Consider the following 144,179-nt stretch of genomic DNA (forward strand, 5'->3'; position numbering starts at 1 on the left):
TGTTTGTAATTTTCAGTTACAGCAAGGTTCCATTTATACAAAAGATAAGGAGGAAGAAAGTATTACTAATCTTCAATCAAGTACCAGAAACATTAAAAATTATGCTACATGATTCCTTTTATGATTCATGGTATAAAAACACAATGATTTAAAATTCTCTGTTCTACTGATATATTATTAAAGTGCATTCTAATTTTGAATCTAGTAGAAATACTTCGAATATACTATAAAAACTTCCGAATACCTTGTTTCTTTCAGTAACTAAGCTTCTTACCTCTCACTTGAGTTTCCAGTGATTGAAAAGATATTAAGCCCTTTCCTAAACATAAGCATTTTTGTGATGTCAGTGCTGTACTGGGAAATATTATTTAATTATTTATTGTTGTTTGTTTTGGAGTCATGCTTCATAGTGTTCAGGGCTTACTACTAGCTCTGCATTTAGGGATCACTCCTGGAGAGCCCAGAGAACCATATAGTGTGTTGTGGATCAAACCCGGGTTGGTAGGGGGCTGGAGTGATAGCACAGCGGGTAGGGTGTTTGCCTTGCACGCAGCCGACCCAGGTTTGATTCCCAGTATCCTATATGGTCCCCTGAGCACTGCCAGGAGTGATTCCTGAGTGCAAAGCCAGGAGTAACCCCTGAGCATTGCCAGGTGTGACCCGAAAAGCAAAAAAAAAAAAAAAAAGAAAAAAAAAAGAAAAAAAAATCCGGGTTGTTTACTTGCAAGGCAAGCACCTTACCTGCTGTACTATCTCTCCAGCCCCATATATTTTGTTATGAGGGGCCATACCTGGCAGTGTACAAGGCTTGCTCCTGGCTCTGTGCTCAAGGATCACTCCTGGTGGTGCTCCAGGAGTATATGGTGCAGGGAATAGAACCAATTAGTGAGATAAGCACCCTAGCCACTGTACTATTTCTCCAGTCCACTACTTTCTTCTTAATACAAGGAGCATACATGAACACATACAAGCTTTAGAAACAAATTAAATCCCATTAAGTGGTTACAATGTAAGAGAATGGTATAATCCTTAATTAGTTTTACTAGACTAAAAGACATGACTTTCTGTTACTTTTCTAAATTCACTGATCTTAGAAAGGGAAATTCTGAAAATTACCAGGCATGTCCTTAAAGTCAGTAATGACTCTTAAAAGCACAGAGTGTTTTCACAATGAGCTGCAGAGAACCCCAGGAATGGGAAGAACCTTTTTTGCCATTCATAATTACATTTTTTTCTCCACCTTAAACCACAGACCTTAATCCCAGCTCTAACAGAAAGGAAGACAAAACACAAGATGTTAGAAACATCATTAAAGAAATAATCCATTTAAGTGTGACCCTTTTAAAGGAGAAAAAAAAAGTTCTGGGCCAGAGAGAAGTTCAATGGCTGGAGCACAAGCTTTGCATGCAGGAGGCCCAGCTTCAATTCCTAGCACCTCATGGCACCCCAAGCTTCACTAGGACCAACTCCTCCGAACCCCATCACGGTGAAGGGAGTAGACCATGAGTACTGCTGGAGACCCCCCAAACCAAAACATTAACAAAGACAAATACATGTCAAAGAAAACAGTTGCACGATTGAAATATCAAGATTAATTATACCTGTGTTGCCTTGATTGTTTATTTTGCGGCCACTCCTACCTGTGTTCAGGGCTTAGCCCTGGCTCTAAGCTCAGGAATCTACTCCTGGCAGTGCTCAAAAGATCCACACGTTGTGCTGGCGATTGAATCACAGGCTCAGTCATGTGCAAGGCAAGCATCCTACCCACTGTAGTTCTCTCTGGTCCCTGATTTGCTCTTTTAAAAGGGAACAAAGACATTTTGGCATTTAACCCCACCTTCATCTGAAATCCTTAGATTTTTACAACTAACTTTCTTAATACATGGAAGGAGAATCTGATCTAAATGCCACAGTAAATTTATATCCTACTGTTCTGAAAAATAAATGTATTATCTACAGATGACGATGAGACACATTTCACTCTACATTCTTAATATTGGTGGAGGTCATCTGATCTCTAGAGGACATCTTCCTAATGTGAGTCTAAGAAATTGAGTTTTGTTTGTTTTGTTGTTACTGTTGTTGTTGTTGTTGTTGTTGTTGTTGTTGTTGTTGTTTTTGGTCTGATTTTGAGCTACACTCTGCATACACTCCAGTTCATTGAGTCATCTCCCTGGCCTTAAGAAAGACACTTAAAGGAGACCAGATGATTTTCATACAGGGTATTCACAACCAGCCTAGTTATCCTGGAAAGGTCACAGAAATGTCAAGAGCTGACAGTTCTTAAGTATGGGAAAGACTCTGGAGATCATTCTCTTTATTACCCACAGTGGAGGTCAAGAGATACGAAGAGATTAGTAGAGAATACATACACATTAGTTTCTCCTTCCTTCCTTCCTTCCTTCCCTCCTTCCCTCCTTCCTTTCTTCCTTCCTTCCTTGTCTTCCTTCTGGCTCTATGCTCAGGGATCACTCCTGGCAAGGTTTAGGGAGTGGAGGGAGGCATAAGCAGTGCCAGGAACAGAATCTGTTCTGTCTGCAAGGCAAGTGCTCTATCTACTGTACTTATCTCTCCGACCCAGTTTCTTCTCTTTCACCTTAACTTCACAAGATATTAACTTGCAGCTATTTTATTTATGGTAAGACTTTACAATAATAAGATAATTTCTAGTCTTCACGGAAATAATTGTTCAGTTACTTTTTATATGTTATTCTTAGACAAACCTTTCAAAGTTAGTAGAACTTATTTGATTAATACAACCAGTAATAAATTTTGTTTAAAATATTTCACTGAGGCTAGAGAGCACAGGCCTTGTATATGTGAGGAATGTGTTTGTTTGACATTATTTTTTGTTTTTGTTTTCTGGTGCCAGGCATTGGTTACTAAGCAGATATGTCAGGATCATAGTTGGTGCATGTGATTAAACTCTTAGACTTACTCTTACAGGTCAAGTGCTTAAATCCATTGAGTTATCTTAAATTGGAAATTGTTATGATGATGTTTAAAGAGTCGTGTCATAGAAATACAGCTTTTCTTTCATCAGATGGAACATGCTCTATTCCTTTTTCATGTATCTATTATCCAGTATACTATGGATTCTAAGTAGGCACTGACTGAGTTAATATGTACTGCAATAGACTTCTTTGTTTGCAAGGGTAGATGACTGTTTAAGGATCAAGCATGTCTACTCTATTTCAAGGAAATCTAGTTTGCTGTTGTTGTTGTTGTTTTGGGGTTTTTGGGGGGGCACACTTGGCAATACTCCTGGCTCTGCCCTCAGGAATTACTCCTGGTGGTGCTCAGGAAACCATAGGCGATGCTGGGCATTGAACTATATCAGCTGTATATAAGGCAAATGCCCTGCCCCACTATACTGTCACTCCAGCCCCAGAAATCTAGTTTTTTAACCCAAAGTGCACATTACCTTCTAATTAAAAAATTCGTAAATGCATTTGCATTTTTTAGACATATGCATATTACCATTATCTTGACTTCATACTTGCCCTGATCCATTCATTTCTTTTCTCCACATCCCTGGTCTATCTCATTTCTGCTCTGGATCAGAAGTAAAGTGGGAAGATTTACAAATATAACCTTCACATCTGTCTTACCATTCTGAGGGGATTCAAAGCAACTGGATCTCACACTTTTAAAGAGTAAAAGTGAGCTTATGAGAAAGTGCATGCATACAGTCTCTTTAAGGAAGCATCTTGGGAAATTTATGTCTATATTTATGTATGTTTATTAAGGATTAACTCTTTCATGATAATTTATGTCAGACAAGAATTGGACTGTGGTTTGTAAAAAAGTGTAATGTAGAACTATAAATTCAAGTTGGGGTGTGGAGTGATAGTACATTGGGTAGGGTACTTAGCTTGCATGCAATGACCTGGGTTCAATCCCTGGCACCCCATATGATCCCTGAGCACCTCCAGGTATGGCCCAAAAAACAAAACCAAAAATCCAATCGGACAGTTTATTTTAACTGAAATGCGTGCATAATTCTTCAAAGAATTAAGTCTAATGCTCATTGTGATTTGAGTTCTACTAGTTACTTTTGGCAAAGCATTCAAAATTACTGTTATAGTATCTATTGTTTAGGTTTTGGAGGGGAGGTGGTTGGTTTTTAGGGACCCACCCTGTTGTGCACAGAGGTTATCCCTGGCTTTGTGCCCAGACATCACCATTGAAGGTGTTCAGGCTGCCACAAGCAGTGCAGGATTTCAACCAGGATCTTGGCTGTGGCAGCCCTCTGGAAAACAGCACTCTTAGCTGTAGGTGGTGGTATCTCTAGGGCCCTGTCTTCACTAAAATTTTAAGAAACACACAATGCATTTGTAATGTCTTTTTCAAGAGATTCTTTAATATGTGATACAAAATGAGAGCGATAGCACAGCGGTAGGGCGTTTGCCTTGCATGCAGCCAACATGGCTGACCCGAGTTCGATTCCTCCGCCCCTCTCGGAGAGCCGGACAAGCTACCGAGAGTATCTCGCCCGCAGGGCAGAGCCTGGCAAGCTACCCGTGATGTATTCGATATGCCAAACACAGTAACAACAAAGTCTCCAATGGAGACGTTACTGGGCCCGCTGGAGCAAATCGAGGACCAACGGGAGGGCCTTTACCTTTACCTTACAAAATCAGAGAACTTGGGAATATAATGAAAAAGGTCTAGGTTTCTACTGTCCAGGGAGTTTCAGCTATCAGTGGACTGGTCACATGGAAAACACTTGTGGCAAGTTAGTCAGTTGCAAGAGGTCAACAGCACTTGCTCCTCCTTTCACTTCCAAAATGACATTTCTACTCAGATATCCCCAAGCCATTTTATGTTGTGTTGAATCATACAATTCCAGTTAATAGGTCTGTTTTTGTTCTTGATTTAAAAGATGGGACTGGAGGGATAGTACAGAGGGTAGGGCATTGCTCTTGCTTGAGACTGATCAGGGTTGGAAGGAGGCATCCCATCAACGAGCACTGCCCGGAGTATAATCTTGAGTGTAGAGGTAAGAGTAACTCTTGGGAACCCCAGGGTGTGACTCCAAAACGAGAGGGGGGGGGGAGAGAGAGAGAGAGAGAGAGAGAGAGAGAGAGAGAGAGAGAGAGAGAATGAATTACTGAATTACTGCTGGGTCTGAAGGCTCAATGGGACTAGAAGCGCTCTAGGTCCAACTCTGGCACCACATGGTCCCCCAAACTCTGCCATGAGTGACAACCCCATCCCCACTCCCCATTCGCCGCCCCTTCTTCCCCCCCTCCCCTCCAGTACAGCAGGGTGTGCCCTAGCCCCTATCCAACCTTCAAATAAAAGGATCACTGCTTATTATTAAAGCCTAGCCAATTCTTTCGCGGACCACTGAAGTTTAGTACTAACAGTCAGCCGGGAAGAGGCTGTGCTAGCATTCTGGAAGCTTATAATTAAGTTCAGTGTTTGTGTGTGGGATGGAGTGGGGGTGGAACACGGCCGTTAATTATAGCGTTTGTGAGCGCCTGCCAGGCTTTTAAGCAGCAAAAACATGAGAAGCCAGAAGCCGATGAAACAAAAGTTGCCGGGGAGTTCCCGGCACGACAAGGGAACTTTGGGTGCCCTCAAAACTCAGGCGATGGTCAGGTTAGAATGTCCCTCCCCTCGCGCCCACCATCCCTTAGGTGCTGCGTTCGAAGGCCACTTGCGTGTGTGTTTGGGGGAGGTATACGGGGGGAGAGGCGGGGGCAGCTACGGACCAAGGCTCCGGGCCCAGGGCCTGGGAGCAGCGGACCCGCTCCCAGGTCCCGCTGAAGCCGCTCCGGATTGCACCGGGGGCAGGGGGGGGGGGGGGGGGGGGGGGGGGGGAGGACACTTCCCCTTCACTTCCGGCGACGACGCGGCTCCGCCTCCTGGGAGCGCTTCCCTGGCGGCCCCGCCTCCTCCCGCTGGGTCTCCGGGGAGAGCTCCACCCCTGGCCCCGCCTCTTTCTTCGGCCACGCCCCCTCCCGTTTACTCTCCCGGGCTCGCTCCGCCCCGACTCCGCCTCCAAGGCGCGCTCCTCCTCCTCCTCCTCCTGCTGCCGCTCCCCGCCTGGGGGTGCAACTCTCACCCCGGCTGTCCCGGCCCGAGCTGCGGAACGGGAGGGAGACTAGGGCCGCCCGCGCCGCCGTCCCCGCCCGAGCGCCCCGCGCCCAACTTCCCGGGCGGCTGCTCCCGAGAGCTCAGCCCTGTTGCAAGCTTCAGGCGCCGTCCCGGAGCGGTCTCGGAGTTAGCGGCCAGCGAGTTTCGTCGCTCGGCTTGCAGGGCCGCGGGCACCGTGCGCTCCCGCAGGGGTGGCCGGGGCTCCGGGCTCAGCGCCCCGCAACGCACTTCGGCGATGGCTCCTGCGCCGCGGCGGTGCCTGCGCCTTCGCCCTCGCGGACTCCGGCTTCTCGTCGTCGGGTCGCTGCTGCTGCTGCTGCTGTTGCTGCCCCTGTGCGGCTCCTTCAACCTCGACACCGATAGTCCCGCCGAGTACTCGGGCCCCGAAGGAAGTTACTTCGGCTTCGCGGTGGATTTCTTCGTGCCCAGCGAATCTCGGTAAGTGGCCGCGCTGGGAAGGGGAGGCGCCCCCATCTCCCCATCCCCCCACGGCGCACACCCATCCCCGAGGGCGGGGATCTTCGCGTTTCTTGGCCCGCGACCCTACGCCCAAAGTTTAGGGGATATGAGATCGGTGGGTGGCGGGGAGATGAACTGTGAAACCCACCTACTAGTTCCCTTCCTCCCTCACGTCTCGGAAGAACTCGGGTAAGGATGTGCGCTGAAAACTCTGGAAAGTGGGAGTTGCAAAGGCTGGTCGGCTTGGACCGCGTTCCGCGGCAGCCCGCGGCAGACTTGGGAGCTTTCGTGGCTCAACTTACCCCCCCCCCCCCCGCCCCCAGCTACTAGTTACTCTCCCCCATCCCCCCCTTTTCTGCTCCGCTGCCCCGAGCGCTCGTTCTCTCGCTGTCCCCAAGCAAACCCTCCCCCACCCACTCTAGCTCGCAGCCTGATCATTCCTCTTCACTGGTTTTGCGGACTTGGGATGGCTAAAATGACCACACTGTCACCTTCGGTGCACGGTATCTTATCTCCGGGACTCGTCAGGCTCCGGCGCATGTGAGGGCGGACCGGATGACGGTGTCATCTGTTCTTTTTATAGCGATTCATTATTTAGGTCATTGTTCGAAGAGAGCGAGGGTGTTCGTGCGGAGTTCTCACTCTCTTTGCAGGTCTTCTCGACACGGTAGCATTGAGGAAACCGGTTTTGTTTCTAGATCGCCTACGGATCGCGTTATACAGACGTCAGGATTTGTAAGAGTGATTGTCATTATTAGATTCAAAAGCAGGCTCCAACTTTGCCGAACACTGACATCATTACAAACACCCCGTGTTAGCATTAGGAATGCCGATTTAATAAGTGTGCCCTGGCTGACTTCTGAAGTTTAGAGCGTTGTTTTCAAGAAGGCAGGTTGGTTCTTCTTAGGGTTCTTCATAAGGGAGTGCAAATGGTAACATTTTGTTTCTAAACATACACAGAGAGAAACTTTGTTTCTAACGGTTCTATTTTATTACATTTTTATTGTTTGCTTTGGGGGGGGACACATTCCTGGCTCTACGTAGACTCAGGAATCACTCCTGATGGTGCTCAGGGAACCATATGGGATACTGAGTATCGAACTTGGTCAGCTGCAAGGCAAGTGCCCTACTCGCTGTACTGTGGCTTCAGCCCCCCACCCCACCCCTGTTTTAAAGTATTTGAGGAGGAGCATAATTTTCACGGTCAGTGCTAGGATAGAAATATTTTACAATTCATACATGTGATCTGAATATTTTTCTACTCTGGGTAAGACATTCAGGATTTATTCTTTTGGTCCCTTTATAAATGCTGCCAAAAATCATTCATTTCGGTGATAACTTTTGCAGCAGTCCATAGATTGAAAGCAGTTAGTGGAACCCAGACATTGTTTCCGGGACCGAACTCAATTTTATTTCCAGATTCAGTGCACAGGTTTTCTTTTCCAAGATGATTGTAATTAAATAACCATTGACTTTGGGAAGCACTAGTTTGACTTAATCAACCTTATTTTAAAGAAGTTTTTATTTACAGATACAAGAAGTATATTCCTGTCTTTAAGTTCCAAAACTTTAGATGCTTCCAAAAGTGCTTTTCCAGGTTTGAATTGTACAGAAATTTTAATAATTTTGAAAATATGTATGTGTCTTGTCAAGAGTTAGTACTTAAGATTACATGTAAGTACTTCAAAGTGGATGGAGTGTTTTGCAACTGTTGCTGTTAATTCCACAGCAACCCTCTGAGATCAGTAGGGTAAAGATTCATAATAGGATGATGCGCTCTAATTGTTGTTACCATGGAAAAGTACAGTCCATATCGAACTGTTGACGTGAGGTAATTTCTATTTAGGGTTACAAGGTTGAATGGCTAATCTTTGAGGAGTCATTATGATCATTGACTTTAAAGTGGGCCTTGGGTTAGGTAAGGTGAAATCAAACTTGGGTTTTGGTTCATGTAGTATTTTAAAATCTTAAGTGACTTCGCTGGTGATAGACAAGCTAACAGTAAGTGCAGCCTAACTTAAAAAATGGACATCGAATTTGAATTTTTTATTTTTGAAAGTGAGTGATCCTCTTCTCACTAGGCATTGTAGCCCTGAGGGTTCATTTCTGGGTGGTGGCTGTACTGGGGCAGTGTGTGGCTTCATGGCCACATTGATCAGTGCTCAGATGGGTGAGCCCCTCTAGTACTTTGCTCAGACTCAGGGTCTCCTGTGTGTTAGGCATGTAGAGCATACTGTCACTTTCTCCTCTACCATCCAATTAAGAGATTTTATTTTTTTAGTTTTTTGTTTTGGGCCACACCTGGTGGTGCTCAAGGGACCATTCATGACACCAGGGATTTGAACCAGATTCAAGGGTGCATGCAAGATAAGTACTTTAACTTCTGTGTTCTCTTTTTTTGGCCCTCATGTAGAAATTTTTAAAACATCATTAATAATAGTAACAACATCAAAAATATGTGTAAACAAAGATTTCCACTTACTGAGCTATTGAGGTTCAGGAAAGATTAATGCAAAATAAGACTCACTTTTGTAAAAGAAGTCACGGTCACGGTCCTCCTGTTGTTCATCAATTTGCTCGAGCGGACCCAGTAACGTCTCCATCATGAGACTTGTTGTTACTGTGTTTGGCATATCGAATACATCACGGGTAGCTTGCCAGGCTCTGCCCTGTGGGCGAGATACTCTCGGTAGCTTGCCGGGCTCTCTGAGAGGGGCGGAGGAATCGAACTCGGGTCGGCCATGTTGGCCGCTTGTAAGGCAAACGCCCTACCCCTGTGCTATCGCTCCAGCCCTTTTGTAAAAAATAGGTTTAAATTTAATAAGTACTAAAATCCAGTACATGAGGACACTTGATTATTAGTAACTTTTGTAGTTGCTATTTGGTGTCATTATAAACTTCAGAAGAGAAGTCTCATTTAAAAAGTGCTACTTAAAGTTCCCTTTCTCTTGAAGGAAGGTTGCCCTGATGAGTGAGTCAGCAATGGAGCAATGTTTCTGGTTTGAATAGGTATCTCCGTACCTGGGGCAGGCTGATAATTTAATTTATGCCTTGTTTTCCTTTTAATAGAAAATTACCGTTGAAGGATTAGAGTGATAGTACAACACAGCAGGTAGGGTGTTTTCCTTGCACACGACTGACCTAGTTCAATCCCTGACACCCCAGATGGTCCCGTGTATCCTGCCAGGAATGATCCCTGAGGAGTGTCTGGTATAGTACACCCCCATCCCCCTCCCCCAAGAAAGATAAAATATTATTGAATTATTTCGTATTGTAAAAACTAGTAAATCAGTGATTATTAAAGAGAAAGAAAAATAAAAACATAAACCAAAATATTAAGGTGACTTAATAAAATCTCTCACTCAAAATATGAACCTTAGTTCTGAAATGAGAAGTTGACAGAAAAATAAAAATAAGCAGTCTGTATTTTCCTATAGGCACTAGTTTATGTTGACTGCCTTGGCATATTTACATACAGTTTGAAGATAATATGTAAATTAAGAAGTGAAGTCTGATTTGTAGATTAAGAAGTGAAGTCTGATTTGTAGAAGTGAAGCCTGATATGTAGATTAGGAAGTGAAGTCTGTGGAGAATACTTAAATTAAAAAATTACACCCTAGGAGCCTTGTGGACAGCAGGTATGAGCCGGGGGAATGGGGGCGACTAAAACCTCATGGGTCGGGGGGCGTTCCGGTCCGTCCTTCACGCCCTACCGAGGTCACAAGTCGCCCCCCGCAAGCGGCTCTCCAGCACGGCCATGGCCCCAGAAGCACAAGGACTTAATGCAGAACCCAGCAGCTTGGAGCAGAAAAGTGAACGGACTATGCGTTGATCCAGCCCATCAAGTCTGCCGGAGGGGAAAGGGTGTTGCCCCATTCGCCCTCTCCTCTCTGGAAAGAAAGATGGCGGCCACATGGGAGCCTTGTGGACAGCAGGTATGAGCCGGGAGTGTGGGGGTGACTAAAACCTCATGGGAAGGGGGGCGTTTCGCTCCGCCCTTCACGCCCTACCGAGGCCACCAGTTGCCCCCCACGAGCGGCTCTCCAGCACGGCCACGACTCCAGAACACAGAAACCAATTTCTTAACTATCTGACTTTCAGTAGAAATACTTCCAGGGTCAATAGGTAAAATAGCAGAAATCCAAAACCAACATTTAATTCTTGAACCCAGCTGTAGAAAGCAAATCACTTCACAATGCTTTTTCAGCATGTCTGATTGGGGGGGGGGGGGGTAAACTCTAAATAATAGTGGTGAGTCTTTTATTGAAACAATCTAATCAAAGCGGATAGAGTGTTAACTAGAATTCATCTGCCTCACAGGGACGGGGAGGGGTGGGGGGTGGGGTTTTATTGGGGTTCTTCATGGGAAAAAATAAGTATTGGTAAAGGGAAATGTGTTTGATATTTGCATGACTGAGACATAAACCTGAAAGCTTTGTAACCTTTCCCACAGTGATTCAATAAAAAAAAAAAAAAAAAAAAACTAAAATAGGAAAAAAAAAAATTACACCCTAGGTTTAATTATAGGAACAGCATCCCACATTGAAATCCTATTTTATAAAATACAAAGCACTTAAACTTGTGATATTTCATTCTGTAGCACAAATCACCAAAGGAAGTAGGCAGGTAGATAAATGTCTTTCAGAGGAAGAATTGAGGCCCAGAAGAGATTGCCCCAGGCACCATCTGCTTTTACCTTTTAGTTGTTGAGAGGATTGGTATGGATTATGGGATGTGAGAGAGATCAAAATATATAGCATATGAAATTCAATATTCATTTAGCTTTAATATCCAGATTTTAAAATTTTAGGAAGCAAATTAAACAACTTTTTTTATTCAAATGTTATACAGTAATCATTTTGCATATGTATAAATTTTTTGTGGTCCTGGGGATTGAACCCAGGACCTCATACTTATAAGGCAAGCTACACTCCTATATAGATATGCTTATTTAAAACTAATGTTGTCATCATTTAGAATGTCACAATATTGAGACCCAAGTCTGATCACAACATGCTTTTGACTGTCACCCTCCTTCAAACTTGTTTCTTTTCTGTCACCCCATTATCCTATCAGTTGGTACCTAGTCTATGTCTGGCTTCCCATTTATAGAATTTTTCATTCATGACCCTTTAGAATATCCTGGTGGTCCACAGGGGCCATTTGGCCCCAGGTTGAGAGCATGAGATTAGATATAACATTGAATATCACACATTGATGCTAGAATAAAATTCTTGCCTTTTCCCTAGTTAAATACTAATGGCACTTATTTAAATTTGTTTATTTATTCATTTGAATGTTAATTTTTGCTCTTTTGACCCCAAAGAGAAGGTGTGGGTGTGTGTGTTTTGGTTGCAGAAGGTTCTACAGAACATTCTGTGGTTATCATTCCTAATTTCCTGTTTGCAATACTTGGAGAACTTTTATTTTTTAAAAAAATGGGAGGGTGTCCTTGGGTCACACCAAACAGTGCTTGGAGTGCTGAGTGGTACTCAGGAACCATGTGGTGCTGAGGATTGAACCATGGTTTACATGTGTAGTACAAATGCTCTTAACCTCTTTTCTATCTTTCAGGCCCCAAAAGAGCTTTTAAACTAAGCTGCTTTCCTGGCTATATCTTAAGTCTAAAAATGTAGTTCAAATTTTATATCCTCTAGATAATTTCTCCTTGACTAGTCTGTCTTACCTCGCTATCTGACTAAAAATGAACACTTTCACCCAAAAGATGTCAGTTGCACTTTTGTTTCTATTAATGGTACTATCATTTTCTCTGTCACCCTGGAAATAATTTCATATTCCTCCTTCTCATTTTCTATTTTTCTTTTTCTCTCTTACAGCATCCCTCTAATATTAGTCAGTGATTAGTCACCAGGCAGAAAGTTCTAGAAATTTTTTCTTGCTAATATTTTCTCACATCCATCTCCCTTTCCTTTTCTACTCCCACCTCCTTTTTTCAGCTAAGTCATCTCCTCTGTGGTCTCTGGCACCCAGAAGCTCATCTCTCTGCTCTTCATTTGACTTTTCAGTCTGAGAAATATCTTACATATTTTTAATAGTCTTATCTTTCTGAAATATTTTTTGATCCATGTGTTTTGCTGCTAAGATATCTTGAGGAGTTGGAGAGATAATATAGAGGGTAAGTTGTTTGTTTTACATGCAGCCATCTGGGTTTGATCCCTGGTATCCCATACGCTCCCTGAGTACCACCAGGGGTGAGCTCTGAGCATTGCTGGATATGGTCCAAATCTGGGAAAAAGTACTGAGCTGCGATTCAGTGACCAGAGTTAAAGTTCAAACTGTCTCCAGAATGGAGACTCCTTTGAGCTTGTCCCAGTTGCATGCACTTTTAAAAGATTATGCCCCCCTCTCTTCCCAACCCTTAGTAAAAAGAGGTCAGCTCATTGTATAGCTTTGGCTATATTGGTTCATATTTATTGTCATAAAAATAAATATTATATACAAACTATAGTTTTATTATTTAGAAAGTAACTCCTTGTTAATTGTGCCTGATTAAGGCTCAAGCTTAACTGTATCACTGTATCACTGTCTTCCCGTTATTCATCGATTTGCTCAAGTGGGCACCAGTAACGTCTGTATTCATCCTAGCCCTGAGATTTTAGCACCCTCTTCTTACTCGTCCTTCCCAACGGTGCCACATTGGAGGCTCTTTCAGGCTTTTTCGTGAATATCTCTTTCAGGGGAATGAGACACATCATTGTTAGTGTATTTGGCATATTGAATATGCCATGGGAGCTTGCCAGGCTTTGCCACGCAGGCAGAATACTCTTGGAAGCTTGCTGGGTTCTCTGAGAAGGAGAACTAGACTATAAGAGGTTGCATGCCCTTGGCTGTTGGATCTCTGGATCTTGGCCGTTGATGGGATTTCATGGCGCGGGAGGCAGTTTGTGGGTGTCACTGCCTAGCTACTGGAAAACGGGGGATCTGGGTGTAGGAGGCCCAGTCCCGATCAGAGCAGGCTTGGAGATCTCAGCCCCGGTACCCACACACCTGGGTTCCTTTGCCAGTTCCTTCATGCGTGAGGCTCGTCCGAGTGTGTGGAGAGTGGCCTGAGCATGGTTGTGGCTGGGTATCGGAGGTCAGGGGCTTAACAGGCCATTATAAAAGAGAAGAAAGTGTATAGAATTCATAGTTATACATCCACATAAATGTTTATCCTTGGAGATATGGTGCCATGAACAGGTCAGCGTGTACCTGCAGGGCTAGTGCATCAGAAGTCTGCAGGGCTAGTGCATCAGGTGCTGTCAAGCTTCCTGAGACCCCAGTATTGCCACTGTGCCTCTGTCCAGACTCCAACAACTTTTGAACAAATTTCCTAAAAAATTAAATGGCCAAAAGTTAGGTTTGTGGGAATAATGCCCACAAACCAACGCCAGCTCAGCTGTACAAGCTCATTTTTTTCGACCTTGCTTCAGAGATCAATAAATAAATCTCAAAAGACATCATAAGTCAGTCAAGGCTGAACAGACTAGGGTAAATCCGAGTGTGGAGGGTAATCTGGTGCCCGCCCAAGAGGACCCCCCTTCGGCAGTTGCTTGCTTCCACAATCTAAAATCACTTCCATGCCCCTGGAGGGACTCCACCATCTCAGGACAGACCTCACCAAGAGATTAATCTGTTGAAAATTTAGATATGTGGGTTTTATGACTGAAATCTCCAGGTTTTCTCAGAGTTGGGATGGACCTACGCCCACTTCTGTTTACTCCTGGAAGCACCAGCAGTCACCCCTATGAACCAAATCCAGTGCCACCATGTAAGGCTCGCCTTCTACTGGCCTTGCTTTAGAAACCCATAAATAAATCTCAAAAGAGATCAAAAGCTGTAATTAATCTCAGACCCATACAATGCTGAACAGATCAGGGTAAATTGGAGGGGGGGGCAGGTCAGCCTGGTGCCCACCTAAGCAGAGACCCCAGCTACTTGCTCCCACAATCCAAAATTGCTGCCATGCCACTGGCTTGACTCCATCGTCTCAGGATGGACAAGATGAAATATGCTGAAAATTCTGGTATGCGGGTTTTGTGGCTGAAATCTCCAGGCTTTCTTGGTGCCAGGATGGACTACCTCCCTCCCTGCCCCCCACTTCCCTGTACTTCTGGAAGCCTCAGCATTCACATCCACACCCCAAAGCAACCACCCAGTTAAAAAGCTACTTCAACTTTACCATCCCAATAAAAATACCAAATGCCCTGAACAAACACAATGACCTCTTAATACCTATTATCGCAAACCATAATTCACAAAAATAGAGGGAGGCTGGGGGTAGGAAATTTGGTGTTGGGAGATGGTGGTGGGGGGGTATGGGGGACATTGGTAGTGGAAAATGTACACTGATGGAGGGATGGGTATTGGATCATTGTATGACTGAAACCCAATTGTGAACATCTTTGTAATGGTCTATCTCATGAATATTCAATAATTTTTTTTTTAAAGTAACGCAGCCAACCTGAGTTCTATTCCCAGCATCCCATATGGTCCCCTGAGCACCACCAGGGGTAATTCCTGAGTGCAGAGCCAGGAGTAACCCCTGTGCATCGCCGGGTGTGACCCAAAAAGAAAAAAAAAAGTAATGTGGAGGAGCTGGAGCAATAGTACAGAGAATAGGGTGTTTGCCTTGCATGCAACTGGCCCAGGTTTGATTCCCATCATCCCATATGGTCCCCCGAGCACCACCAGGAGCAATTCCTGAGTGCAGAGCCAGGAATAACCCCTGAGCATTGTCGGGTGTGACCCCTCCTCAAAAAAAAGAAAGAAAGCAAAAAAAAAAAAAAGTAATATGGAGTTCATGCCTACTTCAGTCAGCTTAATCAATGGCTGAATAAATAGCAATACTCCTACATTTTAAAAAAATTTCATGCTGTAACTTTTTTTTAAAAGCTGAAAAGTAAATCAGAGACTTGAATTATAGCTTTGAAATAAGGACTGCCTTGTATTTATTTATCCTATATATTATATATAGATATTAAGCGTTCCAGAATTTCCTTTTGGTGCAGGCTCTTTGTTCAACCCAGAGTCAGCCAAATTTATTAAATGTGCTTTATCTTGGAGAAGTCAGTGCTGAAAGGAGCCAAATATCTTAGTTCATTTGGAGGGCTTAAAAAATGTACTTGTCATTGTTTGGCTGACTGCCCCTCCTTGGTAGTCAAGGTCACATTCCCTGAAGCAGCTGCCCTTAAAGCTCTTTTGGGATAGGAAGTGCATGAAGGGCATCTCCTGCTTGGCTGTTTCTGATACCCCACCTCCATCTCTCCCTCTGTCTCTATTCCTCCCTATTCTCTTCCCTAGGCTCTTTCCCTGCCCTTCCTCCACTGTTTCTCCTTCCTCCAATCATTGTTTTACTCCTCTCTCCTGATCATCACCCCACCCCTCACCTCAGGCACCCTCTACTTTTATCTTTTATAATTTAGTGGCTTAATATTAATGTTAATTAATATTAATTGTTTTTTATGACATCTTATTGTCTCATTACTACTTTGGACAAACTTGCAGGCTATCGAATGTAGCCTGCCCACAGGGCAGAGTCTGGCAAACTCCCCGTGGCGTACCAAATATGCCAGATACCAGTAACAATGATGGGTCTCATTCTCCTAAATAGCCTTGAATATAATCTCAGGGCTAGGATGAAAGAGACGTTACTGGGGCCTGCTCGAGGCAATCGACAAATAACAGGATGATGAAATGAAAATGAAATGAAAATATTAATAGCCCACTTATTCAGTTAAGACTTAGTTTTGGGGGCTGGAGTGATAGCACAGCGGGTAGGGCGTTTGCCTTGCACGTGGCCAACCGGGTTCGATTCCCAGCATCCCATATGGTCCCCCGAGCACCGCCAGGAGCAATTCCTGAGTGCATGAGCCAGGAGTAACCCCTGAGCATCGCAGGGTGTGACCCAAGAAGCAAAAATAAATAAATAAATAAAGACTTAGTTTTGAAGTAATTCAATGGGTATATTTTAGGTTCTTATAAAGAATGACATGGTGAGAGGAAGGGGAATTCCTGATACTATTCTTAGCAAAATTTTTTTGGAATAGAAAGTTAGAGAAGTAAGAAACTAATTTGCTTAGCTTAGCTTTTCACTACTAATCACTATTTTCGGCTCCCTTGATTTACCCTGTGTGTACTTTACAGCCATCCATAGTTGTCAGGAAGTGTTGCAAACCAGCTATTTCCTATACTTTTTTTCTCAAGATCTTGCATTTCAGATAGTTAATTTTTTGCCTTTCCAAGAACTGAAGAAAGAAAAGCCCTTTAAAGTTTTACTTAAAAAACAAACAAACAAACTTTGGGGGAGGCTATAGAGAGAGTACAGTGGATGAGGCACTTTCATTGCACATGCTGACCCAGTTCAATTTCTAGCACCCTATATGGTTCCTTGTGCCCTGCCAGGAGTGATCTATGAGCATTGCTGGGTGTGGCCCCAAAACAAAAACAAAAAAGTAGATAAAAGAGAGATTTGGGGCTGGGAAAAGTAGATAAAAGAGAGATTTACTCAATGTTGAGCATTTGCTTTGTGTGTGTGTGTGTGTGTGTGTGTGTGTGTGTGTGTGTGAAGGCTTGGTTTCACTCACCAGCAACGGGTGCGCACACAACACACACAACACACAAACACACACACACACGCACACACGCACGTGCGTGCACACACCCCTAAAAGCAAACATTCCCCTTCTGGATTTTAATTTTTATATGTCCAGTTTTATTTGGGAGTATTTTATTAATTGTTCTTAGTTTATTATCTTGTGTTTTTATGATATTCTAAGATTTCTAAGCTTATCTTTATATACTATATATGAAAAGAAAACTTTTCATAGACATTATTATCTTGGTTTCACAGAAGAGGAAACTAAGGTCAAAAGATTTCATATGCTTGATCAGGATTGATTTATTGATTTATTCCCAAACTGTGCTATAGACAGGGATACTTTTAATTTTCCTAATTTGTCACTTTTCTTACTCTAATCAAACTGTTGTAGATAAGCATTGAATATTCTTTGATGGATTTCCAAAGACATTTCATTTTTTTAAATGAAATATTTCATTAACAAACTACAAAAAGTGTGGCAAATGACAGGGGCTGGAGAGATAGTACAGCACATAGGGTACTTGCCTTGCATGCATCACCCGGGTTTGATCTCTGGCACTCCGTGTCCTTAGGAGTGATCTCAGAGCACAGAGCCAGGAACTATCCCTAAACATGTCTGGGTGTAGCCCCCAAACCCCAGAAAACAAACAAAAAATACATGACATAAAAATTCCCTCCTCCCCTATATTATTGGCAGGCTTTTGCTCTCTTGAATACTTTTATATTACTTAATTTTGTAATATAGTACCATATACCATCCTGTTTATTTTATTCTTTGCATATATTTATATGAATTAATTTACATCTGATTATTTAATTGGATTATGTCCTGCAAGACAAGATATCACTGAGGCGCATCCCTGGCCCTTGTATTTTTCATTCTCAACAAATATTTGATTTTTTTCTGCAAAGCTCTCGTAGGATTTGCCATCTGTCTAAGTGAGTTTTTCTTTCCCCATTTCTCCATGTTTCTCTTTCAAAACTTTCTGGGTGGGCTGTGGGACTCGCTGTGCTTACGCCTTGCACTTGTGAGGTCCCGGGTTCATTCTGGCTCTGCAAAATAGACAAACAAATAAAACCCTCAAACTTCCCAGAGCACTCTTAAATGTAACTTAAATATCACACTGGCATTTTGCACAAAGAGCTGGGTTCCTCAGCTCTTCCCTCCTGTTAGCCCAGCATTTTGAAGCTGACAGTGCTCACACATTCCTTTCATATTACTCTACCATTTCAGTGGTACTTCACCAATGTGCAAGACTGCACATGAAGGTAAGCTTAGGAAAACCCAATGGATGCCCATATTAGCACATCTAATTACCATCATTTCATGCCTTGTAATGTTCAAACGGTCTGATGACAAGCATCAGCCTTGTTCCTGTTCTTATCCAAGGAACTGGAGTCTGTGCTGCCAAGAGACTGCCGTTCTCATTCAGAATTCTCCTACTGGGCCCTTTTTCTTCCCTGTTTCTGTTGAAGGCTGGCTCCCTTAATAACTTTCCAGCCCTCTTTGCCTTGAGTGCCAAGTAAAGAATGTGTCTGAAATTCAAAATTAAGAAGCAATAGGATGCATTGAAAAGGATCTTAAGGAGAATTGAAATAATTACATGTTTGATAAAGAATGATTTCTGCATTCTTTTGGGACCGGGGATAGAGCAACTAGCTATTTTAAGATTAAGATGTATAGCTCTTAAGTTTTATTTGCCACAAAGTTGTCATATAAAAGACTTTTCTTCAGTGCTTATTATGTGGCAGATACAAAGGTGAACTTAGAATCCTCTGCATTGTAAAATAACTGTAGGGCAGGAATGATAGTTCTGTAGCCTGGGGCACAGGCTTTGCTTGCAGAAAGCCTGGGTTTGATCACATGGTACCACATGGTCCTTGAGTATAGGAGCTGTCCCTAGCCAAGGTAGAATTAACCTCAGCCTTGCTGGGGTATGGACAGAAAAACCAAAAATGCAGCTCCTTTTTAGGTGGCAACAACAGTTTTTTATAGAAAGTTATAAAGGATTTTTTTATAGTGCTATGTGATGAGTTTGAGAAATGAGTTTTGTTTAAAGGTATGCACACACATTCTGAGAACTAGCTCTTCTGTCTTGGTCTGGAACCTGGCCATTATCTATATTCTACAACACTAAATTCCCCTATATACCTTAGTTGTATTAAGCTTTTTAGGACCATCGAAATAGTAGTTCCATGGCTTTTCAGGTGTGGATCCTAAAAAGTATGTTTGTCTGAAATGTTCTTTTTATATACTAAGAATAATTTAATTGCTTTTCGCATGTTAAGATGAAAAGTTTTGTATGTGAAAATGAAAAGTTTTATATGTATTATACATAGCAATGCAGGGGATTCAGGGCTATCAATTCTGCTCCTTAATCCCCACCTGAGGTCGAAAATGAAAAGTCATATGACTTTTATTTCTTTATATTTTGGGACTACACCCAGCAGTGCTCAGGGCCTAAGCCTGAAAGGGTTTCTGGGTCCATGCAGTGCCAGGAATAACCCCACTTAGTTATCTCTCTGCCCCTTGCCCCATGCATCGCTTTAGACTCACCCAGAAAATAACTACAGGCAATAGGGGTACATGCCATTAAACCAGCTCACCAGATTTGTAGAGTATTATGAGGAGTTGGGGTAGTCCTGTGCCCCCTGTGACCTCCTTGGGAGATCACACCCTCCTGTCCTGCATAAAATCAAACTTAAGTACAATATAATGCATCCAAAGCACACGCATATTTATTATGTACTCTATAGTTGATCCTTGAGCCCTGAAGGGATTAAGAGCACTAAACCACTACCATCCCAGTATATATAGTTGAAAATTTGTGTGTAATTTTTGACTCCCCAAACACTTATAGTTTGCTGCTCTCCTGAAGTTTTACTGGTAGCATAGATAGTGGATTATCACATATTTTCTATGTTTGATGCATTTATATGCTGTATTCTTAGAGTACGCTATAGATAAAATATGACTAAGAAAATCATAAGGAAGAGAACATGTACTTATAATACCATATCACTACTGTAAGTTTATATCATCTGTGTATAAGAAAATTATGTGTAAGTAGACCCCTGCTGTTCAAAAGTTAACTGTCTATTCTGTTGTATTAACTAGCTCTGCTACAGAAAAGGAGACTGGCATGGCAGTGAGTGGCTGCTCTCTATTTTCCGAGGGGCAGGATTTTCTTACTCAGACTATTATTTGTTTTTTTTAGGAAAGGTTTTTGCTGAATGAAAACCAAACTGATTTCTTCTTCAGTCATCTGGCTATGAAGTGGAAAGCACTGGTGTTTTGTGGATGCCAACTATGACTGCATGAAGCTTTATTACACAGGGTGTGGTTGGGTTGGGAGTTTTGTCTTTGTTTTTGAGTATGGAGTTTTAATAGACGCTTCAGAGGCATGCTCCTTTAAACCACCCAGATAGAAAGGGATACCACCAAAGAAGAAATTAAGTCAAAATCAGATGAAAGTTAAAATGAGTAGATTTCCTATTGAGATGGAGATTTGTTCATGATTTTACACATACAAATGTCGAAAAGCAACTTAAGAGTTTCCTTTGCTATAAGAAAGTGAAAGAGAAATGGTGACTTTTATTAAAGACTTTCTATATCTAACTTTCTCTACCCCAGCCACCTGCATTTCAACCAGTTACTTATTTCTTTTTAAATTAATTTTTTTTCTTTTATTGAATCACCATGAGATGCACAGTTACAAAGTTGTTCGTAACTGGGTTTCAGTCATACAATGTTCCAACACCCATCCTTTCACCAGAGCACTTCTATCAGCACCCTCCACCCCTCCTCCCTGCCCCCACCAGCTTTCCTCTTTGTGAGAAACTTCTCTCTCTCTCTCTCTCTCTCTCTCTCTCTCTCTCTCTCTTTTGCTCGCTCGCTCTTGCTCCTGCTCTTTCTCTCTCTCTGACTCATTCTTTCTCTCTCCCTCCCTCTTTCTCCTGAGCATTACGGTTTGCAATACTAGAATGTTATGGTTTGTAATACAGGTACTGAAAGATTATCATGTATATCTCTTTACCTCTTTTCAGTGCTCAGTTTTTGTCCAGAGTTCTCATTTCCAATTATCACTGTCATAGCGGTCCCTTCTTGGTCCTAACTGCCCTCCCCCACAACTTGTGGCAAATTTCCTTCCATGGACCAATTTCTTGTTCTCCTCTTTCATACCTGTCTCCTAAATAGTGTTTTCCCTCAGCGATCACTCTTTGGTCTTCTGTCTCAAAACTTCTCCCAACCTCTCAAAACTTCTGCATTGACATTCTGTTCGTGTTCTTTCAATGACAGACAGATTCTTCTGAGTGTTTCACACTGCCAATTTGGTACCTCACAGATGTTTCAGAATAACACCGAAAGCTGAATTCCTGATTTTCCTTTAAATAACTTAATCTGCAATCTTCCTTACTCTGTACTTTCTGTTAGTGGTTCTCATTTCTGTACTTCAGAAGGAATATAGAAAAGGAAAGGGAGAAAGGAGAAAGTATGTGAGCTACCAACTATTCCTGTTCAATTCTAAATATTACCCAATTTGGCCTACCCATCTCTTTCTCCCTCTGTCATTCTAGTCCACACAAGTGTCATTTCCTGAACTCTTGCTTTCCTTGTTTGTTTTTTTCACCACTTAATCCATCCCTGTAAATTGCAGCCTTTAACTTTCTTTTATTAGATGGCCATTCTTTTGCATCAAAACTTCACTTGAACTTTATGTTTAAAAAGACTTATCATAAGTCTTTAACTTAAAGATTTCACTTGAACTTTATGATAAAATGCAGAAGTTTAACCCTGCATTTTTAAAAGACCTTCCTTGACTTTGCTCTTACCAAACTACTTAGCTTTATCTTGAGCTCCACCCATTTCCTGCCTTAGCCACATCTCTTTTCTGTACCTCAGCACTTTCCTACCTTTTCTGCTTCTTAGGAATTTCTTCCTGTCTACCTAACCCTTCTCTCCTTGCCCATCAATCCTTTCCTCCTTCCTCCTCCAAACTCAACGCAAAAAACCCTTCCAGTCCTGTACTTTTTGGGGAAAGATCCTTAGAGATAAGTTCTACCATTATTTTTTAATCTCAAGTTTCTCTTCCCTTATTTAAAGATAATTTCCTGGGATGGTCAGCTGGTATAGAGGTTAAGGCACGTAGCACACAGCTGCCCTGAGTTCACTCCTGACACCATATATGGTACCCCTATGTACTGTACTAGGCGTGATTTCTGAGCATAGAGTCAGGAGTAAGTGAGCACAACTAGGTACGGCCCAAGTACTCCTTTCACTTCAATAACAAAACAAAGCAAATAAAAATATCTTTCTTTGATTTCTCATTATCTGAGGGAAATCTTACTCCTGCTTCTTCACTCAGGGATCGCTTCCAGTGCTTGGGGGACCATAGGGGGTGCCAAGGATTGAACCTGGCTGGCTCAGCCATGTTCTGGGGAAATGCCCTATCCTCTGTACTATCTCTCTGGCCTGGAAATCTTTCCTTTTTTCCCCTTAGTTAAACTCTTCCTTTATCTAAAGAAGGTATTTTCTTATTATTTCCAAATAATTTTTAAGAGAATTGGTTTCCTTCATACTTTTTTTTTCTCATTTTGGGTCACACCGGGTAATGCACAGGGTTTACTCCTGGCTTTGCACTCAGGAATTACTCCTGGCGGTGCCTAGGGGACCATATGGGATACTGGGAAATGCCCTACCCGTTGTGCTATTGCTCCAGCCTCTCCTTCATACTTCTTACGGTTCCAGTTTCAAGGAGTTTGTGTGCTAGTGGGTGGGTGGGTAAGTGGGCTCTCCACTGACCCAACAGGCATTCTCAGATCCAGTCAGGTTCTGCAGTTTAACTCAGTTCTGTTAACCTGTTTGCCTGAAAATAGCATCTGATTCCGCAGCTTAAAGGTTCATTCCCCTCAGACTATTCCTACACATGTCACAAGTCCTGGCTATTAAGTCAGCTGATTACATAGGTCAGTAATTCCTCTTACCTGCAATCAGCATTATTGATTTGGTTGAGCATTTTGTTCACAAAACTCAAAAGCATATTTTTCTTATGAAATCAACTGTTATAAAAAGGTATAACATAGAAGTGGCCAGATGGAGGAGAAGCAAAGCCAAGGTAAGGGGAAAGGGCAGTAAACTTCCATGCCCTGACTCACATTCTCTCCTTTGTAACAACCCCCCCCCCGCCCCCCCCCCCCGCCACACACACACACACACACACACACACACACACACACACACACACCCCAACCCCCTTCCAGTTATCTCTGCAAGCTGCCTGTCCTGGTAGCTCTCTAAATGCTGGATTTGGGGATTTATGGGAGGCTTCAATACACAGATATGATTGATGAAATCATTGTCCCCTGGGTGATTCAACATCCTTGGGAGTGTAGAGGTGGGACTGCCCTATAATCTTTTGGTTGCCTCTCCTGGCAACCGGTCTTCATCCTTAGGTGCTTTCCAGTTCTTTCATTAACATATAAAAGATACCTTTATCACTGCAGCCTCCTGGGAAATTCCAAGGGTTTTAGGAGTTCTGTGCCAGAAACTGGGTGAATAACAAATACTATTTTCTTATAAAGCACACAGCCACAGTAGCGTTTACTCAGTGAGTAATCTTGGTCAGTTTCTTCTCTGAGGGCTTTTTCAGTTTGTTATTTGAGTGCCTTATGCTCTAGAGAAAACTCTGTGACCTTATATTTTCTCAGTGAGTAGTAAACATCTAAAGAGACTATCTCCTTGACTGAGAAATGACTCAAGGGCTGAGCACTTGCTTTGCATGTTGGCACCCCTGGTTTGATCTCAGAATCTGCATGCTCCCCTTCGCACTATAGGACTGAACTCTGCTGGAATTTGCCCTCAAAGTAAACAAATGAAAAAATAAAAACAGGAAATGTCTCTTTTTTTACATTTTAACTCCTAGTTATTTTTTCTTCCATCAATTTTATTCTGATAAATTGAATAGTGATCCTATTCTTTGAGAGTTTATTTATAGAGAAAAATTTGTTGGTTTTTTTTCTTTACTTGACTATGTTAATAAATTGGTTGGTCATTATGAGAAACAGAAAGTGGGTAGTTTTGTAAAATAAAGTTTTTCAAAAGGCAAAAAATTTTTTTTGAAATATTGTATTTTGTCAGTTTTCTAAAATAGTTTTTTTTTTTTATTTCAGTGTTCAGGATATTGGATGTATCCATCAAGCCACATACATATACACAAACTAGAAATCAGAAATCGAAACAAAACTTCCATGACTAGTCAGTATAATAAATATTAATCTATTGAGATATAGTTGACCTATAATAAATAAACATTTTAATTTTACAACTTGACCAACAGAAAATTTTAAATTGCGTGTAATCTTGAAGATGATTTTTATGTTTCTAGGATATATGGTATTAAATAACATAAATAAAAATAAATACCAAATAACCAAAATTATGCCCTAGGTGGATAGTTAAAAAATCTATTTGTGGGGCTGGAGAGATAGCACAGCGGGTAGGGCGTTTGCCTTGCATGCGGCCAACCCGGGTTTGATTCCCAGCATCCCATATGGTCCCCGGAGCAGTGCCAGGAGTAACTCCTGAGTGCAGAGCCAGGAGTAACCCCTGTGCATCACCGGGTGTGACCCAAAAAGCAAAAAAAAAATCTATTTGTGGAAATGATCATGCTTGACAAGAACTGTGTATTAAAAGTAGGTAAAGAAATGTTCTCTTTTTTTATTTTTATTTTTTTTTTGGCTTTTTGGGTCACACCTGGTGGTGCTCAGGGGTTACTCCTGGCTCTGCACTCAGGAATCATCCCTGGCGGTGCTCAAGAGACCATATGGGATGCTGAGAATCAAACCTGGGTTGGCTACGTGCAAGGCAAATGCCCTACTCGCTGTGTGTTATTGCTTCAGCCCCAAGAAATGTTCTAAATAACCTTTCAGTATCAATATTGCAAGCCACAATGCCCAAAAGGAATGTGTATATGAGAGAGAGAGGAGGAGGAAGAGCAGGAGGAGGAGGAAGAACAGGAAAAGGAGGAAGAGCAGGAGGAGGAGGAAGAGCAGGAGGAGGAGGAAGAGCAGGAGGAGGAGGAAGAGCAGGAGGAGGAGGAGGAGCACCTGCCATAGAGGCAGGCAGGAGGTGGGGGGTGGGGGGTGATGGGAGGGAACCTTGGGACACTGCTGCTGGGAGACATACAATGGTGGGAGATGGATGTTGGACTACTATATGACTGAAATCCAATCATGAACAGCTTTGTAAGGGATCTATCTCACAGTGATTCAATAAAAATTTTTTTTTAAAAATCTATTCATGGGCCAGAGACATAGTACATACATTTAGGTAATTACTTTGCACACGGCTCACCCCAGTTTGATCCTTGACAACACATGGTTCCCTGAGCACTGTCAGGAGTAATTCCTGAGCATAGAGTGAAGAGTAAGCCCTGAGTCCTGCTGGGTGTGACCCTTCAAAAAATTTTACTTGTGGAGGTGTGCAGGTAGCACAGTGGGCTAGAGCACATGCTTGGTATCTTTGGAGCACAAGTTCTCTCCCTGAGCTTCATGGGGCATGACCCCTGGGCACTACCAAGTGTAGCCTCATTGCCCCTGATCACCAGACTGAGTACTGCTGGAGTGAGACCTTGGGAGCCTGGCCTCCCACACCCCAATTACAGATAACATCAGGATAACTGAGTGATTTTCTTACATCATGAGGTACTGTTTACATTTTTTTTTCTACTTAAAATCTTGTCTTTCCTTTTGTATTTTAGAAGGATGTTTCTTCTGGTGGGAGCCCCCAAAGCAAATACTACCCAGCCTGGAATTGTGGAAGGAGGGCAAGTCCTTAAGTGTGACTGGTCTTCTAACCGTGGCTGCCAACCCATTGTATTTGACGCAACAGGTAAACGTTGACTCATCGCTTCTCTTTTCTTAATTTTTGTTGTTGTTGTTGTTGTTGTATTTTTTGAAAGAATTGTCTTTAGTTTAGGTACAACTGCTTTAGCTTAGTAAAGTAATATATATAGTTATTTCAGGTCTCAGAGAAAGTTATTTGAAGAAATGATTTTTGTGATAAGGGGTTTATAATTTTGTAGTCTCTTAAAGCTTTAGAAACCCATTGTAATGCCATCACTTTGGGTATTTTCAATTTTAAAACAGGTAGTGTGAATCTGTATCCTCTCTGAAAATGTGTTTGCACCCTGAAAGCAACTTGTTTCTCTGTTGGCAAAATTCAGGCCCAACACATGTATTCCTGGAGAAGATTAACTTTCTTGTCATGCCTAGAGCTCAGCCTGGAATGTGCTGCCCGAACCAACTGAGGGATCTTTTGGATCTCAACCTGGGTGACTGGAGTTTTAGACTGTGGTGCCACTGCCTGGGCTGAGGTGGTCATGAACATCCTGCTATGTATGTCTCACTTCCTGGTGAGAAAGGCTGTAGATTCTAACCTGGTGCCCCTGCACTGTTCTGAGGCAACACTTACATCTCTGCTATTAGAGATTCCTAGTGAGAGGGCCCAGAAGATGGCTCAGGTCCCTTTCAAAGTGCTCAGGGCAAGCAGGAAGACCTAAGCTTTAGCACCAGTGTCAACACGTACGGTTGGAACCTTTGAGCTGCTGCATTCTGCGGTCCTCTGTGACGGAAAATTTTAAACAAATAAAAAATTACTGGAAAATCATGTGTCATGTTTTTGATAACAATAGTATTTTATCTCCTAGGACACATTTTAGTGTCAGGATTGTCATAGTAAGAAAAATAATATGAGGATGAAAATAACATAAAATGACTTTTAAAAAGTTTTATATATGTGTGTGTCTATGACATCAAGTGCACGTAATCTTATATGTCTAGGTTGGAATATTTATTTAGATTTGTGAATGTTTAGCAAGGAATCCTGATGAGGACTTGTTCATTTGATCCTGTGAACAGTGTCAAAATGAGTGATAGTCATTAAGCAAACTTTTAATAGGAATCAGGTTGCATTTCTGTTTTTTTCCATTTGGAGTGGTATCCCTGTTTGTTTTCCCTTGTTGACTGGCCTTTGGCAATGTCAGAGAGAGAGAGAGAGAGAGAGAGAGAGAGGAGAGATGCAAATGAGCTCCGCTGTACTGCAGTGGAGAAATACCTGTGATTCAGAACACTGTGGCCCAAGGCAATTATCTTTAAACAATATGCAATATGTGTGGTAGCAAAATGAAACTAGTTTAGTTTTCACCCGTTGATTAAGTTATTCCCATAATGTTTCTGTACTTATCAACATTGTAGTTTTATGCAAGGCAAGATATGGTCTTTTGGTATATTGAAATAATAATATATATACTTGGTAGAAAAATATTTGAAACAGTCCAAAAGCATATACAATAAAAATAAAACTCACTATAGCCTGCTTGGAAGCACTTTAAATTACCAGATCCAATGCACACCTTTTTAAAATTAAATTTATTTTTAATTAAATCACAGTGAGATACACACTTACAAGGTTGTTCATGATTGGGTTTTACACACACTTATATAAAATAACTCAGAGGCTGTCAAGATGACTCAAAATGCGGTATTGCATGCTTCACATATAGGGTCCTAGGATTTGATCTCTAGCACCACATGGGCCCTAAGCACTGAGCTGAGAGTAACTCTTGACAACACCAGGTGTGACCTCAAACACCTCCACATTTTCCTCTCCCCCACCTTCAAAAAATGAAAGTAAATAGGAAAATACCATGTACCACTAGGAGACTCCCCCTACCCACCATACACTTCACAATATAAATCTTGTATATCTGTCTGTATTAGCATGTGTAGATTTACCTCTTTCTTTGCAAATCCCAATTACTATTCTAGTGTATCTATATACCCAAACTTCTATAACTCATATTTCTTTTTTTAACTTACGTTTATTAAAATGCCATGATTAACAAGGTTATTCATAAAACAGTTGTATAGGGTTACAATGTTCCAACACCAGTTCCACCATCAGTGTGACCTACCCTCTACCAATGTCCCCAGTTTCCACCACAGTTCCCCCTGCCTTTAGTAGGCACAAAATAAATTTATTTCATATTGGTTGCCCCAAGAAAACTTAGAGTGGAAAATGCAATTATCAGGAAGTAAATAAACGTTAATTTGTGATGATTGATTGTTATATGATTTTCATCTATGTAAATAAATAAAACCCTACTCTTGTTTATATAGATAAGCTTTTGACTCTACATATTACATTAGCTTTTATTTTGTATTTTAATCTCATTATGGTGGTAATCCTACTTTCTCTGTCATTAATAAAACTATTATTTTAACATTCTTTGCTAGTATATTTTAGAATTTATATGAAATAGGTGAAGCCTACAACTGTAAAATTTATTAACAGTGAAGAGAATTAAGAAAAGTTAAGGAGAAAATCTGACTAGACCTATACAAGTACAAAGTGTTGTATCCTAAGAAGGGAATATTGAAAAGACAATAAGACATAGCACATTAAATATAAATGAAATGTTAATTCATTATTGAAAATGAATAAAATCTGTTAGCAAACTAGGAGCAAACATACCTTCCTTAATCTATTAAGAGGCAACCTTAAGCATTCACATGAGTGAATGCCAGTGTCACATGAGAAGTTTGTCCTGCCCTTTAAAGACGCTCCTTTAATGCATCTTGTAAAACTGGTTCCAAGGCTATGAATTCCCTGAGCTGTTGCTTTTCCCTGAAGCTCTATATCATTCCTTCAAATCTGAAGGATAATCTTGATGGATAGAATATTCTTGGGGAAGTGTTCATTTCATTGAGTTTTTGTACTATATTCCTTCATTCCCTTCTGGTGCGTAGAGTTTCATTTTATAAATCTGCTGTGACTCATATGGGATCTCCTTTGTATGTAAATTGCTTTGTTGATCTTGCTGATTTCAATAGTCTCTCTATCTTTGAAGTTTTTCATTTTGAGTAGTGTCTCTTAGTGTGTGGTTTTTTTTTTCCCCTCTGTGATCCTTTAGCCCTCTTGAATCTTGGTGCCTATAATCTTCATATCTAGGGAAGTCCTATTCATTTATTTAAATATTGCTTTCTCATCTAATTTGCCTTCCTGTTCTTCAGGGATTCTGATGAGTTCTCATCATTATTCCCCTTAAGCTTATCCCGTAATTCTCTGGTATGCTGTTCATTTCTTTTTGTACTATTTTTTTACCTTCTGTTTTCAAACTTTCCTTCATCTCTTCTTGGATCTCCTTGATCTTTTACTCAGCTGATGTTAATCTGCTCTTAAGAGCTTCTGTTGGGTTTTTTAAATCACCTATCCTGCTCTCATTTCAGCTTGTTCCATTATCATTTCAGTACTTGTTCTATCTACTGCACTGCTGGCTTTACTGACTACCTTTGCCATCCTTTCTTTGATCTCATTAAACATTCTCACCATGGTGTCACTAAATCATTATATGAGGATTCACTGACCTGGTTAGTGCTGTTGGAGCCCTCTGTTTTCCTGTTTTCACTCACTGAGCTTAGTGGGTTTCTATACATCTTCTCTATTGGGTTTGCTGTGTTCCTACAGTACAATGAGTAGTGTGAAATTAGGAGCCATTGTGTGACTACAAGGGCTGATACTTCAGAAGTTGTGGAGGTGGGTGCCTTGCTCTGACAGTTGGATGTGGGGGCTGCTGGGCCTACCAGAAGGGAGAGGAATCCACTCACCCTTGTTCTGGAAAGACCATGGACTTGTCAGCCAGGTGATTAGCCTAACTGGGATGATGTGGCAGCGTGCAGAGTTCAGGAGTTATGGAAATGGGTGCCTTGGTACGGCCTTAACTCATGCTTATTGATGGGCATTTAGAATGTTTCCAGTCTTTCTAAACACAGCTTTTGGGAAAATGTGTTATAATCAGGTATTTGTTCAAATGTGTGAGTTGCACAGTAGAATGTGTGAGTATGTCTGTAGGATAAAAACCTACCAGGGGACTTTTAGATGAAAGTATATGTATAGGAGCTGGAGTGAGTGCACAATGGGTAGGGCATTTGCCTTGCATGTGGCCAGCCAGGGTTTGATTCTGAGCATCCTATGTGGTCTCCCGAGCACTGCCAGAAGTGACTTAAAAAAGCCAAAAAAAAAAAAAAAGTGTATGTATATACAAAGCTTTGATAGATAGTGCAAATTATTCTTCACAGACTTAGACCCCCTTCAGTTTTCTTTTCTGATACCCATAACAGTACTATCACTTATCACTATATTTTAATTTGTTAGTTTTATATTTCTGCTGTAATACTAATTTGCATTTATTTAGTGTTAAGACCATACATCTTTGCTGTGTTTGTAAATAAGTATTTTCATCTATTTATATGTTTTTGTATGTATTTTCTATTTGTCAGTTTTTAAAAAATCTCTCTTGATGTCACTCCATATTCTCAATTGCTTAAATCAAAATCTGGAGTCACATTTGACATTAAATTTATCAGCAAATCAAATCCAGCTACTCCCTGTTCACTGTTGCTGCATATCTGGTCCAAGCTGCTATTGTCACCCACCTGGACTGTTGCCCTAGATTCGTGAGTTAATAAGAGTGCTGCCAGCAGGCAATGGCATACTAAAAACTGGAATCATTTGAGGAGCTTTTCATAAAGAACTATTTATTAAAGGATTGTTCAGCATTGCAGGATATTGGTAGTACCAGGCACTAGTTAAAATTTGGCCTCTATACCACAAGATAAAAAGGAAGATAAGTTACTAGCATCCAAAGACCTGGATGAAAGGAGAAAATCTGGATTTTGTGGACATTGTCAAAAGACTTGAGCTGTGACTTTTATCAAAGGGTAGTAGCTTTCCAGAGTGACCGGAAGGGAGGAGCAGGAGATTAAAATCCTGACCTCAGTCTCTTTCCTCCTTTTGATTGTGTGTGTGTGTGTGTGTATGTGTGTGTGTGTGTGTGTGTGTGTGTGTGTGTGTATTCCCCGCTGATCTAATCTGCCTGGCAGTCATCAGGATGGATCATCAGAGAATTCCTGTTGGTCACTTCCTGGGTGAGGAGTAGGTGGAAAACAGAGTAGATCTGCAGAGATTGTGGGGGTAGATGGTGGACATGATCAGCAGGGAATCTGGCTAGTCCTGGAGATGCTTGAGAGTTACCAGGGCCACATCTGAGAGATGTTTCGGGCCCCATGAAGGTGTTGGGATTGAACTCAGGATTTTATACATGCTAGACATATGCTGTGCCTTTAAACCCCCAAAAAAGAATTCTGGAGCAGTGGTTTGAAGAAAACTGGTTTACCTCCTCTTTATTCTCCCCACTTTTCCCTGGTTGTACCCCAACACTATGTTCTGTACAGCAGCCAGAGTGATTTCTTTAAAAAATGTGAACCTAGTACTCCTGCACTAATAGCTTCTATTTCATCTATCTCATGGGAGTGCAGAGTATTTCCGCTTGCTATTTTTGTCTGTGCCTTCTTCTATCTTTCTTCCTCTGTGCCTTACTGAGCGTTGCCAGTGACTCAGAATCTGTGGGCACCTTCACACCTCCCTATGTAAGGGGCTCCTTTTGCTGCTTGGAGTATTGTTTCTTCCGATGTCCACAGAATATTCCATCCCCCACTACTTCTGAGAGTTGCTTGAGTATCATTTTCTCTTTATTGCCCAGAACATCCTATTACAATTTCAGCTTTCCCTTACCACTTTGTTTTGTTTTGTATTTTGGCTTTTTGTGTCACACCTGGTGACCATCAGGGCTTACTCCTGGCTCTGCACTCAGGAATTACTTCTGGCAGTTCTTGGGGGACCAGAAGGGATGGTAAATTAAACCTGGGTTGCCAATGCAAGGCAAACACCCTAACCATTGTATTATTGCCCTGCCACTCCCTCCCACCCCCGCTACTTTATACTCCCATCTTCTCTGGTTTATTCTTCCATGAAATATTTATGTTAGTATATGTTAGTTATTTTATGTGGTTTTTATTTCTGTCCATTAGTAAAACATAATCTATGAGAACAGTTTTAAAAAATCTATTCATTGATAAACCCCAGTTCTTAGAACAAAGCCCAGTGCTTGGCCCAAGTTTGGTACCAAATAAATTCAATGGGTGGGTGAATGAGTAAATATCATTCCTTTTTCTAGAGTGAAGAAGTAAGAAAATCCTTACATATCCAAGTACACAAATGTGTCAGTTTTCGTCTGTGCGCTTTTGTCCTCGATGATATTTTTATAATAATTTTACATAAATTCTGAGGTGTCTTATGAAAATAATTTATAAATTGAGACTTGGTTTTTATTATGTTAAAAGTTTTATACAAATACCATTTGCTTTTTAAAAAAAGAGGGTATTTGCATCACTTGGACTGTGTACTGACTTATCGGAAATAAGAAATCCTCAGAGCTTAAATTATGTCCACTGAACTTCCTTTCCACTCTTTTCTAGAGAAACTCTCACCCTTCTCTAGCCTAAACACATAAACATTTCTGTACCACATAGGATTTGCTCTTTCCAGCATCTCATGGGAGAAAATGAATTTAGCTCTGTCTATTCTTTAGCTCATTCCTATGCCAAGAAGACATTTGCTGAATGGACATGTGGGGTTTTGGCTGCAAATTGCCTGGTCTTCAACCCCCATGCCAGGTCCCACTTTTTTTAAAAAAGGTGGTTTATTTATTTATTTTTGCTCTGGGAACATTCCACCTGTGCTCAGACATCACTCCTGGCTCTGCACTTAAGATCAATCTTAATGGTACTCTAGGGACCATATATGGTGCCAGTGTGCAGTCGGCTGTACACAGGGCAAATGCCTTAATTCCCTATACCTGTGTCTCTGGCCTTGTTTTCCAGCTGTTTGCATGGGTTACTGTCATCTGCCTTGTGCTGTGTCCTCATGAATTCTGTCCCCAAAACAAGTTAAATGGAATGAGTTAAGACATGTAGAGTACTGGGGCTGGAGAGATAGCACAGTGGGTAGGGTGTTTGCCTTGCACGCGGCCAACCCGGGTTTGATTCCCAGCATCCCATATGGTCCCCTGAGCACTGCCAGGAGTAACTCCTGAGTGCAGAGCCAGGAGTAACCCCTGTGCATCGCCAGGTGTGACCCAAAAAAGCAAAAAAATAAAAACAACAAAAAACATGAAGAGTACTGAGTACAGGGACTGGCACATTGTACGTCTCAGTGAATGTAGGCTACTTGGCTTAGCATTGCTGACTTACTTCTATCTTTTCAACCAGCCCTATCTATTCCTTTGTGTCTCTATGTCCTCGCTGTATATTTACTTTTAAAAAAAAACCTTTTATTTTATTTATATTACTTTTAAAACTTTTAAATATGTTTACATGATTTCTTTACATCCAGGGTATTGAATTCTCTACCTTTCTTTATCACAGCCTATGTTCAACCCCTTCAGTCTGGCAGTTAACTAACCCTAACCAAGCAATGGCCCCTAACTCAAAATAGTTGTTATTTTTGACAAATAGAATTGGAAATGCCCACTACTGCAGCTTGATGTGGACGGATTAAATACGTACATAGGGATATTAAAGTAAAATATCACTAATAATCTGTTGAAGGAAAAATTTTTTTAGAACCTTTTCCTGTTTACACGTGCTGGTTTGATTTTTCTCTCAAGAATCTTGGTTGTGGGGCTGGAGCTATAGCACAGCAGGTAGGACGTGGCCTTGTACCTGGTTGACCTGCGTTTGATTCCCAGCATCCCATATGGTCATCTGAGTGCTGCCAGGAGTAATTCCTGAGTGCAAAGCCAGGAGTAACCCCTGTGCATCACTGGGTGTGACCCTAAAAGAAAAAGAAAAATCTTGGTTGTTTTAGTAGGTCCTGAGTGGCTATGAGTAGATATGGTTGTTTCTGCCAAAAATGATTAAGTCGTATCTGGAGTATGGGAAACACTGTACAAATTGGGGATGATTTGGCAGTTCCCCAAGCACCATGATTCATTGATGGTGTGTCCTTTGCATGAAGGCTGAATGATATGGCTCTAGAACTACTGTTCCAGGCCATGAAGTTTTGAAGCCAGGGTGGGCCGCAGACCTACTGAGTCTTGTTTCTCTTTCTGAGCTCTTATTCCATGTGGCAGAGGTGAGTTGAGTCAGCTGTGTGGATGCCTACATCCCTGGAATTCTCTTGTGCCCTCTCACTGAGGAGCATTATTTGCTGGACAGTCCCTGCATGGGAAGGCGCTGCGTGTGGCCTTCAGTGAGTTTGTGTGTGAAATGTTTGAGCCCCAAGAAGCCTTCTTGGTGATGGGAGTGTCAACACCGGAAGTTTGTAACGTGACTTAACCGTGGCCTGATTTTTCGTCTGGTTTCTTCTTAGGAAAAAAAAAAATCAAAATCGCACCCCCCACCTTTTTTTTTTTTTTAAAAAAAAAAACATTCCTGTACTATCTCTCCAACCCAAGAATACATTCTTTCCTACTACTGTGTTAGGCTGATCAATATTTCAAAGTTATTTTTATTTTCATTATTTACCAAAGATATATTTGATAGAGACAGTGTATATAGCTTACTAGAAAGCTGTATTTTGCTACATGTCATATACATAGGGCTGGAGCGATAGCACAGCGGGTAGGGCATTTGCCTTGAAGCTGCCAGCCAACATGGTCGACCCGAGTTTGATTCTTCTGCCCCTCTTGGAGAGCCCAGCAAGCTACTGAGAGTATCTTGCTCGCGTGGCAAAGCCTGGCAGTTTCCCCGTGACGTTTTCAATATGCCAAAAACAGTAACAACAAGTCTCACAATTTGGTTACTGGTGCTTGCTTGAGCAAATCGATGAACAATGGAAGACAGTGACAGTGACAGTCATATTCATTATCACGTATTTGCTAGTAGCTAAATAACATCTGGATTTTTTTTTTAAGTGGGGCAGGAAAACATTCCAAAAAATGCTTAGGGTTTCTGGGGTCACGTGATGATTTTCATCAAACTAAGCCAAGACAATCCAATGCTCAGGCCGGTAGTGCTGGGGTCTTCCAGGGCCACTCCATGTTACTTGGCAGGCCACCCAGCCACACCTGGCAGTCGTGGGGTGCAGGGCCATTGATGCCTGGGTTTTAACTTGGGACCTTCACCAGGCCAGAACTTATCTCTAGATTTTGGCAAGAGGAAAGATGAGTGCTTTATCTGTGCTCTTCTCCCTGTGCACTTTCCTAGGGCATGGTTTGGGGTTGTGGAAGAAGAGGGAAGATTTCAAAATTTGGAAGACAAGTTAAATTGATTTCACTTGATCTCTGAGCAGTAGACATGAAGACTTGTGTACCAAATTAAAAGAGGAAAGCCTGGCAAGCTACCAAGAGTATCCCACCCACACGGGAGAGCCTGGCACGCTTCCTGTGGCATATTTGATAGACCAAAACCAGTAACTCTAACAGGTCTCTTTCCCCTGACCCTGAAAGAGCCTTTAATCATTGGGAAAGATGAATAAGGAGAGGCTGCTAAAATCTCAGACCTGGGACGAATAGAAATGTTACCGGCGCCCGCTCGAGTAAATCGATGAACAATGGGATGACAGCGATACAGTGATAACAGTGATAAATAGAAAGTAGCTATAGACCTGGGGACTTTGAGATAGATTGGGGATGACTGCTGAGTGCTAGTGTAAAATGAGATGGAACTCTCCAGATGGGATAGAGGGCTTCCTCCACAGATCAAGGACATAGTAAACACATCAATTAGTAAAGGTTTTTGTGAATTTTTATGAAAATCAAGTAATTCCACATTAGCAGTTACCTATCTCTATGTGAATATCATAATGTTTGTGTGTTTAGGAAAGGCTAGTGAGATGACGAGGTCATTTATATTGTATAAAAACAACTCATGTTGAATTAAACATGAGAGAGAGAAAGAGAGAGAAAGACAGACAGACAGACAGACAGGAGACAGGAGACAAGAGACAGAAGAAAGAAGGGTCTTAGCATGGGTGGAGAGGGACCCTCTTCAAGAATAATAAGCTTTAAATATTGAACTTTGGGCTGCTCTCTGGCCTCTGTACCATGTAAATTCCAATTCACTGCAGTTAAACAGGAAAGCTTTAAAAACTGCCCAAGTTTAACTTTGTTCTCTTGGCAAATTTTCTCTCATGGTTGTGTTTAGATTCCACTTTATTTACTGTGGTTCTGCAAATTAAAACATTTGCAAATTAAAACTGCAAATTAAAAAGACAAAGAGTCTCTTTTTGACTTTTTCCTTTTATTCATTTCCCTCCCCATCCCCCTCCCCTAGGAATTTTTTCTTGTAAATGAGAAGTTTTTCCTGGTACAATCTCTCATCCTCCTTGTACTCAATTAGAGAACTGGTAGGCAACCTAGAAATCATTTAGCCCAATTTCCTTATTACTAACTGACTAACACTCATGCACTTGGTTGGTATTTAACACTAAATGTTCTACTGAAATGAAGTTCATGGGATTTTAGTTTCAATTCCATCTCCTTCCCTGCATGCATTGATCACACACATACTTTATTTTAAGACTTACCAATGACCTGGCTTTTCTCCCCACCTTTTGGGTTGGGGGAAGAAGTCGTTAAAGAGTTTTTGTTTAAAAATGTAAGATGCTTTCAGGATCATTTCCTTCTCATCCGTCAGGGAAACAAACCAGCATTGATAAAACTGTGGGTGTTTTCAAAGGGCCTGTATTCTTCGTGCTGCCTCCAGCAGGACCATTGGAATTTCTCATGGAAAGGACAGGGAGATTTTGATTCTCTGGTTCCTGTTGTAGTTGTAATTCAATAAATAAATAAATACCAGTTGCAGCGAATCAAGCTTCCTCTTATTTTTTTCCAGTTCTACTTTTTCGGACTTTCTCATTTGTTCTTGAGAAACTGTTATAAAAGTTCTTCATATAAAGGATGTTTCCATATAAATTAGTAGCACTTTCTCATGTTCACTGATTATAAAATTTTTGAACTTTTAGTAGTCTCTGATTTTGGACCCTCCTCTCCTTATTTTAAGATAACAAAATGTCTCTAAGTCGAAGAAAATATTAAATGTCCATTTTGATGTTAATAATGCCTGGAATTTTAATTGATTTGGGGGGCTGTGCCTCTGAAGCAATGCTCAGAGGCCTTGTGATTCTTTTTTTTTTTTGCATTTTGGGTCAGACCCAGAGATACACAAGGGTTACTCCTGGATCTGCATTCAGGAATTGCTCCTGGCTATGTCAGGGGACTATATGGGATGCTGGGAATTGAACCCGGGTTAGCTGTGTGCAAGGCAAACACCCTACCCGCTGTGCTATCGCTCCAGCCCCAGGCCCTGTGATTAATTTTTTTTTCTTTTTGGGTCACACCCGGTGATGCACAGGGGTTACTCCTGGCTCTAAACTCAGGAATTACTCCTGGCTATTCTCAGGGGGCCATATGGGATGCTGGGAATCGAAGCTGGGTTAGCTGTGTGCAAGGCAAACGCCCTACCTGCTGTGCTATCGCTCCATCCCCAAGCCTTGTGATTCTTATTTGGTGCTAGAGCTCTAAGATGCAGAGCTGCCTGGGCCTTGCATTGCAGGAACCACCAGAGCCATATATATTTGGTTGTACTGGGGACCACTGGGACTGTACCCAGCAGTGTTGGGGAATTCATGTGTGCCAGGGTTCAAACTGACCGCTGAACTATGTTCCCAGCTCTGGATTTTTTTTGTTGTTGATGTTGGTTGTTGTTTTTTTTTTTTTTTGTCACACCTTGTGTTGCCCCTGGATCATTTCTGGCCGTGCTCAGGGAACAATATAGGCTGCCGGGGATCAAACGCGGGTTGACCGTATGCAAAGCAAGTGCACTATCCACTGTATTATCACTCTGCTCCAGAATTTTGGTATGTGTTTATGTGTGTTTTGTTTTGTTGGGGAGTGGGGAACCACATTCAGTAATGTTTAGGGGTTACTCCTGGCTATGCTCTCAGGAATTACTCCTGGAGATGCTTGAGGGACCATATGGGATGTCAAGGATTGAACTGATTGCCCACATGCAAGACAAGCAACTTACTCACTGTATTATTTCTCAGGCCCCAGTATTTTGATTTTTTAAAATGATTTATTTTTATTTTTTGCTTTTTGTATATTCCCAGCGATGCACAGGGTCCTGGCTTATGCACTTAGGAATTACTCCTGGTGGTCCTCAGGGGACCATATGGGCTACTGGGAATTGAACCCGGGTCGGACGTGTGCAAGGCAAACATCCTACCCACTCTGCTATAGCTCCAGTCCCTAAAATGAATATTTTTGCATTGTTCTACTTTAATAATGTACTTTAAAATAAAATAAAGGAATAAAAATTATAGTGAACTAAAGCTCCTATATGTGTATGAGATGAAAATGTATACATTCAGTTAATTATGAGGGCATGTGACAGCTCCTAAATAAACTTTAAATGTGGAAATTAACATATGCTCATCCACAGCACATTTTGACAGTATTTTAGATCATTATATAAATCATGCATCTTCACTGATTGAAAAAAAAGAGAGAGAAAAGGCCTCTAAACAAAAGGAAGAAAAAATATCCTAAACCCTACATATATCCTAAACATATATGGCCTTAGCACACACATATATGTTTTGTTTTATTTAGCTGTATCCAGCTGGAAGAGGGCTTCTCACAGGTTGGTGGTTGGAGTCCCTAAGAGACCATATGGTATTGGAGCTTGTACAGGAGCTTCCACATACAAAGCGTGTACTGCAGACCCTTGAGCTATTTCTAGCTCTCCATAGCATATATATTTGTATATGTGTGTTTGTATAGACCTCCGGGCCCCAGCCAAGGTCATGCAGGGACCACTCTCCACACACTTGGATGAGCCTCACGCATAAAAGAACTGGCAGAGGAACCCAGGTGTGTGGGACCCGGGGCTGTGATCTCCAAGCCTGCACGGTTTGGGACTGGACTTGCCAGTAGCTAGACAGTTACACCCACCAACTGCCGTGTAACCCCAACAACGGCCAGGATCCAGAGATTATCACACTCAGCTCCCGGGAGAGAACAAGGCAGAGTCTTCTACCCTGTGCCTGACTGTCTCCACCAGGGCCCAACAGCTGAAGACCTCCGGGCCCCAGCCAAGGCCATGCTGGGACCACTCTCCACACACTTGGATGAGTCTCACGCATAAAAGAACTGGCAGAGGAACCCAGATGTGTGGGACCCGGGGCTGTGATCTCCAAGCCTGCACGGTTTGGGACTGGACCTGCCAGTAGCTAGACAGTTACACCCACCAACTGCCGTGTAACCCCAACAATGGCCGGGATCCAGAGATTATCACACTCAGCTCCCAGAAACGACATCTTATCATCTCATCCCTACTTTGGACAAAGTGGCAGGCTACCAAATGTAACCTGCCCACACGGCAGAGTCTGGCAAACTCCCCGTGGTATACCCAATATGCCAAATACCAGTAACAATGATGGGTCTCATTCTCCTAACCCTGAAAGAGCCTTGAATATGGCACTTAAAAAAAAAATCTCAGGGCTAGGACGAAGGAGACGTTACTGGGGCCTGCTCGAGGCAATCGACGAACAACAGGGTGGTCGTGATCGTGATATATGTATATGTATTTTAGTTTGGTTTTTGTACTTAGAAAATGTATTTGTATAAATATGTAAAGTTTTAATTTGCTTAGTCTGTCTCCTATTTTCTTACTTTTTTTTTTATTTGAATCACTGGGAAAAGTTACAAAGCTTTCAGGTTAAAGTCTCGGTCATGCGATGATCAAACACCTTTCCCTTCACCAGTACTTATTTTTCACCACCAAGAACCCCAATATACCCCCCTCCAACCCCTCCCAATGTCTGTGAGGAAGATGAATTCTACTGAACTCTCTATCTACTTTGATTACATTCATTATTTCAACAAAAGATGCACCATTATTGTTTAGAGTTTTTACTCAACAATCAGAACTGCTGAAAAGGCATTGTGAAATAATTTGTTTTCTACAGCTGGTTATGAGAACCATATTATGTATCGCTACCCCACAATTTTGGATTTCTGATATTTTACTTATTAAGTCTGGAGGGATTTCTGCCAGGAGCCAGATAACTATGAGATTGGTTTCTGTGGCTCTGGAATCATGGCCATGCCAGAGAGCCACTCATGGGAGGCAACTCATGACCTCAGTAGGGCGTGAAGCTATTGTCTTACTCTTTTCTCTTTGTTTTATTATTGTAATTACTTTGAATGTGCTTAAGTTAATATTTTCCCCATTTTTATTGCACCATGCTTTATAGTACCTTAATTGACAGCTTCATGAATACATTATTCTAATATACTACTCTCTATCAGACAGATAAAACAGTGGCCAACCCAGTTTCCATCCCCAGCACCACATATGATCCTCTGAATCTTGCCAGGAGTGATCTCTTAGCAGAGATAGGAGTAAGTCCCGAGCACCATAGCTGAGTGGGGCCCAAAAGCCAAAAAAAAAAAAAAAAAAAAAAGGGCGGGGGGGGGGGGAAAGAAAGACAATCCAAAAGGTCATTGAAACCAAGAATTGGTTCTTTAGAAATGTCAAAAAATAGAGAAACCTTTGATGATACGTGCAGAGAGAAAACACGTAAGTAGAATCAGAAATAAAAGGAAAAGTTAGAACAGATAATACAGAAATACAAAAGATATTAATTGTATGGTAAAAATATTAGCCTATTTGAAATGGACAGATTCTTAGAAATATGACATTCTAAGCCTAAATAGGAAGAAATAGAAAACCTGTGTGTATCCATTACAAGAAGTAAATTGACAGTATTAAAAACTTTACCAAAAATAAGAGCTCAGGACCAGATGGTTTCAGTAGTGAATTCTACTAAACTGTCAAAGAGTAATTAACACCAAATTTTACAAATTCTTCTGTAAAATTGAGTAAGAGAAAATGCTTTCAAACACATTATTTGATGCCAATATTTTCTTAATTCTGAGACCAGACAAGGACATCACACACATACACACACACACACACACACACACACACACATACACACACGCACACACACACATACAAGAAAACGGTAGCCAATATTTTAAATTTTTTAAAAAATTTTCTTGCTTTTGAGTCCCATCGAGCAGTGCTCAGGGGCTACTCCTAGTCCTGTGCTCAGGGGTTGCTTCAGGCTGTGCTCAGAAATTGAACTAAGACTTATATGGGGTATGGTGCTGCCAACAGGTCAATCTGTACCTGTGAGGTTGGTGCATCATCAGCTTGTTGGTGGCTTCAGACTTTTAGATACCCCAGAATTGCTGCTGTGCCTTTGGCAGACCCCAACAACTTGGGGCCAGGTTTACCAAGAAAGTAAACGGCCAAAAGTTAGGTATGTGGGAGACAAACCCACAAACCACCTCCGTCTCAGCTATATAATTGGAGGCAAAACCTCTCTAGTTCCTGATCAAACTGCTTAAATGCCTTGATCCCAGAGACTCAGAAACAAATCTCAAAAACCTGCGACTTTTGGCAGAAATGTGTCCAGTCTCCGCAGTAGGTTACCAGTGCCGGGCCACCCCAGGGGAGAAAGGGTACTGTCCCTCTGCTTGCTCCCTCTTGGCGGCTCAGTGGCCATCATCCTCCAGAGGCCATTGGACAGTCAGGTTTGGGCCTGCAGTAATGAGACACATGGGGTCTCCTGAGATGGGGGTGGAGCTGGCCCTTTCCTCCCCACCCCAATGAGACCCTGAATCGCAGCTCACGAAGAGCTGCTCAGGCTCCTGATCAAGCTGCTTAATGGCCATGATCCAAGAGACTCAGAAACAAATCTTGGAACCCAGCGACTTTTGGCAAAAATGCATCCAGTCCCCGCAGTAGGTTACCGGTGCTGAGCCACCCCAGGTGGGAATAGGTTTCTTGCCTTGGCCTGTTCCCCCTGGCAACTCGGTAGCTGCCATTCCCCAGAGGTCATTGGACAGTCAAGTTTGGGCCCACAGTGACGAGATACGTGGGACCTCACGGGTTGAGGGTGGAGCTGGCCCTTTCCTCCCCGCTCCAAGGAGACCCTGAGTCGCCACCCACAATTGCCTCTCTGGCTCCTGATCAAGCTGCTTAATGGCCATGATCCCAGAGCCTCAGGAACCAGTCTCGGAACCCAGCAGGTTTTGGCAGAAATTCTTCCATATTTAATTGTTAAAATTTCGGAATTCTAAAATTGCACGGCCACTATTGCAGCCGCGTGACATCATATGTTATACATAATCAGCAATAGAAAACAAATTGTCTATGGTTGCCTTTTTGGCAGATCTGACTGTTGGGGTAAAATCCCAAATAATAATGGTGGGTCTGGTTGAAATATTGAATGTGATCAAAGTAGAGAGAGAGTAATGTGGAAGTCATTTGCCCCACAGGTAGGAGTAGGGTGTGGGAGGGGGTTTTTGGTGGTGGAAAATGAGCACTGGTGAAGGGATGGGTGTTTCATCATTGTATGACCAAGACTTAAACCCTAAAGCTTTGTAACTCCTCTCATGGTGATTCAATAAATAAATTTATAAAAAAGAAAAAAAAAGAAATTGAACTAAGACCTTCCATGTATAATACATGGATTCTAGCCCCTTGTGCTATTGGTGTAGCCCCTACACCAATATCTTTGATGAATGTAGATCCAAATATCTGCAACAAAATACTAGTATAGGGGCTGAAAGTACAGTAGGAAGTGTGCTTTCCTTGCATGTCACTGATCCAGATTTGATCTCTGCTTAGCCCTGCCATGAGTGAGCACAGAGCCAGAAGTAACCCTGAGCATCATGGTGTGGCTCAGAAAACCAAATAATAACAACAACAAAGTAAAACCTAGTAAATTGAATTTAGTCACGATTTATTGAATGCATCAGTGGGATTAGTCTAGGAATACACAGACCGTTCAACATAGGCACATTTATAAACATAATATGTCATATCAACAAAGGGAAGGATAAGATCACGTGATCATCTTAGTAGATACCAAAAAAAAGGCCTGGCAGGATTCCATAGTCTATTATAAAACCCCTGAAAAAATGAGTATAGAAAAGAACTTGTCTCAAATAATACTGGTCATATTTGGCAAACCAACAGTTATCATCACAATGGAAATAAACTAAAAGCTTAAGGATTTTCTTTTTGTACTACTATTATATATGGGGAGGAAGACCTAGTAAGAACAGTTGAATAAGAGTATAATATAAGAGGAATCCAAATTGGGTTTTTTTTGGGGGGTATGGGGGCACGTAGTGGTGCCCAGGGCATAGTTACCCTGCCTCTGCACTCAGGAATTACTCCTGGGAAACTCAGGAAACCATTTGGGATGCCAGGGATTGAGTCTGAGTTGGCCTGTGCAAGGCAAGTACTTTATCACTCTGGCCCAAAAGGAGTTCAGATTTAAAAGGAAGAAGTGAAACTATATTCTGATAGCATGGTAACAAACATAGGATATTCTGAAGTCTCCAGAAAAAAAATTATTGGAATTAATACAATAACGTGGCAGACTGCAAAATTAATGTATAAAAACATGTCATGCTTTTATATGTAAATAATGAACTAGAAAAAACATCAAAAGGGAAAACAATCTTATTTATAATTACCTAAGAATATTGAATACACAGCGGATAGCTTGCAAGGCTCTGCCATACGGGCAGAATACTCTCGGTAGCTTGCCAGGCTCTCTGAGAGAGATAGAGGCTTTTGAGGCTCTAATCGCCCTTGTAGGTGTTCCCATGGTTCAAACTATATTTGAACCCTATCAAATAAGGTACGGCAATTCTGGAAGATGGGTATTAAGGGTCTTATAATGTGTCCAGAAAAGCGTCCTGGAGTGTGGCGGCGGCTGGGTAGTGGAGGTAGTGGAGGTAGTGGAAGTCTGCCGGTGAGGTATTTATCTGGTACTGTAGGGGTAGGGTGGGTCTTCTGTGCGCAATCCAATCCCTGGGTCTCTGGTGGTTGGTGGAAGCAGACAGGGAAGGGTAGGGTGAAGCTCCTGATTTTAATCCCTTCGTCACCTGTGGTTGGTGGGAGCAAGCAGAGAATCTCTGTCCCCAGGTACGTTGAACCTGGAATCCAAGGTCTCAGAGTTCCGCTTATCTTGTTCTGTGGGGTTTCAGTCGTGTGTGAGTCTTGGCCGTGCGGTCCAGAACATGTCCTGGAGCGTGGCGGTGGCTGGGTAGTGGAGGTAGTGGAGGTCTGAGCTCGCAAACAGTGCAGAGATGCGATCAAGGAAGACCTCAAAGAGAGAAGAGCAGAAGTGCTGTAGATGCAGCAGAAGCCAGGAAAAGCATTCATAACACCCGCCTGTCCTTCACCAACTACAAGACCAAGATGACTGCCCTCCGACATCCTGATGGATCTACCACATCTTCCAGAAGGGCAATGGATAAGATTATCCATGACTTCTACTCAGATCTCTTCGATAGCCATGTCCACCTGTCCACATACCAAATTCCACAGGATGGATATGTTGTTCTCAATGTTCTCCCTTCCGAAATCTGACATGCCATTTTGTCAGTAAAGAAATGAACAGCACCCGGCCCAGACAAGGTCAGACCTGAACACCTGAAGAACCTGCCATCAGTACTCATCAATACACTGACTCGGATCTTCACATGCTACCTGTCTGAATTCAAGGTTCCGTCCCAATGGAAAACCAGTAGGACTATACTACTGTACAAGAAGGGAGACATCCACGATATTGGCAACTGTCGCCCAATCTGCCTATTGTCTGTCATCTACAAGCTGTTCACTCAAGTCATCCTGAATAGGATTGGCAGAACACTAGATGAAGGACAACCATGCAGGCAAGCCGGGTTCTGCAAAGGATTCAGCACCATCGACCATATCCACATGATAACCAAGCTCATTGAGGTTTCTCGGGAGTTCAAGATGCCGCTCTGTCTAATGTGCATTGATTTAAAGAAAGCCTTTGATTCTGTTGAGATGGAAGCGGTCATTGAAGCCCTAGCCAATCAGGGCATTCAAACTCAATACATCAGGATCCTCCATGAGCTGTATTACGGATTCACTACCAGGATCTCACCATTCTACAAAGAAGTAATCATCGATGTCAAGAGAGGGGTTCAGCAGGGTGATACCATTTCACCGAAACTCTTCAGTGCCACCCTCGAGAACATCATGCGACGACTGGAATGGGAAGCAATGGGAGTGAAGATAGATGGTCGGCAACTACACCACCTCCGCTTTGTTGATGACATTGCTCTAATAACACCAAACATTAACCAAGTAGCACAAATGCTGGCCGACTTCGACTGTGATTGTGGAAAGGTCGGACTACAGCTGAATCTTACGAAGACAATGTTTTTGAGAAACAGCCTTGTTCCTGACGCTCCATTCGCTCTCAACGGAACCACCATCTCCGAACACAATAGTTATGTATACCTAGGTCGAGAAGTCAACATAATGAATGACCTGGCACCTGAGTTGCGCAGGAGGAAGAGAGCGGCTTAAAATGCCTTCAAGAGCGTTGAAGAAATAGTTAAGAGGACAAAGAACCTCCGTCATGTAATGAGATTTAGAGAGGACCGCTGGACTAGAGCCGTTACTGATTGGATGTCAAAAGACCATGTGGCCATCCACCTACCAGATGGTCAGACTTCTTCATCAAGATCATGAACAATTGATTTGAGGCTCTTCGTGTTCCTAGAACGAACAGACGCCATTGGGCTATACTGGCACGCGACAGGGACAAATGGAGACATTACTGGCACCCGCTCAAGCAAATCGACTATTAAGGGGAAGTCAAGTGATCAAGCGACCTAAGAATAGGAATTATCTTAGAGTAAAGTTAAGGAAGGATAGCACTCTAGCACTGTCCTCCCATTGTTCATCGATTTGCTTGAGCAGATCCAGTAACGTCTCCATTGTGAGACTTGTTTCTGTGTTTGGCATATCGAATACATAATGGGTAGCTTGCCAGGCTTTGCCTTCCGGGGCGAGATACTCCCAGTAGCTTGCTGGGCTCTCCGAGAGGGGCAAAGGAATCGAACCCGGGTTGCCACATGCAAGACAAACGCCCTACCACTGTGCTGTCGCTCAAGGTGAAGTTAATCCTAAAAATTACTTTAGGATAAAATAGGGAGGGATCTGTACAAGGACATTATAAGGCATTGTAGAAAGAAATAGACACAAAGAGATCAAAGATTTATTGTGCCTCTGGGTTGGAAGAATTAATATGATTAAAATGACTATATTCCTGGGCCTGACAATAGTACAGAAGGGAGGGTGCTTTTCTTTCTTGCATGTAGTAGTACATCTGGTTCCTATTCCCCTCACCGCATATGGTCCCCTGAGCTCCACCAGGAGTGATTCCTGAGCACAGAGTCAGGAGTAAACCCTAAACACCACTGGGTGTGGCTCCAGAACAAAGAACAGTAACGAAATAATTTTACCACCTGAAGCAGTTGATTCAGTGTCTATTTCTAAACTTCAAATTATTTTGCAAAGTGGTGATAATAAACATGGCACTGTATTGAAATAAAAACAGATGTATGGGCCAATGGAACAGAATTGAGAGCCCAGAAGTAAAACTATATAATTAATAATTATTCATGAATAATTAATTTATCTAAAGTAGCAAGAACCTATAATTAAACAAGGAAAATCTCTTCAATAAATGGTATTTAAAAAACTGGACATTTATATCCTATCCAACCCCAAAAGAAATTAGACTAGTATCTAACACCACAAATTTAAGAAAAATTTTATGGGTTGGAGAAACAGTATAGCAAGTAGGGTACTTGCCTTGTACATGGCTGACCCAGGTTCTATCCCCAGCATCCCATTTGGTTCCCTGGTCCCTCCAGGAGTGATCCCTGAGCACAGAACCAGGAGTAAGGCTTGAGCACCACTGTGTGTGGCCCAATCCCCCCAGCCTCCCCCCCAAAAAAAATCAGAAAGAAAAAAGTTTAAGATGGATGAAGTACTAATATATAAGACCTGAAACTATAAAGCACATAGAGGAAGACAAAGGCTAAGTGCTCCTTGGCAAAGGTTTTAGACACGTGTTTGGACCCCCAACTCTAATGGCATCGGAACCAAAATCAGAATCAACAAATGAGACTACATCTACGCTGAATCTGCAGAGTGAAAGAAATCTGCTTTAAAAAAAAAAGGAAAAGACATCACGTTTCTCTTAGAACAGTTGTGTATATCTTATGTAATTATTTATTATTTCTTCCTCCTGAAAACCTTGTCTACCTCATTTATTGGTGTATTCCTTGAACTTAAACATAGGAAGTACTTATGATTTTTAAATTTAAAGCAGGGATAAGGTAAAGGTAAAGGCCCTCCCGTTGATCGTCGATTTGCTCGAGCGGGCCCAGTAACGTCTCCATTGGAGACTTTGTTGTTACTGTGTCTGGCATATCGAATACTCTCGGTAGCTTGCCGGGCTCTCCGAGAGGGGCGGAGGAATCGAACTCGGGTCAGCCATGTTGGCCGCGTGTAAGGCGAACGCCCTACCCGCTGTGCTATCGCTCCAACCTTTTTCTGCCAAGGACACTTGGGATACTTATATTGTCATTCTCAGGCAGACACATCCATAGACAACTAATTAGCAGCATAATGTCTATCTTGTCATATCTCTGCATCACTGACATCCCATTGTTCATAGATTTGCTCGAGTGGGGCGCCAGTAACGTCTCCATTCATCCCAGCCCTGAGATTTAAGCAGCCTCTGTTTTTGGCATATTGAATACACCACGAGGAGTGTGCCAGGCTCTGCCGTGTGGTTGGGATACCCTCGGTAACTTGCCTCTTATATCCTGTCCTATACCAGGGCAAAACCACAGGATGTATATTGTGGGTGTACATAGTCTGCAAACTGCATTGAAAGGATAATTAAATTTAAATTTTTTAGGTCCAAATTTAAAGGGCTGATGGAGTATGTGCTTTGCATGCTAGAACCCCAGATTTTAATGCTCAATACTACATAGTCCCCCAAACAATACCAGGTGCAACCCTTGAGCACTGAGTTGGAAGTTGGCTTCTCCCACCCCAGATCTCCCAGCACTGAAGGGTGTGCCCCCACATAAAATGGAATGAAACCAAAAAAAGTTTAAAACTTTGCTACTTTTATGTGAAATTGTTTCAGGAAATGTGACTGACCAAAACTGACTGAAACACTGTATAAAAAAGCCTACAGATTGTTCATTTTATTAAAGGGTGAATGGAAGAAGTGGCTAATAATAGCAGTTTTTTAAAGCAACTTTTTCATAGCAACGGTGTTTAAGCCAAAAAAAAATGAAAATCAGCTCTCTGAGTATGTAAATCATTTCATTAGTGATAGAGTCATAGAGTAATGAATATGAGGACAAGCTGACTTAAAATCTCAAGTGACTTCCAAATAAAAAGTTTGCTGCCTTGCTTTTCTAATTCTTTGGCTTAAATATTGACTTGGGACTTTACAGGAAAGGTAACAATCTTGTTATGCAATTTCTGTAATAAATGATAATTTCTTCTCAGTTTTACTATTTGTGGCATTCTATTTTTCTCTTTAATTTTGCAGGGAAATCAGAGCTAATTTTTCCCAAGGTGTTTTACAGAATTAGTAACAGAAACTTTTGTCCTTTCTTGACTATTTCTGGAGGAAGCCGTTTTTTCCAGCAGTGGAATTTCTGTGGCTGTCTGTGTTCGATTTCCCTTTCAAGGTTGGTAACATGGTCCAAGAAGCCTGCAGAGTTCCAACATCACTAGAAATGGTGACTTCAGGACTGTGATTCAAAATATTTACTTCTCTCATGCTCCCCGGAATAGTGGCCAGTTTAAGCCGGGTGGTGAATGAACTGCTTGTCCGACGTTTTGGAAGGCAGACTTCCCTTTTCTCTCTTCCCACCAACTCTCTATTCACACTTCCTCTCTGTGGACTGTCTGCTGGAATTGAATCAAGTATTTTAAGATTTGGTCTCTGAAGAGAAGTTCCAGTTGGTAAAGATGAACTTCCTCCTGAGGAAATTTCTTGAAAAGATTCTCAATTGAGGTTATGACCCTGTTGAAGTAGAAGAAATTGTGAAACTGAAGGTACTAGCACTGTCTGCCATGTCCTCCCATTGTTCATCAATTTGCTTAAGCGGGCCCAGTAATGTCTCCATTGTGAGACTTGTTGTTACCGTGTTTGGCATATTGAATACGTCACGGGTAGCTTGCCAGGCTTTGCCATGTGGGAGAGATACTCTTGGTAGCTTGCCAGGCTCTCCAAGAAGGGTGGAGGAATCGAACCCGGCTCAGCCACGCTGGCTGTGCACAAGGCAAACACCCTACCACTGTGCTATTGCTGGAGCGATAGCACAGTAGGTAGGGCGTTTGCCTTGCGCACAGCCAACTGAAGGTAGTAGATGATACATATTTTCTTGATGATTGTTAATTAAGTTTTTCCAATTCCACTGAATGTTGGTGCATTATGTCTAGTTACGTATTACTTTCATGTTATTTATTCATTTATTTATTTATAGCCTCCCAAGGAGTGCTCAGCAGGCCTATGATGGAAGGGTGATTTTCAGCCAACTGGACACAGGTACAATATGAAGGCCCAGGGGAGTGGTTCTCAGGGCCTGTGGTGCTGAGAGATTACCTGGGACAGCACTATCATGTCTGGGCCCCCCGGACCCACACCTGGTGGTGCTCAGGGGCTTCCAGGGCAGCACTAAGCAATGCCCCAGGAACCATTGGTGCCAGGAATCAAAGAAATTTGCCACATGCAAGGAAAGTACCCTAACCACTGTACTATCGCTCCAGAACTACATATATGTAATTAAATATACACTGTACACTGTACACTGTCCTCCCGTTGTTCATCGATTTGCTCAAGCAGGCCCAGTAACATCTCCATTGTGAGACTTCTTGTTACTGTGTTTGGCATATCCAATACATCACGGGTAGCTTGCCAGGCTTTGCCATGCGGGCAAGATACTCTCGGTAGCTTGCCGGGCTCTCCGAGAGGGGCGGAGGAATCGAACTCGGGTCGGCCATGTTGGCTGTGTGCAAGGCAAACCCCCTACCCGCTGTTCTATCGCTCCAGCTCATAATTAAATATATGTGAATATAATATATAACTATATATTAATATTATTAAATATATTCATGTATATTTAAAACTTCCTTTGTTTAATAATGTAATTGGTAAATACCTTTAGTCACATAATGTTTTAAGACAAGACTTTTGTTTTGGGATATAACTATCTTAGCTTCCAGGTTTTTCGTATATATATTATATTTTGTTGCAAATATATATATATATTTATTATGTATATTTATGAAAAAGAGCCAGGTAGACTGATTTTCTTTTTATTTTGACTGTTGTTCTTTTTTTCTTATTAACTATTACTGGTAAATCTTTGCCATATGAGAAGATTGTGGATTTTAATGTCTTGGTGATCAAAATTAAAGCAAAAGAATAATACATTAAGCGTATTCTTATTTTCTATGACAATTATTTCTATGACAGTTATTTTCTATGATAATGTGACATCAAGCTTCAGAAGGACTTGATTCCCACAGAGGCATATACTTACTCATATGACAGGGAAGGTTTCCAGTGCACTGTTGAAAACAGGAAATAGAACCCGGTGGCAGCAAGACACACTTGAGTGCTTAATATACACAGCAATGTTCCGTCCCTGTGTACGAATCTGGAGGCCATTTGCCAGAATAGCTGAAGTTGATAGAGATAGATTTTCAAAGTGACAGGAAAGAGTGGGCACCTTTTCATAAAGAGAAACTTCTTTGTAGTCTTTCAGAAATATGATTACCAAAATGTTGCTTAGTATAAAAGATAATTCTAAAACTCTGTGAAGCCTGCCCCTAGCATGCCCTGAAAGTTCTTGAAAATCATTTCCCTCCTCACTGTTCTTATTTTTTTTTACTTTTTTATTGAATCATTGTGAGATTGACACTTAAAAAGCTGTTCATGATTGTTTCAGTCATACAGTATTCTAACACCCATCTCTCCACCAGTGTATATTTCCCAGTATCAGTGTCCCCAGGTTCTCTTCTATCACCACCACCCCCCCCTCCCCGTCTCCTGCCTGTCTCTACTGCGGGTGCTTTTCTTCTTTCTCTCTCTCTCTCCTCTCTCCTCTCTTCTCTCTTCTCTCTCTCTCTCTCTCTTTCTCTCTCCCCCTCCCCTTTCTACATAATCTCAGAAGTGTTATTTTTGATTTGTTTGCACAAGGGCTTTTTTGGGCCCAGAAAGCTTTTCCTCCCATGTACTCTGCCCCACTCATACCATAACTAATGACACATTTCTTTGGCCACCCCTCCCTCCGAGTGCTTGTTGCATGATTGTTTCTTGTGTTAGAAGTTTCCTTCAGCGCACACTATCTCACCTCAAGTACCATGTACATGAATTGACAACTACTCAAGAATAGAAGGAATATAGTTTTCCAGGTAGGAAGGTCTTGGGTACAAAGGCTTGCAAGACTTTATAAATGATCATGACTTATTCTTAATGAACATGACTTTTTTTTTTCTTTTTTATTAGTGAAACACCATGAGGTACAGTTGTAGATTTACAAATTTTTGTGCTTGGATCTCGGTCATACCACGATCAAATACCCATCCCTCCACCAGTGTCCATTTTCCACCACCAGGATAATATCCCTCCCCCCCCATCCTCCCATCCCCCCATCCCCCCCTGCCACTGTGGCAGGGCATTCCCCCCTGTTCTCTCTCTCCTCCTGGGCGCTGTGATCAGCCAAAGAGGCATTGAGTGGCGAACAGAACATGACTTTTTTAAAGGAGAAAGTAATACTTACATATGAAAATAAGGATATCTTTGAAGTCTGATAAAAATGCAGCTATTTAAGTGGTAGCCTATTATATACATGTTTTGGGGGGCTTATCACATTAAATTAGTAATGAGCCCAGACCCTAACAATGGTTTTATGCTTAGATTTTTTTTTTTTGTATATTTTGAAGAAGCAGTGAATTGACTTTGAGGAAATAGGTTTCTTAGATTCAAACAAATGCTCCAAATTTGAATTGGAGGAGTGTAGGAGATTGAAGAAATAAACTAATGTATGTCTCTGTAATGATACATTATACCACAATGGAAATGATGCTTACATCAATATTTATTCACATGTTGGGTGTTTTTTGAGTTGGGAGTAGGCCACACCTAATGATGAGCAGAGAATACTCCTTGCTCTGCATTTAGAAATTATTTCTGGTGATGCATAGTTTACTGGGAATTGAGCCTGGGTCAGCCGTATGCATGGCAAATGCCCTACCCGCTGTACTATTACTACAGCCCCAATCACATATTGCTAAGGAATAAAATTAGCGTATATTTAATATATAATAATTATGTTGATACTATTTGAAAATATTGTATTAAGTGACTTATATATAAAAAGGACCTAGTTTGCATATAAAAGGGTAACAACACTATATTATTATTGCACATTAGAGAACCATCTATATTCTGATTTCCACAATTATCCTTGGAAGGCCTTTTGTAAGTATGAGATTCAGTCAAGGTAGATCTTGGGTTGCTGTATCTTGTTCTCTTCATCTTGAAAGGTTCTCTACTTTTAACCTGTCACAGCATTGGCTTTTGGTTGTTGCTTCTGAGCCACAATTTGTGGAGTGTGGGGCACTCCTGCAAGCAAAGCACATGCTCCAGAGCTTCAAACCATCTCTATGGTCTGAGGGCCTTTTGGAATCAATATCAGGTATATTGTAAGCAAGAATACTTTTACTGACATGAACGCAGTGATATTGATCCTATGTAATTTCAGTTTTGAATTGGAAATTTTTTCTACATAAACATCTTTAAGGTTTTGCTGAAGAGATTTGTTGGCTGTGTTTTATGTTTATCTATTGTCAATCTGTAAAATCCTTGATAAACTTTCATTGAATCTAGTGCTTCCAGAGGCTTAGCTTTATGGTTTGTTGGCCCTGGTCCCTTTGAAAAGGGCATTGTTTTTAGCATAGGTATTACTCAGAATGTGCTCTGTAACCCTCCTGGGACAACAAAAATTATTCAGAAACAAGTCTACAAATATTGCTTTTTAAAAAAAGATGATTTCTTGACTTGACTGGAAAGATAGTGCAGTAAGTGAGGTGGTTGCCTTGGATGTGGCCAACCTGGGTTGATATTCATCACCCCATCTGGTCCCCTGAGCACTGCCAGGAGTGATCTCTAAGCTCCGAGTCAGGAATTAACCCTGAGCATTACCAGGTGTGACCCCCAAACTGAAAACCAACAACAAAAAAGATGATCCCATCATGTTGTCACCTAATGAGGTGATTTGGCTGTTTTGGGTGATTTAGAAACTTGGACTAAGTCTGCATCCATCAAGAAATTCCACCATATAATCTCAGTTTTAAGGAAGCGAGAGGGAAAACATAGATAACTCATACCTTTACTTTTGCATGGCAGGGGTATATGTGGGGTGGGGGGTGAAGGGGTGGTGTATGGGGGTGGCACATCCAGCAGAACTCTGGGCTTTATGCTCTTTGCTCAGGGTTTGTATGTAAAAGATTTGCATATAAAAGGGTAATTGCTCAGGTATCACTCAGGACTCTTTGCCCAAATATTACTCAGGGCTTCTTTGCTCAGGGATCACTCAGGACTCTGCACAGGGATCACTGAGGGATCACTCAGGACTCTGCTCAGAGATCACTCCTGATTGTGCTTGGGGGACCAAAACACTGCTGTTAATAGGACCTAGGTCCACTGCATGCAAAGTGTCTTTCTTGCTATACTGTTTCTCCAGCCATGTTTTTTTTTTCAAATAATGAATTGATTTTATATCTTAGGTTTAAGTAGTATAATGAACTATCTGTTGTTTCATTGCTAGTTTATTTCTGTACATAATGTCATCCGCAACTTATCATGTCTGCAAATAACAACATTTCCTTCTATTTTTTTTATTAAAACATTCTTTAAAAATTATCTTATTTATTTTTTGTGAGCTGGGCCTCCCAAACATGCTCAGTTAACTGGGCTGGGGGGCACAATGTTAAGGACCAAAGAGGGGCACCAAGTTAAGGTGCCACTAGCACCATACCCCCTCTTTGGTCCTTAACATTGTTATGATCCAAAAGTAAGTAACGACGAGACTAGGACCCTGCTGGGGTTAGGAAGACTAACCTGGCCTGAGGACTGTGATATATATATATATATATCGGAATATAAAGTGAGATGTCCTCAGGAAGAACCAAACCTTAAGTTTATATCTCTTACTATGCTCATACAGAATGACATTGCTAGAAATATTAGAAGTAGATTTACTGCAACTATTTAAGTAGATTACTAGCTGAGGAAAGAACATACCCTCATTGGGATCCCACCCTTGAGCAGATCTCCTAGTAATCTGGAATAATCTCTTTGGATGAGATTTTGTCCTTGAGTTAATCTCCTTGAGTGGTCTTACTGCTCTTTGTTGATTTGTTAATGTTCAGCCCACCTTTGTGTCACCACCCTAAGTGATTGCTATATAAACTAGACTGTAAGGGTTGAGGCGGAGGTGGAGGCTGAGGCAGAGGCTGAGGCTCGGGCTCAGGCTCAGGCTCAGGCTGGGGCTCTGGCTGGGGCTCGAGCTGGGGCTCGGGCTCACTCTTGGGCTCCAGAGGGCAGAGACAGAAGTGAGAGGGGCTCAGGCTTGAGAGAGAGAAGCAGAAGGGGAGTGAAGATTGAAATAAACTACAATTGATACTGACCTGCTTGGTCAGTCTTCTTCCTTTGTCTGCCCATCGCCATTGACTTTCCCAGGGTGGGGGAAATGGCTCAAGACTACACAGGCAGGTGGAGAGATAGAGCCCAGGGAGAGATAGAGCACCACTGGCTTTTTGTAAATACACACAATGGCTGAATAAATAGCAATACTCCTACATTAAAAAAAAAAAAGGACCAAAGAAAGTGATGGGGCTGGAGCGATAGCATAGCGGGTAGGGCATTTACCTTGCATGTGGCCGATCAGGATTCGATGGTCCCCCGAGCACTGCCAGGAGTAATTCTTGAGTGCAAAGCCATGAGTAACCCCTGTGCATTGCCAGGTGTGACACAAAAAGCAAAAAAAAAAAAAAAAAGCAAACCAAAGAAAGTGATTCTGCTTGTACTATGAGGTGCAGGGGACCTACAGACCCACATCTGGTCATACTTTGGGCCTCCAAGGTTATACAGGTTGATGCTTGGGGGCCATCTAGTGCTACGGATTGAGCTGGGGTGCAATCAAAGCACCTCTGCTAATCTCATGACCTGTTCTTCCCTCATAAAAAATTTTTTTTATTGATATCACAGTGAGATACATATATACAAGGTTTTCATGATTGGATTTCAGTTATATAATGCTCCACTCCACCATCCATCCCTTCACTAGTGTTCATTTCCACCACTAATGTCCCCAGTTTTCATGCCGCCCTGCCTTCCTCCCCACCTTGGCAGGTGTTTGTTTGCTTCTCTCTGTCTCTCTGTCTCTGTCTCTGTCTCTGTCTCTGTCTCTGTCTCTCTCTTTCTCTCTCTCTCTCTGTCACTCTCCTTTTGTACATTATAGTTTGCAGTACAGATACTAAAAGGTTACCACGTTTATCTTTTTACCTTCCCACACTAAGTCCTTGTCCAAAGTGATCATTTCTGTTATTGTTGTACTGATACCTTCTCCACCCTAACTGCCCTTTGCCCCACACACACTTATGGCAAACTTCCAATCATTGGAGCAACACTTGTATGTCCTCAGGGCTTACTCTTGGCTCTGTGCTCAGATATCACTCCTGGTGGTGCTCCAAGAACATTATATGGTGCCAGGAATTGAACCAAGGTTGGCCCCAGACAAGGCAAGCACAGTGACCTCTACACTATCTCTCTGCCTTCCTTCCTCCCCTTTTAAAAGGAAAATAATATGCCATTGTGTGTTCTGCAGGTCTTGAATGAATGGTACCAATACCAACAAAGTATTCAACATTGTTTCATTATGAGAAGACAATCTCTACAAATACTGAATGAAATTACCTTTTCTTTTTTAACTGTTGCAGTTTCTAGGAAAGACTAAAGGTCATGCAATCCTTCTGTTTAATTTCTTGAGTAATATCCCTACTGTTTGTCCTTTATAGCATACTAGTATGCATTCCCACTAAAAGCATTTTAGAGCTTTGTGGGGTTTTTTTTTTTTGAACCACTGTGAATATCAAAGTTGTTCAAGATTGAGTTTCCAGCGTAGAGTGCTCTAATACCAGTCTCATCACCAGTATCCATTTCCCTCCTTCAGTGATCCCAGTTTTCCTCCTACCTCCCAGCCTTCTTTGGCATATATATTTTTAACTCCTTTTAGGCCCTTAGGCCCTGTCTTTTTCAGTACTGGTACTGTAGGGTACCATGGGTAATATTTTACCTCTTTTCATCACCCCCACCTTCTCCAGGGTGACCACTTCCCTTTACCATTGTCATAATTTTCCCCTCCCTGTTCTATCCTTTACTACTCCCCCTTCCCTCCCCCAGCCCTCCAGTGTCAAGTTTCCTACTGAAGACTGTTTTTCATGTTCTTGTCTCTGGGCCTTTGTTATTATTCCCTTACTATGTTTCTTTATATGCAGTCTATGAGTCAGTTCATTCTGTGTCTGTCCCTCCTTCTTTGACTAAATTCACTCACTGTGATACACTGTGGATCAATCCACATAGAAGTAAATTGCATACCTTCATCTTTTCTTTCAGCCAAGTGGTATTCCATTGTGTATATAGTTCCTCTATGCAGTCATCTGTTCTTGGCACTTGGGTTGCTTCTAGATTTTGGCTGTTGCGAATAATGCAATGAATATTGGGTTTACTCTTAAAGGTTCTCTTTATTCCATGTCTTCACCAACACTTTTCTAAAAAGTATTTTTCGTAATTTTGTGAAATTAACATTATGTTGTGATTTTTTAAGTTTGATTGCTTTTTGCTTAGTAAGCTTATTTTATCTCTTTTCTTTCCCTCTCTCTTTCCCCTCTCTAATTTCTTTTGTGTGTATGTTGGAGATCAAACCCAGTACTTCATAATATAAAGTAAGTGTGCTATCACTGAGCTTCTTCCCCATAATCCGACACTCTTATTTTGTTTGAGGCACTGTGATTGACAAGTTCATGATGGGGTTCCATGCACAGCTTTCCACCCTCCACCAGAATGTCCACTTTGTTCAACCATTGTCTCTGGTTCCCATTCTGGCCACTCCCTACTCCACCTACTATTATTATTACTACTATGACTACTGCTACTTCTCTCTACTCCTACTCCATGGTGTCCCTCCAAAAGCTCAGTTCTATAGTCCAGTTCTCTAGTTTTATTGCCTTTGAACAATTTTGTTCCCTTAAAATGTTTCTTTATTTTAAAATAAAGAAACGGATAACAGAGATCATTCCTTATTTGTCCCTCTCCTTCTGACTGACATCACTCAGCAGGATACCCTCTACTTCCATTCACATGGTGGCAGATTTCATGATTTCACCTTCTTTTATAGCTGATTAACTGGATACAACCTTTGCCACTTCTGGTTGTACCAAACACTTACCTATCTGTGGAAGAATTGGAAACGTATGAGAGTCTATGAACAGTTGATGAGCCATCACTGGTATGTTTTGTGTCTGGTAGGGTTATCTTGGTGAACAAAGACTTTAGAAACAAGTTGACTGGTTTCATCGAGAAGGGCATATGCTAGCTACTCTATTCTTTCTCCTTCCATTTTCTTATGAAAAGGTATCTTTGTAACCACTGACAAAGAACAGTGGTGTTTAGACTACAGATGAAGAGAAGCCTTGGAGATTGATACATTAAACAAATATTTTTCAAAACAATAAAAAAGCTAAAGTAAAAGCATAGTGAACAATGATGCATCCTTTATCTTGACTAGAAAATATCCAGTATTTTGAAGTTTTCCCAGATTATTTGTAACTCTCCAGTTGATCTTAAATCTGCAGGATAAAACTGACTAAACCATAAATATTCCCTGTGAAGGGTGAGATTTAGGGAACATAATCAGCCAACTCTTCTGATGACATTTTTTTGTGTAAAATGCCATTTCTAAAATTAATGTCTGTTGAATTAGTCCTAAATAGCTACTGAAATATGTTTTTAAAGAATAATTGTGGGTTTCAAGAGGAACAAATTAGTTTTTTTTTAAAGTTTCTCCTTGCAGAACTGTGTTATTCTACTTTGTTTTGGAAATTTACAGATCAAGAACTTTTCCATGAAAACAAGTTTTCTACTTTAATTCTACAGGGTCTTATATGAGTGTGTTGGGATTAATTTCTCAATAATGTAGGCTGAAAAATAAATGTTTGCATATTATACATCTGTTGTAATACTTTTATCTGCCAACCAACTCATGCAGCTTGGGCTTTAATTTCTGTTACATTGTATTAGTCTCTTACATTTACTTTTGATGTACAGCAAAGTTGTTTTGTAATCTTCTGTTTTCAAACATATCTTTATGCCACATAAAGGACTTTCAGGACTACTGTAGGCAATTTTTCTTTTGTTTAACAATTAATTTATCTTTTAATTTAATAACTATAGATATTTACCTATTGTTATTTTCCCCTTTTTTATTGATTCACTGTGTGGTACAGTAACGAAGCTTTCATGTTTGAGCTTTGATCATACAATCATCAAACACCCATCCCTTCACCAGTGCACATATTCTACCACTGAAGTCCCCAGTATCCCGCCCCACCTCCCATGCCACACCTACCACTGCCTGTGTGGCAGACAATTTGCACAATACTCTCTTTCTTTACTTGGTTACCTTCGATATTTGAGCCCAGTCCCACCACCACTCATACCTGCCGAAAATGCAATGCTAGACAATATGTTTTGTATTACTTGTTGTGGATACAATATAATGTCTAGAAATTCTAAAATTTTAATAATTAGGGTCTGGAGAGATCACTGCAGCAAGTTGCTCAGGTCTAAGATTTGTTTGTATGTCTCTGGATCGTGGCCGTGTGGGAGCTTAAGTAAATGGTGGCCATGTGTGGGCGTCATCTCAGAGTTCCTTGGCGGTGGGGGGGGGGGGGGGGCGGGCGGAGTGGAAGAGATGGACCGATTCCTCCCCTGTCCTGTGAGGCCTGGCATTTCCTGCCACTGCCACCACCCGTACCTGGAGCTTTTCACTGAGTTCTAGAAGATGGCAGCCTCCAGGATTCCTAGAGGTCAGGCAGAGGGACAGCACCTGCCCCCAACTGAAGTGGCCCAGCAAAAATGGCCTATTGCGGAATCCAGAGCCATCTCTGCAGAAAGTTGCTGGGGTCCAAGATTTATTTGTGTTTCTATTGTTATGTTTTTTGTGTGCAGTATCATGATTGATGAGAAATACAGGTCTGAGACTTAAGTCACTTTCCATTTTATTTTTCTGATTTCTTGAAATGTACTAATGCATATATAGTATATGAAAAAAATGTGCAGTGTAATAGTGGAGCTGAAATAAATTCTGTCATACTAAAAATATGTCTTTTTCTTTTTCACCCCTCACTTTTTTTTTTTTTTAAGGCAATAGAGATTTTGCTAAGGATGACCCAGTGGAGTTTAAATCTCACCAGTGGTTTGGCGCATCAGTGAGATCAAAGCAGGATAAAATTTTAGTAAGTATTTTTTTCCCCTTTCTTATATTTCTTATATTCTTCTATTTTTTTCTTTTCACTGCCTCAGATGGGCCGGAGCGATAGCATAGCGGGTAGGGCGTTTGCCTTGCATGCAGCCGTCCTGGGTTCAATTCCTCCGCCCCTCTCAGAGCCCAGCAAGCTACCGAGAGTATTCCGCCCGCACGGCAAAGTCTGGCAAGCTACCCATGACATATTTGATATGCCAAAAACAGTAACACAAGTCTCACAATGAAGACGTTACTGGTGCCCGCTTGAGCAAATTGATGAACAACGGGAGGACAGTGCAATGCTACAGTGCCTCAGATGGTACTCAGGGCCTCACATGTAAGAGGCTCTACCACTGGACCACTGGGCCACATTCCCAGTCTTGTCCTGTGATTATTTACTCATGGTGAATTTAGCTCATTTATATATGACGCAGGAAATTTTACATTTGAAATTCGTTAGCAAAGTATTGTGTGCCCAGAGGAACTGGGTAGAATGAAGTATTGTAGTTCTCGTCAGAGGCCAGTGCACCTAAGAGTACCATTTCTCATGCACATGGTCTTTCTGCTTTCCTCCCACATTGTTCATTTCTCCACCCCACTCCCCACTTTCATGCTCATCACTTTGCTTCTGTCCAGCCAGGTTTAAGTGACAGTGCACTCTATTGAACCAAAAGCCTCCATGTTTTAAAAGTACATTCCTACTTTAACCAATTTCCCCCTCAGCTATGTCCTCATCCCATTATTTCTCAACAACTTTTAGCAAATATTTTTGATGAGTTGATGAGGATATCTTCTATTTCTTTCCTTTATATTTCCTTTCTAATTACTCCTGTTAAATATTTGCCGCTCACTTTACTAAAATTCATTGTTTCCTCTCGTATTTTTCTTAATCTCTCACACAGTTCAGCAAAGTGAGGTGTAACTCATTTTTTGAAATACTTTGTCCTCTTGGCATCAGAGATGCTTTCCTGTTCTTTCTTCTTTGTGTGTGTGTGTGTGTGTGTGTGTGTGTGTGTGTGTGTGTGTGTGTAAGTTGAAAAAAATTTCATGGATGGAGAGGTAATGTAGCAGATAGGGTGCCTCTCTTACACATGTCTGAACCCGGTCTATTTCCTATCATCCAATCTGTTTCCCAAGCCCACCAGGAGTTATCTCTTACTACAGAGCCAGGAGTAAGCCCCAAGCACTGCCAAGTGTGCATCCCCCCAAAAAACTTCAATTCTTTTTCTTTCAAATACCAGTAACAATAATGGGTCTCATTCTCCTAACCCTGAAAGAGCCTTGAATATGACACTTTTTTAAAAATCTCAGGGCTAGGACGAAGGAGACGTTACTGGGGCCTGCTCGAGGCAATCGATGAATAACAGGATGGTCATGATCGTGATTTCTCTTTCACTTTTCTCCCTTCTCTTCCCTTTGTCGTGGTTGTGTTGGTTTCTTGGTGCTCATCAGCATCTCTTGGTGCTCATCAGCAGTCACACATTTGTGGCACCAGGGATCCCTGTGGCAGGGACAGATGTGCCTTTGGTGCTGTGGCACTGTGCTTGCAATCTCATGCATATACAGCAGGTGCTGGGCCACAGGACCCCTTACCTGGGCCCTTGCAATCCCCTTGAATTGTTCTTCTGCTGGTTTCTAAGTGTTAGAGTCTCTCTGAGCTCTGCTCTGAGCCTCCTGTTTTCCCCAAGATGTTTCACCCTGCTATCCTGATCCCTGCTGTAAGTGCAGTCTCTATGTCCCTTTCCCCTCCCCCACCCCCGAAAATAATGGGGTGAGACCACTATGTGAAACTTTATTTTTTTTTGCCAAAAAAAAACAAGCCAGGGTGAAGTATGGTTTCTCTTCCTCTGAATTTTCCTTGGATCATTGAAGTCCTATCCTACTTCTAAGCTACCTATTTGATTTTTTTTTAATTTGGACAACTCTTATAAAAGGAAGAAAATAAATACTTACATTTAAACCTTTCTAATTTATTTAGGACCATAACTCATTTATTTCATCCATAGTGAGCCCTGTCAGTTTTGTCTCTGAATACATAGAATGTAGTCTATCAGTAAGTCATCATCTGCAGTTTCTATCCCATGTCAAGTAACCATCAGTACTTACCAGGGCAATGGTTTGTTCTTATCTCTTTGCTTATGCTCTTGTCCATCTACAATCCATTCCCCAAGTGAACCAAGGTGTTTTGGACATAGAAGGCAGACACTAGTGCAAAGTAGCAGGTCTAAACAGAAAGTATAAATAATCAGGGGTGTGATGCCATCAGCAGGTCAACCTGTACCTGTGGGGTGACTACATCAGCAGCCTGATGGTGCCTTCACCCTTCGAATACCCCCAAATTGCTAGTGTGTATCTAGTCGGACTCCCAGCAACCTGAGGCCAAGTTTCCCAAGAAATTAAACAGTGAAAAGGTAGATATGTAGGAGTCACACCCACAAACTACCTCTGGCTCAACTATACAAGCTCATTTATCATCCTTGTTTCAGAGACCCATAAGTAAATTGCAAAAGAGATCAAAAGCTGTAGCTAATCTCGAACCCACGAAAGGCTGAACAGATAAGGTAAATTGGAGGAGGGTGGGTAAGCCTGATGCCTGCCCAAGCAGAGCCCGTCCGGCAGCTGCTTGCTTCCACAATCTAAAATTGCCACATTAGCCCTGGCTAGACTCCACCATCTCAGGTTGGACCTCACTGAGGTATAATCTGCCAAAAATTCATGTATATGGGGTTTTTAACTGAAATCTCCAGGCTTTCTCCAGGTCAGGATGGGCTACCTTCCCCCACTTCACTGTACTTCCAGAAGCCTTGGCAGTTACGTCCACACCCCAGAGCTGCCACCCCAGTTAAAAAAAGCTACTCCAGCCATACCTTCCCAATGAAAATACTGAACGCCCTGAACATAAAAATCAAAATAAATAAATAAAGGATTTTTTTAAAGAAAGTATAAACAATCTATTCTGAAACATCATGTACATGTAGAAAAAAAGAGTAGTGATTGCCTCCTTTCTGTATTTTTATTGCAAATTTAAAATAACCCAATTAATGCCTGCAGTCTGTGTGGCAATGTTTTGTTTCAGAAGGTATAGAAAATCCATGAATTTTTGCCAGAAAAATTAATTGTTATGCTTTTTATATATTAATATATTATTAAAATGTGCATTATTTCACTACTTATACAAAGATCATAATTTTGAAACAAAAAGTTATAGTTTATTTGGAAAATAAACATTGAAAAATTTTTAACTCTGGTATTAATAAAGTATTTGCTTTATAATTTTAGGGATATACTTGTGCACAAATGTGTTTAGTTAAAGTGCTTTTTCCAAGAATAGCTCTTTCATTAAAGGGGAGTGGGTGAAGAGAGAGAGGAAGAGAGACTGAGAGAGAACCCAAAAACAGTAATTTTGCTAACTTCTTTGAAAGGAAAATTGCAGACTATAGATATGGTCTCTAGAGGAATATAAGAAAAGTACTGGATAGTCTATGGAGTAAGACCAAGAAACTGACACCAAGCTCAATTCCTAGGTTAGATTTCTAGCATCACATATGTTCCCCTGACCACTGCCAGGAACAACCCCCTCAGTACACAGCCGGAAGTAGCCCCTGAGCACTGCAGGGTTTTGGTCCTAAGTCCCCAGAGTTAAAAATTTTTTAAATCTTTATTCATTATTGTAATAATTCAAGGTATAGGCTATATTTAATTGTATTTCACTAATGCTTGGACATGCATGTATAGCTCGTCTGGAAACACTGAGAGAATTTTTATGTCATGTACTGTATTTTTTAAATTGCAGGCCTGTGCTCCATTATACCACTGGAGAACAGAAATGAAGCAGGAGAGAGAGCCTGTTGGAACCTGCTTTCTTCAGGATGGGGAAAAGACTGTTGAGTACGCTCCATGCAGATCAAGTATGTATAAGAAGTTGTATCATATTTTAAGAAGGGGATAGTGAGTAGTGAGTCTAGTTTGTTATAAGTTTGTGTGTGTTAAAATTTATAGACATAGTGATATGATACATGATGATAGCAAAATAAAAATCCTGTTAATGTGAAGAAATTATGAATGTATAGTCAACACACTTACCTTTATCCTCAAGAACTCATTTTTGTTTTCCTTGGTTAATAATGGTTAATATACTATTTGAAAACCTGTCATTTTAATCAGTCTACATAAAAAGATGTCCCATTGAGCTTCTCAGCAGACATGTGGGGCCCCACAACTAAAGATACAGGATCACTAGGTCTCGATTGGTCTAGCCTGCATTTTTAATAAATTTTACAAGGACGTTCTGATGGCTTCCAAGGTTTCAGTAACACAGCTTCATATTGATAATGATGTTAAAAAGAAAAGAGCAAGAGTTTGTATAGTAAGATCTAACTGTAAGCTTAGGTCTGAATGTCCCTGTTTTTAATCTGTTACCAAATTTTTTACCCTCTAGAATGTATGAAAATTCTCATATCTCAAAATTCTCCCTAATATTATTTATGTAAGACTAATATTTTACGTAAAGGTGAGAAGTTACCATTTTGCATAAAGATGATTTTGAACACTTAATTTTTTTTTTTACAATTTATTTTAGGCACCATGGTTTACAATAATATAAACAATAGGGTTTCATGAACATTTTCTAGCACTACACCCTCCACTAGAGTGTCCACTTCCTTCCACCATTGTCCCAGAATTACCCCTACCCATCCTACATCCCTCCTTCACTCCCCTGTGGTAAGCTTTATACTAAATACACATTCTCAGTTTTTGTTGCTTTGTATACCCCTATTTTGTTTCTTTATAGCGCCCTTATAAGAGAGGTCATTCCATGTCTGTCCCTTTCCTTCTGACTAACTTCACTCTCCATAATAATCGCCAGATCTATCCACATAGTGGCAAATTGCATGATTTCATCTTTTCTTAAAGCCAAGTAGTATTCCATCGTGTATATGTACCGTAATTTCTTTATCCAGTCATCTGTTCTTGAGACACTTGGGTTGTTTTCAGATTTGGCTGTTGTGAATAGTGTTGCAATGAACGTAGGCGTGCAAATGTCTTTTCTGAATAGAGTTTTTGGGTCCTTGGGGTATATGATGAGGAATGGAATTGCTGTGTTATATGAAAACTTGAATTTAGTGTTTTGAGAATTCAGTAGTGTTTTCCAAAAGGGCTGGGCCAGTCAACATTCCCCCCAGCAATGAATAAGAGTCCCTTTTCCATGCCAACACTGATTATTTTGTTCTTTGGAATACTTAAAATTTTCACCATGATTCTTCACTCTATATTTTTTCCACCTTGGAGTTTAGAATCCTTTTTTCCTGCCCACCTTTGCTGACTTGGCCACCACTCCAGAGCCACTTTATTTCAGACGTCTCAGAACAATTCACTGAAATACAGACTGTTGTTTTATACCTTTGTAACTGAAACACCTTTTAAGTTTTGTTTTGTTTTGTTTTCCAGTGTGGTGCCAGGATTCACACTTAAGATCTCACATATGTGAGGCATGTATTCTGCTGAGCTACCTCCCAGCTCTAGATCATTGCGTTTTATATTCCACTGGTCATCGGTTTATGTAACATAGAGAATTAGTAACCACATCACTCCAACTTGTAAGACTTTCATGATTAGATTATTTTTTCCATGTTAGGTGTCATGTGATACCAGGTCATAGGAATTACTCAGTCCTCTAAATTCTAAGTAGTTAAACCACAAATAATTTTATGAAATTCTAATTTCTTAGACAAAAATGATACATCCCAGAACTTCGTGGTTTGCTAGAACAGGCCAGCAAGTACAGGATCAACGAAAATTGGCAACTGTATTCTCAATGCTTGATGCCATCTATCTCACCAGCTCTATGTTTGCATTTTGAATGTATTGTCTCTGTGAGGGGAACACATGAAGACTGTTCATGTTTTTTTATTTCTATCTTGCAAAGTGCTCCTATTGTGAGAAGGTAATTCTTATGCCCCAGGCTTGTAAATATTTATATGATGGACATACAAACACACATACAAAATCACTCTTACAATCTGTGGAACCTGAGGTTCAGTTGAAATAACTTTTTCCTACATCTTTTGTTCGTGAGTATTCTCATAAGTATTTGAACCTAGGTCTTTCTTATTCCAAAGGGATCTTTCCACTCACTATGTCATAAAAATTAGAAAATGTTTGCCATCTTAACTGCTTCTCTAATAAGCAAGCTTTTCTGCAAAGAGCACATTTATTTGCTTTCACAAGTAGAGGGGGTTTTTTTGTTTGTTTTTTTTTTTGGTTTTTTTTTTTTTGCTTTTTGGGCCACACTTGGCGATGCACAGGGGTTAACAAGTAGAGATTTGAATCATTCCTCCTGTGGAGTCCTTTTAAAGACTAAGCATTTTAATAATTGTTACTTGTGGATACACTGCCATGTTAGACGAGTAATTTTTTTTTTACTCAGTTTTTGTAGTAATGACCAGTTCTTATCTTTATGTATTTATTATTATTGTTATTATATTTAAATTTGGAGGCCACACACGGTAGTGCTCAGGGTTCACTTCTTGTGGTACTTAGGGGATAGTATGTGGTACCAGGGTTTAAACTGGTATCAGATGGGTGCAAGACAAGGATACTATCTCTTTGGCCCCCTCAATATATATTTAAAGGATTACCATAGTATTTAAAAGATTATTCTGTCATAAATTGCTTTTCTGATTTAGTTTTGGTAGAGAAATTGTGAAATTATATTAACCTTTTTCCCTAACATACTCAAATCTTGTCAGCAAGGATGACTTGTGAACCTGTTTTTATTTTATATATATAGTTTTATTTTATGTATATGTGTATATAACAAATATGACCATATCATTTGTTTACATATTATGCTATGTAATAATATTATATTTATAACATATTTATAATTGCAAGTTATATAACATATAACCATGCCATTTGTTTACATATTATTTTTAAAATGAGTAGTTGCCACAGACCATGTAGTTTCTATGCCCCAAATTTTAAAAATGGTTGTGGAGAGTCTTGGACACTTCGGTGAATGTGGTGAAGGTGTAGTACTTTTGTATATCAAAACCATACATTTTAATACTATTTTTAACTCCTTTGTAAAAGATAAAGGTTAAAGGGCCGGAGAAATAGTAAATTAAAAGCAATTAAATAGCACTTAAAAAAATGTTAAGGGCCAGAGAAATAGTTCAGAAAGTAAGCTGACCCCAATTCCATCCCAGCACTGCATTTGTTCTGCTGAAGTATGCCAGGGGTCTCTTCTGACTCTAGAGTCAGAAATAGCCCCTGGGCTCCTCCAAGTTTGTCTCCCCCAAGCAGAACACAATAAAATAATTATAAATGAATGATATTTACTATCCCACCTTTCATAGAAAAAGTTAGCTGACAACAGATCTAAACTATAGGACCTTAAATCTTAGAAAAAGCACAAAGAACAACCTTAAAAAATGGAGTGAATGACTCTTCTTCCCAATTAATGTAGTTTTTCTTACCTTTGATCATTGTACGTGCTTTTCTGTTTGACCTTTGAAATAGTCGTCATCCTACATGTTCTAAAGTTAAGGCACACCTTGCCCAGAGATTAACAATAGGTCACAATTGGGAATCTGACACGCAGATTATAGTCTCATTTCTGCTGACAATTAGCTTGTAATTATGGGTGATTCCCTTAACCCAGATCTGGCCTTTGTTTTGTCTGGTAAAACACTGACATGGACTAGGACTTCAGAGAGAAAATGTCAGTGCTTTGTATTTCTTCTTACTTCAATAAATCATGCAACCTAATGGCTGATTTTCCATGGGAATGCTACTTTTGTAGGTTCATACTGTATGCTTCTTGATAACTTTGTTGTTTTGGCTGTAAGTTTTTGTTGTTTTGTCTTAAATGACCTATGAGAACACCAGAACTCCACTGTCTATTTAAAAAAAAAGCAGCTTACCTTATATTGATTATGTTTGCTTTCAAGTTTTCATGACATTGTCTATGAACATTCTTCACGTTATACAATATGCCATTATGTCTTCCTGTTCTAACAGTGCTTGAACACAAATCATTGCTTATTATTCTTTCAGATTCAAGTTTGCAGCATGTTTGTTGTTTTTCTGTCTTTCTGATGATAATATAATTTGTACACAAACCTTTTTCCTCCTCAATGATAATTCTAATGCGTTTTCTTCCTTTTGATTGTTTCTCAGGGAATTAAAAATACATTCATAATTGAGGTAGTGTAGCCTAACGGTATCAACATGCCTGGCTTTTGGTCCATGCTCTAATTTGCCAACTGGTTGATTATTGTCAAGTTCATTTTTACAAGCCTTGAGTCCCTTATCAGTAATCAACAAATAATAGTAATGTCCCTCAGAGGATTACTTTGAAGAGTTTAGAATGTAAAGTCACTGAAAATGCTTTTAGTATACCTGACCCCCAGCAGTTTATTAATAGTACAAATATTATCAGACTTAATACATAGGAAAAATATTTATCATTCATAGAATATAAAAGAGTCTCCACTGAAATAGTATATTGTCAACATAAAAATTTTAATTTACATAAATATTTAGTTTAATATGTACCTGTTAGGAAACCCTTAAAGGATAGTCATGTTTTCTACTTAGACATTCTGGGAAGCCAAATAAAGCAGGTAATTGTACAATATGAAAAGAAATTTTTAAAGATGCCTTTATAAATAGCCTAAAATTGTTTCCCCCATGCATCTTGAAGAAAGGAAATAAATTCTGGCCTGAGGTTAGACCAGAATTCCTTAGTCTGATTCACTAGACTCTGGAAACCCCAACCCTACATTTTCTCATTCTTTCTTGGTTAGAAAAATTTACATTAGGGTAGGATTACACTCTTGAGAATATTTTCTTAAAATATTCTAAATTTAGATAGTATGTGTTTAATCTCGGTAGTTCCCAGGTTTTTTTAAATGGGTTCAAAATTTTTGATGGGAGGATTTGACAAAAATTCTTGGAAGTTGTTCTTAGGACTGTAAGTAGATATTTTTGGTTCCTATATTTGAATGGTAAATAAAGTGATGTTGTAGCAGTGTTTATATATTATAAAATTGATTCCACCAATTTCTTGATAAATTAAGTATCATTTTTTAATTTTTCCTTGTTACTCTTTAAGCAATGGAGAGGCTCCCAGTTCATTTTTTTCTCTATTATAGACAAGATGCAGGATTAAAGTTAATTGAAATTATTTAACTAATTGCCCAGAAACCATCTACATTTGTGGAAACTACAAACAAAAGTGGTAGAGGGGAGGTGGTGATTGCAGAAGAGTAAAACTGTGGAATCTATTATTTGAAAAGTACTTGAAAGTATCATGTTTAAAGACACACAGTTTTATTACACCCAGCACTAAATATATTATGTGGATAGTTTTATATTTTGTTCTTCCCAGAACATCTGCATTTCTGAACAGTATTTTTTATGCATATTTTGCTGTTAGCAAAAAAAAAAAGGCATGTGTAGAAGATGTATATATTAGGACTGTATGTTTCTTTTTGTTCGTTGTTATAAATTAGACCCAGCAACTGTATGGTAATAATAGTAAGAAATAGAAATTTTGTATATTGACTTTTGAACATATGAAGAACAATTTGTCACTGTCTTATGAAGTTAGTGATGGAAAGAAATTGAATATGTCAGTACACTTTATATAATGATAGTGATATTTTATAATTTATTATATATACATAATATATTTATTTGGCTTGTGCCGGCTATGATATTAAATTGTATTTGAATTGTGGTTAGAAATAGCAAATTTAGAATTTTTTATCTTAGGTGATTTTTTTTTCCTTTGGTAACTTGTCCAGATATTTTAATCTATTTTTGTTTTTCTCACTAAGAAATTGGTACTGATAAATGCACACTAACTCTTTTAGAATATGGTAATAACTAATTAAGTGCCCAAGTGGTTAAACACTTCCAGAAATTAGTTTCTTATAATTACGTGATACCAGCTTTTTCTTATGTTTTGTTTTATGTTATTTATTTGTTTTGGGGTTTGTGTATATTTCCAATCTTTTTATTTTAGAAAATATTGATGCTGATGGACAGGGATTTTGTCAAGGAGGATTCAGCATTGATTTTACTAAAGTAAGTTCTCATTTAAGATTGAATGAGATTCAGATTTACCTTGTGTCTAAACCATGGTTTAAAACAAATTGGTCCTTACTTGAGTTTCTCTATAACTATTGTCTTTTTTAAGAGAACAAATGATAAAAATAACTTGTATATTTTCACATTCTTTGCCATATTTATTCATTGCCGTTTTAAAGAGATATCAAAACAGGAATAGCTGAGGATAGAGACTTTCAGAATAGAATAAATAAGAATTATTTAATATTTAAATGTTTAGTTTGATTTATAGTCTAACTTAAAGTTTCATATATATGATTGAAATTGATTTTTTTACAGAAGCTATCAGTGGGAACTTTATTACAAAACTAGAGTTTAGTTTATAAAAGCTGAGGCACATGTATGTGTATATATATGTGTGTGTGTGTATATATATATATATATATATATATATATATGCTATCTATTATGTGCCTACAGGCACCAAATGAAGCTGAAGTGATTTAATGATTATAAGCAGTCTCATGCAGGGTTCTATTTTCAGCTAAACAAATAGGCTCTTTTAGGTGTTTTTAATGCTCTTTGACAGTTTTTGATCTAGTTCTCTAAAATAATAATCTTGTTTATAATTTCAAGTGCAAATTTTGTTGAACCATAATTATTCTTTACAGATTTTTGTAGAGTACATAAATAGTTTATTAAGTTGATAATCTTCCTAGAGAAGCTCAAAAATACTGATTGAAATTAGACATTCTTTAGAAAGCTTAACATCTATTACTTAGAAAATATTAGTGCAAAAGCCCTGAATTCATGAAGACAACAAAATGTTATAGTTATGATGCAAAGACAAAACAAAACCCATAAATCATTTTCTTACTCTTCTATTTTACTTTTTGACTTTTGGACCACATCTAGTGATACTCAGGGCTTACTCCAGGCTCTGTGTTCAGGAATCTCTTCTAGCAGGTGTCTTGGGACAAAGTGGGATGTTGGAGATTGAACTGTGTTCAACCACATGCAAGGCAATGCTCTATCAACTGTGCTATCTCTCAGACCCTCATTTTATTATTTTTAAATATGTTTTATCTTTATTTTATTCAAATAAATTTTTCTAGAATACCTGACTCTTTCCTAAGAGCAGTCTTACTTCACATAATTTTTTGATGTTACATTACTTATATTCAAAATTTAAGGAAGTAAAGCAAAGAGAAATAATTGTATGGTAATAAATATTAACTTTAAATTCCAATTGTATATTTTCATCAGGTTTTTTTTTAATAAAAGCATTCATGTTTTCTCTGTACATGCTTGTTTAATGACTGTCCCAAATCGAAGTCAATGATAAATGAACTGTATGCTCTTTTTCTTTCTTTTTTTTTCTTTCCCATGTCAAAGATCAAACCCGTGGTTTTCACCTTCAAGTTATGTGCTCTGCCATTGAGCTGCATTCCCAATCCCATTCACTTTCTATTCACATTTCAGAAAACAACACTTATTTAAAAGAAGGTAACTTAGAAGTACCTCCTTTATTACCAGAGCAGGAAATTGCTGGGTGAAAGCCTGCAACAGGCTTTATGTACATTTGTAGGAGTGAACTTCTTCTCTGATCTCCAACAAGAAGAAATAAGATATACCCAGTATTGAATACCTTGAATTTATAGTTCATTGAAAATATAAGAAATGCTAGTCAAGTGGTAGAGTTTTTTCTTATTTCTATAATATAGTTGAAAGATTCGGCAACTAACTTTTAGGAATACCATTTACATCTATGAGGTATTTTTAAAAGTTTTCCCTTAGCAGAAATTCCTTTGTGATTACTGGAAAGATCTTCCTTATGTAGTCAGAAACTGAAATACAAAACTTAGTAGTCACCTTTCGTTCTTATTGTAGTTCAGTTATACTTTGCAGTACTATTTCATGTGAAGTATATGAAGCAGCCAAGACCCTTAAGAGGAGGACTAAATATGTATATGTTTGACTATTTTTATATGTTGAATGCATGTCAGGGCCAGAGTGATAGTATAGCAGATAAGGTGTTTGCCTTGTCGGTCTGACCCTGGCTCAATCCCCAGCACCCCATACAGTCCCCTGAGAAGAGTAAGCTTTGAGCACAGCTGTGCCCCTCTTAGTAACTAACCAAGCCAAACAAAATTTAATAAATAAATGAATATATTTTAACTTAAAATTTTTTTCTAAATTGTAATTTTTTGTTGGTTGTTTTGGGGCCACACTCAGAAATGCTCGGAGGTTACTCCTGGCTCTGCACTCAGGAATTGCTACTAATAGAGCTCAAAATACCATGTGGGATGCCAGGAAATTTGGGTTGACTAAGTTGGAGGCAACAGCCCTACCTACTATACTATTACTCTAACCCTCTTATTGTATTTTTTTAAAGGTATCATAAAACTGAGATGTGAGCTTGAGGTGTCTAATTTTGCTTGCATTAAAATATATGTATAACATTCTGTCTTTTACATATTGTTGCATTGCTTTCTATTTTAAAGCTATCTATATTTAAATATATACCTTTTTGTGGTTTTACCCACTCTAGGCTGACAGAGTACTTCTTGGTGGTCCTGGTAGCTTTTATTGGCAAGGTAGGTCAATAGATCTTATTATTGAATCATCATGAGATAGCTACAAAGGTTTCATGTTCGAGTTTCAGTCATACAATAATCTAACACCCAACCCTCCACCAGTGCACATCTTCCACCACCAATGTCCTCAGTAGCCCCCGCACACCCATCCCCCCTCTACCTCAATAGCAGACAATCTTTCCCATACTCTCTTTTGAAGTGCTTGTTATGAGTAACATAAGATGATGTTGTGTGGCCACAAGAGCATCCGCGTGCTCCTGAAATTCTAAAATTTTAGATAATTAGGGTCTGGAGAAATCTCTGCAGCAAGCTGCTTGATTTGGAGATTCTTTTGTGTGTCTCTGGATCATGGCCATTAAAGAGCTTAAATAGCAGTCTGAGGCAGTTTGTTGGTGTGACCTCCAGGGTTCCATGGGGTTGGGGGCATGAAGAGGATCAGCTCATCCCCTATCCCTTGAGGGCTGGAGTTTTCTGTCACTGTACCTGCATACCAGCACTTCTCATTGGTTTCTGGAAGTTGGTGGCTGCTGGGGTTCTTAGGGGGCAGGTTGAGGGATGCCTGCTCCTGTCTGAGGCACCTTGGTGAAGTCAGCCTGGCTTAAAGTCTAGAGACAGCTCTGCAGCAAGCTGCTCAGCTCAGAGATTCTTTTGTAGGTTAATAGATTTTAAATTACCAAGGATGATTATATCTCAGACTCACCGGTGAGTCAGGTGAGTCTGAGATATAATCTACAAAAATTTTTGAGTATTTTAAAGAAAATATGAAAAAATAGTATTTAAGTATATAAACAGTACATTTTGCTTATAAAGGATGATTACATGATATATGTAATATATATGTAATAAGTATATATTATAAGTAGTATAAAGTTTATTACTTTTTCTAAAAATATTTAACTGAGACATAGCCGTGAATATTTTCGATGATTTTTTATTTTAATACCTTGAATGGTAGGCAATATCTGTATGCATTTCTAGTTAGTATATAAATGAGGACTGATACAGATGCTATGCTAGTCTTTGGAATTTTATTATAGCTCCAAAATATGTAACTGATAATCAATTGGTTTTTCCTGGCATATTATGATTTGATTATTATTATTATTATTATTATTGAATTACCATGAGATACAGTTATAAATATGAGTATTGTGTTTCACTCATACAATGATTAGACACCCATCCCTCCACCAGTGTACATTTGCCACCACCAATTTCCCCAGTATCCCTCTTGCTACCCTCACCCCATCCCTTGCCTTTATGACAGGCACTTCCAATTGTTTTATTCTAATGAGATGATGAATTTCCCTATTCTTGTTGCATTCTTCCTATATGTTAGATATAGTTTTAGTCATAGAGAATAAAAGTGTGTCCCAGAGAGAAAGTGTTTCTCCTTTACAGACTAAACCTGCATGACTGGACACATTACAACATTAAGGAGAACTTTGGTGCTTATGAATTTCTTTGCAGAACAGCAGAAGTGAAGATTGTTTTCCCCATATTTTGCAGATGGCATTTGAGAGCTCTGTTTTCTTGGGGCTGGGACAAGTCTACATTTTCTGTAGTCATTTAGGTTTTCTTCTCTGCCTCTTAAGGTTATAAATTAACTTGTTCAGGCTGCTGAATAAGGATATTGAAATAACACATATAAACAAGCAAGTTTAAACAATTATACTGATTATAAAGATAACAAATATTTCATTAAGGTTAGTATTTTAGGAGAAAGGGGTGCCACACCCAGTGGTGCTGGGGGTCACTCCCTGCAATACAATGCTCAGGATTGCTCTGGAGCCTCTGACATGCAAAATGTGTGCTCAGTCTGTTGGACTACCACTCTGGTGCAGGAATTTTTATTTCTAAGTTTTATTGAACTTTCTTGTGAAATTTTCTTATTTTATTTTTCGTTGAATTTCTTAGTGAACTGAGAAATTCCCTATCCTTAATATTTTTTTTATCGTATATATTTCAGGCCAGCTCATTTCGGATCAAGTAGCAGAAATTGTATCGAAATATGATCCCAAAGTTTACAGCATCAAGTATAATAATCAGTTAGCAACTCGAACTGCACAAGCTATTTTTGATGACAGTTATTTGGGTAGGTAACGCCAAAATACCAATTTGTTTTATGATGTCGTGGTATGTATTTTTCTGTTTTTGCTTTTGCTGCTGTAAGGAGGAAACTTAATTGTGAAAATGACTCTTTTCTTAAAAAAGGAGCATACCATAAGATTTCAAAATTGTTGATAACATAGGTTGTGTGTCTTGCAGTAATGGAAATTTGATGTGATGATTAACAGCCTTTAAGATATGGTTACTCTGTTCTGGGCATTGTTTTAAGTGCCTGTGTGTAAAGAATTAATTAATTTCATTAATGAAAGTGCAATTTGTACATAAAAAGACTGAGGCACAGAGTGGCAAAATAAGTTGCCTAGAAATACTCACAACTTGCTGTTCTGAAATTCAAACCCAGGCAATCCTCTGACTCATGAACTTTGTTCTGTTAAATTCAGTTTGAGGATTTAGGATTTATTCATCTTTAGTCTTTCTTTTTAAATTATTCACCACATCAAGATGACAGAAAAAGCAGATGAGTGAATGTGTCCCGTTTCCCCATTATAGTGGACTGAAATTTTACCCTTTTAGACTGACTCCTAAATAGCTAATACAATGATATTATTTTCCTTCTTATAATGGAAATATACTATTTGAGTCTGTAAATGAGTTATTTCCTTTAAGACCTTTAAGGTGCATTTATATGTGTGTGACTGTTGCCCCTACACAGCATAACATATAATGAAGAGACATTACTTGAAAATAGTTCCAAGGGTCCCTGAGCTAGTGAGTGCGCTCAAAATCTGAAGGTCTTTCTCCTTTGCTTCCCTGTTTAGGTTACTCAGTGGCTGTTGGAGATTTCAATGGTGACGGCATAGATGGTATGATGTACTAGAATTATGTATTATTCTTTGAAAAATATTTGAGGCTAAGCATTTGAAACAGGCATTAAAATGGATTAGGGTGTAAGAGTCTTAGAACCGTCATTAAGGAACACAATCAGAAAAATGAGAGCAATGTTCCCACATGAAGGATAGAGGCTCTGCCTCTCTTCCTCCTCCGACCTTGACCCTGTCTCTTCCCTTTCTGCTCTTTCCCACCCCCCATGCCCCACCCCTTCGCACACTTCTGCTTGTTTCTCAGCCACTTCCTTCCTGTTGCCATTAGGTTCAGTTCTCATGAAAGGACTACATTTCTTCTTTCTCTAGCATAATTTGTAACCCCACTTTGTTAGGCCATCCTTTCTTTGTCTTCCTTCAAATTTCAATCTATGCGTCATTGTGTTCACCTGTTTTTGCTCATGTCTCTTGCTGCTGCCCCCTCTACCATATTTCAGTTTATCTGAGGTTATTTTTCAGCAATAGAAACATCTTTTTCCTTGTCTTTGGGTGTTTGAGTCACACTAGGGGTGCTCTTGGCATGTTGCTTAGAGATATCTTCTGGTGGTGCTCAGGTGACCATGCAATGCCAGGGATCAAATCAGGCCTTCCACGGGCAAAGTATAGATATTATCCTTTGGGGCTAAGTCCCCAGCCCTGGAAATCCATCTTTTCTTCATTCTTAGGTCACTTCATCATGTTTTCTTTTTAACAAGACTATAAATAAATACCTTGAGTGAATGTGAGCCTTTATATGAGGGTCTTTAGGGGGCAAGACAGGTTTGAGTCACCTCCCAGTGATGCACAGGGTCTACTCTTGACCCTGTGTTGGGGTCAGGTCCAGTGGTGCTTGGAAGTTATAAGATGCCAGAGATTGAACTGGGGTGGCATGCAGGGCAAGGACCTTACCCTTGTACTCTCTCTGGGCTTATTTGAGGGTCTTTGTGACTCTTTATATTTTGTTAAGATTTGATTATGTGGTTAAAAAATGTTAAAGTCATTTATCATGGAATGTCAATTTTTTTAATCCATTTATTTTATATTTAATAGTAAAATAGAACTTTGGCAAAATTTCCATTTCCTGAAATTTTCACTATTGATCTTAAAAGTGAGCAATCACATATTTTTGTTTGTTTTTATTTAGACTTTGTCTCAGGAGTTCCAAGAGCAGCAAGAACTTTGGGAATGGTATGAAAGTTAAAATTTTAATTTTTATTTAAATGTTTAAAATTTAAGTAATTTTTAAACATATCTGGGTTATCTTAATTTTACTGCATTTTATATACTTTATTTTTCTTGCATAGGTTTATATTTATGATGGGAAAAACATGTCTTCTTTACACAATTTTACTGGTGAGCAGGTATGCTTTAAAAATATTTTTACTAATATTCTAATATCCGCATTTTGTAAATGTTGAAACTTTTCATTAGAAATGTTTTACGATAAATACTGATTTAGTGTTAAATATTAAATAAATATATATAAACAAAAAATAAATATATATAAACAAGCTTTAAATAGTTGACCTTTGTTTTAATCAAAGTATTTTATTTAGGTATAATCTTTTCTAATTACATATGATGGTTTATTTTTGATAAATCATGACCAAATTTCACAGACACAAAACTCTTAAGTGCTTTATTTTTCTTTGGTATCCAGTCATACTCAGGCAACTAGGCTGGAAAGTTCACTGCTAGGGTATAGTGAACACAGTGATTCTCAGACCCAAAAAGTATGGGGTCTACCAGGGCCACTTTGGGGCCACCTAAGACACTGGACGGTGGGGGTGGGCACATGGTACCAGGGACCAAACATGGGTTCTCGGGCATGCGTGTGTATGTTCTCTTGAGCTATCTCCCCAACATGAATCATAGTCATTAAACAAGACCAGAAAATTAGTACTGTTAGTACAAAACTGCAGATTTGTAAATAAGCTTTATTTGTACAATGTGAAATCCAACTTTTTAATGGAGGGTAGTACATGTAGATGTTGATATTCTTCATGAATCCTTGCATTTTATAACATTCTGTATTGTATTGAGTGAAGTTAGTAAGAATAAAGAAAAACCGTCAGTAAGTAGCTCCGAGTTTGCAGCTCTGGGATCCAGCACTCATCCCGTTCAGTAGAGATTGCTGAGCTAGGCAAGAGGGTTGAGAGGACAAAGAGCTACAGTCAAGATGCCTGCAGCCTGTTTCCATCAGTGTGGAAGAGCAGAAAGTCCTATAGAGCACAGGCGCTTAGTATTTAGGCAGGCAGGGTTACCTCTTGTGCCCTGAAGATTTCTTCTCGCAAGCATTCTCTCCTGACACACACACCTGTGTCTCTAGATCATGTCCTGTGCCGTCCATGATTCATTCTTTGTTCCTCTTTAACCTCTTGGAAGATAGGAGCAATGTGAGCTTTGATGATGACAAACCTAGACTTTCCATACCAAGTCTTACTTCTTTGGTCAAGGCAATTAGCGCTATGAATCCAGTTGTTGGTTGATAAAAATGGAATCCTGGGGGTGTGGAGAGAATCTGATGAAAGCATTTTGTTGAAAGGACTCAGGATAAAACTAGTCTCAGTGAATGTCATCCTTTATACTTTCAAACCAGTCAGCCTGGTACCTTAAATGTAATGAATACCCTTTGCTATCCATGATCTGAGGTTAAAATTGGATCATAGCGTACCTTTTGTTTTCACTATTACACTGTAGCAACCAAAAAAAGATAATTGGGATCTCCCTTATCATTCCCTCCTGATAGCTTAACTAATCAAACTTTTGATGCTTTGCTAACTTTTATTTTTGGTTTGTTGACTCATACTTCATTTTAGTTCACCTTTAGTCTGTCATCCTAGTTTTGTTTTTTTGTATGGGATTTTCTTTAAAACTTACTCCCAGCCAGACTGGGATGTTCTGTGATGGCCAGTAGTCTTCCGTGTGGGGAGCAGATTTTCCTTCTCCTTCCTCATATGAAGACATATTAACCAATCATATTTGTGCTCTGTTGTTCAAAAGTGAAACTCCTGACTAGCTGAGATGGGAGGTGTAAATGAATTTGATTTCATAACTTTCCAAATTGAAGTTTTTTAGAGTAGTAGCAGTAGTAACAGAATAGCAGAAAGAGTAGTAGTAGTAGTAATAGTAGTAGAGGTAGCAGCAGCAGCAGCAGTAGCAGTAGCAGTGGCAGTTAACAATAGTAGTAGTACTTGTGGTAATAATGATAGTAGTGGTAGCAACAGCAGCAATGAAGTAGTTGTTATACTAGTAGTAGCAGTCCCAAGGGAACTGTAGTAAAGTAATAGCAGCAGCAACCTTAGCAGCAGTAGGGAGAACCAGTTTTGAACAATATTTAATACTTATTTTCTCTTCTTTACTGCATAGGAGCCAACTTAAAATTTCAGGGGGTCATCCATATGTGATTGTCTTTTTCATCATGTGTCTATATCTGCTGTTTTGAGTCGTGGAGAGGAAGGAAAATAATAGGTTTGCTAGGGAAGGAATGTTGGATATACTTGGATCTATGTGACACATGCTAAAGTCATAGAGCGTGATGTGCAAGGGATATATTTTGCTCATAAACTTATGATAATAAACAAGTGATATGACCTGATTTTATTGGTAGAGTAATAAGAGAGGAGGTCCTGGGAGATTACTCAAAGGATGGAGCTCATGCTTTGTGTGCGGGAACCATGGCTTCCATCCATAGCACCACATGGTTCTCTAAGCAACGCTGGGAGTGGCACACCACCCCCAAAGGCTTTTTTTTTTGATAAAAGAAAAGAAATTAGGCTGAAGGACTATCTGTTGAATGGAAGAAAAACCATGTCATTTCATAAGTACACTATAAGTATTAATTTTGTCCATATTAGTTGGATGAAATGTAAACATTTCTTTTTCTTCTTGTTATCCAGATGGCTGCATATTTTGGATTTTCTGTTGCTGCCACTGACATAAATGGGGATAAGTAAGTTTTAAGAAATGTGCTTACTTTTTTTTCTCATGTTTATGAATGCTTTGCTAAACATTTTTCTCGTCTCTTTTTTCCCTAATGATTTAATTTAAAGAGCCAGTTTCAAAGAACCTTGTTATGAGACCTGTATTGGTCACAGTTTCATTAATAGTTTATTATCATTTGAAGGAATAAAGTAATTACAGAGTTTTAAAAAACTTTATATGCCTCATTTGCTTTTAAATTGATAGTTTGCTAATGGCTTCTTTTTTTTTCTTTTTGGGTCACACCTGGCGATGCACAGGGGTTACTCCTGGCTCTGCACTCAGGAATTACTCCTGGCAGTGCTCAGGAGACCATATGGGATGCTGGGAATCGAACCTGGGTCGGCCGTGTGCAAGGCAAACGCCCTACCAGCTGTGCTAACACTCCTGCCCCAATAGTTTGCTAATGTTTAGAGCTGTAATTTCACACCATTGGGCTGGAGCGATAAAACAGCAGGGTAGCACATTTGCCTTACATGCGGCTGACATGGCCAACCCGAGTTCAATTCCTCTGCCCTTCTCAGAGAGCCTGGCAAGCTACTGAGAGTATCTCGCCCACACGGCAAAGCCTGGCAAGCTCCCCATTATGTATTTGATATGCCAAACACAGTAACAAGTCTCACAGTGTTACTGGGCCCACTCGAGCAAATCGATGAACAATGGGAGGACAGTGACACCAAAGTACCAATAGCCTTCTAAAATATTTTTATTGGTCCCTACCCTTTCTCTATTCCCCTCTGGTTTTGTTTGTTTCATGCTTTGCTTCTCTATATCCCACATAACTACAATTTCTTAAAAGGAAGTCTTGAATATGAATGTTTCCATATGCCAGTGAGAGTTGTAGAAAGAAGGAAGCTATGGTTTTTGTTGGAAAAGAAATGATTGTCAAAGTAAGGTGGAATTTGATCTTGTTTTGGTGAAAATGTTTTTGTTCTTTTAGCTATGCCGACGTGTTTATTGGAGCCCCTCTTTTTATGGATCGAGGTTCTGATGGCAAACTCCAAGAGGTGGGGCAGGTCTCAGTATCTTTGCAGAGAGCTTCAGGAGACTTTCAGACCACCAAGCTAAATGGCTTTGAGATCTTTGCAAGGTTCGGCAGTGCCATCGCACCTTTGGGAGACCTGGACCAGGACGGTTTCAACGGTAAGACCAAAGTTCAGCCACGATGGGTCTGATTTTTTTGTGTTCACTTGGAAAAATGCTATAACCTCATCGTATAAATTTACATGAGAGCCCCTCCTTCCTGGAAAGAATGATTGAGCGACATTTCAATCCATGTGGTCCCAAAGTAGTATTGGAGTGCTTCAATTTCTAAAAAGAGAATGCTTTTCTAGGGCCCTGTTTCTGCTGGGGATTTTCTGTTCTGTTTAGCAGCAGTGCCCTCTGCTGTCCACTTAGGTACATGTGTCAAAAATGTTTCCAGCCAGTGACATTAATTTAAGGTAGTGCTGAAGTTCATGAATACCTCAAAGATTGGATTTGCCATTAGTGCTTTTCAAGTTATCACTTTGTTAAAGGTAAGGTAAAGGTAAAGGCCCTCCCATTGATCGTCGATTTGCTCGATCGGGCCCAGTAACGTCTCCATTGGAGACTTTGTTGTTACTGTGTTTGGCATATCAATACTCTCGGTAGCTTGCCGGGCTCTCTTATGTCTGTAAAATATTCTTTTGGAGGGTGTTTCATGTCAAGGCTCACGTTCATTTTTAAATAATAGCTCTACTTAAGAATTTAATACTGATAGCTAGCTAGCTAGATAGATATATAGCACAGTGGGTAGGGCGTTTGCCTTGCATGTGGCTGACCTGGGTTTGATTCCTCCGTCCCTCTCAGAGAGCATGGCAAGCTACCAAGAGTATCCTGCCGCACAGCAGAGCCTGGCAATTTCCCCGTGGCATATTCGACATGCCAAAAACAGTAAGAACAAGTCTCACAATGGAGACATTACTGGTGTCCAGTCTAGCAAATCGATGAACAATGGGAGTACAGTGCTACAGATAGCTTTATAAAAGCCAAGTTGGAGAATGAATTGTAGGTTATAACCTACCAAGATTTCTCTTTTGGGGGGAGATCAGGTATTAGGTAACAACAGGCAATACTCAGGGTGTACTTCTGGCTTAGTGCTCAGGGATCACTGCTGATAGTGCTCCAGGGATGATTTGATCTCCCATGTTAATGACAGTGTCTGTAGTGGAAAATTATCTGAAATGAATGTAACTGATATATAGTATAGTTTATATATGTGTATACATGCACATTACTTATATCTATATATAGTTCATAAATGATTTAATCAGCTGTTATTATTTACAACCATGATCATTTTTTTCCCAATATCATTTTTATTCCTACCTGTTGACATTTAGTTTTTGCTATTCTATTGCTCCTATATTCCTCTTTTTACATACAAAATCACTAGGAAAAACTTGGACAACCTCTAAAGGATTATAGAAACCAAAATAAATGAGGCTATATTTCAGTTAGATGCTGTTTTTGTCAATACCTCCTATAAAAATGGGAACTCAGTACCTTTCCAGAAAAGAAAGCAGCATGGAACAAATCACAGAAAAACAACTAACATGATCAAAAGAAGAAATTAGTGGGGAAAACGGATGAAAAAGTAAAATCTTCTAGACAAGGTTGATGGCAGTCAAGTGAAAAGAAGATTAGAATGTATAAAATAAGAAAGGGTTTAGGAAGGCCAAAGATAATCTTTATTAGATGGCTACTCAGTACTAGATCTGTCTTCGGTTAGAAAATTATATTTTAATGAAGACTTCTTAAATTGCACATGTCAGTTTAATCTTAAGTTTATGATTTCACTGTATCACTATCATCCCATTGATCTTCAATTTACTTGAGCAGGCGCCAGTAACATTTCTATTCCTTCCAGCCCCGAGATTTTAGCAGCCTTTTCTTGCTAGTCTTTCCCAATGATTTGAGGCTCTTTCAGGGTTAGGGGAAGGAGATCTATTGTCGTTACTGTATTTGGCATATCGAATATGCCACGGGGAGCTTGCCAGACTCTGCCCATGTGGGCGGGATATTTTTGGTAGCTTGTTGGGCTCTGCAAGAGGCATAAATGGGTAGGAAGTGTCTTATAATGTGTCTCGAGGCCATTTTGCAGCTGCTCAGTCCGGAAAGCGGCCTGGAGCATGGTGGTGGTTAGGTAATGGAGGTCGGCTGCTGGGGGTGGGTCCTTTGGGGTGGGGAGGGCTCTCACCTGTGCCACAGCCTAGCACGGAGTCCAAGTTTATGATGTGAAACTAAAAAAAAAAATAAGATTCATACGTAAGTTATATGTTTATTTTAAAAAGTTTGAAGCAATCTCAGACTTACTGTAGGTCAAACCTTGTACATCGTAATTATAATTACTACATAACTACATACTAATTACTGCATGATCATTGCAGATTTTATGCTGAATTTTAAAATAAAAACATGGGTGTTGCCATTATATGAAGTTACCATTACCATTACGTGAAGTTGCTATTTTGTTTTTTTAGTTGTGCTGGTTTTACAAATAGGGTTTAATTTATTATGAAATGAAATAAAGTAGGAGTCCAAAATGAGAGACTATTTTAGAGTACTTCCATGTCCTTGTCCTTAGGGAACTCAGAATTCTGTAGGAGCAACTTTCATATAAATGAAACACTAGCATATAATCACTGCAGTATTCTTGATATTCTTGAGCATAATACTCTATGTAAAAAATGTGTGATCAAGGTGCTGTTGATATCGTAGATGCTGTGTCCTTAAAGACCTTAAAGCAGTTTCGATCTGTTAAGTCAGACCATTTGAAATGAACTGACAGTGTGGACATGCTCAGTAAACTCTGGTGTTGTTAAGGGGCCTTTGAGCAAACAAGTAGTGGAGAAGTTCTGACAGTGCTGAAAGCTGTGGGCTAAAATGAGAAGGAAGCAGGGTAACATGCCAGAGAGTGGCTTCCTAGCAAGTATGTGCTAAGGAGAGAGTGCATGTTTTCATCACCTGGCCCAGAAAACACTCTGGGAAGTGGCTATTTGATCTGTGATTTGGACAAACAGATGGAGCAATGCTTGACAGTCTCTGGAGCAAAAGCCAGTAATGCAGAGAATTAAGCCAAGAGATGGAAACTAGCTTACTTGGTAGTTAAGCGTTAGAACAAAAGGCCTGGTTAGAAGAGTGAGTGGAGGTGAGAATTGGGGGGTGAAAGGGTGATATGGAGACCCCAGATAGGAAATGGTTACTTTGCAAAGTTGATCACGGTGATCATGGTCCTCCCATTGTTCATCGATTTGCTCGAGCGGGCCCAGTAACGTCTCCATTGTGAGACTTGTTACTGTGTTTGGTATATCCAATACGTCACGGGTAGCTTGCCAGGCTCTGCCGTGCGGGCGAGATACTCTCAGTAGCTTGCCGGGCTCTCCGAGAGGGGCGGAGGAATCGAACTCGGGTTGGCCATATTGGCTGCGTGCAAGGCAAACGCCCTACCGCTGTGCTATCTCTTTGGGAAGTTATTGTAAGATTCTAAGAAGGGTGACACAAGAAGAGAAACAGTTGCCAGTTTTGAGGAAAATAGACTTCAGGTAAAATAGAAGTAGAAGGACTCAAGTTACTTTAAGACATGAGGCCAAAGGTAAGAGTGACTTACCTAGGGTGGTAAACACACACACACACACACACACACACACACGGGGCGGGGGGGGGGGGGGGTGCGGAAGAGAGAGAAAAGGACATTATTTCTTTTAGAGTTAGAGGAGATCAGTTACTGATGGTTTTGGTTTTTTTTTGGTTTTGTGGGGTTTTTTTGCTTTTTGGGTCACACCCAGTGATTCACAGGGGTTACTCCTGGCTCTGTACTCAGGAATCACTCCTGGTGGTGCTCGGGGGACCATATGGGATGCTGGGAATCGAACCCAGGTCGGCTGCTTGCAAGGCAAACACCCTACCTGCTGTGCTACTGCTCCAGCCCATTTTTTTTTTTAAGATTGTCACACTTGTTTAGTTGAGCAAGATTGAGATGAAGCTCAGTATCTTTATTGCAAACCATAATTCTCAAAAGGAGAGGGGGAGAGAGAGAGAGAGAGAGAGGAAGAAAAGTCCCTGCCATAGAGGCAGAGGTGGAAGTGAGGGTGAATGCAATGGTGGGAGGGAAACTGAGAACATTGGTCATGGGAAATGTATATTGCTGGAGGGATGAGTGTAGGAACATTGTGTGACTGAGACCCAACAATAAACACCTTTATAACTGTATCTCACAGTGATTCAATATTAAATAAATAAAATAGGGGAAACAAATATTGAGATGAAGTCATAACTTTTACTTGTTAATTTTTTTGGTGGGGTGGGGGGTCACCCGGTGGTACTAGGGACCACACCCAACTCTGCTGGATATGGAGTCACTCCCTATAGTTTTTGTGGCAGGAGGCCAGGAGACATGTGCTACTAGGTCTGGGACCCAGGTCTCCCACATGCGAGACATACACTCAGATGTTTGCTCTTTTACTTTAGGCCTGAAGTTCTAAGTTTTAAATTTCTGAGCCAGGTTGTTTCTGCCCTGGCAAAACCAAATAAATTAAGTAGAATGTGGAGAGCTAGAATGATTTTTTTTTTTTTGGCTTTTGGGTCACATCCAGTGATGCACAGGGGTTATTCCTGGCTTTGCACTCAGGAATTACTCCTGGCAATGCTCAGGGGACCATATGGGATGCTGGGAATAGAACCCGGGTCAGCCATGTGCAAGGCAAACGCCCTACCTGCTGGGTTTTCACTCCAATCCCTAGAATGAAGTCTTAGATGAGACTTTTGACATCCTCCCTTCCCTTTGATTTAAGGAGGTGGCTTATGAGGGCAGAATTAGCCCAAGTGACTTACTTAGGACCTGAAACTTTGGCTCTGCACCGTGTCACTTGGAACCAGTCCTGCTTGAATTTCCTTGATTAGATTGTTTTGAGGATGGTTGGCTCCTGGATGCTAAATCAGTATTCATTGTGATAAAAGTATTCTGTAATATTTAGATCGTGTCCATATAAATAATAATGATATTATTTCTCTCTATTTTTGTCTGCCTCACATTCTCCTTGTCTTCCTTCTCCTAATTCTTTTTTCATCTTCTCTGCCCCTTTTTGCACCCAGATATTGCCATTGCTGCCCCTTATGGAGGTGAAGATAAAAAAGGAATTGTTTATATTTTCAATGGAAGGTCAACAGGCCTGAATGCAGTACCATCTCAGATCCTTGAAGGGAAGTGGGCAGCTCGGAGCATGCCCCCAAGCTTTGGTTATTCAATGAAAGGAGCCACAGACATAGACAAAAATGGATATCCAGGTGCTTTCCTAGAATACAGCTAAGATCTAATGTTTTTATTTTTTACTGTCTAGTAAATAGCATGTTACTGCTCTCTTTACTTGTCTTACAAATCATTTTCAATCGAGTATTTCCAGCATTGTTCAAGCCTATACTGTTGAAGATTCCATCACTGAGAGAGACAAGGAGGCAAACCACAGAGGTTCTAGTTATGAGCACTCCCGATACAAAACATGTACTCTGCATTTCTTCTTTTGTCTTGAAGATGGTATTGAAACATCAGGAAAATGTAGATGAGAAAAACATGTACTCTGCATTTCTTCTTTTGTCTTGAAGATGGTATTGAAACATCAGGAAAATGTAGATGAGAAAAGTGTAGATGAAAAGCTCATTCTGCTTTGAAATAAGCACAGCCGAGCTTACTGTGGGAGAGGGCTCTGGTTTCACTATTCTTAACTATGAACTGTTGGTGCCATATGCATATAAAAACTAATCCTTTCTGTTTGAATATTATCTTTAGTTCTTAGTTTATGTAATGCACTTTTTTGGTTTGGTTTTATTTTGGAAACAAAGTGAAGCGAGAGAAACAAGAATTTTCATGCTAAGAATATGAAATCCACAGGCATCTCTGAAGCTTTTTCTTGGCCATGCATGTGTTTGTTGGGAGTCTGAGGATGAGAAGGGTGGCATACACTTCCTCATTGTTGCTTTGTTTTTTTAGTTTTTAATTATTAATAAAATTTTTTTGTCTTCTTCAATTAAAGACTAGGTACATGGTAATAGACTCTATTACCAGTTCCAGTATTTTAGCCTTTTGTATGCTGTCTTTTTTTTTTTTTTTTTTTTATTTATTGAATCACTGTGGGAAAGGTTACAAAGCTTTCAGGTTTATGTCTCAGTCATGCAAATATCAAACACATTTCCCTTTACCAATACTTATTTTTTACCATGAAGAACCCCAATAAAACCCCACCCCCCACCCCTCCCCGTCCCTGTGAGGCAGATGAATTCTAGTTAACACTCTATCTGCTTTGATTAGATTCATTGTTTCAATAAAAGATTCACCACTATTATTTAGAGTTTACCCCCCCCCCCCCAAATCAGACATGCTGAAAAAGCATTGTGAAGTGATTTGCTTTCTACGGCTGGGTTCAAGAATTAAATGTTGGTTTTGGATTTCTGCTCTTTTACCTATTGACCCTGGAAGTATTTCTACTGAAAGTCAGATAGTTAAGAAATTGGTTTCTGTGTTCTGGAGTCCTGGCCGTGCTGGAGAGCCGCTCGCGGGGGGCAACCGGTGGCCTCGGTAGGGCGTGAAGGGCGGAGCGAAACGCCCCCCTTCCCATGAGGTTTTAGTCGCCCCCACACTCCCGGCTCATACCTGCTGTCCACAAGGCTCCCATGTGGCCGCCATCTTTCTTTCCAGAAAGGAGAGGGCGAATGGGGCAACACCCTTTCCCCTCCGGCAGACTTGATGGCCTGGATCAATGCATAGTCCGTTCACTTTTCTGCTCCAAGCTGCTGGGTTCTGCATTAAGTCCTTGTGCTTCTGGGGCCGTGGCCGTGCTGGAGAGCCGCTCGTGGGGGGCAACTGGTGACCTCGGTAGGGCGTGAAGGACGGACCAGAACGCCCCCCTTCCCATGAGGTTTTAGTCGCCCCCACACCCCCGGCTCATACCTGCTGTCCACAAGGCTCCCATGTGGCCGCCATCTTTCTTTCCAGAGGGAGGAGGGCGGAAGGGAGCAACACCCTTTCCCCTCTGGGCAGAAATGATTGCCTGGATTAACGCATAGTCCTTTCACTTTTCTGCTCCAAGCTGCTGGGTTCTGCATTAGGTCATTGTGCTTCTGGGGCTGTGGCCGTGCTGGAGAGCCGCTCGTGGGGGCAACTGGTCGTGAAGTTTTAGTCGCCCCCACACCCCCGGCTCATACCTGCTGTCCACAAGGCTCCCATGCGGCCGACATCCTTCTTTCTAGAGAAGAGAGGGCGAATGGGGCAACACCCATTCCCCTCTGGGCAGAAATGATGGCCTGGGTTAACTCATCGTCCGTTCACTTTTCTGCTCTAAGCTGCTGGTTTCTGCCTTGAGTCCTTGTGTTTCTGGGGCTGTGGCCATGCTCCAAACTTAACTCTGATTTTCAGGGAGAAAGATTGGGTGGTTTACTTCTCATTGATCACTTTGTATATAGAGAGATGTCGCGCGGCCGCATAAGCGGCCGCGCGGTTTTGAGAAAAAGTCCTCGTTCCCGCATACTCTAGCTGAGTTTGTAGAGGCTTCTGGTCACCAGGGTTCCATCTGAGGGAGGCGGGATGCGGCGCCTACTCCATCTGGAACTTGCCGGTGCTCTCGGCTCTTTTTGGAACCTGTTTTTTCTTTTTTCTTTTCCTCCGGGATCCCGCACCCTCCATGTGTTCCTTCTCTTATTCTGAACGCTTCAAAGATGGCGCTGGGGGGCGGGCTGTGGGCGTGACTTCCGGAATCAGAGGTTACCTGGGAGGTGTAGTCCGGCAGATTTGAGAAAAAGTCCTCGTTCCCGCATACTCTAGCTGTGTTTGTAGAGGCTTCTGGTCACCAGAGTTCCATCTGGGGGAGGCGGGATGCGGTGCCTACTCCATCTGGAACTTGCCGGTGCTCTCGGCTCTTTTTGGAACCTGTTTTTTCTTTTTTCTTTTCCTCCGGGATCCCGCACCCTCCATGTGTTCCTTCTCTTATTCTGAACGCTTCAAAGATGGCGCTGGGGGGCGGGCTGTGGGCGTGACTTCCGGAATCAGAGGTTACCTGGGAGGTGTAGTCCGGCAGATTTGAGAAAAAGTCCTCGTTCCCGCATACTCTAGCTGTGTTTGTAGAGGCTTCTGGTCACCAGAGTTCCATCTGGGGGAGGCGGGATGCGGTGCCTACTCCATCTGGAACTTGCCGGTGCTCTCGGCTCTTTTTGGAACCTGTTTTTTCTTTTTTCTTTTCCTCCGGGATCCCGCACCCTCCATGTGTTCCTTCTCTTATTCTGAATGCTTCAAAGATGGCGCTGGGGGGCGGGCTGTGGGCGTGACTTCCGGAATCAGAGGTTACCTGGGAGGTGTAGTCCGGCAGATTTGAGAAAAAGTCCTCGTTCCCGCATACTCTAGCTGTGTTTGTAGAGGCTTCTGGTCACCAGGGTTCCATCTGGGGGAGGCGGGATGCGGCGCCTACTCCATCTGGAACTTGCCGGTGCTCTCGGCTCTTTTTGGAACCTGTTTTTTCTTTTTTCTTTTCCTCCGGGATCCCGCACCCTCCATGTGTTCCTTCTCTTATTCTGAACGCTTCCTTGTATGCTGTCTTACAATCACTACTTATAGAAGTTTTGAGATTCTATCTTATACATTTGCAAACTTACTTGCTCTATGTCATTTTTCCAGAAAACAGAATTACTTGGAATCCCTTCTATGTTCCTTGGGGAGAGGCAATATTGCCCACTTTAGCAAAAAAGTGGTCTAAATCCTTACTACATATCAAGTTTTGTAAATGGTGTGTGAATTTTAAAATTATAATCAACATATCTTGTCTACTCTCTTTTCAGATTTAATTGTGGGTGCTTTTGGTGTAGATCGGGCTGTATTATATAGGTGAGTTTGAGTCTGTATCCTATAATAAGAATATTCTGGGTTATTTAAGTTATAAAATTATAAAATTAAGTACCAGTGTTTGATTTTCGGTTAAGTTTTCTTGAAATAATGGATCTTTCCATTTAAAAAATTATTGTTGGCAAGCAATATTCATACAGAAATACAAAAGTCAATGCCACCATTGATTTTCCTTTCTTTTTTGGGGGACCCAGAACCTATGGTCCTGGATAACCTCTCTTTCCTCTGTGCTGGGAGTTGTTCTTGGTTGGGCACAGAGAACCTTACAGTGTAAGGAGATTGAACCCAAAGTCTTCTGCATGCAAAGGATGTGTTCTAGACCTTTGAGCTATTTCTCTGGCCCTCTTTTGTTTTTGGTGTTTCATTTTGTAAAAGCTGAGATTTTTAGGAAAGATTCAGAACTTTTCTTAAGTTATGTTAAAAGATATCCTCCTGTGATGTAAATCTTTCTTTAAAACTCTGAACTGAGCTGGAGCTATAGAACAGTGGGTAAGGCACTGACCCTTGTACGCAGTCTACCTGGGTTCGATCCGTGGCACCACATATGATCCCCTAAACCCACCAGGAATAATCCCTGAGCATAGAGCCCAGAATAAGCCCTGAGAACTACTGGGTGTGGCCCCCAAACAGACAAACAAAAAAGTTACAAATAAATAAAAATGACCTAAGGGACTGGAGCAATACCTTGTACACAGCCAACCCCGGTTCGATTCCCAACATCCCTTATGGTTCCCTGAGCACTGCTAGGAGTGATTCCTGAGTGCATGAGCCAGGAGTAACCCCTGTGCATCACCGAGTATGGCCCAAAAAGAAAAAAAATAAAATGATATGAAATTTTATTTTTCTCTACCAAATAAGAAACTTTGTGTTTCTGTCATAGCATTTTGTGACCACAGGGCTAAATATAAAATGACTCAAATGAATGTTTTTTTTATGAGAGTAACATATTTAATTCACATATTGTATTTTTTCACTTTAGGCATATTCTCAATTTCTGTCTTTTGTCAGTTCTTAAGAATACTTTTTGGCATGCAAGCTAGATTAAGGTGTTTATGCCTGTGCAAGACTTATGTTAATATGTGGCAGGAAAACTAGATTGGCACTGTCTCATGGTGTGTAATGGAACTGTTTCATCTAATCAGTAATGAGTCAACCTGATTGTAGCTCTCATTTCACATGCATTTGTATAGATTACAGAATATTTTCCTTTTCAGACAGTGAGGTTGACCTGAGCCATATAGAGAGTATAGTTTAAAGTTGTTAATTTGAACTTCAGAAAACTGTATTTATTATATAGTGTTTCATTTTTTAAAAAAGTTGCTAATGATGAACTATATACACATGACAACAATTCAAATAGTAGAGACTAGAGGATAATTTGAAGGACTAGTGTACATGATTTGCATCCTGGAGGCCTGGGTTCTCTCCCCGAACTACATGGTTTCTTCCCCTGCCTTCTCACCCCCACCAACCAGAAACAATCACTAAGCACTGGACTGGTATTAGCCCCTGACACTATCAGGTATGGCTCCAACTCTTCCCCACCACGCCAGGAGGGGGAAAAAATTGCAAACAATATAAAAGGACATACAATAAAAAAAAGGGCTGGAGCAATAGCAAAGCAGGTAGAGTGTTTGCCTTGCACATGGCCAACTTGGGTTCGATTCCTCTGCCCCTCCTGGAGAGCCCGGCAAGCTACCAAGAGTATCCCGCCCACATGGCAAAGCCTGGCAAGCTACCCATGACATATTCAATATGCCAAACATAGTAACAACAAGTCTCATAATGGAGATGTTACTGGTGCCCGCTCAAACAAATCGATGAACAACAAGAGGACAGTGTAGTGCAGTGCTACAATAAAAAATATTTTGTTTTTTGGGGGGAAGTGGGGAGTAGACCACACCCAGTAATGCTCAGGGTATATACCTGACTCTGTGCTCTGGGGGTCACTCCTGGTAGTGCTCAAGTGCTTGAATGCTGTTTGCCTGCATGCAAAGTATGTGCAAAGCCTATTGAACTGTTTCTCTAGCCCCAAAGTTTATTTTCTTCTATATCACTAATTAACTTGATTAGTATTTCTACCAAAACAATCCTATGCATTTTTAAAAAAATGTGTTTGGGGATTTCATTGAGCATATAGAGGGTAAGCTCTTGCCTTATCTGCAACAAACTCATATTGAATCCCAGTTACCTAATGTGGTCCCCCAAGCACTACCAGGAGTGATCCCTTAGTGCAGAGCCAGGAGTAAGCCCTGAGCACTGTTGGATGTGGCTCCAAACAAACAAAATTGTGTGTGTATGTGTGTCTGTCTATGTGCGTTTCTGTGTGTCTTTGTGAGTATATGTGTATACCCATTCTTTGTATATTGTGGGGTTTTTCTCCTGTTAAAATTATTTCTTGGGAAGCTGGAGCAATAGCACATTGGGTAGGGCGTTTGCCTTGCATGTGGCCAACCCAGGTTTGATTCCCAGTATCCCATATGGTCCCCTGAGCACCGCCAGGAGTGATTCCTAAGTGCAGAGCCAGGAATCAGCCCTGAGCATCGCCGGGTGTGACCCCAAAAGGAAAAAAATATATTTCTTGGGTATATCTTAGAAGATTATCCCATATTCTCACAAATGTGAGAATTTCTTCTTGGCTTTCTTTTTCTCACATTATTTATTGAATTAGGTAGATAACCCCACATCTTCTTTAACCATTCTACTTTGATTTGATGAACTCATTAGTCTGAGCTTTTCACATACAAAAGCTTGTTTGTTTTTGTTTTAGGGCCACACCCAGTGATTCTCAGGGGTTGCTCCTGACTCTGCATTCAGGAATCACTCCTGGTTGTGGTTGGGGAACTTTGTGGAATCTCAGGGATTGAACCTGGGTTAGCCATGTGCAAGACAAACACTCCACCTGTACTCAGCCCCAGGTTGAATATTTAAACCATTTTCCTAGAACTGAGGGATTTCCTTGGAAGTCATACTCCCTTTGGTAAAAGAGGACAGTTCTGGTACGGTGATGACTGGTCAATCTGCTTTTATCAGTTGTGTCTGTTCTTTTTGCTATTATGAACAGTGCTGCCATAAACATTGCCCTTGATATGCAGTGACTGTAAACCTAAAATGTTTAAATTAATTGAACTTATTTTGTTCTTGTTACCAGGGCCAGACCAGTCATCACGGTAAATGCTGGCCTTGAAGTGTACCCTAGCATTTTAAATCAGGATAATAAAACCTGTCTACTGCCTGGCACGGATCTCAAAGTTTCCTGGTAAGGGATATTTATTCTTGTTAAAGAATATCTGTTATTGTGATTATTGGTCCATTCATTATTAGGGTATTGAAATACTGCTAAAGACATTTCCATAAGTATACACTTTTCATAATATAGGTTGGATTGTAGAAATATTAGAGATTTGCAGATCTACAAATATGTTACTAGCATATTAATTTTTATAAATAATGTATGAATAATGAATAATTCATGAAGAAGAAAAAACTAAAGTTCTCAAAACTCATTTATATTTTATTTCTAAGTAGAACAGTGAACATTTTTATTTCTAGGGCTATGCTCTTTTTCCAATTTATTATCTATGAATAAGTATATGAAAAGATAGTTTTAATCCAGTATATTGATTTTCTGCTTGTTCTATTCCTAGTTTTAGAAGAAAAAGATAATTTGGGGGAAGGGCAAAGTATCATTTGTGTACTACTGTTTGCTATATTTCTGATTTTTGCTCTTTTCATTTTACCTGTTTTTATAATATTCTTTTTAAAAATAGACTCATCTTACTTTAAAACATTTTAAATTAAAATGGAGTAACCTGTTTCTTGTATGTGTAAATAGATTAAAATTAATAATGAAAAATACTAACTCATGCTATTAACATCATCATGAATGCTGTACTCTGAGAAACAGTTTTAAATGAAAAATTGAATGAATGGAAGTTGAAAAAATTTTATTCTTATTAGAGATAATGAAAAGATTTTTTTTCTGTTTACCTTTTTAAGTTATTAAAAATAATTATTTGGAATTTTATTTTTTATTGGATTATCTGAAAAAGCCAGCAGTATTTGCTCTTTAATTTATTGCCTGTGAAGTTTAAAAGAATTTGCTTTTAAATTTTACTGCATTTTCTCTTCACTCTCCCACATGTTCCTATAAAGTTGTTAATAATGTTTATTATTATATAAAATAATAATGTTTATTATTATTATTATGCTGGAGCGATAGCACAGTGGTAGGGCATTTGCCTTGCACGCAGCCAACATGGCCGACCCGAGTTCGATTCCTCCGCCCCTCTCGGAGAGCCCGGCAAGCTACCGAGAGTATTCGATATGCCAGACACAGTAACAACAAAGTCTCCGATGGAGACGTTACTGGGCCCGCTCGAGCATTATGCTAATTCAAAGATCTCTAATCTAATAGTTATAGCACTAACTTTCACATGTTTTTTATTACAACACATGGTGCAAAATGCATTTGGGTTATAATCCACTAAATGCATGAATGTAATGAAAATTTACTGAAAATTTTTCTCTTGATACATAAAAATCAGTTTTATTTATTTAAATTTATTAAGGTGCTGGGTAGTACTCATTACGAATTTCATAATCCATTAATAATTTGCTACAAACCTTTTAAAGAGTTTGCAAATTAAAATATGCATTGGCTGGGTTTTTATTAAATAAGTTTTTTAAAATTTAGATTATTTCTTCCCTCATTTATATTTATTAATAGTTTCTGTGATAGCACAGCGGATAGGGCGTTCGCCTTAAAGCAGCCAACATGGCCGACCCGAGTTTGATTCCTCTGCCCCTCTCGGAGAGCCCAGCAAGCTACCGAGAGTATTCGATATGCCAGACACAGTAACAACAAAGTCTCCAATGGAGACGTTACTGGGCCCGCTCGAGCAAATCGACGATCAACGGGAGGGCCTTTACCTTTACCTTTACCTTCTATAAATTTGAAAGAGGATTAAGAAATTATTTTCTCTTTCCTTTTCTCAGCAAAGTAGTATAAAAAGTACTACAGAGTGTACTAGCTTACTTTATAGATTTCATGTAGTCAGGATAATAGTAAGATTTATGAAAATATATAAGACTTCAGAATATATTATAAATGTGAGATTTGGATGGCATTCAAAATTGTTTAAACTAGATTATAAAAATATATATGTATATATTTTTTATTTCTCCACAGTTTTAAAGTAAAGTTCTGCTTAAAGGCAGATGGCAAAGGAGAACTTCCGGAAAAACTTAGTAAGTATTCTATGGGAAATTATTTTTATTTTCTAGGTAATCAAATAACAAAATACTTTAAAAATATATATGAAATTTAAAACATGTTTTAAGGTATTTTTAATAGTTATGAAAATAGTTGTTTTATTTGAAAGTTTATGTTTTAAAAGCTTTAAAGTTGTACTATAACTGCTTTCTCAACTTAAGTCAATTCAGAAATGATGTTTATTTATTGACATTTTTAACTTATCAATATTTCACTGAATGGAAGAGATGGCCTTCAGAAAGTTCAGCATTGGCCAATATGAAATAGAGGAGCCCTAGGGAAAAATCAGTATTATTGCCTAGAAGTAGATGATTTGCTGAGTTTCTATTTTATGTCCCTGAGAATCCTCCAGCTATCTTAGAAGTAAGTACAGATAGTAATGATGGTTGGAGGGATCACTCGGGGTGGGAGATGTGTGCTGAAAGTAGATAAAGGACCAAATATGATGGCCTCTCATTGTCTGTATTGCAAACCATAATGTCCATAAGTGAGCGAGAATAAGAGGGAAATTGTCTGCCATAGAGGCAAGGAAAGGGCTGGGGGTGTGGGGGAGGAATACTGGGGACATTGGTGGTGGAAAATGTGTTCAATCATTGTATAACTGAAACTTAAACATGAAAACTTTGTAACTTTAGCTCACAGTGATAAAATTTTTAAAAATTTTAATTAAAAAAGTTTTTTTTTTTAAAAAGAAGTAATGCAAAGAAGAAAATATTTTAGCAACTAAATTTAATCCACAGTGAAAGTTCTAAGTTGGGGGCTGGAGCAATAGCACAGCAGGTAGTGAATTTGCCTTGCATGCGGCCAACCCAGGTTTAGTTCCCAGCATCCCATGTGGTCCCCTGAGCAACACCAGGGGTAATTCCTGAGTGCAAAGCCAGGAGTAACCCCTGTGCTTTGCCAGGTGTGACCCAAAAAAAAGCAAAAGAAAAAAAAAAAAAGAAAGTTCTAACTTGACTCTCAAGAAATTTTTTTCCCTGAGAGGGAGAGTTCCCTTTGTTGCCAAAATTCATCATCATGTTAGTGACAAGTGCTGAAAACAAATAATACCTGGAGAATAAACGAGGTCTGTTAGGTGTGTCCTTGTATGAAAGTCCATGTAGATGGCAACGTATACCCTCTTTAGATGATAACTTCAAGAAGGACAGGAGGAAATGAAGGACTTGGTGGGGGGAGTGACTCTGCAATTGTATTTGCCTAAAGGAAGTAGTAATTTCCGCAGTCCTGTGGTAGGAGCATACTTTGTATGTTTCAAAAGTAGCAAGGAAGCAGTACTCCTGCATTAAAAAAAAAAAAGTAGCAAGGAAAGCAATGTAGGTAATTAGAATGGAACTGGAAGGAAAATAATCCTGGGCTTTATACCCATATTTGTCTTGAAAGTTAACAACTATAGAAACTTGGAAAGGTATTTGTAGTTGTAAAGATCCATCATTTTATTTCCTTTGAATAAATGACTGAAAGATTAAATGAATCTTAGATGGTTCTGCTTCAAACTATCAGTTACGCTTTTATTTAAAAATGATTCTTCTTGGGGCTGGAGCAATAGCACAGCGGATAGGGCGTTTGCCTTGCACACGGCCGACCCGGGTTCGATTCCCAGCATCCCATATGGTCCCCTGAGCACTGCCGGGGGTAATTCCTGAGCACAGAACCAGGAGTAACCCCTGTGCATTGCCGGGTGTGACCCAAAAAGCAAAAAAATAAATAATAAAATGATTCTTATGTGGCTGGAACGGTAGAACAGTGGGTATAGTGCTTGCCTTGCATGCAGCTAACCCAGGTTCAATCCCTGGCATCCCATATGGTCTCCCAAGCACTGCCAGGTATAATTCCTGAATGCAGAGTCAGAAATAACCCCTGAATATTGCAGGGTGTGGCCCCAAAACGAAAAACAAGATCAGCCATATTTGGTCATTTGCATTGCAAGGTACATATTTATCTGATAATTTGATATGGTGATTTCATTGAAATTAAGAGTAGTGGGGCCGAATAGATAGAACAGCTGATAGAGCACTGCCTTGCATGCCTCTGACTCAGATTCTGTCCTCAAAATCCCATATGGTACCCTGAGCACTACCAGGAGTAATTTCTGAATGTAGAGCCGGGCATAGCCCTGAACATCACTGGGTATGTCCACTAAAACAAAAACAAACAAACAAAAATAGAAATTAAGATTTTCAAGTAATATAAATTGATGATTCATTATAGAGTTTAATGTAATGGTGTGGGTACATGTATGTAAAAAATTCTTAATCAGAACAACTGTTTTACTAGTAATTAATGATGAAAGTCTTCACTGACTTATTTTATATTCTGAGTATTATGATCTCAGCTTAATTCAAATAAAATAAATCTCTGATAGTTATTTTACCGCCATCATTTGCTAATGTCTGGGATTAATATATAACATTCTTTTGCGGATAGTTGGATTAAATGAATATTCAAAATTAATATGTACGGTCTCACCCAATGTAGACATTGATAATGAGTTAGAAGCAGATTTTTGTGAGAACTCAAGACATTTCAGACAGAATGGTGTTCAGAGATTATATTGGTTATAAATCCTCCGGTTTATATAGACTTCCAGGTGGAGCTTCTTTTGGATAAGCTGAAGCAAAAAGGAGCAATTCGGCGAGCACTATTTCTTCATAACAGGTCCCCGGGTCACTCCAAGAATATGACCATATCAAGAGGGGGACAAATGCAGTGTGAAGAACTAACTGCTTATCTAAGGGTAAGAGATACTTTTCCACCCCACCAGATTTTCTTCCACTTACTTTTTTCTTTCATCAAAATGATTTTCACTTTGGGGGCTAAATAAAAAGGAGAACACAGAAAAACACAACTGGAGTACTTTGTACACTAAGACCATCAATTCAACACCATCCTGAACACATTGCCTTAAATATTTAAAAAGAAAAAAAAAACTTGGGAAAATCTGCTTTTTTAAATTGTCATACTTGAACAGTTGACTTCTAACTGGGTAGAATGGCTATTCCAAATGGCCTTTCCACAGTAAATGCTAAATTGACTAAACTATGACAAACATTTTTCTGAAAAGTTGCTTGTCTCTCAAAACAGTGAGAGAAATCATCAGCGTCCAAAATATAAGCAAAATACAAGCAATTGGTTATGAAGCTCCATTGACTATGTGAGCAAGATGTTCTAGCCAAGACAGCCTAGGATTGTGAGCTGGTTATGAGCATAAACCAGGGAGGTAATTATGGGAACTAGTGCAGGGCTGGCCTAAGGCCTTCTTCCTGCCATGTCCAACCAGAAACTCCTTCTGAGATTGTCACTTGCATGAAGGTCTCAGGAAACAAATAAGCCTGACATCAGTAAGAGTAATGCAGGACCTCTCTTGAACAATCTAAAATACTCCCCAGATTTTTCACAGATGGAGTTCAATCAAATAGGAATGCTTTTTCCCCCAGTGAAGTAAAATAGGTAAATGAAATAGGTAAATTTTATTTTATTTCATAAAATGGATAATTTTATTGAGGGCTGATGCAAAGTCAAAGGAGAATATAAGATTCTCTAGAAAGAGAGATGGAAGGTTAAAAAATGAAGGAAATTTGTTTCTGATGGAAAGACCCAGGCAAGCCCAGTATGCAGTGCTATAAATAAAGGAGAGGTGCAAGAACCATCGTAGAGCAGGTAGGACGTTTGCCTTGGACATAGCTGACCTGTGTTCAATCCTCGGCATCTCCTATGATTCCCTGAGCCTGCCAGGAGCGAGTCCTGAGCTTACATCCAGGAATGACCCCTGAGCTTTGTTGAGTATGGTCCTAAACCAAAGTAAATAAATAAATAGATAGATAAGAGGAGACCGTGCACCCTGTACTTGGAATGGGTGACCCCAGAGTTGGGTGCTAGGATTGCATTTGTAGAAAGGTACTAACCACCCAAGAAACAGCAGATTTTAGACTTAGAAAGCTTTGAGGTATTAGAGTTATCAGTTATATTTAATGAATTTGATATATTTTCTAAACACCTATGTATTTTACAACTTTTTGAAACTATGTTTAAGGAAATAAAAGATGAAATATTTTCAACAACTCCATCTTCAGTAAAAATACAGAAGTAACAAAATCAATGAGTTCAGTTTAATAAGACTTGCACCCAACAATGAGAAGATATAAAGATTATATATGTAGGTCATAAAAGAAGCCCAAGCACCTTTTTTCCCCTTTAATTGGAAACGGATTTGGATATAGCTCAGCTCAGTGCATTTGCCTCATAAGCATGATGCTAGTGAGGCTTCTGGTTTGACCCCCCAGCTCCACCCCCACATGCCTGAGTTTGACCCCAATAGTTTTGCCGTTGGGGATTTTCAGCAATAATAGTAAGTGCTCCATCTCTGGTGCACCACAGTCCAATGGAAGTGAATACCATATCTGAAGTGTGCATCTCTGGAAATTCACTGCAGCTGTGAAGTCCACAAGCACCGCAACCAAGTGTGTGGACGTCTTATCGTCACACAAATAACCACCATAAGAAAAGGGAGAGAAGGAAGAAACACAAAGGCAGAGTCAAAGGAATTATGCTTTTTGATCAAAAGTGCTATTTAGTTAAGGTATAACTTTTAGAAATCAAAAACAAAAGGAATAAATTAGTAATTTTTTTTTATATGACTTGGATTAGTGAAGTGATCATGGATGGGAATGATAGTACAGCCAATAGGACGCTTGACTTGCACAGCTCTGACCCAGCTTCAATCCTCAGCACCTGGTATGGTCCCCCGAGCCCTGATAGGAGTGATCCCTGAGTACAGAACCAGGAGTATGCACTGAGCAGAATTGGGTGTGGCCCAGTAATCCTAAAAAGAAAAAAAAGAAAAATGGTCATACTGGAATTTGATTTAGAACTAAAATATAAGGAAAATATTATATATCAAAATTTGTGGGCTATCTTAGAAGTAGAATGTACAGGTAATTGTATATCCTTAAATGCTATTTAAATGAAAAATGGATCCATTAAGAAAAATGAAGGAAAGAGTACCCAGAGGGATAGTACAGCAGTAAGGCACTTAGCTGCACATAGCTGACCCAGGTTCAATTCTCAGCTCCCTATATGGTCCCCTGAACCCTCCAAGAATTGATCCCTGGGTGCAGAGCCAGGAGTAAGACCTGAGTTTAGCCAGGTGTGCCCCCAGCACCCTCAAAAAGGAAAGAACAGAAAAAACACAAAAAATCAGGAATTGGAAAAATAAACACAATTACAGATGAAGGAACCTAACTACAAGATAAAGGATTAAAATAATAGAATAATTATGAATGACTTGGTTATGGCATTTAGGAAAACAGACAAATCAGAGAAGTCCAAACATTATCAGATCTGTTTGTAACAGCAAAAACAAACAAAAAAAACAAAAATTCAGAAATCTCCAGTGGGAGAATGGATCAAACTGGATTTATTATATGGGTAAAATATTTATTCAGTAATAAAATCTGCTATATGCAATGACATGGATGAACCTTCTCATGAGCATTGAACAGAAAGTAATTCACAGGAGAATATGTAAAATATTTTATTTCCTTTCCTTTATTACTGTTCTTGTTCTGGGGCTCACACACTTGCTTACAGTTTGTTGGGAATTACATTTGGCAATGTGAATTAGTGGTAGATGTCAAACTTGGGGCCCTATGCATGTAAGGTGGGCATTCTCCTTCTAAGCCACATGACAAGGACCCATGTAATATTTTAAAATAAATACGGAGGAATAAAAACTGAAGAATGAGTTATTTAGAAATGTGTAAACACACAAAAATAAAACGGTCGGCGGTCAGGCCGCTTCCCTACTCCAGGGAGGTTGATGGCGATGGTCAGGCGAAGGAAGGAAGCGGGGGCCAGGCTGGTTGGTCTTAGCAGCAGTTTATTACATGGAAGAGATGTATGTCATGGAGGCCCCAGGATCTCTCAAGCACGTGCACCTTTGTTCTCTCCGCTTCTGTCCTAAGCCCCATCTTCCCAGGTTCTCTGATGCACGTGTCCCCCCAGAGAGCCCTTTTACACAAACTCGGGGATGCCAGTTGTGTAAACACACAAAAAATAAAAAGGCCGGTGGTCAGGCCGTTTCCCCACTCCAGGGAGGTCGATGGCGATGGTCAGGCGAAGGAAGGAAACGAGGCCGAGCTGGTTGGTCTTAGCAACCGTTTATTACATGGAAGAGATGTATGTCATGGAGGCCTCAGGAATCCTCAAGCACGTGCTCCTTTGTTCTCTCAGCTTCTGTCCTCAGCCCCATCTTCCCAGGTTCTCTGATGCACGTGTCCCCCCAGAGAGCCCTGAAATCTCCCTTATATAGATCATAGTACTCTAAAGGGCGCAATATAATGATGTCATCAAAAGGAGTTACAGAAAGAACATTGAGGCAGCAAACATACATTGTTTCCTTACATCAGCAGGCCAGTAATCCTGGCCTCACCTTTTCACAAGCTACAAGCACTTAGATTAGCACAACAAAGACCAGTCTGCAAGAGCTTGGAATCTACATCTCCAAAAAAGCAGTCTCATCCAAGCTAGTCAGGACACACAGGAAACTGCTTCTAGGACGTGTTTCTCCTCTCCTTGTCCAACCAACATATAAGCATACATAATATTAATCATTTCGTATGGACACAGTAAGAAATACTTTGAGTTTATAGAATTGCTCTCCTAGGGCCATCTCGATCTCAGACTGCAGTGCTCAGGCCAGATATCTTTCCTATTCCTAGCAGGGCCCTAGTCTCGTCGTTACTTTTGGATCATGACAGCATTTGCCTATGATCAAACTCTTAACTTATAGTTAAGAATCGTGGCATCTTGGCCTGGCCCATTGTGATGCCAGGGTAGCACATAACTTACCGGCTTGCCCTGGTTCCATCCAGTCCCACGTTGGGACCCTGCCCTTGGGGTGCTAGGAAGTGAGGGCAACTGAGGCTTAAGTTGAGAAGGCAGATGCCCAGGAGTGAATAATATTCTAAGCCAATCAATTCCTAAGTTACCGAGCATATTAATTAATTATCTTCCTGTATCTATACAAAAGGACATTGCATTAAGGTAAACTGCTCAAAAGACATAAGGAGAGGAGAAAGACAATATTAACTTACAGTACAGCTTCAGTGTCTAAGCAGGATGAGACCTTACAAATTGGTTGGGGAAGAGAGCATAGAAGAGGTTACAGACAGACAAAGTAATGGGAGTGACTCGGGAGCACTGTGATGGGTACAATCTGATAAACCTAAGCTCCATGTACTCCAACAAGAAACATATACATGCTGTTAACACCAGTGAAGGGCTGGGGAGATAACTCGGAGGGTAGGAGCATATGCTTTGTATGTGGGATACCTAGATTGATCCCTGCTATTTTAGCTATTTTATGGTCATTTGAGCACTGGTAGGTGTGCATGTCTCTCCTTCTTATCCTCCCTCCTCCAAATATACTTAACTAACACAACATAAACTACTGAAAGCAAGGGACTGGTTAAGTTAAAATTTAGAAAAGGCAAAGAAAGGAGAAGAAGAAATGTGTAGTATCTTAAATAATGTGGGTAATGTTCTGGTTTGTGTTTGAGTGTTTATTTTTAATGTGCAATATAAATTTTGGAGGGAATTGAGTATTGCAAGCACTATAAACCAGAAATTGAGAGCCCTCTCATTGGAAAATGATAATCTTTTCAGATATTCTTCTTATTGAATTTGGGTGGCAATGGATTGGGGAATGAATATGGTGAACTTTGTCTTGTGCACTTAGGGATTTATTTGTCCAGCTAGTTTGATGCTATAGGTTAATGCGCCATTAATTTGATGTTTTCCCCTTGCTAGGATGAATCAGAATTTAGAGACAAACTCACTCCAATTACTATTTTTATGGAGTATCGGTTGGATTATAGAACTTCTGCTGATGCAACTGGCTTGCAACCCATTCTTAACCAGTTTACTCCCGCCAACGTTAGTCGACAGGTACTTACTATCTCAATTTATCACTACCTTTATCATTTCATCGCTCTTAAGGTCTTACATTCGTGTTTTGAATCCTCTTAACAATGTTTTTGTGATGTAGGAGTCTTTAGTTAAGACAGAGAAAGGGAATCTAAATACTCAGATCAAAAATGTTTAAAATCACTGGAGCCATATTCTCTGCATGTGAATGATAAAGTAATTTAGACAACAAAGCATAATTTATAGTATTTTATAGTATTTTATGGTATTTTATGTATTGTTAGTATTTTAGTGTTCTGCTAAATAAATTTTAGATCTATTTACTTTGATTTACATTTTAATTGTTAAAAAGAGAGTACATGCATGAAGAAAATGTCTGAAAAGACCAGAGCACATGCTTTACAGTACTGTTGCTGGTAAGGTTTCATACTTAACACTTTTCAGCACCACTTCCTGTGGAACACTTCCCTCCACCATAGTCCTTGCCCCCTCCCTGTTCTATCCCGTATACATATCAAATGACATGTTTCCTACTGAATACCATTGCTCATGTTCTTTGTTTCCATTGTCTTTGGGTATTTTGTGTTCCTTCCTTATGTTTTTTTATATGCCATATATGAGAAGAATCTTTCTGTGTCAATCTCTCTCCTACTAACTAACTTAGATGATGCTTTCCAGGTCCCTCCATGTAGCAGCAAATTTTATGACTTTATCTTTTTTTCATGGCTGAGTAATATTCATATATGTATCATAGTTTTTTTATCTAGTCATCTATTCTTGGACACTGGGTTATTTTCATATTTTGTCTATTGTAGATGGTATTGCAAGGAACACAGGGGTGCAAATGTCATTTCTCCATTTTGCTTTTAGGTTGTTGGTGCATAATCCAAGAAGTGAAGTTTCTGGTCAAATGGAGTTTAATTCCTAGATTTTTTTTTCTTTTTGGGTCACACCCAGTGATGCACAGGTGTTACTCCTGACTCGTGCACTCAGAAATTACTTCTGGAGGTGCTCTGGGGAACATATAGGATGCTGGGAATCAAACCCGGATCGGCCACATACAAGGAGAACACCCTACCCACTGTGTTATTGCTCCAGCTCCAAATTCCTAGATTTTTGGGGGGGGGGAATGTCCACATTACTTTTCCAAAAAGACTGAACTAGTTAACATTCCCACCAGCAATAAATGATTTTGCTTTCTCCCCACATCCACATGTATACTGATTATTCTTTTTGATGTGTTTCTGTCTCTGTGGTGTGAGATAATATCTCATTGTTGTTTTAATCTGCATCTCCCTGATGATTGGTGATGCAGAGCATTTTTTCATGTGTCTTTGTATTTCTTCTTTGAGAAAGTTTCTGTTCACCTCTTCTCCCCATTTTCTGATGGAGTTGGATGTTTTTTCTTGTAAAATTCTACTAGTACCTTATATATCTTTGATATAAACTCTTTATCAGATAGATGAGTGTTGGGAAATAAATCTTTTCCATCTCCTGGGCTGTCTTTGTATCCTGGTTATCATTTCATTTGAGGTTCAGAAGTTTTTCAATTTAATGTAGTCCAATTTGTTAATCTTTTATTTTACTTGTTTGGTCAGTGGTGTTTTATCCTTGAAAATGCCTTTAGCCTCAATGTCATGAAGGGTTCTGCCTACATTTTTCTCCATATACATTATGGATTGAGGCCTAATATTGATTTAACTTTTGTGCATGGCATTAGAAAGAGGTTTGAATTCATTGAATTATTGAATTCATCTTTTTTTTTTGCATTTAGCTGACCATTTTTCCCAGTACCACTTTTTGAAAAGACTTTCCTTGCTCCACTTCATATATTTTGCTCCTTTATTGAAGATTAACTCTGCTAAAATATCTCAGTGTCTTTATTTTAATACTGTTGCTTGGTAGTACAGTTTGAAGTTGGGGAAAGTGATGCCTCCCATCTTCTTTATTTAGTATTCATATAATTTATTTTTGACCCAACATGAAAAACAAAGGTTTTTCCTTATTTTACCTGTCCTGGATAAGCTCACTTTAATAGTTCTGTGGCCTTTACTGTTTCCATTTGCCCCCACTTATGCTATCTACTCCTTTTGTTTAGTTTCTGTTCCCTTTTATATGCCTTTCAGAATTGCTGCTATTTGGGCCCGAGCGATAATACAGAGAGTAGGACATTTGGCTTGCATGTGACAACCTGAGTCCCTGGCATCCCATATGGTCCCAGCACCGCCAGGAGTAATTTCTGAGTGCAGAACCAGGAGTAACCCCTGAGCAATACTGGGTGTGACCCTCTCCCACAAAAGAAGAGAGAGAGAGAGAGAGAAAGAAAAAAAGAATTGCTATTATTTATCTACAGTTATATTTGTCTTATTACATATTTTACACACACATATAATTTTTAGGTCATATTTTTCATGATGTGAGCAGAGGAAGAAATAAGAAGAGTTTATTTTATCCAAGGCCACTCAATTTAGGTAGCTGCAGCAGGTTCAAGCTAAACCTTATTTCTCATCTATCTCTTTTCTACTTGTTCACAGTTTACTTTGCAAAAGAACTAAAAGGTTCTGACTAATGTTATGTTCTATAAATTTTCTTCCTCTTTTCCATACTTAATTATTTACACTGACTTGTTTCTTCAAAAACAGCCATGATCATTTTGCATTCAGTTACGCAAGCAAGTTCTAGTGTCTATATAAATATATGCCAATATGTGTGTCTGTAATGTATTCGCATATATTAGTACATACAGTGTCTGTGCAGTCTGTTGATATTTATCCACATAGGAAAATAAAATGTTCTTTTCTAGGCACATATTCTACTTGACTGTGGTGAAGATAATGTCTGTAAGCCTAAACTAGAAGTTTCGGTAAATAGGTAAGTTTTGCTTTCAAAAGTTAATAATATAAGAAAAAATTTTAATGGAAGAGCACATTTTTCTATTCAAAGTTGTAATACTTTAATGAGAAATTAAATGTTTACTTGATGAAAAGTATATTTAAATATATTGAATATTTCCATTTTAATTATTTGGGCTGGAGCTATAGCAGGACTGGAGTGATAGCACAGCAGGTAGTGCATTTGCCTTGCATGTGGCCAACCCAGGTTCGATTTCTCCATCTCTATTGGAGAGCCTGGCAAGCTACCGAGACTATCTTGCCCACATGGCAAATCCTGGCAAGCTACCCGTAACGTATTCAATATGCCAAAACAGTTACAAGAAGTCTCACAACGGAGACATTACTGGTGCTCACTGAAGCAAATCGATGAACAATGGGAGGACAGTGCTACAGTGCAATTATTTTGAGGGACAAAGCATGGTTTTCTATAAATGCAAAATATTGAGCTTTAAAATTAGGCAGTTTTTACAACTTGCCTAGATTGACAGATCTATTTTCACTTGGCATTGAATAGTGGTGCATAGTAAGTTATTTTCTCTCATGCAAATTTTAAAGAATTATGGAAGAATCATTGCAAAGCATTAATTCAGCTTTTAGGGGAAAATTAAATAATACAAAGAGATAACAAAATTCTGTCATCGCAGATTTGGAGGATTAATGCACTGGTGGCATCTGTATTTTCTTTTACTGAGTGAGACCAGCATCAGCTTTGCAGCCAGTATGCTATTTCCAGTTTTCTGTTGAGCTGTGAAGTCATCTTGAAAACCCTGAGCCACTATTGAATATATCAGTAATGTCTGTATATTTACTTCATGCTTTTTTGAACAGTCATGCTCTCCACATGCAGGCTTTTTTTCATTGTTAAGATTTGTATTCACTCCTGTAGTGATCAAAAGAAGATCTATATTGGAGATGACAACCCTTTGACATTGATTGTTAAGGCTCAGAATCAAGGAGAAGGTGCCTATGAAGCTGAGCTCATCGTCTCCATCCCCCCACAGGCTGATTTCATTGGGGTTGTCCGCAACAGTGAAGTAAGTGAGCTGTCTCTTAAACTAAAGTGCACTCAGAGGTCTCATTAACATTAATGAGTGACTCCCCTATTTAGTATTGTGCTAACAGAGCCCTCCTACCTAAAGCTAAATTGCCACACAATAGAGTGCCTATCTTTCATAATTTCTCTTAAGCCTAATACTGTGCATAAAGCTTTCATGGGATGCTTAGGCTTACTAACATTATGCCTGAATGGAGGGCAGAGAGATAAAAATGTCTAATCCTGTTCATCAGATATTTCCTGAGAGATTATGTGGTTGTGTATCAAAGTCCTCTTGGGATCTCTCCCCAAAACATTTTTATATTTATTCTTATATTTATTTGCGTGTGACAATTATAAACTCTTCTGGCCTCTTCCTGACCCTGTTGTCTCATATTGATGCTTTGTAAAACAAGAAACTTAAAATGTAACTGCATGGCATTGTTTAGGAGCTTGTGTTTTATTGCTTCTGTTTTTATTTGATAATTAATTTTCTCACCAATCCTTTCCCTCTGCCTATCAAAGGCATTAGCAAGACTTTCCTGTGCATTTAAGACAGAAAACCAAACCCGCCAGGTAGTATGTGACCTTGGAAACCCAATGAAAGCTGGAACTCAGGTAAGATATTTTAATTATTTGAGATCATCCTTTAAAGAGAATAGTCTCTGAGAATTCCTCTGTGTTTTTTTTACAATTCAAATCAGAGCCTGTAAATTGATTTTAGAGTACAATAACTAGCAGACTTTTGACTAAGATACTAAAATAATAGGTTGTGCTAATAGAGGATACTGAGTACACTACTCTTCACAGTGCCTTCAATCTAATAAATGGACAGGAACATATTTAGATGAAGGACTGACACTGTATCTCTGATATTTTAATTTGGTGCCTTTATTCATCCTTAAAAGCTATTCTGACTACTAAGACCCTCATTTTTAGATGAGATAGAATGAGCCAAGTATCTAGAGAACTATATGGTCATAAGCCAAGGATCAAATGGTGCCACCACTGGCACTACATGTTGCGCCAAGTTATGTTGGGAGTGAACCCCAAGCATGACCTAGGAGTAGTTCCTTCCCAGCATCACTGGGTGTTGTCTAATAAACAAATAAACCAAAACATATATAATATTATAATCACAAAATTGCTAAGGTACTGGATTTTAGTTGCTCTAACCACAATAAAGAAATGAATAGAATGTGGTCTGATGGAGATGCTGTCACTAAAAATGATATAATTCTTTTTTTATATATATATAATTCTGATAGTATCAAATTAGTATGTATAAATATATCCAATCACCTTAGATTTTTCAGTGTTAAATATTCTATGTATCTTTAGTATATTTCCATTAAAAATAATTATTTTTTCTAGCTGTTTGGTCTCTTAAAGAAGGGAACTTCACAAATTCCTGGATCATATCTTTTTAAATATTTAATACAAAACTTTATTAAAAAATAAAGAGCTTTTTATTTTCTCATATTCCCTCTGGGTATCTCTTTCACAGCCCATTTACTATACATTATTTTAGTGATTTCAAATGCTCTGGTCCAGGTTTTATAGAGTGGGAAGCACTTTGATAACCAAACCCCAGAAATGCCATTTAATATCAGTTTTTAGCTCTTTTGTGTTCAGGGTCCAAAGCAGTGCTCAGGAGGCCCAAGGGTTCAATAAAGGACCTGAAAATGTAGGGAGTTACAAGGTCACACACAAAAGTTTTCACAAGTGTGTAGAGGGGCCTTCAGAACTGTACCAGGTGATGCTTGGGGACCATGGCATGCCTCGGATTAGACTGAAATCAGAGGTATGCAAGGTATGTGCCTTAATCCCTAGACTATTTCTAGCCTCTCAGTTGCTTGCTTCTTTTAGGAAGGGGATGGGTATTGGATCATACCCAGCAGTGCTCAGAGGCTATTATTGACTCTTTGCTACGGACTAGTCTCAGAAGGTGTTCTGAGGAGCATATGCAGCATCTGGGATTGAACCAGGGTTGGCTGTGTGCAACTCCTTACTTCCTCCATTCCCTTTCGAGCCTTCATTATCAGCTTTTTATCACCAAAGCTTTGCACATGATTACTCTATCTTCGTGGATCAGAAAATACTTATTTTTGCATTTTTTTCCAGAAAGTATTATGAGGAAGTAATACAAAGTAGTTGATATAAGGAGATACAGTGGTAGTTAATAATTGTTAGACTCTGGTATGGAGTTATCTAAGTATCCTGAATAAAAGATTCAATGCAAATTTGATTTAATTATCTTTGTTAGAAAAATTGCCATTTAATATAAACTGAGAATAAGCATATTTTAGATCTTTCTTATTTGAACATTGGACTAGAAATTTCACTAATGAGATTTTGTTCTCCTGTATCCTCTTTTCTTCCTCCCTTAGCTCTCAGCTGGCCTTCGCTTCAGTGTACACCAGCAATCAGAGATGGATACATCTGTGAAATTTGATTTACAAATCCAAAGGTCTGGAAATAACTATTGGAAACTTTTTAAATATTTTCATTGTAAATTAATAATATAATATACTTTATAGTTGGAATAGAAGAATCTAAAATCAAGTACTAGCCTAACATGATACTTGATTTTATGATTATAAAATAATTACACCCCGAAGAATGATTTTATTGTAATTTTAAACTTATGACAATAAGCTGAGAACCATCTGAGTACTGCCAGTGTGGCCAAAAACAAAAACAACAAAAATGTTGACGTGAACATAATTTAGTGGTAGAGCAATCTTACATGTGTGAGGCTCTGGGTTTAATTCCCAGGCCCCAAATAAATTAAGAGAGAGGGAGGGCAGGGAAAGAGAATGAAAGGAAGGGAAAGAAGAAAGGAATTACATGAAATTAAAATAATTGTTTTAATTTATAAGCTTTTCATTTATTTGCTGTAATTTCTGCAGGTGTCAGTGAATTTGCCTCTGCATGATTTTTTTTTTGATGATTCTGCTCAACTCAATGCTAAATCTATTGTTTTGCTTTTCAGCTCCAACCTTTTTGACAGAGTAAGCCCAGTTGTATCTTATAAAGTTGACCTTGCTGTTTTAGCTGCTGTTGAGATAAGAGGGTCAGTATGATTACCCAGTTGAGTATCTCATTCTCATAACCTACATTGCAAATAATTTCCTCAGCCTACCATTGTGTTATACTCTTGATAAACCCATTGTAAGTTGAAAATACCCAAGTTGAAAATGCTAAATGGGACCTGCCTATCTGACATCTTACGGGTAGTAAAGACTTCTTGTTTACTACAGGGACGGCCTTAATACAAAGCATGTTGTGCTAGGTATGTTCTAAAGTCCCAGATAATATATGCAATAATCCCTTGAAAATATGCCAAAGATTATAATCATAGGCATAAAATAAGTTTATTGAATCTTGTGCAAATTGACTTGTCACACTAGATTAAATGATTATTAAGTTGTGTACACATACAGGTGTATGTTCTCTTTGTTTGAAGCATATGTATGTTTTAAAATTAATTTTGATTTTACTTATCTGGTATTTGTAAAATGAACCAATCATATTATTTTGATATTTATGGTAGATTTTCTTTTATCATTGTGTAGAGTCTCAAGTCCTGATCATATCTTCCTTCCAATTCCAAATTGGGAGTACAAAGAGAACCCTGAGACAGAAGAAGATGTTGGGCCAGTTGTTCAGCACATCTATGAGGTTTGCAGTTGTTGGATTTAACTGATGACTAGTAGACAGCAACAAGTAGAGGAACTGAGAAACTTTAAAAAAAGTTGAAGAAAACCTAAAAGATAAAAAAAAATTTTAATCAAATTTAACTTTTATATAAATTCCATACCATTTATGTTTTTACCAGAGATTTCCTTGAATTTCTTTCTCATTTATAAGTAATTTTTCTTTGACAGTGGTTAAATAAAGCAATTTAGTATGGATTATTTAAAACTGATTAATTTTAGATGGTTAATATTTTCATATGGATGTTTGGAGTTACTAATAAAAACCCTTGAAAATGACTACTATAGATCAGCAAAATTTCATTTTGGTGAAAAAAAATCTCATCAATAGTGTTTTATGTTTTCCTTTATTATTTATATTTTTATTCTGACAATACTGCCCTTAGAGATAACTGTTCTATAATTTTTGCTTAGTAATGGTTATATTTAATCTTAGAGTAACTATGGAAACAACTGTTATTCAAAATCTGTTGCTAAAGGTTGATGTTGGGGAAAGATTTCAAAATAGATTTTTTTGTCCAAAGTATTTTCATTTTCTTTTCCTTATTAGCTGAGAAACAATGGTCCAAGTTCATTCAGCAAGGCAATGCTAAATCTTCAGTGGCCATACAAATATAACAATAACACTTTGTTGTATATCCTTCAATATGACATTGATGGATCTATGAATTGCACTTCAGATATGGAGATCAATCCTTTGAGAATTAAGGTAATGTACTTAAGAACGACCACTCTTCAGTATGATGTTCTTTGCTTTTATTTTTTCTCTACAGCTATAGAGAATTACATGAAAGTGGAATAGCCATTTTAATACTGAAATCAAAAGTATTTTAGTTCACAACTATGAGGATCAAATTGTTTATTGATGTAACGACTAAGGATTAATTTCATGAAATCCTGGTGAAATATATTCTGTTTATTATATGTAACAAGCCTCAGAAGATGTTGACCCAATTTGACTTACATTTTATCACACTGTGGTTTATTCACATATATTATTGATAGAGGCTGTTATGTTGTTTTTGAAATTTTGTCTTTGCATTAAGATACGGCCTCTTATTGACGGTGCTTTTGACTTAAATAACCTAGATATATATGTATTTTATGGAATTGTATGTGCTTTTGGAATTGTTATCTCTGTCCCTGTATCTAAGTTTGGATGAAAATCTATTATGCAATTTGGTCTAAGAACAGTTAAAAAAATATAAACTTATGGTTGACATTCATCATAGAAATGCACAGTGAATTTTAGACTGTTTCTGTGTTTCATCAACTTCCCTGCAAGGAATATATGAGAAAGCAGAGGTAACTCTTTCCTACTTACTAAAGAATCTCAGAGTTTATTTCCTGTGTTATTTTTGCTGTTTAGTCAATTATATGCAGATGTCAATCTGAAATTTTCCCCATGATTATTTACCATAGGTATATTTATGTGATTCTAGATCTCAAGTTCACATTCAATTGAAAAGAATGACACACTTGCTGGTCAAGGTGACCGGAACCATCTCATCACCAAGCGGGATCTCACCCTCAATGAAGGAGATGTTCACACTTTGGTAAGTGCCATCTCAACAAGCACTTTCAAAATTTAAAAATATGCAATTATAAAGCCAATGCCAGAGAACATTTCAAAAATAACAACAGCTGTGTTTGAGAGAACTATGTATATTTTTATACCATCAGTCCTCTTGTTCCTCATCAAATTGAATGCCAAGTTTTCTTCAAATGATCTAATTTTGTAGATTGTTAATAAAATTATTTTATGTTCTGTCTTGCTTTTCTGACTACACTGTTTTAACTAACCACTTAGACTCACTGTATTATTGAAGACTTTAGGACAATATTTCACCTTAACCCAATTAAAAATAAATTAAAGGCTTGCTCTTCAAGTCCGTGTTCTCCCCCGATTTATATATCTTGTTTGCTTGTCTCAGTGTTTTTTGCTGCCTGTATTGTCTCTTGAACATATTTCCCTTCTTTCTCTCCTCTCAGATTTTTCTGTTTTCCTCATATCTTTCTAAATTTTAATAAAACTATCTTGCTTCACACACAAGACAAAATTTAAATATAAAAATAAATCACAGGGGCCAAGGAGATAGTATAGCAGGTAAGGCACTTGCCTTGCATGCGGTTGACGCAGGTTCAATCTCTAGTATTCCACAGTTCTCCAGCACCACCAGGAGTGACTCCTGAATGCAAAGCAAGGAATAAGCCCTGAGCACTACTGGGTGTGGCTCAAAAACCAAAAATAAATAAGTAATGAAATAACTCACAGAATAATTAGCATTATGGTGAACTCTTTTTTTTTTCCTTTGAGTTAGTCATATAATGACTATAATAAGGGTCATACCAATTAAGCTTTTGAAATTTTGCAAATCTGAAAACCATCACCTAGAGATCCTCGTAATAGTGTTTGTGTTCATTAGCCTTTATAAACACAGTCTATGTTCAGTAACAAGTGACTATCACAACACCGAGTATTTCATGGTCCTTACTAATTCAGTTCAATTACTCAGTGACTTTTGGTATAATCTCTTCTGAAACACTGCTCATACACTTCTAGGACACTTTCCTCTTTTGATTCATTTTCTTCCACAACTGGCAACTTCTTAATTTTCATTTCTAGACATTTAACTTCTATAAAGTATTCCAGGACTCAGATGTCTGCCTATTTTATTTGTCTTCTTTAGACAAACATATATTCAAATAATTTCCCCTTTTCTCATATATTTCATAGCTCCCCAGTATCACATAGCTCCATGAGTACTACTCGGTATAGTTATAGGGCCCTCATAAATACTGGCAGGTATGACTCGGGTCACCCCTGGGCACTCAGGTCTTCAGCCCACACCACCAGGCAAAACATATCTAGAACACTACTGGATGTCACCCATATTAAAAAAGAATTCTTCAAAATAAATGTCAAGGTTCAAATGGTCTTACTAGTAAGCTCTGCCATAACTTTTAGTCATCTCATCTTTCAGCCTATTCAATCACCTTTCCTTCAACCTCTTCCAAAAACCAAAGAGAATTCTTCCAAATAGTTTTTATGAAGCCAGTATAATTTTAATACCAAAAGCAGATAAGGGTATGAAAAGAACTACTGACCAATAACTGGTGCAGAACCTAAACAAAACCATAGCAAACAAATTCAACAGTATATTAATAGTTTCACACTTGAGGGTAGGAAGTGATGGTGGAGTAACTAGGTTTGGGGGGGGGGGGGACACTGGAACAATAGTGGAGGGAAGTGGACACTCTAGTTAAGTTGTAGTGCTGGAAAGTTTTATGCAAGGAACCCTGATAGTAAAAGTATTGTGAACCATGGTGCTAAAATAAATAATTTGAAAAATTAATAAAAGTTCTATAGTCATGACCCAGACTTATCCCAGGGTTGTAGGGATTCAACATATGAAAGGTAACTAATATACACAATCAATAGAAGATAAAAATTATATGATTATATTAATATATAAAGAGAAAACTTTTGGCAAGATTCACACACATTCATGGTAAAATTAAAAAAAAAAACTCAAAACAAAATGAAATGAGGGAAAAAAAACCAATGTAGTAGCGGCTACATGCAACATTCCCACCACTAACAACAAACTCAATGGTAAGAGAATAAAACTTTCTTTCTGAGATTAGGCATAAGGCAAGGGTATTCTCTTACTACCATTATTCAGAACAGTAGAGGTAAGCGTTTAGACAATTAAAAGAAATATAACGGGGTGCAGGTGCGGGGGATGAAGAGTCAGTACAACAAGTAAGGCAACCTGGGTTGTAGGCAAACCAATCTGGGTTTTATCTTTGGCACGGCATATAGGCCTCAAGCACCACCAGTAGTGACCCCCAATCATGGAGCCTTGAGTAAGCCCTAAGCACTGCTGGAAGTGGTTCAAAACAAAAAAAAAAAAAAAAAGGAAGGTAGATACAGATAGAAGTAAAATCATCACCATTTGCAGATGATATAATAATATACATAGAAAACACTAAAGATTCAACTAAAAACCTATTAGAATAATGAATGGCAAATATGACAAAGTATCAGGCTACAAAGCAATATACAAAATATTTACTGAATTTCTATGTGCAAACAACCTATTAGAGAAAGAAACCAAAAGAACAATCCCATTCATAATTATATCAGAAGAATTTAGAATGTTGATTAACAATTGAGGTGAAAGATTTGAAAGCTGTCACTATTAAGTAGCAGACTAAGAAACATTAAAATATTCTGTGCTCATGGATTAGAAGAATGTTTTTAAAATGATCGTCCTTCCCAAAGCATAACACAAATTCAATGCAATCCCTATTCAATATTACAAAAGTACATAAAATACCTATAACTGAAATTTGAATGGTACCACAGAAGACATCTAAAACCAAAGCAATCCTGAGGGTAAAAAATAGACGTATCATATTCCCTGACATTAAACTATAGTCAACTATAGTAATCAAAACTGTGGTCTTGGGATAAAAGTAGGTCTTCCCACACACACACTGTTTATTTAAATACTGTGGTCTAGAAAGTTTTCATGATTTATATAGACATTTGATATTACAACACCAATCCCACCAGCACTATCACCTTCTTCCACCATTATCTCCATTTTCCCAACCACCCTTCAAGCCTGCCCCCATAGCAAGCCCACAACAATTTATTTTATGTTGCTTCTTACCACTAAATGGCTAATGGAATGATCAAAAAAAAAATTTCCATAGAAGAAAATGTGTGAAAAGTGTTGTATCTCACTATGGGAACATTATTTGAGGTTTACTAAACTGTATGTGTGTGTGTGTTTGTGTGTGTGTGTATACATATTGTTGCAAGTTAAGCCTTCTGTGTTAATCTTTTTGTTAGTTGAGATTCGATGGCTTTTACTTTACATTTCTATTCAATATGTTGTGCTCCTACTAGGATGTCAATGCTGTAGTATTTGAAGATGTCACGTCACCACAAGTGTGGCCACATGATCCAGAAAATCCAGAATATTTAACTGGGCAGTCTGGCCAGAGGCATAATAGCAGCTTTGGGGGGTGTGGGAGTGGTTGCTGGGGCTTTGTTAATGTGGAAAGTGGCCCACCCCATCCAGAATTACCCAGGAATTCTCAGCCAGGAACAGTGTCCAAGAAATTTTTGTGACCAATTGATCTCTTATGGAATTTTTTTGTGAGTCTCTGGAACAAGATCAGTAGATGAGCTTACATGGCGGCAGCAGTAAAACATGGAAGTGGCTTCTGGGTCTTCTGGAAGTATGGGGAGGTGGAGGGAAGGTCACCCATTCCAACTTCAAGAAGTCCTGGAGTTTTCAGTCAAAAAGACCTGTGTACCTGAAGTTTAGTTTCTCTGTAGAGCTCTGTCCTGAAGTAGTGAAGTCTAGTGTGAGGCATGGTGGTGACTTTGTTGTGTGGGAGCAACTGCCAGGACTTTGTTATGTATATATGTGCTATATACATATATAACTATATAAGTATAGATAGATACATACGTACATATGTCTTTCTAAATACAATGTACAACAAAGGAACCAAGAGCATCAAACAGGGGGATTCAAGTTTCTTTAACAAATAATGATGGGAATACTGGATAGCCACATTCTAACGAATGAAATTGAATCATTAATTCACACCAGGAACAAATGCTAACTCAAATTGGGTTAAGAACTGTATATTAGACCTGAGCTGAAGCCATAAAGTATATTGAAGAAAGCGTAGGCAAAATACTCTGTGATGTTATCTTCAGTGGGTTCTTCAGGGATGTGACTCCTTTGAATGAAAAATAGAAGGAAAATTAAGCACATGGTATTATTTCACACTGGCAGTGTTTTCACAGAGGGAAAAATATCATTAGAGAACAATTTATAACTTCATACATCTGACAAGAACTAATATCCATGATAAATGAAGAACTAACTAAGCTCAACAGTGAAAATCCAAATAACCCCATGTTGGATGTGGAGAGGGGCTGGGGGGTGGAAAGAGCTCAATTAAAATTTTACCCCTAAAATGACAAAAGCTAACAGATAAATGAAAAAATGTTTTTTAAATATATATATGTGTGTATATATATAAGCACTATTATCAAGGAATTAAAAATAAAAATGTCAATGAGATATCTTCTTACATCCTCTTGAGTGACTTGTATCAAACAGTGCTTATATGAGAAACAAGTGCTGGTGGGGTGTTGGGAAGAAGCAATCCTCAGATAGTGATGGTGGAAATCTAAAGTGGTTCAACCCCTACAGAAATTCACATGGAGAAGACTGGAGTGGTAGTACAGCAGGTAGGGCACTTGCCTAGCACATATCCTGCCTGACCGATTTCTCATGGTCCACTGAGCCCGCCAGCAGCCTGCCCCTGATTGTAGAGCCAGTAGTCAGCCCTGAGACTGTTGGTTGTGGCCCCCAAACAAAGTAAAACAAAAAAGAAAATCATAACAAATATTTTTAAAAAGAAAAATAAACTGCCATATATTTCACAATTCTACCCCTCGGTATATATCCAAAGATGAACAGGGGGGAAAAAAAGACAGCAATTTGAATAGTACTCACACACCTGTGTTTGATACAGTGCTATTTACAAAAGCCAAGAAATGGAAATAGCACTGTATCAAAGTACCCAATGTTACAGGAATAGACACACACTATGGAATAATGGTAATTAGAAAAGGCGAAATCTTACTTTTGCTACAACATAGAGTTGACTAAGGTGATGTTCTGCAAAATAAGTCAGAAAGAGAATGTTAAATACCAAGATCTTATTCATATGTGGTATTTAGAAAATCAAAGCATGGGGATAGATTGAAACCTTTATGATAATATATCTCCACATAGCACAGTGGTAGGGCGTTTGCCTTGCAAGCCTCTGGCCCTGCCGAGCCTGGTTCGATTCCTTCGCCCCTCTCAGAGAGCCCGGCAAGCTACTGAGAGTATTTTGCCTGCACGGCAAAGCCTGGAAAGCTATCCGTGACATATTTGATATGCCAAACACAGTAACAGCAAGTCTCACAATGGAGACGTTGCTGGGCCCGTTCGAGCAAATCGATGAACAACAGGAGGACAGTGACAGTGACAGTGACAGGGGATAGATAGTTTTCAACAAAAACAAACCTACAGATTTGGACTGTAGAACTCAGGTTACCAAGGATTAGGGGTGAGGATTTTCATTTCTTACTAAAACCACCAATGTCTGGGCTTACCCAAAGATTCTTAAGCTCTGGTCATTTAAAAAAATTATTATAGATCATAATCTTCCATAACAAATTATGTTAAAACCAACTCAGAAATAAAATGACATTCAGAGACTCAACTATAAGCCTTTTTGTTTATTTTGCTTTTGTTTTTGTTTTGGGAACACATCAACAATGCTCAAGGGTTACTCCTGACTCTGTGCTCAGGAATTATTCCTGGCCAGGGGCCATATGAGATGGAAGGAATCAAACCCCTGTCAGCCACATGCAAGGCCATGCAAGGCAAACACCTTATATACTGCACTATCTCTCCAGCCCCAAGCCTTTTAATTTTAAACATGATTTCTATCGACGTAAAAGAAAATATGGGTCATCTCTTCAACCTTCACATGAAACAAGTAAAAGGTTTAATTTTCTAAAGTTGAAGGTATGATACAATGACCTTTTCTTGGAAATAACCAATTTGTCTTGGCAGGGTTGTGGAATTGCTGAATGCTTGAAGATTGTCTGCCAGGTGGGGCGTCTAGACAGAGGAAAGAGTGCAATCTTGTATGTGAAGTCTCTGCTCTGGACTGAAACCTTTATGAATGTAAGTGGTCATTTGCAGTATTCAGCAAAGATAGATGTTTTTTCAAAGAAATTTTTTTAAGATGCCTGACATCTATGAAATAATTTTATTATTTCTGTACAGAAAGAAAACCAGAATCATTCATTTTCTCTGAAGTCATCTGCTTCATTTAATGTCATAGAATTTCCTTACAAAAACCTTCCAATTGAGGATATCTTCAACTCCACATTAGTAAGTCACTGATTTGGACAAATGGAATAAACACACATCATTCAATTCCATAATTTTTTTTTGTTTGTTCTTGTTTTTGTGCCACAGCTGGTGGTGCTCAGGAGTTACCCCCGTTCTACGCTCAGGAGTACTCCTGGCAGTGCTTGGGGGATGTTATGGGATACCAGGGATCAAACCTGGGTCAGCTGTGTTCAAGGCAAGCACCTTGCGTGCAGGACTATCTCTCTGGCCCCTTCATAAATATTTTGTAATTTTATTTAAATAGTTTGAGGCAGGAGATGCTTCAAGGGCTGAAGGACATGCTTCATGTGCTGGAACCCCAGTTTCCATACCACCATGTGTATACTCTCTGCCCAACAGCAGCAGCAGTGAGGGCAGAGAAATAGCACAGAGGGCAGGGCATTTGCCCTCCACACCGTCAATCCTGGTTAAATCCCCAGCACCTGTCGTGGTCTCCCAAACTCTCCCAGGACTGATCCTTGAACAAAAAGAAAGCAAAAATAAATCAGTTTAACTCATTTGATTATATAAAACACTCATTTGAGAGGTTGGAGAGAGATAGTAAAGTGGGTAGGGTGCTTGCCTTGTACTCATCTGACCCAAAGTTTGATCTCTGCCGCATCATATGGTCATCTGAGCATCACCGGAAGTGCTCACTGAGTATAGAGCCAAGAATAAGCCTGAGCACTGCCGAGTATAGTGTCAAACAAAATAAACAGAACTTTAAGTTAAAATAATACTCATTTGATAGAGTCATCACATGTTTTAGCATTATTTTACTCTTTTATCCTGTGGTTTTAAGGTAGAATTTTTACTTTAGCATCTTATCCTATGTAAGAGATTCTTAGCATACATAAATTTCATAGGGGAAAACCTATAAATTTTTTTTCAAAAAATTAGAAAGTTCGAAACTATAAAAAATTAAATAGTTTCTGATAAATTGTTGGGGTGAATTTATAGCACTTATACTTCTGAGGATGTTTACTCAAGACACATTGGTTTATAATATCATAGATTTTAGGTATTCAGCATTAGACACAAGTATCCACATAGATTCTATTCTATTCCCAATGAACTATTTTAAAATTTAAATATTTTTGCTTCCCAACAGGTTACCACAAATGTCACCTGGGGCATTCAGCCAGCACCCATGCCTGTACCTGTGTGGGTGATCATTTTAGCAGTTCTAGCAGGATTATTGTTACTGGCTGTTTTGGTTTTTGTGATGTACAGAGTAAGTAATGGAATGAGGCAGGGAGAGAGGGAGGGAGAAAAAGAGGGAGGGAGGGATATTGAGTAGAATAGAAAGGGAGGGAGGCAAAGAAGGAGAATGGGGTAGAGAAAAGACAGGGATGAAGAAAGGAACCTTTGATGAAGATGCATAATGTTACATTATGACACTATGTAACTGCCATTTAAATTTTCTTGATAATAATAGTCATTCAGAATACCTTGAATAGTCTTAACTTTGTGATATATTTGTTCAACTGATAGATGGGTTTTTTCAAACGTGTTCGACCACCTCAAGAAGAACAGGAAAGAGAACATCTTCAACCTCATGAAAATGGTGAAGGAAATTCAGAAACTTAACAGTGACTTTTAAACTAAGGCAACTTCCTGACCTATTAGAATGACCAACTTCATTGTAGATTTCAGTTTCCTTCATGAGAAATGGAATGCAAGACTGAACTGTTGATGGTGCCCATTGGTACTAACCACAAAAATGACAGCAATATTTTTCGGCCTTCTCTTCCAAAAAAAAGTTCAGATATGTATTTAATACGCATTCACTGACATGTGTTTTTAGGTATTTAATAAAATCTCATGGAATAGTTTTTTAGTGTACTTAAGACAGAGGTAGTGCCTCAGTTACCACTTTATATAAAATAGTACCTCCTACATTACTGTTTCTAATTTTGTATGTTGGATTTAATTGTTTGTTATTATTGTTGTTTCTGTTGCTTTAAAGTGATCCACGTTTGGACCTAAGTATCCACATCTTTTGTATAGGTACTTAATGTTAATACATATTACACTACAGTTGAATTTTTAAGCTATGAGAGATATTATAAATGCACAAAGTTGGATTTTAATATTATCTACGTGATGGGATTTGGTTGGGAAGCATGAGCCCATGAAAGTTCTTTTCTTTGTTAGCAAAGGTGAAGTATTTTACTCTAATATGAAAACAGGATAAAAGGTAAAGGCCCTCCCGTTGATCGTCGATTTGCTCGAGCGGGCCCAGTAACGTCTCCATTGGAGACTTTGTTGTTACTGTGTCTGGCATATCGAATACTCTCGGTAGCTTGCCGAAAACAGGATATGTACTGCTAAATTCTTTTGATATTTAATTCACAAACCGTTTTATTCTATTTTAATTGCATAGTTTAAGTTCTATTTCAAACCAATAAGTCAATCTAAACTAAAAATTCTATAATCAAAAATTATTCATGTATAATGGTTAATTTCAGCTAAATATAGTGATTTTTAAAACCCCATGATGTTGAAAATCATTTCCAAAGTACATTATTTCATTGCATTATCTATTTACAATACAAAAAAAGTGGATTTTATTAGAAAACTGTAGTTCTTTGAAAGAACTTATAAGTTGCTCATAATAGTACATTCTTAGATTAGGGCAGGTGTTTTTAGTTGGAATTAATTTATTTTCCTCTTATATATGTATGTTCCATTGTATTTCCAAAACTGTTACAAGACATGGCAAGAGCAATGAAGAACCTTTAGAACTTACAGGATTCTGTACCCATCCTCAACTCCACAAGAAATTGTAGAATTTAAAATTCTTAAAGTAGCCCACTGATTTACTTCCAGCAATGGCCTGTTGCTACTTACATGAATATTACCTCACTATAAGCAAGGTGATGTATTAAAAAAGCCTCACCTATCAAATAACTTCTAAAAGGTACTTTTATAAGCAATTCAAGTTATTACAAACTTTTTAAAACTTTCATAGGTTTATTAACAAATTAGTTTTCTAGAATTTTTAAATAAAAATTATAATTTTATATGCCTGTGGAGTAAAGAATCTCTGAGAAAAATATGTGCTTTATTTCACTTTCTCAAGGCCTGTAAACTATTGACTAATGACTATTCACTACACCTACTTTGTGCAATTACATCATGTTATGCATTAGAAATTTAGAGTTTGATAACTTTTTTCTGTCTAAGTTAGGCAATGATAAATCATTCCCTTTAGTAATTGAAATTTTTCTACTATATTGGAAAAATAATTGAAATTTGTTTTGCCATACTTTGTGTTATAGTTCCCTATATAGTTAACTAAGAATATATTTATAAAATACGTATATGCACATGACTTAAAGTCAGAACATTGACATGGCCTTATATTTAGTTTTAGTGGATTTCAAAATTATTAGTTTTGTAGTTTGGCTTTATTATAGCTTGAAAGATCTCAGCCATATGTAATAAATATTTTTATTACTAATAAATTTTAAATTTTTTAAGGTAAGTATTTTTATTCTAGGGCCTTCTTCCAGATAATCACTAGGGTGATTTTTAACAACTTTTACCTCCCTGTTTTTTCACCTAGTAATAGTCATTTCTGAAACTTTATGTTAGATAGAAATACAGTCTTTGGGGGAATTGTTAGTTGCTTCTGTATAATCCATTAGTTTCATGTCTTCAATTTAAAGATACAATCTTTTCTAGGAGATTAAAGGACATCATCCTTGAAACTTAGCAGTTTTAAATTGTCTTTTTGAAATGTAGTTTTAAGTAGAATTTTTTTTAAAAAATAAAATTTTGTATCTTTACAAAAACATGGTAGAAGTATAGCTTAAAAGCCAAATCTGAGGAAAGGATTTGGGAAAATGTGATTACTTTTACCCTATTGTAGTAGCATGTGAACATATTTGGTCAAGTTGTCAGAAAATAGTCCTGAGAAAGTTGTTTTAACTTTCAAGTTCATTAAATATTAACTGTCTGGGTGTCTTGAGAAAATTTCAGTTGAAGTTGAATTAATCTTAATTGAGATTAAGATCTTGAGTGTGAATTTCTTACAGTCTGATTCATTTAAAAAATAACATGACGTGGCGCTGGAGCGAGAGTACAGCAGCCTTGCACAGCAGTCTGACCATTCCTACCCTAGTACTCCATACAGTCCCCCGAACCTGCCAGGAGTAAGCCCTGAGCACCACCGGATGTGGCCCCAAAACCAATAAATGAATTAATTGAAATTAAAATTACATGACCAAGCCAGAGAGATAGTCCAAAGGATCTTTGTGTCCATATCTGAGCACAGAGCTGACCCTCAGCACCACCAGATGTGGCTCTGAACTCCCCCAGAATAAACTAAATAGCATTAACTATACAATATTAGGAGCAGGTGATATTGGTAAGAAATACTGATACTTTGTTTATTTCTCATCTAGTCATCATTTCAGAAATATTTGTGCAAGGGACTTACTTTCCTCTTCTTTACCTTTCTTTTGTGGTTATTTTTGTAATCTTGATGCAGGACTTAATTCTGAATTGTAAAACAAGTGATCAAAATTTTAGTGCCACAATTCTGCTTGTGTTATGAAACTTCTTAGCAGATTCGCATTAATACTTCATATACAGAGAAAATTCGAGTATTAGTCCAAGAGGCTCTACTGATTACTTTAGGAGGGCTGTGAAAGACTTTTTTTATACTGAATCATGACCCTAAAAGATTTATGTGGTTGAACTAAAGTGGGTAGAAATCAAATGGTTTTTATAAGGTAAATAATCTGTAAATTGATTGATACCTATACTGTAGAGTTTTGTACCAAGGTGTAACTTGCAGAAATTAAGTCATTCTTGGTATATAGTTTTCTCCATGTCACATTGTTTGTATTCTTGGGTTACTTGTTTATGTGGTAGTTTGAAAAGAAAAACATAAAATTTGGAAACAACATAGAATCAAGAATTGAATAAATGAATACTAAGTGTTTTGGAAAGTATCCCTTTTAACTTGTTGATAGGCTAGTTTGATTATGAACCTATGGATGCGTAGCATGCACATATGCTTGTATTTTATTGCAATTTCTGATACATAATGAACTTCTTGAGAGGGGTACCAAATCTTTGATTTTTGTTGTCATTGTTCTGAAGTGCAATATAACAATGTAACCAAACCTAGCTAATTGCAGTCATTATTAATTTAGTGAGTCTAATCTGAATGGAGATTTACTGGTGTTTTAGCAGGAAAGAATGATTCCACTATGGATATTTGTCCAGAAATGGTACATTCTGTATTTAAAATTAGACTTAAACTATTCCCTGCTAGGTTTGAAACATTTTGAGTTGTCTTAAAGTAACTTGGAAGTTGTGTGTATCAAATTAATTTGCTGCCTAAGTAACATGGAAAGTAATTTTCTTTGTTTAGCTTCTCTTGTGATCACCCACATTGGGTGAGACATAAAATGAGTGTGTTCTAAAATTTGTCATTTGTTAACTTGGTTTGAGTTAATGAAAACTGGGACAGTGTTCCACTTAGTTTCCAGTGTGTAACTTGTGACTGTACAATAAACTTGAGCATATGTTGCCATTTTTTGTGTATGGACATCTGACTTCTAGAAAGTTTTGATTTTTAGCCTCACAAGCTAACAATATTGTGCTGACAGCAAGATGTTTAATAGGTCATACCCCTCCAAATGTCTTAATTCTTTAAAGGTGTTATTTAAAAGAAAAACATAACCAAGAGAAATCTCATATTTATTTACACTAATATAAAAATTGTAGAATCATACATATGTAAATTTTTAAGGGATTTCCAATTCCAAGAATAACCAGTTTAAATAAGAAAACACTGATACAGGAGGCAGGAAATATAGCGTAAAAGCTGGGACATTTGCTTGCATGCAGCATTAGTGACTGTGACCCTGACTCAGATCCCCCCACAGTGCATGAGCACAGAGCCATGAATAACTCCTTACCACTATGTGTGACCCCAAAGTAATAAGAAAATTAAAATTAATGCTGACAAATGGTGAATAAATAAGAAGGGGTGATATAGGGGATAACCTTTCAGAACTTGAATTGCAAACCACAATGCATAAAAGGGAAGGAGGGGAGAGGGAGAGAGAGAGAGAGTGTTTGCCATAGAGGCAAGCTGGGGAATGGGGAATGGTGAAAAGGAAACTGGGGACATTGGTGGTGGGAAATATATACTGGTGAGGAGTTGAGTGTAGAAGCATTGTATGAATGACACCCATCCATGAACAATTTTGTAACTATCTAATGGTGATTCAGTTAAAAAAAATAGTGCTGCTATTCACAATAGCCAAAATGTGAAAAACAACCCAAATGCCCAAGAATACATGAGTGGATAAAGAAGCTGTGGCATCTCTACACAAGAGCAACACAGCTGTTGGAAAAAATGAAGACATGAGATTTGCTGATACATGGATGAATATCAATCATACTTATCCACGAGAGTATCTTGCTTAGTGAAATGAGGCAGAGAGTAAAGTACAGACATAGATTGATTCCACTCATTTATGGTATATAAAGAAGCATAATAGGAGGATGATACCAAAGATGATAGAAATAAAGGTCAGGGAGATTAGTAGGAAGTTTGCCACAATGGGGGGAGTGCAGTGAGGATAGAGAACGAACCACTATGACCATAGCGTGAGTGATCATTCTGGATGGTTATTGGATACTGAAAAGAAGTAAAATGATATGCATGATATCCTTTCAGCAACAGTATTGCAAATCACAGTGCCTAAAATAAAGAAAAGTCTCATAGAGGCAGACTGGAAAGCAGAAGGGAAACTGGGAACAATGGTGGAAAGAAGTGAACTCTGGTGAAGGAATGGGTGCTGGGACTTTTTAAGACTGAAAATCCTAAACAAACTGTAACCTTGTGTCTCATGGTGATTCAATAAAAAAATTTAAAAGAAAAAAATTCATTGTTCTGTGGGAAAGCTAGGTACAAAAGAGGTCTCAGAGAAGAGGGAAATGGATAAACAAAAATAATTGAGGCCAAAAATGTCTCCAATTTGATCACAAATAGCAACCTACAATTCTGAAAGCTTAATTAACCTCAAATAGGACAATTATAAAGAACACCATTTATACACGTCACAGACAGACTTCTGGTAATCACAAATTATTAGGGGTTGCTATAACCTTTCATATTATTAATGATGTGCAGAAAGTGTATTACTTGCTACTAATGAGACGGCCTACACTTAATTCAGTATGCTTTCTACTGTATGTTTCTACTATAACACTGTCAATTGCTTGTCAAGTTTATAAAATAGATTTGTTATTACCTAGTGACTGGCCGGATTACGTAAATATTGACACGTGCAACTAACATTTTCCCAAGTAATGTATTTATTTCCTTTCTAGAGAGCCTAAAATTTACCTACAAAGTTACATAGTAGATTCCCTCTTAGAATTTTGTTCCCTTTTTTTGTCCAAAACCATTTTCTGAAACAATACTGATGTATAACTGGTGCTTTATTTTTTCATTTTTTTGGGGGGGTTCTATTTTATTTGTAGGAGTACTGCTATTTATTCAGCCACTGATTAGCTGATTGAATTGTGCATGAACTACACCTTACTTTTTTTTTCATTTTTTATAATTTTATTTATTGAATCAACGTGAGAGCAGTTATAAAGCTTTTGGGTCAAAGTCTTGGTCATACAATGAAACACCCGTGCCTTCACCAGTGCCCATTCTCCACCACCAAAAACACCAGTACACCCCCATCCCACACCCTCCCCCTACCTGTGGGGCAGATGATTTCCGCATTACTCTCTCTCTACTTTGATCACATTCACTATTTCTTTTTTTTTTTTTTTTTTTTTTTTTTTTATTTATTTATTTATTGAATCACTGTGGGAAAAGTTACAGAGCTTTCGGGTTTAGGTCTCAGTCATGTAGATACCGAACACATTTCCCTTTACCAATACTCATTTTTAACCCCGAACCCCAATAGACCCCCACCTCCCACCCCTCCCAATTCTTATGAGGCAGATGAGTTCTAGTTAATACTCTATCTACTTTGACTAGATAGATTATTTCGATAGAAGATGCACAATTATTGTTTAGAGTTTACGACCCACCCCCCCCCCCAATCAGACATGCTGAAACAGCGTTGTGAAATGATTTGCTTTCTAGAACTTGGTTTAAGAATAAAATGATGTCGCGCGGCCGCGATCGCGGCCGCGCGGTTTTGAATTTCTGCTATTTTACTTATTGACCCTGGAAGAATTTCTATTAAAAGTTAGCTAGTTAAGAGATTGATTTCTGTGCCCTGGAGTCGTGGCCGTGCCGGAGAGCCGCTCGTGGGGGGCAGCCGGCGACCTCGGTGGGGCGTGGGGGACGGCCCACAAAGCCCCCCTTCCCATGAGGTCCCCGCCGCTTCCCCGAGCCCGGCTCAAACCCGCTTTCCACAAGGCTCCCGTGCGGCCGCCATCTTTCTTTCCAGAGAGGAGCGGGCGGGCCGGTCAACGCCCTTCCCCCTCCGGGCAGGCTTGGTGGCGCGCATCAACACAAGTCCATTTGCTTTTCTGCTCCAAGCGGCTGGTTCTCTGTGCTAAGTCCTTGTGCCTCCGGGGCCGTGGCCGTGCCGGAGAGCCGCTCGTGGGGGGCAGCCGGCGACCTCGGTGGGGCGTGGGGGACGGCCCACAAAGCCCCCCTTCCCATGAGGTCCCCGCCGCTTCCCCGAGCCCGGCTCAAACCCGCTTTCCACAAGGCTCCCGTGCGGCCGCCATCTTTCTTTCCAGAGAGGAGCGGGCGGGCCGGTCAACGCCCTTCCCCCTCCGGGCAGGCTTGGTGGCGCGCATCAACACAAGTCCATTTGCTTTTCTGCTCCAAGCGGCTGGTTCTCCGTGCTAAGTCCTTGTGCCTCCGGGGCCGTGGCCGTGCCGGAGAGCCGCTCGTGGGGGGCAGCCGGCGACCTCGGTGGGGCGTGGGGGACGGCCCACAAAGCCCCCCTTCCCATGAGGTCCCCGCCGCTTCCCCGAGCCCGGCTCAAACCCGCTTTCCACAAGGCTCCCGTGCGGCCGCCATCTTTCTTTCCAGAGAGGAGCGGGCGGGCCGGTCAACGCCCTTCCCCCTCCGGGCAGGCTTGGTGGCGCGCATCAACACAAGTCCATTTGCTTTTCTGCTCCAAGCGGCTGGTTCTCTGTGCTAAGTCCCTGTGCCTCCGGGGCCGCGGCCGTGCCGGAGAGCCGCTCGTGGGGGGCAGCCGGCGACCTCGGTGGGGCGTGGGGGACGGCCCACAAAGCCCCCCTTCCCATGAGGTCCCCGCCGCTTCCCCGAGCCCGGCTCAAACCCGCTTTCCACAAGGCTCCCGTGCGGCCGCCATCTTTCTTTCCAGAGAGGAGCGGGCGGGCCGGTCAACGCCCTTCCCCCTCCGGGCAGGCTTGGTGGCGCGCATCAACCCAAGTCCATTTGCTTTTCTGCTCCAAGCGGCTGGTTCTCTGTGCTAAGTCCTTGTGCCTCCGGGGCCGTGGCCGTGCCGGAGAGCCGCTCGTGGGGAGCAGCCGGCGACCTCGGTGGGGCGTGGGGACGGCCCACAAAGCCCCCCTTCCCATGAGGTCCCCGCCGCTTCCCCGAGCCCGGCTCAAACCCGCTTTCCACAAGGCTCCCGTGCGGCCGCCATCTTTCTTTCCAGAGAGGAGCGGGCGGGCCGGTCAACGCCCTTCCCCCTCCGGGCAGGCTTGGTGGCGCGCATCAACACAAGTCCATTTGCTTTTCTGCTCCAAGCGGCTGGTTCTCTGTGCTAAGTCCTTGTGCCTCCGGGGCCGTGGCCGTGCCGGAGAGCCGCTCGTGGGGGGCAGCCGGCGACCTCGGTGGGGCGTGGGGGACGGCCCACAAAGCCCCCCTTCCCATGAGGTCCCCGCCGCTTCCCCGAGCCCGGCTCAAACCCGCTTTCCACAAGGCTCCCGTGCGGCCGCCATCTTTCTTTCCAGAGAGGAGCGGGCGGGCCGGTCAACGCCCTTCCCCCTCCGGGCAGGCTTGGTGGCGCGCATCAACCCAAGTCCATTTGCTTTTCTGCTCCAAGCGGCTGGTTCTCTGTGCTAAGTCCTTGTGCCTCCGGGGCCGTGGCCGTGCCGGAGAGCCGCTCGTGGGGGGCAGCCGGCGACCTCGGTGGGGCGTGGGGGACGGCCCACAAAGCCCCCCTTCCCATGAGGTCCCCGCCGCTTCCCCGAGCCCGGCTCAAACCCGCTTTCCACAAGGCTCCCGTGCGGCCGCCATCTTTCTTTCCAGAGAGGAGCGGGCGGGCCGGTCAACGCCCTTCCCCCTCCGGGCAGGCTTGGTGGCGCGCATCAACACAAGTCCATTTGCTTTTCTGCTCCAAGCGGCTGGTTCTCTGTGCTAAGTCCCTGTGCCTCCGGGGCCGCGGCCGTGCCGGAGAGCCGCTCGTGGGGGGCAGCCGGCGACCTCGGTGGGGCGTGGGGACGGCCCACAAAGCCCCCCTTCCCATGAGGTCCCCGCCGCTTCCCCGAGCCCGGCTCAAACCCGCTTTCCACAAGGCTCCCGTGCGGCCGCCATCTTTCTTTCCAGCACATTCACTATTTCAACACCAGACCCACCATTATTATTTGAGATTTTACCCCAACACTCAGATCTGCTGAAAAGGCAACAATAGACAATTTGTGTTCTATTGCTGGTTATGAATAACATATGATGTCGTGTGACTGCAGTATGGCCATGTGGTTTTGAAATTCCAAAATTTTAACACTTAAATCTGGAGGGATTTCTGCCAAAAGCCACGAGGTAACGAGATCTGCTCCTGAGTCTCTGGGATCATGGCCGTTGAGCAGCTTGATGAGGAGCCAGAGAGGCCGTTCGTGGGCGATGACTTGGGGTCTCATTGGGGTGGGGAGGACAGTCCCGGATCCACCCCATCCCGTGAGGCCCAACAAGTTTTGTCACTGCGGGCCCAAGCCTGACTGTCCAATGGCCTCTGGAGGATGATGGCCACCAAGCCACCAAGAGGGAGCAGGCGGAGGGACAACATCCTTTCCTCTCTGGGGTGACCCAGCGACAGTAACGTACTGTGGGGTCCAAGTGCATTTCTGCCAAAAGCCACTGGGTTTTGAGATTTGTTTCTGAATCTCTGGGATCATGGCCATTAAGCAGCTTGATCAGGAGCCAGAGAGGCCATTCATGGGCGATGACTTGGGGTCTCGTTGGGGTGGGGAGGACAAACCCGGCTGCACCCCCATCCCATGAGGCCCTGTGTGTCTCGTCACTGGGGGCCCAAATGTGACTATCCAGTGGCCTCAGAAGGATGGCGGCCACTGGGCCACCAGGGGGAACAGGCCAAGGCACGAAACCTATTCCCACCTGGGTTGACCCAGCACCAGTAGCCTACTGCAGAGACCAGACACGTTTCTACCGAAAGCCGCTGGGTTCCGAGATTCGTTTCTGAGCCTCTGGGATCATGGCCATTAAGCAGTTCAATCAGGAACCAAAGAGGCCTTGCCTCCAATTATATAGCTGCGCCGGAGGTGGTTTGTGGGTGTGTTTCCCACATACCTAACTTTTGGCCATTTACTTTTTTGGTAAACTTTGCCCCAAGATTTTGGGGTCTGACCAAAGGCACAGCAGCAATTTTGGGGTATCTGGAAGTCTGAAGGCATCATGATGCTGCTGATGCACTTGCCTCACAGGTACAAATTGACCTACTGGCGGCACCATACCCCCGTATTTATTTTATTTTTTAATGTAATTTTATTTTTATAAAGTTGTTCACAATATTTGATCACATTTAATATTCAAACACCAATCCCTCCACTATTACACCTTCCCACCACTGTCTTTCAAATGTTTCCATCCTGAATCCCAAACCCTGCCCCTAAAGCAGAACCAAAATAATTATTTTGTATTACTTGTTATGAATAACCCACTAAAAATGATTAAAAGTTTCTTTGAGGGGCTGGAGCAATAGCACAGTGGGTAGGGCGTTTGCCTTGCACAAGCTGACCTAGGTTCGATTCCCAGCATCCCATATGGTATCCGAGCACCACGAGGAGTAATTCCTGAGTGCATGAACCAGGAGTAACTCCTGTGCATTGCCGGGTGTGACCCAAAAAGCAAAAAAATAAAAGTTTCTTTGAGGCACATGAGAAAATGCTCCACATCATTAATCATCAGGGAGATGCAGATCAAAACCACAATGAGATATCATTTCACACCACAGAGACTGGCCCATATCCACAAGAACAAAAGCAACCTGTGCTGGTGCGGATGTGGTGAGAAAGGGACACTCCTTCACTGTTGGTGGGATTGCCGACTGGTTCAGCCCTTTTGGAAAACAGTTTGGATGATTCTCAAAAAATTAGAAATTGAGCTCCCATTTAACCCAGCAATACCACTCCTGGGAATATATCCCAGAGAGGCAAAAAAGTATAGTCGAAGTGACATCTGCACTTGTTTGTTCATTGCAGCACTCTTTACAATAGCCAGAATCTGGAAAAAACCTGAGTGCCCCAGAACAGATAGATGACTGGTTCAAGAAACTTTGGTACATTTACACAATGGAGTACCATGTAGCTGTTAGAAAAGAGGAAGTCATGAAATTTACATACAAGTGGTACTACATGGAAAGTATCATGTTAAGCGAAATGACTCAGAAAGAAAGGGACAGACATAGAAAGATTGCATTCATCTGGGGAACATAAAGTAATAAAAAAGGAGACTAACACCACAGGAATGGCTGAGATTAGTACCAGGAATTTTACTCCATGGCTTGGAGGCTAACTACACATGCTAGGGGAAAAGGTAGCTCAGATAGAGAAGGGAACATCAAATAAAGGTGTTGGGAGGATCCTCCCAGGATGGGAGAAGCATGCTGAAAGTAGACTATAGACCAAACATGATTATCACCCATTGCCTCTTTTGCAAACCACAACACCCAATAAGAGAGAGAGAACAAAAGGGAATGCCCTGCCACAGAGGCAGGGTGGGATGGGAGGGATAGGGGGTGGGAGGGATACTGGGATCCGTGGTGGTGGGAAATGGGCACTGGTTGAGGGATGGGTATTTGATCATTGTATAATTGAAACCCAAGCACAAAAATTTGTAAGTCTACAACTGTACCTCATGATGTCTCACTAATAAAAATTTTTTTAAAAAGTTTCTTTGAGTAAAGTGTGTGAAGATTGCTGTATTTCACCCAGGAGCCATTAAGCCCTTCTATAAGAGATTAGTAACATGTTTTTAAAGATTGTGTCTTGTGTTCTTATATCTATATCTGTATAAATATATTTCCCCCTAAGATGGTTGCCTTTTATTTGAAACTCCATCAATTGTGGTGGGCTACTCTTGGTATATTGGTGGTGTAAAGTATTGGATGTCCAGGAATGCGCCTCGTCTGACCATGTGGAGAGTGGCCATGAGCATGTCTATGTTTGAGTTCTGGAGGTCTCCGCTGCTGGGGCTGGCTTCATTGGGGCTGGGAGGGACCTCACCCCCTCCCCTCCAGATTGTTCCAAATGAAACAGACTGGTGTGGGATCCAGTGGCATGGTTATGGCATATCCCATAATTGGTGCTTTAATAAAAAGGTTTTAGACCTGATTTTGAAATGCACAGATAATTTATATTATTTTGAAAAAACTTTTCTTTCTTTTCCTTTTTTTTTTTGTTTGTTTTGGGGTCACACTTGACAGTGCCTCAGACCTTAATCCTGACTGCACTCAGGGATCACTCCTGCAAGGGCTCAGGGGACCATATTTGGAGCTGGGGATCAAACTTCTGTCTGCCATGTGCAAGACAAGTAAACAAGTGTGCCTTACAGGCTGTCCTATCTCTCCAGTCCTGCTTTGTTTATTTTGGGAGGTATATTTGTTAGTTTATTTTTAGCCACACTAGGCAGTGCTCAGGGCCAACTCCTGATTCCAGCAGAACTGGTGGGCATGGGAGACCCTATGAGACACTGGGGATCAAACCTGGGCCAGATGTGTGCAAGGCAAATGCCCTGACTGCTGCACTATCTCTCCAGCTGTACTACTTTTCTTTCTATGTAATTAACCTCAAAGTTCTTCTATGCCATTTCTCAGATGCTCATTAATGAAATCTTAAGGAATTACATTTTAGTGAATCTCAGATCAACATATTTTTTTGCTGCAAAGATATTTACAAAAGCATTACGTTTTGAATCTTAGTAGCAGTTTATATGGGGGCTGGGTTTAAGTTCTGGCACCCCATCTTGCATCTCTGAACCCACTAGGAATGATCTCTGAGTACAGAGCCAGGAGAAAGCCCTGAGCACTGCCAGATGTGACCCCCAAAACATATATATATATAGTATATACATATAATTTATATATCACTTAATCACTTAATCCCCGTTATTCATCGATTTATTCGAGCGGGTGCCAGTAACGTCTCCATTCATCCCGGTTGCGTGCTAGCGTAGCCCAATGGTATCTGTTCGTTCTAGGAACATGCAGAGCCTCAAACCGATCATTTAGGGTCTTGACGAAGAAGTCTGACCATCTTATAGGTGGGCATCCACGTGATCTTTTGATGTCCCATGGAATCCAATCAGTAATGGCTCTAGTCCAGCGGTTGTCTGTAAACCTCATTACGTGTCCAGCCCATCTGATTTTTGATGTCTTGGCAAATGAGACAGCGTCCCTGATTCTTGAGCGTTGACAAAGATCAGAACTCCGGATTCTATCTCTCATTTGAGTGAATCGTGATATTCCAAGCATAGTTCTTTCGATTCCTCTTTGAGAGACCCGAATAGCGTTCTCATCCTGTTTTCGTAGGGTCCGGGTCTCTGAGGCATATGTTAATGCAGGAAGAATAGTGGAATCAAAGAGATGTGCTCGTAGCTGGAGGTTCTTTGTCCTTTTAGTTATTTCTTCAATGCTCTTGAAGGCATTCCAAGCCGCTCTCTTCCTCCTGCGCAACTCAGGTGCCAGGTCATTCATCATGTTGATTTCTTGATGTAGGTATATATAACTGTTGCATTCGGAGATGGTGGTTCCGTTGAGAGCGAATGGAGCGTCAGGAACAAGGCTGTTTCTCATAAACATTGTCTTCATAAGATTCAGCTGTAGTCCAACCTTTCCACATTCACGGTCAAAGTCATTCAGCATTTGTGCCTCTTGGCTGATGTTTGGTGTTATTAGAACGATGTCATCAGCAAAGCGGAGGTGGTGTAGTTGCCGACCATGGTATCACCCTGCCGAACCCCTCTCTTGATATGGATGATTACTTCTTTGTAGAATAAACTAATATATATAATTGGGGTCTCCACATTCCGAAAAAAAGCAAGAAAGGTCTGGTGGTATATAATTTTCTCATCTTTCAACAGTGCAATTAAAGATGTTTTTGAGATTTTTAAGTGATAAAAACACCTTTAAAATTCAGAGATACTATCACCTAACTGGCAGACAAGATAATTGTGAATGTTTCAGAATATACTAGTGAGAAAATGAAAGGGGAAAGAATTTGCTACAGAACAAAGAAAATTTCCTAATTCTTTGTTAGCTGCATTTAGATTTTGCAACTTGAATTCATACTACTAGACTAAGAACTTCACTGCCACGTGGTGCTAAATTGCTAGCATATATGGGATCTCAAGGGAATCCTTGTCTCAGTCACTCTACAGGCATTCAGTAATCCCAAGGTAATAATAGTAAGAGATGACATGGCAGTAACAACTTTCCCTTTATTCCCACTGAACCACCATAGCATCTCAAAGGACCTCTAAAGCCACTGAAATGTTGCAGTGACTCAGTGGTAGAGTTGAGAAGCTGGTTAATACTGCATAGAGGAATAGACCTTTCTTTTCATCCCCAGTTCACTAGTCCTGTATTTTCTTTACCCTATCCACTTCATATCATCCCCCAGATTGATGAGGATTTGGTCACTAGATGTGACTCCATGTTTTTGTTGTTTTTTTTTTATGCCTTGGACCCTGAATCACTTTTAAATTAAAGTCTTTTTGTCATGAAAATTAGCAGTTTAAATATTCTAAAGGTTAAATCATGGACATCATTGACTTAAGATGTTCCACTCTCGCCTTAGAAGTTTTACATCATCATTCACAAATGAATTCTGGGACCTAGCAGCTCACTGCACAGATGTCTCTGGATCTTGCACCAGGCTGATTTCACCGGGACATCTCAGATGAGAGCAGGCTCCTACAGCCAGCATCAAATGAACCCTGCCACCCCAAACCTCCAGAACCCAATCGCCACCACCCTCATGACTGATATTCACAGGCTTGTCCTGGACTCCCAAGAGAGAAAATAGATCTGCTGAAAAACCCAGGTGTGCAGGACCAGTGACTGAAAATGCCAGGCCTCAAGTGGTCAGGACTGGGTCTCCCCTTCCCAATCCATCCCCACCCTTCTGGAGTCCTGGCTGTTACACCCACAAACTGCCTCTGGGTGCCATTTAATTGCATTAACGACCATGATGCAGAGACTCACAAATGAATCTCAGAATTGATTCTGAGAAAGAAAAGCTCTCTGTTTGGAGATGGTTCCAAACCCAAATTACTTAAAATTTTAGAATTCCAGGAGCACATGGCCTTGACATCTCATACTATTTTTTTTTTACTTTTTTATTGAATCATTGTAAAATAGGCCTTTACAGATATCTCATACTATTCATAATAAAGAATACAAAATAAATTATCTAGTATCTGTCTGTGGGGCAGGCTTGAATGGTGATGGGAAAATTTCAAATAATGGCGATGGGAAGGTGTAATGGACCTAGCAGCTCACTGCAGAGATGTCTCTGGAAAGGTGTTGAAATATTGAATATAATCAATTATTGTGAACAACTTTATTAAAATAAAATTAAAAATGGAAAAAAAAGAAGTTTCACATCAGTGTTGCAAAATCCATTCAACTCATTCCCAAATCCCCACTCAAAATCTAAAATATTATCTTAAGTTAATCAATTCAAACATTTCACTAAATAATCTAAATTAGGTACAGGTAAAACTTTTGGTTATACCCTTTGTACAATTTTTCTCTCTGTATGGGCACTAAAGAGGCAAGTTATCTTTTCCCAACACAGTATTATGTACTACAGGCAGATGTTAACAATGACAGACATTCTAGTTCAAAAAGGAAAGAGCAAACAAAAACTCCAAGTCACTGGACTCGATCAACTTCAAAATTCATTTTGGAAAACTTCTTTTGGTTTCAAAGTCTAATTCTCTGTAACTCACAGTTCTACCCACTATGCTTTATCCCCAACCCCCCCTCTTCCACCTTCACCCCATGAAATAGAGCACTAATTCCTACTCCATCAGTCCTGCAGCTCCCTGGCACTCCATTCAGGATTCATTTTGATTGTAATTTATCATTGACTTCACAAAACCATGTTTCTTAAACACACCTGACAGAACCCAAACTTTACCACTCTAATAGAAGTGACAAATATTGACAAAACATTTATTTATAATTAACCACATATTGGCTCAAGTCCTCTGCAAAGAGACAGTACACAGAGCTATTATCTGATCATTCCCTGTAAGTAGAATAGGTCAATTTAAAATTTCTGCAAGACTGGGGAAAGATATCAAGGGTTAATATGCGTGCTTTACATACCAGAGGCCCTGGTTTGGTCCTTGGCACTGTGTGGTCAATTGAACACTGCCAGAAGCAACAAAAGATGTTTCTCTGATAGGACTTTTGAAATAAGTTTCCTATTATATCTTTTGAAGCAATTTGGCTTATAAGATGTATATGTTTATGTTTTAAAGGTCAAAGTTCATGATACCACATTTACCACCAGAGTGTTACAATACCTATACTACTGCACATTGGAGACCCTCCTCCCTTTCAGCCCATTCTATGCCAACCCTTTCACTTGGTGATCTCAGTTCTGTTTTCAGAGTCTCTCAATTTGTTTTCATTGGACACTGTCTATTCCCTTGCTTTGTTTATATGCCACATATGAATGAGATCATCTGAAAGACAAAGACCATTTGTATTTGTCTTTCTCCTGGTTCTTTTCACTTAGCATGACCCACTCTAGTTCTATTCATGCTGTAGCAAAAAAGGCAAGATTTTATCTTTTCTAATAGCTAAGTAGTATTCCATTTTTATTTATACCACATCTCTATTATCCTTTAATAATAAAAGATAAATATCTCCACTATCTTTTAATTATTCTAGTCATTAGGCACCTGGGTTGTTTCTAGGTCGTGACTATTTCTAAATAATGGTACAGTGAACATAGTTAGTGAACATAGCCTTTTTGAGTTAGTTGGGTATTTTTTGTTTGTAGTTTTTTCTTTGGATCAGCATCCTAGGAGTGTAATTGCTAGAAGGATACAGAGTTTTAGTTTTAAATTTTAATTACTTTAAAAAAAAATCTCAGGGCTGGAGCGATAGCACAGCGGGTAGGGCGTTTGCCTTGCACGCAGACAACATGGCCAACACAGATTCGATTCCCAGCATCCCATATGGTCCCCCAAGCACCGCCAGGAACAATTCCTGAGTGCATGAGCCAGGAGTAACCCCTGAGCATCGCCGAGTGTGACCCAAAAAGAAAAAAAATAAAAATAAAAAAAAATCTCTACTGATATCCATAGAGTCTTACCAATTTAAATTTCCACAAATAGTATGAGTTTTCCATTAATTTTATACAAACACTTCTCATGTGCTTGCATATGAGAATAAATTTGAATCATCATTTATAGTGTTTGTTCCTAGTTGATTTCAGACAATGTGATATTCTACTTTTTCTTCTCATACAGGTGTAAGTGTTCTTTTGCATATGTTTAATTTTAGCCTTTTTCCATCTTTTCACTTTTAGCTTTCACTTTTAGTTTTGCCTGACTGATGTCGCTGTTGTCCCAAAATTCCTAACAGGATCAGACCACCGTCTCCTTCGTGCAAAATCCTACTTCACAGAGTGGGGAGAAAGGGCTGCAAAATTTAAGAAGAGAAATCCCAGAAAGACCACCAATTGGGAGCTCTTTGGCATTATTGCTGCAACATGGAAAGATGCTGTTGTTGACAACATTGACGAGGAATACTATCGACTGGTTCAGTACCTCTGTGATTGTGCGAGGAATGCTGAGAGAGAGATAGTCACAAAAAGACGACTATCTTCAAAAACTCTCGAGCTTATTCACCAGCGTGGTTTGGCGCATGCCTCAGGCAACCACAAGTGAATGTTCGAACTCGCAAAGCAGTGCAGAGAAGTGATAAATGAAGACCTCAAAGAGAGAAGAGCAGCAGTGCTGGCAGCTGCGGCAGAAGCTGGGAAAAGCATTCGCAATGCCTGACTGTCCTTTGCAAACTAGAAGACCAAGATGACTGCCCTCCGATGTCCTGATGGATCTATCACATCTTCCAGAAGGGCAATGGAGAAGATTATCCATGAACTTCTACTCGGATCTCTTTGATAGCCACGTCCACCTGCCCACATACCAAATTCCGCAGGATGGATATGTCGTTCCCAAAGTTCTACCTTCCGACATGCCATTTCATCAATAAAGAAGTGAACAGCACCTGGCCCAGACAAGGTCAGACCCGAACACCTGAAGAACCTGCTGTCAGTACTCATCAATACACTGGCTCGGCTCTTCACACACTACCTGTCTGAATGCAAAGTTCTGTCCCAATGGAAAACCAGCAGGACTGTACTACTGTACTAGAAGGGAGACATCCATGACATTGGCAACTATCGCCCGATCTGCCTGTTGTCTGTCATCTAAGAGCTGTTCACTCGAGTCATCCTAAATAGGATTAGAAGAACACTAGATGAAGGAAAACCATGTGAGTAAGCTGGTTTCCGAAAAGTATTTAGCACAATCAACCATATCCACACAATAACCAAGCTCATTGAGGTTTCTCAGGAGTTCAAGATGCCGCTCTAACTTTCATCGTTTTAAAGAAGGCCTTTGATTCTGTTGAGACAGAAGCGGTCATCGAGGCCCTAGCCAAACAGGGCATTCAAAGTCACTACTTCAGGATCCTTTGTGAGCTGTATTGCAGATTCACTACCAGGATCTCACCATTCTACAAGGAGGTGATCATTGACGTCAAGAGAGAGGTTCAGCAGGGTGATACCATTTCACTGAAACTCTTCAGTGCCACCCTCGAGAACTGTCAGGTGATGACTGGAATGAGAAGGAATGGGAGTGAAGATAGACGGTCGGCAACTACACCACCTCTGCTTCACTGATGACATCGTTATAACACCAAACATCAGCCAACGGTACAAATGCTGGCTGACTTCAACCCTAAGTGTGGAAAAGTCAGACTACAGCTGAATCTAACAAAGACAATCACAGTCACGGTCATGGTCCTCTTGTTGTTCATCGATTTGCTCGAGCGGGCCCAGTAACATTGTGAGACTTGTTACTGTGTTTGGCATATCGAATACGTCACTGGGAGCTTGCCACATGAGATACTCTCAGTAGCTTGTCGGGCTCTCCAAGAGGGGCGGAGGAATTGAACTCGGGTCAGCCATGTTGGCTGTGTGTAAGGCAAACGCCCTACCCACTGTGCTATCGCTCCAGCCCACAAAGACAATGTTTATGAGAAAGGGTCTCGTTCCTGACATTCCATTCACTCTCAACAGTACAAACATCTCCAAATGCAACAGTTATGTGTACCTAGGTCAAAAAGTCAACATGATGAATGACTTGGCACCTGAGTTGCGCAGGAGGAAGAGAGTGGCTTGGAACGCCTTCAAGAGCGTCAAAGAAATAGCTAAGAGAATGAAAAACCTCCTGCTCTGAGCACATCTCTTTGATTCCACTGTTCTTCCTGCATTAACATACGCCTCAGAGACCTGGGCCCTACAAAAACAGGATGAGAACGCTACTCAGGTTTCCCAAAGAGGAATCAAAAAAGCTATGCATGGAGTATCACGCTTCACTCAAATGAGAGAAAGAATCTGGAGTTCCGACCTTCGTCGGAATCAGGGACGCTGTCTCATTTGCCAAGGCATTGAAAATCAGATGGGCTAGACATGTAATGAGATTTGGAGACGACTGCTGGATTAGAGCCATTACTGACTGGATTCCACGGGACGTCAAAAGATCGCGTGGCCACCCACCTATGAGATGGTCAGACTTCTTCATTAAGACCCTGAATGATTGGTTTGAGGCTCTTTGTGTTCCTAGAATGAGCAGATGCCATTGGGCTACATTAGCACGTGACAGGGTTGAATGGAGATGTTGCTGGAGCCTGCTCGAGCAAATCGATGAGTAATGGGATATCAAGTGTCAAGTGTCACTTTTAGCTGGATATTTGTTTTAAGTTGCTTTCTGTTTCCAAGAACAAGAAGGCTGTGACATGACTTCAAAGAAAAAATATATATCTAGATAAGCTTTGCTTAGGCATAAGTTATAGTGCTTTTGGCAGTGAGTTCAATATTAATGGACTACTAATATATAATAGATAAGGTATCTTGAAATAGAAGCATACATAAAAACGGTGATTTATTGATTGGTTGATAATAATGTGTTCAGAGGAACCTAGAAATATAACTCTGTATTCCTTCTAGGAGCAATGGTTCAGTATTTGCTTATTAGTGTTTTGTGATGACAATACAGTATAACTGGGAAAATGAGAACCTACATAAAAATGAAATTTTGTATATCTATAATATATATACATGTATATGAGAGAATAAAGCTGGCTTCAGGTAAAGGAGATCAAAAAATAAATGTCTAGGAGTAATGAAAATAAATCTAATTTGAGGGATAAAAGTAATTTCCTTGTCCTTCTGTCTGTCTCATCTCTCTCTGTTTCTCTCTCCCTCTTCCTCTTCCTCCATCTCATTCTCCTCTCTCTCTTTCTCAGCCTCACTAAAACATTAAAGGATAAACTGAAACAAAAAAGAATAAACTGGTAGTCAGAGGATAGTCTTACACAGTCGTGCAAGTCTGATAGTGATTTTGGGTTTTATATTAAGATTGATAGCAATGGCGTGGCTCTTGCAATATTTCTGTATAAATGAGGAAGCACTTATATTATTACATTTTATAAATTCTAAACAGTATCATGGGTTATAAACATGGGATTATATATCATGGGATTCTAATCAGGAGCCCCACCCTACCCTGCCCTGTCTGCTTCCATCAACCACCCAGGGATCGAATTGTGCACAGGAGACCCACCCTACCCAGATAAATATCCCACTGGCAGACTTCCACTCTCGACACTACTTCCACTACCCAGCCGTCGCCACACTCCAGGACGCTTTCCGGACCCGCGCGGCCGCTGACACATCATAAGGCACTAAATACCCGTCTTCTGGAATTGTCGTACCATATTTGATAGGGTTCAAATATGGTAACACCTACAAGGGTGATTAGAGGTCACCCCAAAAGCCTCTATACCTCTCGGAAAGACTGGCAAGCTACCGAGAGTATTCCGCCCGCACAGAAGAGCCTGGCAAGCTATCCGCTGTGTATTCGATATGCCAAAACCAGTAACTACAACTGGTCTCATTCACCTGACCCTGAAGGCTTCACCGACATGGCAGCACTGAGAAGGATGAGAAAGGAGAGGCCGACAAAATCTCAAGGCCGACCTAGGCTGCCACAACGAAGGAAGACAAAAATGATCGTCTGTATTTTCAATGCACGTACGCTAGCATCAGATGCATCCATCGAGGACCTGATGGTACAAGCGCGAATGATCAAGTACGACATCATTGGTCTGACCGAGACAAGAAGACACGAATCTCACCATGCCGTTTTCGACACTGGAGAAGAATTGTTCCTCGGAACATGCGATAAAAGAGGTGTTGGAGGCGTCGGTGTCCTTGTCAACACAAACTTGGCCAAGAGCATTGATTCATTCGAATGCCTAACAACCCGAATCGGACATTTACATTTGAATAGATGTGGCTCACTGCCTGCAGTTTCTATCGTCGTCTACGCACCAACATCTCATTATGATGAAAGAGAAATCGAGAAGTTCTACATGGAGCTAGAGAAGTTCTATAAAGAAGACCACACCTTTTACAAGATCATTGTGGGTGATTTTAATGCCAAGATAGGACCGAGAAGATCAGCTGAAGAACTTCACATCGGAACCCATGGCCTAGAATGGAACGAACAGGGTGAGAGACTGTCTGAGTTCATCATGTCGACCAAGACCATTCATGGTAACTCACAGTTCCAGAAGGCAGAATCTAAACGATGGACATGGGAGTCTCCCGGTGGACGATTCCACAACGAAATAGACCACATCATATTCAATCGACGGTTTTGCCTGACTGATGTTGCTGTTGTCCCAAAATTTCGAACGGGATTGGACCACCGTCTCCTTCGTGCAAAATTCTACTTCACAGAGCGGGAAGAAAGGGCTGCAAAGTTCAAAAAGAGAACTCCCAGAACGACCACCAACTGGGAACTCTTTGGTACTATTGCGGCAACATGGGAAGATGCCATTGTTGACAACATTGACGAGGAATACGATCGACTGGTTCAGCACCTCCATGAATGTGCGAGGAACGCCAAGAGAGAGATAGCCACAAAAAGTCGCCTATCTTCGAAAACTCTTGAGCTAATTCGCCAGCGTGGTTTGGCGCATGCCTCAGGCAACCGCAAGCTAACGTCCGAGCTTGCAAAGCAGTGCAGAGATGCGATCAAGGAAGACCTCAAAGAGAGAAGAGCAGAAGTACTGGTAGATGCGGCAGAAGCCGGGAAAAGTATTCGTAACGCCCGCCTGTCCTTCACCAACTATAAGACCAAGATGACTGCCCTCCGACATCCTGATGGATCCATCACATCCTCCAGAACGGCAATGGAGAAGATTATCCATGACTTCTACTCAAATCTCTTCGATAGCCATGTCCACTTGCCGACATACCAAATTCCACAGGATGGGTATGTCGTTCCCAACGTTCTCCCTTCTGAAATCCGACACGCCATTTCGTCAGTAAAGAAGCAAACAGCACCCAGCCCAGACAAGGTCAGACCTGAACACCTGAAGAACCTGCCGTCAGTACTCATCAATACACTGGCTCGGCTCTTCACTCGCTACCTGTCTGAATGCAAGGTTCCATCTCAATGGAAAACCAGCAGGACCGTACTACTGTTCAAGAAGGGAGACATCCATGACATTGGCAACTATCGCCCGATCTGCCTATTGTCTGTCATCTACAAGTTGTTCACTCGAGTCATCCTGAATAGGATTGGCAGAACACTAGATGAAGGACAACCATGTGAGCAAGCAGGGTTCCGCAAAGGATTCAGCACCATCGACCATATCCACACGATAACCAAACTCATTGAGGTTTCTCGGGAGTTCAAGATGCCGCTCTGCTTAACGTTCATTGATTTAAAGAAGGCCTTTGATTCTGTTGAGACAGAAGCGGTCATTGAAGCCCTAGCCAATCAGGGCATTCAAGCCCAATACATCAGGATCCTCCGTGAGCTGTATTGCGGATTCACTACCAGGATCTCACCATTCTACAAAGAAGTGATCGTTGATGTCAAGAGAGGGGTGCGGCAGGGTGATACCATTTCACCAAAACTCTTCAGTGCCACCCTCGAGAACATCATGCGACGACTGGAATGGGAAGGAATGGGAGTGAAGATAGATGGACGGCAACTACACCACCTCCGCTTTGCTGATGACATTGTTTTAATAACACCAAACTTCAGCCAAGCGGCACAAATGCTGGCCGACTTTGACCGTGAGTGTGGAAAGGTAGGACTACAGCTGAATCTTACGAAGACAATGTTTATGAGAAACAGCCTTGTTCCTGACGCCCCATTCGCTCTCAATGGAACGACCATCTCCGAATGCAACAGCTATGTGTACCTAGGTCGAGAGGTCAACATGACAAATGACCTGGCACCCGAGCTGCGCAGGAGGAAGAGAGCGGCTTGGAACGCCTTCAAGAACGTCGAAGAAATAGCTAAGAGGACGAAGAACCTCCGGCTCCGGGCACATCTCTTTGATTCCACTGTTCTTCCTGCATTAACATATGCCTCAGAGACCTGGGCCCTACGCAAACAAGATGAGAACGCCATTCAGGTCTCCCAAAGAAGAATAGAAAGAGCTATGCTTGGAATATCATGTTTCACTCAAATGAGAGAACGAATCCGGAGTTCTGACATCCGTCGACAATCAAGGATCAGGGACGCTGTCTCATTTGCCAAGGTGTCGAAAATCAGATGGGCTGGTCACATAATGAGATTTAAAGACGACCGTTGGACTAGAGCTGTTACTGATTGGATTCCACGGGATGTCAAGAGACCGCGTGGCCGCCCACCTACCAGATGGTCAGACTTCTTCGTCAAGGTCTTGAACGATCGGTTTGAGGCCCTCCATGTTCCCGGAGCGAAGAGATGCCATTGGGCTACACTAGCACGCGACAGGGACAAATGGAGACGTTACTGGCGCCCGCTCGAGCAAATCGACGACTAACGGGAAGTTAAGTGATTAAGTGAGTGATCATGGGTTATGAGACTTAAAGTAACTATTAACTGTCATTTTGGATTCCATTGGAAAACTCATTGACTGACCTGTAAGGTACACTCAGCAAAAACCAGCTTCTTGCAGGTATGTGCTTGCAGAATTTTCCCCCAAGCAGAAAATTATACATGTGTAAATTCAGCTGATTATTCACAAATTTGTTTTTCACAACTATTTGCATTATAAGGGATGGATTAAATACACTTTGAAATACATTTTTCCTTAAAAGCTATGTGGGTAATACCATTATAAACTAGAAAAACATTGAAATGAAGACTTGGCATGTACACAATACTAGCTTTCCAAATGTCTTTAAGAACCTGTCAAAGAACCTGCCCAAATTAAAACTTCATAGGGATTATAGGGATACATTATATTTGTGATTGATGATTTCAAATCTGGAAAGTCATTAGAGACTAAAAAATTAATTTTTGGTCTTACATCAAAAGACTAGGAAATGAGTGTTTTCATTTATCCATTTTAATATAATACAACTGAAAATACATTTTAGATATATTGAGTTTTCGGTCTTGTGACTGAAATCTCCAGGCTTACATGGAGCTGGAAATGGGTGACCTGCCCCCATCCTCCTGTGCTTCTGATAGCCTGGCAGTCATGCCCATGAACTGCCTCTGGTGCCCTATAAGATCATTAACAGCCATGATCTAGAGACTCAGAAATAAATCTCTTGGAAGAGTGCAACATGAGCAACATGCCACACAGATGCCTCAGGACCCCAAAGTAACTATTCAGTTAAAAAAAGAAAATTAAATTAGCCTCAGCTGTTTAACCATATTTAAAATTTTAGAATTCCTGGAGAATTCTCATACTCAACACCACTG

The 144,179-nt window shown here is 40.2% G+C and overlaps 1 protein-coding gene across 1 annotated transcript; it reads left to right on the forward strand.

Annotated features, from left to right (window-relative positions):
- The first annotated feature begins 5,978 nt into the window (after nucleotides 1-5,978).
- ITGAV (integrin subunit alpha V) lies at nucleotides 5,979-120,138 on the forward strand. Its single transcript, XM_056111578.1, has 30 exons — nucleotides 5,979-6,543; nucleotides 25,924-26,054; nucleotides 59,508-59,599; nucleotides 63,401-63,515; nucleotides 69,644-69,705; nucleotides 72,239-72,284; nucleotides 74,254-74,379; nucleotides 75,173-75,217; nucleotides 76,359-76,402; nucleotides 76,519-76,575; nucleotides 79,114-79,166; nucleotides 80,136-80,338; nucleotides 85,310-85,501; nucleotides 89,036-89,081; nucleotides 92,251-92,358; nucleotides 94,291-94,349; nucleotides 96,954-97,108; nucleotides 102,181-102,318; nucleotides 105,101-105,168; nucleotides 106,078-106,225; nucleotides 106,750-106,842; nucleotides 108,615-108,694; nucleotides 109,220-109,300; nucleotides 109,803-109,908; nucleotides 110,494-110,652; nucleotides 111,386-111,499; nucleotides 117,611-117,724; nucleotides 117,827-117,934; nucleotides 119,046-119,168; nucleotides 119,429-120,138. The coding sequence occupies exons 1-30, from the start codon at nucleotides 6,341-6,343 to the stop codon at nucleotides 119,522-119,524; spliced, it is 3,165 nt and encodes a 1,054-aa protein (XP_055967553.1). The 5' UTR covers nucleotides 5,979-6,340; the 3' UTR covers nucleotides 119,525-120,138.
- Nucleotides 120,139-144,179: the final 24,041 nt, after the last annotated feature.

The sequence above is a fragment of the Sorex fumeus genome, unplaced genomic scaffold (assembly GCF_029834395.1).
Source record: "Sorex fumeus unplaced genomic scaffold, SorFum_2.1 ptg000014l, whole genome shotgun sequence".
NCBI lineage: Eukaryota > Metazoa > Chordata > Mammalia > Eulipotyphla > Soricidae > Sorex > Sorex fumeus.

Excerpts from the sequence above, each read along its gene's own strand:
- ITGAV (XM_056111578.1), top strand. The coding sequence starts at position 6,341 with ATGGCTCCTGCGCCGCGGCGGTGCCTGCGCCTTCGCCCTCGCGGACTC. Across the intron at positions 63,516-69,643 it reads GTACGCTCCATGCAGATCAA|AAAATATTGATGCTGATGGA; the intron begins GTATGTATAAGA and ends TTTTTATTTTAG. Across the intron at positions 97,109-102,180 it reads AACTAACTGCTTATCTAAGG|GATGAATCAGAATTTAGAGA; the intron begins GTAAGAGATACT and ends TCCCCTTGCTAG.